At 38.6% G+C, this 144,179-nt stretch overlaps 1 protein-coding gene and 1 long non-coding RNA gene across 2 annotated transcripts; one reads left to right on the top strand and one right to left on the bottom strand.

The window, feature by feature from the left end:
• Positions 1-60,258: 60,258 nt before the first annotated feature.
• On the bottom strand, positions 60,259-110,495 carry CA8 (carbonic anhydrase 8). Its single transcript, XM_066180777.1, has 9 exons — positions 110,374-110,495; positions 109,901-110,092; positions 106,101-106,225; positions 87,619-87,714; positions 85,120-85,182; positions 83,737-83,785; positions 81,038-81,150; positions 74,624-74,793; positions 60,259-62,723 (listed from the first exon to the last, which is right to left on the bottom strand). Exons 1-8 carry the CDS (start codon positions 110,450-110,452, stop codon positions 74,659-74,661), a joined length of 852 nt encoding a protein of 283 aa, XP_066036874.1. The 5' UTR covers positions 110,453-110,495; the 3' UTR covers positions 60,259-62,723; positions 74,624-74,658.
• Positions 110,496-117,677: 7,182 nt separating this feature from the next.
• LOC136288049 (uncharacterized) lies at positions 117,678-143,911 on the top strand. Its single transcript, XR_010720474.1, has 6 exons — positions 117,678-117,739; positions 119,202-119,365; positions 124,616-125,005; positions 125,616-125,996; positions 127,189-127,318; positions 136,987-143,911. It is a non-coding gene; the product is annotated as an uncharacterized lncRNA (long non-coding RNA).
• The last annotated feature ends 268 nt before the right edge of the window (positions 143,912-144,179 follow it).

The raw sequence follows: 144,179 nt of genomic DNA, 5'->3' as shown, positions 1-144,179 counted from the left end.
TGAGGTTTTCATCTATCAAAATTTGTTTACCTAGAATGGAAACCGACCACATCTTTTTTTTTTTTCCCTGTAAAATACTGGTAGTAGGATTACATTTACAGCCCATCCCGTTTCCCACACTCTCCTTTGAGGAGAGCAAGACAAGCTATTGAGTCCTGCCATCTCTAACATGCTGGGGAATGGTACCCACTGGTTTAATACATTAGGTTTATTTCATGATATGCTTTCTGTCAGAAGCACACCTATGCCATAACTGCTTAAAGAGCAATGATATTTAAAGGTCTACCTCATAAAACTTCTCCATATATTTTGCATTAACCTTTAAAAATTTCCCCCTACCCACCTCAGTTATTCATCTTTGTTGTAGCCTAGTTGTTTGCCAGATCTAGTCAGACAAAAGTTTTTCACAATTCTCCTGACAGAGTTGAAGAAAAATACAGCAATTCAAAAAGGAAAAAAAAAAAAAGATCATTTTTGAATATTTTGTAACAAGACTACCCACATTAGGATGATGCTGGCATGTGCGACAAAATTTAAAGCAATTGTTTTATAATAAATAGTGTAGGAAATTTGCTATATTGTGATATTTTAAGGCACAGAACCTCTAGTCCCTATTTGCCACCATTCCAGAAATTAGGCATGGGGAAAGATTTCTTTAATTTATTTATTTATTTATTGTTAGACAGATAAATGCTACACTGTTCTATTAATTCTTCAGAAAGTGATTAAAGCATTTCCACAGATTTTTCTTTTTTGTTGTCGGTTTTTTTTGTTTGCTTGTCTGTTGTTTTGGTGGTTTTTTTACTATTTCACTAGACTATGCTTATTAACTTATGACTTTCCTTCTTGTACATTCAACTACCTTAATTTGATAAGGTTTTAAAGATTCTTCAAAGCTTTTTGTTCTTGGCCTTTTTTCCTCTGTAGCACCCTTTTCTAACCTAACTGCTAACAGAACTCAACTACCAATTCTGTAGTCCTCTGATGTCAAATTACTATTTTATTTCTCTTTGCCAAATCCTGTCTCTAGTCATTCACTGGAGGCTCCTTGGCTGCCTCCCCAGGCTTTCAAACTGAATATCCCAAGACTATCTAAAACAGACTATATTAAAATGAAATTACTTCCCTCACTTCACCAAAACTTAGCCTGCCCTTTCCCTTTTCTCCCATTTCAAATACATTTATGATCTTGCTGCTCATTCAGCTTCACAAATAATTTTGTGCTTGATACTTCTTTCATGCTTAGTTTCAAGCCTCAGTTTTCCTCTCTCCAGTATCTCAAAAATTCCTCTTTTATCTTGTTGCCTGAATATAGACTTGGAGTCTTTTTCCAGAATTTGCATTAACAAAGATAAGAAACCACTGATCTTTCTTTCTTTAGCTTGTAGCCTATATTCTGTCTAAGAAAGCATTTTCTTAGCTTTATTAAGGTAAGGAAAGGCTTCTTAAGGCATCCTTACCAACAGGACAGATTCTACCACTTCTCTCTGCTGGATTTTTGGGCCTTTAAATGTCCCCTCTACCTCATCAACAGTTGTCCTTATCATTTTCCCATTAAAACCCACTACATCACTCCTTCATATTACCCTATCATCATTTCATTTTCCCCATGTTCTAATAACACCCCTTTCTGGAAAGACTGAGTGGCCACACTTTTACACAGCTCTTTAAAAATTGTTCCAAAGTAGGGATACATGAATTATCATCTATCTTGGCTTTCATGGTGGGCCTGATCTGCAATTTTTATCTGTATTGAAAATTTTTGGAAGGAATCAAGATAATCAACATATTCCATGAGTTTAAAAGCATTTAAGATGCTGGCATAGCTCGACAAGCAATTAATCATTATTTATATTTCATTTCAAAAGCACCTGAATAGCTTAGTATAGTTTAAACTGATGGCTGCAGTATTGAATATGTAGCAGCAAAATTTTAAAATTAGAAGATAAATAGGATTCTCCATTATCATCTAGATAAGCCACAAAAAACTAGTCACACAATGACATAGCTATTCTATAGGAATGAAAAAGTTAATTTTCAGTTGTTACCAACATTGTCTCAAATTTAAACAATGCGCTTTAAAATCTGTAGAACTATTTTGATTTTTAAGGGGAATTTTCCTTTCATTCCCCAATATAGTTACATTTCGAGGATGATTTTTCTTGCATCTGCTATCCATCTTTCTTTTGATCATTAAAAAAGTGTGACCTTGATCAAAATGTAGAGATTGGGCAATTGTTCAAGGAATGTGTAGTTTGAACAGTTAATATTATATTCATCTCTGCAAAAAATCCCAAATCTTTCATGCAAGTGAGGCTGCATAAGCCAAGAAATACATATCCTCACTACTTTCACTTTTATGATCTTGGAAACCATTAAATAGGGGGGGAAAAAAGAGAACATTTGAAACGCAGCCAAGTAGTCAAGAAAAGAGGACTCTGTGTCTTTAAGCTGGGGAGAAAAATAAAACCCAATCATTCCAAATGTATTGCTTTAGTCATCTGGTTTCATTCTATTAATGACCTTTAACATCTGCAAAAATATTGTGAGAAGCTAATTTTGTTTGTACTGAGGTGGTGCAGAACAGTTTCTGGCTGTCAGTCTAGGATGTGCTATAAAATAAAATTGTCTTTCTGGGAGTCTGACAAAAACCTACTGTACAGATTCGGTTTATTTACAACAGCATGAAATGAAAAGAAAACAGACTTTTACAATACGCCAACATTCAGAAAATGAATACTACTTACACATTTATATATATTTTAGTAATAAGTTTTCAAGATATCCACTGAGATTAAGGGATCTATTTTTTATTTTGTGGTATTCCACAAAAATTTTAACTGGAGCGAAATATTTCTCTGCAAATGCTCTTCTCTAGAATTGCAATAACCTATTACCCTGATTTTAAACAGAGCCCTCCTCAAAACCCAGAGTTAGCTCAGGCACAATAGGCCTTTAATTAAACAGAAAGCCTTGCAGAGAAAAAACGTCTGTCTCATGTCTTTGTATCACAGTCATAAAAAAAGAGGTGCAGCGTGGTAAAAGGGAAGTAGTGTGAGGCTGTTCTGGCAGACAGGGGGCATTCACCTCCTCTCCCTCCTTCTAAGGCCAGATAAGACTCAGGGAGGAGACAGAGGAGAGGTTGAAGAATAATCAAAAAATATCTTTGTGTCATTCTCTACCTTAAAAGGCAAATTGCAACAGGTATTGTTGCAGATGGAGTGCTGGAGATGTGTTGGTGCCTACTCGCTCCCTCACAAACACACACCCCCACTACCTTGTTCTACCAGTGAGGTTAGGGTCTCCCAAGCAGGCTCAGATCCTGTCCCCATTCAGTCCGCTGAAAGAAAAACATAAATATTTGTCTGAGTGCAGAAAACTACATTTTTGCTGGCCTGGAAGAGAAACGCAAACTCACCCACAGGAAAACTCCTTTTATCCACGGGGGGATGGGGGGGGGGGGGGGGGGGGGGGAATAAAGAAAAAGAAAAAAAAGTTAAATCTAGCGACTTTAAGGTGAAAAGAGTGCTATCCCAGTAACAGTCTCTAGGTCTACCCCACATCAAGCATATATTCACTAGTATGGTAAACACACCATTTTTATTTGTTAAGGGAAGGATGTTCATTAAGAAAGCCACTCAAATGACTATAACACGCTTTTTTCTTACTGTTTAAAAATGACCATGAAGTGGCAGTTTGGAGGCAATTGTATGCATGAGTGAAGTCACTGAGAGCCACCCTGCAGGGAAAGTTTAGTGGATTCTTGTGGATGAAATGCTGTACAAGATCCAACAGAGTGTGATCACAGCCCAGAAAGCTGATTGTATCTTGGGCTGCATCAAAAGAAGTGTGGTCAGCATGTGGGGATTCTGCCCCTCTACACTGTCCTTGTGAGATCCCACTTGGAGCATCTGCATCCAGCTCTGGGGTTCTTATCACGTGAAAGACACATGTATTTGTTAGAGCAGGTCCAGAAGAAGGCCGCAAATATGATCAGAGGGCTGGAGCACATCTACAGAAACTGGCTGAGAGAGCTGGGATTGCTCAGCATGGAGAAAAGGTGGCCCTGGGGAGAGACACCTCATTGGACCTTCCAGTAGCTTAAAAGGGCTTATAAAAAGGAAGGAGAGATACTTTTTAAACAGTAATAGTGCAAAGACAAGAGGCAATAGTTTTAAACTGAATGAAGGGAGATTTAGAGTAGATGTTAGGAAGAAATGCTTTAGTGAGAGACACTTCCTTGGAGGTGTTCAAGGCCAGGTTGGATGGGGCCCTGGGCAACCTTATCTAGTGAATTGACCTTATCAAGTGCCCTTGTCGGGGGGGTTGCTGTCAGAGGATCTTTAGGTCTTCTTCCAACACAAACTATTCATTGACATCTTGGTGCATTATTTTCTCTAGGGCTGACTACATCTGATGACCTCTGTGAACAATATATATCCCCTTTGCCTGTAGACCAACCCAGTTCTACTCAGATTTCCTTAAATTATCCAGGAGTAAACAATACATTTTCTTCTCAATTCATAGATTCACCAGAACACTAAATACCAATAAAAGCAAAGTACAGTAAATTGCATGATTTGGTAAATAGCAATGGCGTAGCATAATATAAAAAACAAAGCCAGCCCTATGCAAGGTCTCTGCCTTTCAGCTGAATGTTATTCATCATCTGAATTTCACATGAAATATTAAGTCAAGAACAAATTATGTGTTTCTCAGTGCATAATCTGGGGATTCATTCCTAAAACTATGTTGATGCTTTCCTGAAACATGACTTTGGTGAAATTTATATGGGACTCCTGTGCTGTCCACAAGTTTTGGAAGACATTGAAAAGCTTGGTGAGGAAGCAGAAAATAACTCCAAAAATTATTTGATGCCTAGATAAATTGTCTAAACAAATAGTTAAACGTTTTTAAAAGTCTGATTTTGAAAAAATAATAATAATATGGCCAAAATTTCCTGACAAAGAAATTATTATTGGTATTTTTTTCCAAAATGTATATAGATGTTTAGAACAAGAGAAATGATAAATTCACCAATCATTATGTCGTCTACTCATCATCACAGAATTCTAAATAGGCTATTTTTGAAATATTTCTTCTAAATAGCTTTACCAAAAACATTCATATATGGCTTATTTGTTTTTGACTGTATTCTGAAGCCTTATATTGCCTCTACATTATACTTTGAGGAGGAATTAAGTATGGTGTCCTGTTTACTTTGGAAAAGACAGCTTTCTATGCATTACTAGTTGAGGCATCTTGTATCTTTTTTCACCTTTCTAGACCAAAATGTCACTAATCTTTGGTGTAACAAAACCCTTTGACACAGTAACACTTTGAATAAATGGAAGATAAGGCCCATGTCTGCTAATTAGAGAAGCAGATGCTTTCAATATCCTTGTATTAGCCTGGCATCGTTTTTTCTAGGATACTGAATGTAGCAGCTTCTCTAATTAGTACACGGAGTTGATTATGTAGATTACATGCATCCCATCTTGTTTAAAACAAGTTGTATGGACACATATAATCAACAACTTAAAAAAAAACATGCTGATCCAAAAGGATAAGTGGTTAGCACATAGAATCTAACACAAACTTTTGCTGTCTAAAGCAGCCAAAGCACAAAACACTGTAGGACATAAAAATGAGAGGCTAAAGATGGAAACCTGGAGTTAAGCAAATCAAACATAAATGTTTCTGATGTAGTTCTCAAAAGATATATGATAAACAAAACAAAACAAAACAAACAAACAAAAAAATAAGGACCAAAATTTTTATATCAGGAATCAACCATAACTAATGGGGAAATAAAGAAAAAGTTGTTTATTTTATTCCTTGCATTTGATTTTGTCAATAATACTTAGAGAAGAGGTGAAATAAGAAGGGAATTCTAGGATCCTTCCCCATAGATGTTAAGCTGTACCATGATATCTCCATTCCACCATCATACGGTTTTCCACGGTAACTCCGTCCATTCTGAGCTACAGAGAACAATCCAGAGAGCTGAAACACCTCTTTTGGTGAGTTTATTCCTGAAGAAACTCTACAACACAGAACTGGTTCTCAGCTGTGGGGCTTTTTTGTCTGCTTTTTAGCATAAGTCTGGCACAGCGATCTAATACGTCAGTAGCATGCATAAATCCATGAATAAAATGACAGAGTAACAATGATGTCTTTAAATAACCTCAAGATGGTATGAATTTTGCTAGGTATAAGAGCAGTTGGCAAAAACCTGTGCTATTCTGATTGTACTTTCAGGAGGTAAGACTGAAAAGTTAAACTGAAAACCGGAAGCTAATATTCTCTTTACAGCCCTGGTTATTCTTTTCTACACTTTTTGCATTTGTTTTTCTCACACTGCCTTCAGGAGTCTAATATCAATAAAGTAGACAAAGCCTGGATGCACTTCTCTTTCTATAAACCATCTGAAATTCTGTCAGTCAAAGGATTTTTCCTTCAAACATTCTCTGCTTTTGAAGGAAATGGGAATAAGCAATTATTAAAAGGCTTAATTACTATGTTATGCTACAAACATTTCTCTCTTGATCCTTCTTTTATATAATATTTAACTTTGCTTAAAGTACTTGTAAAGGTAATTTAATGTCACAGAACTAAAGAGGTCATATATTTAAAATTTGAATTTTATTTGATTATTTAGTGTTCATCCAGTAAATATTTTTGAAGCCTCTTTATTCCATCAAAATCAATACAACAATACATTTTAAGAGCTATAGAGAAATTTTATCTGCCTCTCATATATTTCAAGCCTTGGTCTTTGCTCCTTCCACCTTGCTTTAGCACAGAACATAAACAGAACAGAATTTGTTTATGAAACTGTTATGGCTGCCAAAATTTCTTTCTTTCCCCCAGAAATTATTTTCCAGTTGAAAAGCATGCTATTTTATAGTGTCCTAGTTCAGTATAATTTCCTGAATAACTTTGTGTTATCTGAGCAATTAGTAAGAAATAGTTCAATACCTTCTGCCAGTCTGCCAAATATGCACTCGCTTTGCACGTTCTCTCTGTGGTTATCTCTAGTAGCTTCCTTTTTGAAGATTCCTTCACAGACTTCTTGACAGAGCACCCAGGACTTAAAAAAAACATGTTAATGAGTCAGTGTGTAGGCAGAGGACAGCAGTACAACTACTCCTGCTTCATGTAACCTTGCTGGTGGTTTTGGCAGCTCAGATCCATCCAGTTTCAGATAATCATACTGAAACACTAAATGATGGGAGAGAAAAGGCTACAAAAGATAACCCAGAGACAAAGGTCGGTGGGGTTGTCTTTTCAGTCATTTCCTTTACTTTGGAAGCAAGACACCTGCAGGAGCCTGGTTAATGCGCAGATGCTGGTTGCAAGGCCTAACAAAAAGAAAAACTGGGGATTGCATGTAACTTTCTTGCTTCTCTAAGAGATCGATGAAGATCATTCTTTACATAAATTATGCTTTACTTGCTTCGGTAATACTAGTTTAAAAACAAAGATAAACATATAAAAAAATGAAAGAAGGCATTCTAAATATAATCAAAACAAAATACAAGATCAAATATCCCATCATCTAAATGCTCAAGGACGAAAACATTTTTAAATACGTAGTTAGTCTGTGATCTTTATCCATGCTCATAGCCATTAATGTAACTTTAGGGACTTAGCGAATTTCTCACTTCATCTCTGGTATTTTGTATACTTGTGCTGAATAAGATCACATTATTAATAGAGGCAGGCTGAATGATGAGGCAGAAATCGAAATTTCTGTTCCTTTGGGACCTGTTGTCTCATCATATGTCCAGAGAGGGAGCATGAAATGTATAAAAACCTATCATCAATCAAAAATGACTGCCACATGGCCCACATTGTCCTTAACCCTGTCATTTAGTACCACTCCAAGATTTGTCCCTGTTCAACCTGGCTGCTCTGTAGCCTGTAGGCAGAGATATCTCACCCTTTGTGCCAGTCATCTCTCGCCTTTGCCCCTGGGAAGACCCCACAGCAGCAGCAGTCCTGGCTGCCAGTCTGGTGCAGTGTGTGATTCCTGCACAGAACGTGCTTCCCTCTTGAGTCTTGGTTGTGGAGAACATTCCCATGTTTGAGAGTCCACTGTCACCATGAACCATCTCAAAATGTACTGATCCACTGTGTGAGAGACATGGGGAATCCTCTGGAATACCCAAATGATCTTCCACCCCAGATTTTTTGTTTCACTTCCGTTGGGGAAAAACAGCTCTCAGCAAAAACGGGGGAAATTTCAAGGAACTAACGAGGAAATGTAGCCCATTTAAAAAAAAAAAAAAAAAACAAAAAAACAAAAAAACACCAAACCATGAGGCTTACTAGCTTATTTTGTGAAAAGGGAAACATGATGAGGTTTTTCAGAGAGCTGAAACCAGAAAAAGAAAAACATGCATTAATGTTAAATAAGTTCACTTGTGATCTGTGTTGGCCCTTCCTTTTCATTAAAGTTGCAGCTTGGGTAAAGCCTTAGCACCTGGTGATAATGGAGGGGGAAATATGGAGAGTGATAGGTCTGCTCCACTGGGGGGGGGGGATTTACACCCTTCTCAGAATCACTGGGGGTGGGCCTCTGACAAACAGAACACAGAATGGAGGGTATCTGTAAATCTGTCTAGTTAGGCTTTGCAGATGTTAACTGATGCAACCCTCCCACATATTCATGACTAAACCTGTTGCCAACTTTAAGAAGAGGAGAGAAGAGAGCTTTCTCACAGATTCAGATGGAAGTGACCTTAGGGTTTCTCTACTGGGGGTGGTGCTCCTAGGATCTTTGGGGAAATTTAGCCAGAGAGAACTGTCCTGGTGGGGGCAAATATCACATATTCCCTTCTGCCTTCTTCCTGAGATGCACCAATAGTTCCAACTTTTGGTTTGCAGTTGTTTTTAAAGTTGCTATAGGGTGGTTAAAAAATGGTTTCCAAATGTTCCTGTGGATTCTTGACTTTGTATTCACCACTCATCCAGTACCTCTCAAAGTTTCTGTAAAGCTAACAAATCAATCCTGATTTCTTGAGGACTTACAAAAGGACAATCCACGCAGTATGACTTTTTGGGAGGGAAAAAGTAACACTTAGATGGGCAGATACGCAGCCTATATAGGTAGCAAAATTTTTTTGATATTAATATTTTTAGGAGGAAAGTATTTTCTTTCAGTCTGGTACAGAAACTAACATTTTCAGGAAGATCAAGTAGGAGTTGGAGAGTTCATTCTTTTTCTTTCTGGGGAGTCACTCAATTATTCAGGCCAAAATAAAAGGACTTGTTTTACTTACAGGCAAACCTCTCAGGAAACCTGATATTTAGATGTCATTTGCAGAGGGTTTTCCTCCAGCGTACCTTGTGTGGGGTAGAGATATTCAAGGTAAGTGGAAAAATGAAATGGACCAACTCCACAATGCCAATGATATTTTCTACTAAAATCTAGGAGATAAGTGTAAAAAATGCTATTAAAATCTGATACAAAACTCAAATTTTATGCTCTTTCTCAATTGCCAAAGGGGAGAGGTGGGAAAGAGATGAAAATTTTCCTCAGTAGTCTGAGAACAGCTGAGCCGGCCCACACAACCTCTGTAACCTGTGTAACCTTTCAGAGATGAGTTCTTTCTTCCAGTCCCACCTCCACCTTGTAGAGAATATCACTATAAATCCTCTTAGCTCAGTACAAGCCTCATACAGTTTCAGCTACAACTCCAAAGAAGCATATGAGGAGATTTCCCTTGGAGCTGTGTGTTCTCATGTGACTTGCTGTTATCTGTCATGGGAATAGGATGCTGCAGGTCGTAGACCATGATGCAAGAGGATAGTTCTGCCCATCTAGGCCAAGAAATCCTGGCCATTCTTAAAATGCCCAAATAACCCACTGTCATAATTTTTACTATTGGAAATAGAACAGAAACTTACAAGGGAAAATTTATAACAAATGTTATGATTTATTAAGGATCCCCTTCACTGACAAATCATCAAAAAAAATTTTAAAATAATTATCTGGGGCCTGTAGTTAGTCAGAGCATCTGTCACGGCAGCCGTAGTGGCACACAAAATGGGTAAGTGAAAGCATTCTCCTCCTGAATAGTATTGGGAATGGAAAAACTAATGGATTTTAGCTACAGGGATGTGTGAAGAGGAGGACGGGATAGGCAGGAAGACTGTTCATGTTCTATTGATAATATATGCCATAAGAAGGATTTTTCTGTAGGCTCATTTAAAACTATATCTTCTTTGCCTATCAGGATGTTTCCTAGAAAGCCAATCAAAAATATTTATAAATCAATAGGAGAACTGTCACTGGCTTCATAAATAAGAGGTCCAACTCTGAGGGCCATAATACTACCTATAGCAACACTTACATGATAAAAGTGAGAAGACACTTGGGTACACTGATGGTACTTAGTTCAAACAGAGAGGTAGAGTGTGAGCTGAGCAAAGCTTTGATCACTGATCTCAAGGATCAAACTCTTGTAAGGGTAGTCAGTGCTGTTTCCCAGGAACTGAGTTCTCTTCTGTTTGAATGGAGCTTGACATTGCGATAATCTTTTAAAAAGCCTATTCCTGTCTCCTACCAATTTATTTTTTTTTAAGAAAGCTTCTTCTTCTACTTTTCCCACACCAAATGAAAAGTAAAAAAATCTTTTATTGTAATTTTCACTTTTTCATATGTGCTTGATTTCCAACAGACAACTGAGCATTCAACATTATAACACTGATAATTTCTGACATTTTAATTATCCATGTTATTAATTCTAATTGTAATGCTTTGATGATTAGTATTTATTATATATGAAGCCATGCTGCTTCATAAGGGACAGGAAAGGAAGAGATGTATTGGAAAAATCTAGTTGAGAGTTCAGTTTCTGAGAAACTTTATTCAATTAAGAGTAGCAAAACAGTGAAAGGTGAGATTAGAGGAACGTATATTGGACATTTCCTCCTTCTGTGTGTTCTTCAAATGTAAAGACACTTTTCCTGTCATCAGCATGATAAGCATAGCTGTGAGTGACACAAATGTAGTGGATTTTATAGCCAGAAATACCAATACCTATGGACTTCCAACAATCTAAGTTTAGACTGGGTAGTAGTGAGGTGTCTAAGCACCTTGAAGAATTTAGTCCTTGAGCAAGAACTGGCAGTGTCACACAAGCATATCCAAATGAACTCTGGGGCAGATAAGGAAAGAAAAGCAGAATGGCACCCTTAATATGGCGCTCCTCTATCTCCTCCAGGTATGAGTCAACACAGAGTAGTGTTAGTCTAAAAACTCTAATAAACTGCTCAACAATATCCTAAATCTACAGCAGATTCACCCTTGAAGATGTGATATTTGGGGCATATGGAAAAAGTACAAATGGTTCGCAACCGATTCTCTGTGAACAAGAACCAATTCTGTGCCAATGTAGGCAGATGCACCCCTGGGGAAGGATGAGGGAAATACTCTTCTGTACGTAGAAACCCTTCTGTATGAAGGAACACTTTTGTTTCCAAATGTCTGTTGTTTATTTTGTGGGTACAAAGTCAGAAAAAGTTGGGTGCATAAGTCACTGGATAAAGTGCAAGCAAGGTAATGAAATAATGATAGGGGTGTTTAGTGTCTTCAAAATTCAACTCCACCCTATGAATACAGTACATGCAAATACATGGTCCTAATTTATTAAAATCTTGTGTCCATAAAGTGGGAACCATAAAACTTCTGGATCCAGTAGAGTCCTTGGGATTGTACCCAAGGTGGCCTCTGGCAGGACATGGGCTCAGACTGAGAGAGATATTTCTTCTTCACAGTAATGCCTTTCTTGAGCCATCTTACTTTTCTTAAAGGTTATTATGCCTTTGTTTGGTTTATGTGTTTCTATAGTATGTGTCAGAGTCAGGTCAACAGTATTTTTTCAAATGCTGAAAGTAGTATATTTCTCCCTTTATTTCAGGATTACATTTCATTAGCTCTAGTTCCACTGTTCAGTTTGGTACTAATATGATTTTTCAAACCACAGGATTTTTCCAGGTAAGAACCAGATGAAGGGGAACATCCTGTAAATTTTAGTCATTATACAGGTTTTTTCTATGTTCTCTGTTCTCTTTCATATTCTGAAAATAGTCTGCTAATGTAGTGCTAAAGATATTAATAACTTGCACTTTTATTATGCTGCCTCTGAGGCTATCTAAATATCAATATCAAATCAACACACACAACTTAATATTAGAAACAAAATACTGCTTTTCTGTGAGTTTGGAAACTCAACAGCAAGAAAAAAGGTAGGTGAGTTTGCTCCTAATTTAGATGTTGCAAATATGCAAAACATATTGATTAACTAGTTAATCTAATTTGAGCACTTCAAAAACAAGTGAAAAATACACAGAGAAGAAGCAAGTAATTTGCTGTTGAAGATCTATGTCAGGACACAAAAGTCCTGGAATAAATCCCAGTCAACCCAACTGCTATTCGAGTAGTTTAAATCAGAAGACATTTTCCTTGGATGTGCAGTGAGCACAAACACACTTGGGTATTTTGATGTACAAGGCTATAGTTTAACCTGGCTTTGAGTTTCCAGTAAATGTAGTCTCCAGGCCAAGAGGTTTCACGTCCAGCTCTCCATTTGACCTATCTTTGATGGCAGCCGAAAGTGATGGCTGTAAAAGGACTTGTGTGATAGAAATTCACAGTTCTATTCAAATCTCCCGTGAATGAATATCTTCTTCACAGCTATGACAGGTGGTGCTGGCAGTCTTTACAGATGCATCAAAGATTTAATGATATGGAAGTTACACCATTGTGGTGTTCTGATGCGCTGGCTAATGAGAAATCTCTGTTGGAGGTTGAAACTAAGTGAGTCTTTAACAGGAAAAGCAACAAACAGAGAGCTTGAAAGGCAGAGTGAAAGAAACATGTCTGCTCTCCTTTTTCTGGCAATGAAAGCTCTGACTCACTAGCAAGACTGCACCACTAAAGCAATGCATAGTGTCGCCTCTACTCAGACAGCCCTGAAAACTGTATCTCTTTACAGTTAATCTTTTCTCTAAGGTAGAAACATGATAAATTTTGAGTAGTCCTTGGATGGTTTGTACTCTGAAGCTAACTCCAGACATTTTCAAATGCCAGTTTGAATCATCACAATGGAACAGTTTTGTTAGAAATTACCTAATGAAAATGCCATGAAAAAGGCTTCTTACATATACAAAAGTGAAAAGCCAAAAATAAAGATTTCCAAAATTTTTTTCATTTATAAAATAGTTTATATTAATCTACATAAGAATTTTAGGAGCAAATATTTAACTTAATATTTTTCTAAAATGCTTGGTGTTTCACTTTTTTCCTTAAAAAGTAATGGCAGCATAGTATTAAGCTAGTAACAGCTTAAGTGCACAATTTTGAATTCCTTCTTTGAATTTCTGTATGTTTGGTTTATAAATGTTTTATAAATTCTGTTTTGGAATAAAAACAGAAAAAGTTGTTACTGGAAATGCTACAGCAGTCTATTTCATAAACACAGAAAGCTGAACAAAGACTTAAAATCTTTGGTCTCTGTTCATTTAATGAAGAAACTCTTAAATTTAGGAGGCGCAGAGTTATGTCTGACCTCAAGGAGCGATATTTCATACTTTTTCCTAATTTTTAACATCTTCTTTGTATCGATTAAATACAGCTTCTTATAGTTCTCTAAGTTGTCAAGTGAAGCTTAATGGGGTGTAGAATCATAGAATCATGGAAATGATAAGGTTTCAAAAGACCTCTAAGATCATCCAGTTCAACCAGCATGTTCACGACTAAAACATGTCCCAACATACACGTTTTCTGAACACATAACCTTTGTATAGAAATTTCTTATAAATATGTATGTATATATGTCTTTCAGAAATCTTATGTGCTGTTAGTACTAAAGGATTGTAAAGAATTGTCTGCAGAACCTTTTACATTTATGTAGAATACTACTGATATAAGTCTGTATCCAGTGAAGAATGCCTCAGCTCAAAGTTATGATCTGACAAAAAATCTCAGTAAGCTACCGCCTGATATCAGGGCTGCCTAATCTTTCTCTTGCATTTAAATTCCCCTTGAAACCAGGCCATAAGTTCTGCCTTACACTGAATCGGTCTATATCTAGAATACTCCTGTTTTAGAAACCATAGATTTCTCTAAGTCTCCTGAAAATTTTCACTCAGGAAGTATTTTCAGATTAGGACTGATAAGCCCAAAACATGATTTCCTGATCATTTTAGCTTTTGGTGCTTCCCATAGCACACAACCCGCCTGAATTCCAGCCTTTCAGCCTTGTTTAGCAGGGCTTACACCTGCATAGATGTAACAAGTAGATGGCTAGAAAATGGGCTGTGCTTGGTTACATTATAAAAATGTTCATTTTCTAACAGGAACTTAGTCATAAAGTCAAATGGCATTATAACTCTGATGGTTGTCCTTCTTGCCCTATACTGCCTTTTGGATCAACAAGACCAATTGATATATCAAGGCCACACTCTGCAACCTGTCTTTTAAAAAATCAAAGATTAAGAAAACAAAGGTTGATCCTGGACTAGAAAGCCACAAGTAAAAGTAAAAAAGATAAAAAAAAAAAAAAAAAAAAAAAACAAAAAACAAAAAACCAAAAAAAAAAAAAAAAACCAAAAAAACAAACAACCCCCCAAAACAAAACAAACAAAAAAACCAAACCAAACAGAAAAAACACTAGAGCAAAAAACCTAATGGACATGTAGAGGACTTTTAGTTAATATTTTTAACATACTTCATAAATAGTATTTTAAAGTTTTTAATTTTGGGAAAAGAAAATGCCGTATCTAGCCATTGACAGGAACTAGAATTGTAAAGAATACTTTGTCCCTACTAGACAAGTCTGAGCACAATTTTAGGTGAGGATTAGTGTAAGAAAAAATCAGGTTGAAGTTTTGATACTGGTAGGGAGGTTGATTGTCAAATCAAGTTCCCATGGCAGCTGTGTTTCTATTAAAGCTGATTCATACTAAGGTAATGGAAGAGGGGTTCTGCACTGAAGATATATTTACTGACCATATTTTCTGGTGTATTATGACTTCTTTACAACTTTCTGTCTGCGGCTTGTGAGAGAGTTAACCCTAGTAGGTTAATGTAAAATTTACTTTGTTCCTGTATTATCATAAATTTCTGATAATTTTGCTTGAATTTGACTCTGCTGTTAGCTTCAATAATAATAAAAATGCAGATTTCCTCTCTACCATAGAATTTATCTTATAGTCTTTTTCCCTCATGTCCACCTGTGTTCTGATCCCAGGTTTCAACTTTGTCCAGGAAACAAATCTTTATGCTGGCTGGAGTTAGCACAATGTTTTCAACACAGAGACTCAACAGACTCAAACTGCCTTATTCATACATATTTTGCATTCTGGGTATAAGGATAACACAACAAAGCAGCTCAGCTTCTATAAAAAGAGTTTGAGGACCTAATTTTCCTGTTTGATAGTCCAGTTTTATGCCAGTAGAATTTCAGTACCGTACGACATGAGTGACACCACAGTGAATCAGTCTCCGAGATGATTCACTCTGTGCAGATGCACTGCCTAGGAACTCTTCTGTTTTCAAATCTTTTTATAATCAGGTTACCTAAGACTGTAAGATGCAACATTTGTAATATTTCCAGTACACATGCACAAATAGAGAGAAAAAAGCTATAAAGCACCAATAGCACTAATGCACTGCCTCAACCTTTTAAAAACGTGATGTTTTGCTAAGTGGCTCTCTTTTCTACAGGGTCTTAAACGATATAAAAGAAGTAAGCATCCAGTAAAATCAGAGAAATAGATCTTAAATTAATGAGATTTATCTGTAAGAAGCAAAGCTGATATTTTTTCCTCTCTTTGTAGCTAAAGGATAGTTTAAGCATTTAGGAAAAAAAAAATTAGCATACTATCTTTCATTCCAATCCTGATGGTAATGGAAAAGAAGAGGGTAGATGACATGCTTAGCTTTGTAAGAAGAAGAAACAGGCTCCTTTTTAAAAAGATATTAATTTCACTCTTCCATTTACAAATACTTCATAGTAGAAACACTTACCATTATGCAAGGATTAGGGGTATTATATGTATATTATCATAAAAAATTAATTAGTAAGGAAGGCCTCTCTGCCTGCAGGCAAGAACTGAGCGGAATCTGTGGCTGGCTCCTACCTATACTTTTCAGCTGATACTGATGTGGTAAGAGCTAACCTAAATGTTAAATATTTGTCTCTTGGCTCTGTTTTACCCCATTCAACTTATTTTCTTTATTACATGGAAGTCAATGCTTACAGAACTGGGATTTATTTTTTGCTTGTTTTAATTTGCGGTATTTTCACTTTTAAAATATCTGTCAGATGGAAGTGATTTACAGAGCAAAGACTGGGGAACAGTGCACTAGAGAAGACTTGGAAGCTAAAGGAAATGAGGTGTTATTCTCTTTTAAAATGCGTAACAAGTACTGAAATTCTGATATCTCATTCTTGTGAAAAATTTCGATAGTCACCAGAAATGGTACGTATATGGTAGAGCAATCAAGTGAAGCCAAAAAGTGACAACTTTCTTCCCTGGAGTGAATCAAGGATAACAACTAGAAATTATAACAAGTTTTTGATGCCAGTTGTAGAATTCCAGATATCACCTGGAAAGAAAACCTGACACAGAAAAGGATGCAGGAGGACAGAAGGAAGGCAAGCATAGCCAAAGCTCTATAAAACCAAATTTGCTTATAGGGGCTTGCAGTCTATCCATCAGCCAAACACTCAGTTGTGTATCTGAATGAGGCAAAAATCTGTAGCCAAACATTTCACTGAAATGCCAAAAACAGCACTTACCTGAAACATATATGCAGAGGTTTTTGTTTTTCTAGTTGCATTCCAGAGCTGCAGTTCAGCCGTTCTTAAGTTTAGCGGCTGTATTGCCTCAGAGAAGTGGTTATAGGGTATTATTTTTGAGGCAATCAGAAGAATGGTACCTCTATGAAGTTTAAAATGTGGAATTTAAGATACAGTAATTTTACCTGGCTTGAAAATGACAAGAAATTTAAAATACTTTCATCAATTGGGATTAAATACATATTGCATAATTATGAATGCTTGCCAAAAGAGAAATTATCCAGTGGTGAAACACAGAATTTGTTGAAGAGGTAAAACCTTGCTATAGAATCAGAATGAAAAAATGTTTCAGACAGCATCTGGTCTTTGAATTGATTCAATCATGGAAAAAAAACCAACTGGTTTTGTCAAAGCAATGACTTATCTGTGATAGAAAAAACACTACTGCAATATTTAAAATTATCTTGCATAAGAAGCTTTTAATTGTAACATGGTGAAATAATTGCCATTAAACAGATGAGTTTATGTCACTGTCTAAGCAATTCTGACTTAACTTGAAAAAAACACGAGCATTTGAGAAACACAGGGTCAAAAAACCCTCTCTGCCTCAATTCTCATTGCAGCCCATTGCTCCCCCTTACTGCTATTAGCCTTTCATAATGTAAAACATTTCATTTCCAACAGATAATACTTTCAGTCGAAAGGTAATTTTTGAAGTCTATTACTTGCATTCTTAGTGAAGAGCACAATGTAGCATTTTGTTCTAATATGCCATTGAAATTGTTTGAGTAGACACACCATGGAATCAAATACAAAATGTCAAAATGGTTTCCATTAACTATGCACATTTGCACTGCTTCAGTTAATGGGCATGTTTTTGTTCTTCTCCTTCATCTTTGCATCTATAAGATGAAATGATTCAGTTAATGTAACTGAAAAGTACATTGAAAAGGTAGAGCAAATTACAAAAGCATCAAACCTCAATTCCACCCACGTACTTTATTTTATAATGAAGTTTAATAATGACTAAAATTGCCTTCAGATTTAAACATCAGTCATTTCTGCAATTGTGGTTAATGTGAAAAATCTCACCCACAGTAATGTTTTAGGAAAACATTGTCGAAATGTACATTATATTTTATACTGAAATGTCATAATGAAATCTTAACTAGATATCACTGAAATATATAGTACATTAAAAGTAATTTGCCACTATGGGCAGGACTGAAACAGGGACTGTGTCCCCATCAGCATGAAAACAGATAGGGAAAGTTCTTTTATATTATAAAATCTCTATTGTGCTTCAGCACCATTATGGTGAGAGAGTCTTTGATACTATCTTTGATAGTAGGTATCATCTAAAATACTGCTATAATACCTAAATTACTTGTTTTGTACTGGTGGTTTCATAAAATAGTGTTTTATGAGAGTGAGCATCAATGAGAATATTATTTCCTCAGAAGGACACAAAATGGATTAATCTTCATTTTGAGACAGAAATAAGATATTTTTGAATGGTTGCCTTTCCTAGCCCTGCTTTGTGAGGCTGCAGTATCCCACCAGATCCTTATGTCTTGAGTGGACCATGTGTAGGAACCGGATCCCTGGGAAGGTCACTGAGCTGCTTCCTGCACCCAGAAAAGAGTTTCAGCAACACCAACTGACTTCAGAATTACAGAGGTTCCTGCTGCAAAGAGCAAAGCAGGGGAGGAGAAATGGGAGAAATGTTCTCACACAGCTCTGTGCCTCGTTCAGATAGGGCTAAGCATTGTCCCTCTCTGGCTGAATGAATTTTTAAAGGTTGAAATTTAATTTGGGTCAAAGTTGGATTAACTGCCATGGAAACTGTATTTAAGCCTCTCTTAAAAGAAAAAAAAAAAAAGAAAAAAAGAAAAAAAAAAAAGAGAGAGAGAGAGAGAGAGAAACCCTATGCTCTGAATATTCAGGTTCTCTTAGTGAGTGCATGAATGAGCTCTCCTGATAACTAAATTTAAAGCCAACCCTGCACAACACCATTGTAAGGAGCTGTGGGCCAGGAGAGGCAGTCCGGGCTTAGGGCTGGGAGGGAGAGACGACTGTCCATGTGCTCCTGCCCTGGCAGCTGCCTGCCCCTGTTCTCTCACCCCTTTCTCACCCACTCACAAGGTAAATCCTACACTACTTGGGATTTGGGGTTTCGTCCTCGAGGTTAAATTTTCTGACAGTGGTCACCAGATGGCGGTATGATATCATCAACCCCCCTCCTCCTTGGCCCCCTCAAATCACAAGGAGAAAAAAGGGGTTCAAATGGTACATGGCATCCTATATATGTAGTTAGTCCCACAGCTAAGCTAGAGAAGAGTAAGGTTTTTTTCCAAGATTGAGCAAGTGCTGCTTCCACTAAATTTGATGGTCAATGTGCTGCTAAATATCAGAAAGAAATTAAATAATTCATTTTACCTTGGTTTATTTACGGTATATATTACTTCTGCAGATCATAACTTTCCATAGAGCTCTAAGCGCCTGAATTTTGGATGACCTAAGGAACCAAAAACTCAATTATCTTGTCAGCTGTCTGCTCAGACTGTCCCAATGCCCTTCAACTCCAAGACGCTTATAAAGGACTTTCTTCCAGTAGGATGTATGGCTAACTCCCTCAATAAATTAAAATTTACATTTTCAGATGCGCATAAACACTATGTGAGTCATACACAAAGTCTGAGATGATGATGCAGTATCCTCTGGGGCCATGTTGCAACACAAAATATGTGTTCTACCCTTTTAGACACATGGACACAGCCTACAGTTAGTTTGTAAACCCTCCATTTCTGCCTCTGCCTCAGTGCAGTCGCAAAAGTCTGTAAGGAAAAACAACAACAACAACAACAATAACAACAACAATAAAAAACCAGGGTTCTTTCTTTGTGTGACAAACATCAGATTTAAAACCCTCTGTTTATTCAATTGAATGTCAGTTTTAATGGAAATGTCTGGGACTGCAAAAGCAAAGTAAAAAGACAAGCAGTCAGATGGCCTGCAATCCTCCTTATGTGATTCCTCCAACACCATCACTATGGAGATATAAGTAGATCATCTGCTGCCAGCGATATTGGACCATCAATACTGACGCGTATGCTTCTGTTCTGCAGGTCAATGTTTTTTTCGGGTCAGACAATGATCAAAAAATTACAAGACCATCATTTCCAACACATCATGCTTCCTTATTGTATGCTTCCTAAAACCCTGTGGACATAAGTTGTGAAGATGGGTAGGCATTGCCTAAATTATCTGCATCACTTTGGTGTGTGAATCCTGTCCTTTAAAGTATTGTTTTTCTCTCTGCACAGAAGAATGTGACACCATGCTCTCTAATTATCTGGATTAATTCTCCAAGCTATGGCCTGGTTCTATTAAGTCACACCCACAAGGTTTTGTCTGTAAACGGGCACAGAAAATAAGACACTGCTAGTTACTCACTGTATCCTGGAAAAATTCCTTGACACCGCAATCTATGGGTCACAGCTATTGTACTCAGGTCACTGGTTTTGTATGCTGCTATAATAACTAAAAATACTCTATTCAGGCCTCAGCACCACATGATGAAAGCTGGTCTCGGCTGCTATCAGCTTGTCCTGCCTCCCCCCAGGGAGTTTGTGTCAGTCAGAAAGGTGTTATTCCATAAAAGAAAAGGAAGTAATTTGTTTTTCTAAGAAGTTTAAAGGTCAAGAGGGAAAATTCAAATGCAAAACCTCTTATCACCCTCCCCTTACTAGATGCAAACAAGTGTTAGGTATAGGTGAGAGAAGAAATAATAATGAGCGAAAGTAACACCCTTTGCAGGGGGTGGTACCTCAGGTGCCAGTGACTGAACTATGCAACAGACCAAGATTCAGCTATGCCATACACTCTAAACAAAAAAATCCCAAAACTAGATCTCCTTTTCCATAGATATGTTTTGAGCAATGTCTAATCTATCCGATATTACTCATAAGAGACTGATATTTGCCCTTATCTAACTCAGTATCACAACGCAGTTGATATCACATTGAAAATAGGGTAAAATTGATTTCCGCTAATGCCCCTGAGTCAAACCATTTATTATTTACTTATTGAGCAGATCTATATGGAGCAAGAAACTTGTCTTTGCCCCAAGGAGCTTGATATATGTTCAGCTGGAAAAGCAAGTAGTAGATCTAGGCATTATTAAAACCTGTTCCCTGCTACAACATGAAAAAATTAAGCAAAGCTGGATTCAAGTTAAAGGTACTGCTGACTTACTTTTTTTAATGCAGTGATGCTTAGGAATCTTTGTGGTTTTGTTTGGGTTCTTTTTCTCTGGTGTACTTATTGGAGCTTTACCTTCTTGTCTTCAAAGCAGAGCAAAAAAAGACAAAAAAAGAGAGACAAGTGTAGTAGGATTTCTCTCTCTGATCCTGACCAACAGCTGAAATGTGACTGCATATTTTCATCAGAATTGTCTGATTTGTTTTTTCAGTGGATGAAAAACAGCTCTGGTAGATAAAGATGGAGATGGGTGTTTGAAGAGAGACATGAGCAAAGAGAAGGTAATATTTTCCTTCATAAATCAGGGGAACCAGTTTATTAGTGATCAGAATAAATAAAAAAATCACAAAAAGGAGAATAAAAATGTGCATATACACCTAAACGTGAAGATGGAGATGGAGAGAAGCAGTGAACCAGTGACAGAAGGACACAGCACTGCAGCAGAGAAAGAGAGACCTACACCTTCTGCAATGAACAGGAGCAGTGGGAAGATGTGAGAGGAGCATGACTTCATGATGGAGAGTGGATGAATCATAAAAAATTCCCCTCTTGCCTTTCATTAATTCTATTTGGCTGCTTTAGGTTTATGTGCTAATAGTTGTGCTATCAGAGTCTGTGGAACCTCTGTCCCCCCATATGTTTTGAGAAGATCCACAGAGTTTTTTTTATGGGTTTGAAATATATTTGCCAACACATATTTTTGCAGTGGTTTGTAAACATAGCTCGGCATAAGGAGCAAGAATTCTTCTGTATCTGAGGGTAGTCCCTTGCAAAGGTGAGTAGAAGGTTCTCATCTAACACACCACACATGCAGGCACAAACTTCATTTTGGAGCCCAGGCAGACTTTACACTCCTGGGTGCTTCTTAGACTCCAAAGATTGGGCATGGAAATCAGTTAAAGTGCAGAAAGGGATCTATTTTAAACATGCGTCAATCAATCCCATTTGCTGTTTGGAGTCTGTACATGGATTTTTCATGTTATTTCTTGGCTGTTAAAGTTGGTGCCAGAGCGAAGGCATTTGTTTTTCTAACACAATGTTCTATATGCGTGAAAGAGGACTTCAAAAGTGGAACAAAGCTCCTGCTGTCAGAACAAAATCATAACTCTGCTGAGGACATAGAAGAGAATAACAAAGATACCACTGTTATCCCTCTATATTAAATGAAAATCAAATTTAAAGAGTTCAAAGCCTTCAAACCATCCCATTATTCTATTTTTAAAAGGAAATTAGATGACATCTGCAAAGGTAAGGGGTTTTAGATTTTTTCTGGGTTTTCCCTGACTCATTCACAGCAAATGAAGCACATGCACACACACGAACAATCAAAAAAAATCCTAAAACAACCAAAAAATAAAAAAACACAAAGCCAGCAAACCATAAAAAAACCTACAGTGTGGAAAGTGACTCTTCATTTTAACTTACATGGTCAGGTGACATACTCAAAATCTAGTGACATTGAAAACACTAAGTAAACATTTTTATTCTGGGTTTGGGTGCTGGTGATTGTAAAAATAACATTTGAAATATTAGAATAATGAAAAATCTGACAGGATGTGTCATGTGCCAAATGAACATTAAAGAAAGATTAATAAGCCAGAAAATATGTTCCAGTCTTTTTTAATGTGACCTAATTACATTGCCGTAATATGACAAATGAAATACAAAAGAACTGCAAATTTAGAGGATGCTGATACTTTAGGTTTTTCTTTCTCTTTTTTTGCTCTTCCAGAACCCTTCAATATATATATTTTTCTCTACAATTTGCCTTTGATGCTCATGTCTCTGGAACAATTCTCCTATCAGGCAAGTTTTCCCTATGATTGGCAAAAGGAGTTTTTCTCTCAAGTTAGTTTAAAATGCCACTAATAATGTATTAAAGATTCTTCACAATAAGAAATTTGGCAGGAGATTTTAAGAGCTGTCATTGTCATGTGGCTACAGCAACATTCATATCCACTCCTGGGCAACTGTGGTAGGTGTTTTAAGAAGAGCATGTGCTAAGTGTACCTCCACATCAACTTCTGAACACCATTAAAAATATATATATAGAACAGGAGAGCTGACTCAGGGTCTGCAAGCCTGCCTGGTTAAAGAGAAAATTTTATAAGTGCTTTTTATGTAAAGATGACAATTGAAATAGTTATGTTCCTTGCTCTACTACTGTTGTCCATCCAGTGCAGGAATCTGGTTGAGTATAATCATGAAGTAGAGAAAAAACCTTGGAGTAATGGGGGAGGGATAAAAAACAAATTACACCTGTGTAGTGCAGTCAAAAAAAATCACTAATGGGCATCCTCCTTACAATACAGATTTTGTGAAAGGTGGCAATACTCCTATCCTTTATGATTTCCTGAAGAATGGACACCTATTTATAAATGAATGGCTCTGTAATAACTCCGTGACACCTTCATAAATCTCACCAATGTAGAGCAGTGTGTGACACATCTGATGAGAAATGTGTTTACTCCTTTTGGATTAAAAATAGAAAAACACAATAGAACAAGTTCATTGGCAGGTTCAGGTGGCCACTTAGTGTATAATAGAATCAGGAAATGAAAGTGCCCTGTGGCACAGAGAAAAACAGCACTAGCACCCCTTTTCAGAGGACATGAACAAGCATGTTACTGTGGCTTGAGTTGTTTTTTATTATTATTTTCATCATTTAAATTCCAGTAAATGTAACTCTTTACCATCAGCTAAATATTTATTCACTTCTTCTGCTTGTTATTTCTTCATTAACAAGGTTTTCCCTGCTGTGCAGTGGAATATGGGAGTAACTTTGCAAATGTCAGAAGCACTCAATTTGGATCTACTGGAGGAAGTGATAACAAGACTCATAATCAAGTGGAAGTACAATAGTGGCACATTTCAAGCTGCGAAATAATAGATCGATTCAGAAGGCTCTTTCTCATGGGATAATACCTCCATTTGTTCTTATTTTGAGATTTGTTTTTATTCACTATCTCAATGGAACAATATATTTTTCTTTTGGCATCTTATTTGGAGGCAGCAATTTAAATTACACTAGACCACTAATTGTTGTTTTATAAAACAAACGCTGTATTTCAATAAAGATAAACTGAAGCTAATGTAGGGTTTAAAAGCTTTGGATTCAGTCCTAACTTACACTTCTTACATGTCTGTGTTGTAGTGGCAGGGAGTTTTAGCAGCACAGTGAAATATATTGGCACCCCATTTGTCGAGAGCACTGGTGAAATTCATTCTTGCAGCAAGGCAGGATCACCGAGATAAACAGAGCTCTTATGAAAATTGAGCTTTTAAATTTGTAAATGAACATATTTTTGCCCCGTAATATAATCTATGAAATTGTTGCAACTGCATAATTTAGTAAGAAATTCTAGAATATTTTCCTTTTGTCAGCTGAATTTCTGCATTTCTAGACTGGCACCAATAAAATGTCATTAGATTAATTTCATTGATACTGCTTACTGTTCTGTCTACATCCTTTTACAGTGCAATGACAGGTTAATATTAAAGTCTGTTTCCATTATTTTTCAAAGATATTACAGTGGAATGTTGTCTCAAAGTTAAAACTCAGAGGTCTTTCTCCATTTCCTGTTTGCTAATCAGTCTGTGGCTTCTGAGCCATTCTTTTATTTAAAACTGAAATGAATTAGATGTATTCTATTGTTCTTTCTCAATGGGAAAAAATACCCTGTATAATTTTTATTAAACATAATAGTCATTATCCAGTAGGTCATTTTACAGAACTCTGAAGGTTTCAGTATGGTTATTCATGTGAATAGAGGCTATGAGATTGGGTCTCTCTTTGGCTCATGTATATTTTTATGTTCTTTGACCAAAGAGATGCTTTAACATAATTTCCACTTTAAAAATTCATTATGGGATAAATAAATGCCCTTGGCTTTAGGTGCCTGCTATCCCACAGAGTTGAGTGGGTCCACTGAAATCTGACAAAGAGACAGGAATAGGATCCATTGGGCAAAAGTTTGGTGCAGCAAGGTGAGGTTTAGATTCAGTCACCCTTCAAGAGGAAGACTTTCCTTTTTTCCTAGTTTGATAGCTGACTTAGACACCGGTGTTGTGGGGGGAAATATTCATTTCAATATAGCACTAGATATTGAACCCTTAGCTACCGTAAATTTTCATTGTTTCCTTGAATGCAATGATGCCATGCTAACTTAAAAAGAGGAAGAGTTGGCCTTAAAAATTTCCCCTGCACACATACACCTGTATATGGCTGAGCCTTCTAATCTTTATTTCCCTTTAGAGTAAAGGATAATCATGGGTGTCCTGACATACGGGGTCATCAAGTTGAAGAAATAAGCTTTATTTGTCTGGAATCAGACCATGTAGAGCAAAATACCTGTCTACAGACAACTCAATAGATAAGTTTTAGACATCTAATCAAATCTCAGTCTCTTCCCCTGTGCCATCCTGGAATGGGAACATTCCCAAACCAGACAGAGAGAGCACCTTTTGATGCACTCCCATCTCTATTGCCTGGTCCATGAGACCATTATTTCACAGGCAGGATCCACATCCTAATCTGCACGGTGCTTCCATTGCCTTTTTCCTTGCCAGAGATATCACTGAGACCAGTGACTTAGTAGGATTTGAAAAGGATCATGCATTTATACTGGCAGTAAGTGTGCTTTAAATTCAGTTAAACAAGATTTGTTTAAAGTTAAGAAGGGATATAAACCTTACTGCTTCTGAGATCAGCAAATCTGTAGCTGCTGGAGCTAGAAAAAGCTGCTTTCTTCTGAACAGTGATGCTGCACCCCTGCCATGTAGGCAGCTCTGTGCTTTCCTGCTGCTGCTGTTACCTACTGGGAACAATACCAAGAGCTCAGTGCAGTAACTTGGTTCAGATGTTGCCTCAGAGGACAGCTAATAGGCAAGCAGCACAGCACATCAGGCTTGGGCAGTACTCAGTGCGATTCAGAAGAGACAAGAATACAGGGACCAAACCTCTGTGCACAGCCTGCATGGCAGAAGCCCTTCACCATACACAAATTTCAAGGGAAATTCCACATATCTGTTCCTGACCTGTAAGCAGTTCCTTCTGATTGTTTCCCTGACTATACATACATAGTATTATATTAACATTAACCTGGATGTATGATCTTCAGCATGAATAGAGGATGAATGTAATGTTTCCTGCTCCAAACATTTATCTTCCAGATGTTTGTGATACAAAGTAGCTAGCTACCACATAAAAGATGACTAGAGAAAGAAAGAATAAGTGGCAGCCATTAATTTAAGAGGAAAAAATACATACAATACATAAAAAAATCATGTTCAGTGCTCCATCAAGCTCATTAAGTGTCCTACAGGGATTAACCATTTTCCTCTAGGACTGCCATCTGAAGGACAGAAGAATGCAGATTTTATTTCTTTATATTTTCTGAGAGACTGGAGAAGTGTTGAGAATACAATTTCCTTCAGAGCAACGTCACATGAAAAAAGTAAAAGCAGCTGATGACTCCTCATCACATCCTGGAACTGAAGAGCTTTTTTTAATTTTTCTGTCCTAATATCTTCATGAAACATGGAATCTTCTATGATGTCATAGAAGAAAGCAAATTTCTTGAGGAGAATGGTGAATTAAAAGCAGATTTTGTGGTTCTTCTCTGGGCTATTGTGACTGTGTTAGTACCTGTCTTTTTTTTTTCTTTTTTTTTTTTTTTTTTTAAATTACAAATAACATTATTCAGAAACAGAGTATGTGCTTCTGCTGCCCATGGCACTGGCAATGGAAGTATGGTCTAGAAATGTTAAAAATTCCTAGACAACAATATTCTCACCACTTTGGTATAATAGAAAGTGAATTATATTCAAGATAAGTAGTCTGGTTGTACAGCCTTGCTTTTATCATTTTTCTGTATGGAGTCATGTGCATGGTCACACTCTGCTAAAGATAGACTTTATATGAAGGAGAAAACCAATCTTTCTGTTTTCACCAATCTGCAATAACTCATCCACCATTGAACTCTCTATTTCCTTTGAATGTGATGACATTATTATGCATAAATCCAGCACTACTCTGGACAGGCTAAACCATAAAATGTGAATGTTCCTAAAACTGCTTTAGAATACATTTATTTTCAATTCATATTAAAATGTTACACCAAAAGTGTCAGATGGAGATATACATAGATACATAGATATATAGATATATAAAACAATTTTTAAAAATCAATGCTGATATGAAGCTCACGGTTTAAATTACACACAAATCGCACATCTAAAAAGCAGACTTTCAATGCAAGCTCTCAATATCTAGGAAATGTCAAAATTAAGATTGCCATTATGGCTGTGTGCTTATATTTTTGTCTTCTACTATTGTCTTCAATTACAAAATAATTCCTCACATACAATCTACCTCATTGAACATGTAAAACGGTCTTAAGAACAATTTAATCAATATCCTGAGTTTGTTTTTTCCCTTTCATTCTGCAACATCTGGCCATATCTGTTGCTAAAACACAGATTTAAAGACAGAATAATACATTTTTCTTTTCAGTGACATTCATTATATCCACAACTGTGTGACACATAAATATTAATTATTTTCACCAGTCTTTTATGAGCTGAAGAGTGGCATGAACATTATGCAACAGCCAGAATGGTTAACACATATGGGAAAACAAATCTTTCCTGTGATTAGCAAGCAGAATTTGAGACAGAGGTAAATCAGACTTCTCACAGCATTTAACACCATAGAGCACCTTACATAATCCTATTGACTTTAGCTGAAATTGCAAGTTCATAGTACTTTCCTTAGTCAAATTCCCTGGTACTATATTAAAAATTAGGGATGAGCTGTAAAAACTCCAATTTGACATGACTTCCTAGTGTTTTATGGCAGTATGTCCTCTTGGTTGAGAGCCTGAATTCCACCAAACTGACTGGAGTCAAGTCTCTCTTTAAGAAGAGATCCCAAAGGGGGAGCAGAGTTCATGGAAAACAGAGAGCAGGACACATGGAGAACATGTCTCCAGCTAACACTCATATCACCCATGGCTGGCTACAATTATGATGTTGATGCTATGCAGTTCAAAGGCAGGAAGTTTGCGGATATCTGCCTGCAAGACATCCTGGGCACATGAGCTAAGATATAGTAAGAGAGGGTTCTTCAGGCGGTGTTCAACAGCTTTTGACTCCATTTAACTTCATCTGCCATTTACTTGAAGTTCCCTGTGACAGCCACCAGACAACTGCAACTGGTGAAAATATATTCTGCCAGGGCCACCAGGAACGGGAGATCATTGCAGGAGATGAAAAGGGCAAAAAGATAATGAATAGTAACAAACACTTATGTCACAATATGCGTTCAAAAAGGAATTTTCTAATAAGAGTTACACAGAGAACTTTAATTTTCCAGTTTTCTCATTTCTCACTGTTGAATGTAAATGTAGGCAGAAGAGTTGGCATTGAACGCGAGCCCAGACTCACTCTCCTTTGAGCAGTGAGTAGAGTGAGCCAGCCTCCAGCAAGAGCTGACTGACTTATTCTGTTATAGCTCATCATATGTGGTTGCCAGCAGTAGATATAGCCTGCCTGAATTTCTGAGTCCCCTTCTAACCTTGTTTTAGAAACCATACCTTTTGTGTATGAGAAATGCACCTTTTGTGTCTTTTAAAGTCCGCTCTGACAATTCCATCTGGTGGTATTACTTGCACTGTTAGTTGTTTGCTATTAATCATCTCCATTCTACAAATATCACTTGTGCTGTAACCTATTTTTCCAAATAATTTTTAGTTCTTTTTTAATTTTTATTTGCTTTCTAGCTATGTGAAAGACAATCCACATCTCTGCTTATTTTTGTTGCCTTTGTCTGCATCTTTGGAAATTCTATTATACCTTTTTCTTTTGCTCGGGAATTCCTAGAACCCCAGTGTCCTTAAATTTAGAATAATGAAATCTTGAAATATTAATAGCTGATTAATATACACTGGGACATGATTATGTATTCTGTTATGCTCCTAATTATTTTCCTAATTATTCTTCAGATTCTAGTTATATTTATAGACACTGTTGAATTCTAAGCTGGTGTTTTGCAGAACAGTTTGCGCTATGAAATCTCTTTCTGGAATGGTAGCAGTTACACTGATGGCCATCCTTTTACTAATACTTGTAGGTTATTTCTTTTCCTAGGCTTTAAATTCCACTTCTAAACATATAATTTCATCTAACTGTTTATCATCTACTGGTTACTTTGAGCTCCTTAACAACTTTTCACAATCAGCTTTAGATTATCCCAAATAATTCTGGATCATTTTCAGATTTTTCTCTCCTTATCATTCAATACATGATACCATTTTATGAATATGTCGAACGGCACATTTTTCACATGTAGAATATGTCTGAGCTCCTTTCTTTCTGAAAACCAGCTACCCACTCCTACCATCTGTTTCTTATACTTTCACCTGAACCATATGCTCAGTGGCTCCTCTGAAGATGACTGATACATGAGTCATGACTTCTCCTTGCAAAGGCTAGGTTGGCTTTTTCCTAGTATATCATGTTTTTCTCTTTTATTACTCAGGCTGTGAAATGGAATATTCCTACAGATTTGCCCTTACATAAATTTAATTTATTGGTTTGTAGTTGTCTGAGTTAATCTAGAAAATCTTCAAAAATTTTGGTGAGATATTTGCCACTTTCCATTCTTCAGGTAACACAAGTCATTTAAATGACAGATTATTATTCACAGATAATAGTTTAGTGGTTGTTTATTTCCGTTGCTTAAGAATTCCTGATGGAAGCAGTCCTGTGGGCTTATTTTCTGGTAAAGTGTAGCTCTGAAGAAGGAATCTCTCTGGCCTCTTCTGCAATAAATGTTGACACGAGGAATTAATTTTGAGGGTATTTTTCTCCAAAAGCCTCACCTTAGTGAATTCCCCTTTTATGATTTGATTAACTGTTGGGCCGACATATTTTACTGAAGATATTTCCTTCACAATTTAGAAGGAGAAACTGTTTTGATATTTTTACCCTATTTGCTTTTCTCATGTGTGTTTTTACATGTGACCTCTTGAGTGTTTTTTAAAGAAAACAGAAGAAACTCTTTCCTGTGACAAAAAATAACAGAGGTGGTGAAGAACTTTGGATATTTTAGTAGAGAGCTGGTAGCAGCTAAGTAATTCTTACAGGTCAGCTGTGGAACCCTTAGACAATGATTTGCCACTATTTTGTCATTTTTACCAGCAGCAGAACAATAGTGAGACTCAGGACACTTGTGTTCACCCAGCCACATGCAAATTGAGCAAAGCCTTTTTTATTTCTCATTCCTCCCTTCTGTGACTTCTTCTTTGCCTTGACCTTGATCTTTATATCAGCTCATTTGAAAGGTTTTGGTTGGCTTTTTCCAAGAGTTACAATCTGAAGTTAACATCGAATCTATAAAATATCAGCCCAAACAAGTTGGCAAATTTACAAGTCAGTGAAAACAGATCTTTAAAATTGAAAGCATGAAAGTAGCATAATAAGAGACAACATGACCTGTTCTGCCTAAAATAGATACTGCTAAAGAAAATCACTTTCAGCTATGTGCTCTCAGGAACATGAATAAGGGAGAACTACTGGGTGTCAATGGTACTATGTCTTCCAAACTGTAAATGTAACAAAATATAGATTATTTCATACAAACAACAACACTTGATAAAATTCAACATCCTCATACCGTTACTGCACAAGCATTTTCTGGAAAAGTTGTTCTGTTAGAAGAGGCTTATATAACTTCCTTTCTGCCACTCTGTCTCTCTCTTGCAGAGCTTTACAGAAGCTTCACACTGGAAATCACTCCCCAACAGCATATTCATACAAACGCTATGCTGTGTGCTACAAACCCTTGCCATGGAAATTTGGGGATGGACTGGTGCTTTCAGAGACCTAACTTTCAGGGAGGTCTTCTGCAAAACCGTGAAACTAATCTGAACCTTACACTTAGTTCAGGTTACATTCTCTGACCTTGCATCACAGATCCTATGAATTAAACATTGTCCTTTCAGTGCAGTCTCAATAACTGGACATTTTCTGGGTCCGTGGATTTGTACAATGAGATATCTACTCCAATCTGTGTACATAATGCTCCAATGCCTGCCAGGAATGGCTGCAATATTGACGCCTTTCAATGTAGATCACATCATTCACAGAGCAGAGTTCAATAAAATGATACTGTAGTTAACAAGTTTTATAACACAAAGTTACTTTAAAACATGGAACTAATCAGGGGGAAGCCTGTTTCTGCATGTCACAGTTACATTGAATTGTCAATAAATAAACAAAGATTTGCTTCACCTATTGTCATGTAGATCAAGTAAGTCATTAATCTAAACTAATGAAGCTTAAGATATTTGACAGGCAGTTTTTATGGAGCTCTTTCTTAATGATATGTTTGCTTTTCTTTATAACACCGAGAGACCATTATCTAGGAAGCAGCACATTAAAGCCTTGAATCTACTGCTTCTCTCTTTATCCCTGGCTCATATTGTGTAGCATTTACACTTACATTTTCACAGAGCTCTTCTGATGAATAGCATTACTCAAAAATGAATAAAAAATCCAGATAAGAAATGCAACAAGAAAATAATGTGTCCATTGCTTGATCATTAGTCAGTTATGTCATTAGATAGCTAGTGAGTTAAGGATTTTTGAACTGTCCTGAAACACAAAAATGAAGGCTAAATTCAAACACTTTCACAATGCGCGTTCTTTTGTTATTTACTTTTGTTAAGAGGAAACACAGACTAAACCCATTAAGAATGTTTCAGAGAAAGCAAGCTCATATACCTTCTTGCAAATTTCCAGAAATAGGGTTACTGGATTACCTTCGTGGATTCACAAGTTTCATGTTACAGAACAGAAAAAATTAAAGGCAATCTGGTTTCCATTTTCATCTGAAAATGGTAAGAAATAATGCAGGAAGGCCAACTACTAGCAGATCAGCTCAATTTCCTATTGTACAAACTGCTCACACATAAACACCTAGAGCCAATTAAGATACCATAGGGTATGAGACACACATCCAGGACAAGCAGCTGTGGCACTGCTCTAAAGACAGACCTGTACTTGCACAGTGTCTGGATACAGGATCACATCCCCTAGAGCATCTCAGAAGGCACTAGATACTCCTGTTTTGGCTCCTGAATCAAGCACAGGATGCTTTCTGCATTCCTGTGCTTGAATGAGGGTTCTTCCAAAGGCTGATACTGAATTTTGACTGGAAAGGAACAAAATCTTGCTTAAAAATTTTCGTATTTCTCTTGGTAACCTGTACCATAAATTACTTCATTGCTTAAAAAGTGCTGCTGTTTTTCTGCTTTCGCTTAAGTTGTTTTAACTCCTAGTCATTATATTTTGCAGAGTTTTGCCAGAGTAAATACCCTGATTGTCTTTCTCTTCCCCTGGAAGTACTGAAATGCTTGAATGGTTAGTACTGTGGGATCATTTAATGTCATTTCATTCAAAAGAAGTCTTGTCTGGTTTTGGAGAAAAATTTTTTTTCACATAAAATTTGTTTGGATTGATGGTATGAGTTCCATTGATTCATATTGAACGAAAGCGATGTGACCATTTGGGGAATATATATGTGTTATTAGATATATATACCCTTTTTTTTTTTTCTGGTAAGTTCTTGTCTAGTTTTAACCTTTAATTCAGTTTTGAGTGTTCATTTTAGAGCAAGATCTTGACACTTTCTGAGTCACTGTTCCTGGCGAGCTCTGATGTAACTGTGCTCTGCTGAGGGTTGCTAACTTTGAAAAGTTCTGTACCCAGATGAAAACAGAGAATTGAAGTATGAAATTTCTTGGTGAAATTTCATTAGAACATTATTTAAAAAAATAAAAAAATAAAAAATCCACCAAAACAAAAACAAACAAACAAAAAAGTACAGTGTAAAACTCCCAAATGTAAACTTTTCAAGTCAGTGGAAACCAATAAACTCCTACATAGTTTAGTCTGATAAGACTAAAAAGACCAAGACCTGAAATGGCCATTGTAACTCAGATCAAAACTGAAACTACTGTGGGTGACTGTGTCACTGTGGGTGACAAAATTCTGCATTAACAGCAGTGTTCAGGAGTTTGATGGTTTTCTCTATGTGCAACTTTCCTGCTCTTCTTCTGCTGCAAACTCTGTGTGTGTGCACATCTGTATAAGTAATTACCCACCAGAGATTAACTCTTTACTTTGTTGACATGGCTACCAGAAAAAGTTGATCTCTACAGTCAAGTGAAGGAAGGACATAAAGGCAGGAGAGAGGCTCAGCATCTGGTTTAATAGCTAGGGTAATTCTTTTCTATACTACTCAGGTGGACTATGGTCTTCTAAAATGACTTCAAATAGAATCAGACGTGTCATTAAAAGACACAGATTTTTAAAAGAGTCATTCCACTGGGCAAGGAGACTTAGATGATCATGGACTCAATGTTTGGAGATGATTACAGGAGATTCTTGTTCCCACAGAGGCCAAAAGGAAACAGGCTAAGTGAAAAAAAAATAGAGAAAGTTTAAGTGAAAAAAAATTTAAAATAAGGTGTTTCACTCCTAGCTTTCAAATTAAGAATATTTAATGAACCCATGTGGTTTAGGAACTCCTGGAGAGTACAACTAAAAAGAAATCAGTTCAGAACGTGCCTCTTTAATGTCTGTATAGTCACATCTCTGAAGAGTTGCTGATCGTACCAGACTATTGCCTTGATATCAGTTGCATTCTGATTTAAGACATCAATATGTGGCTTCTTAAGAGGCCAAAAGCTGGATGGAAATACTTTGTATATTACCTGAAGTAAAGTTTCAAAGAGACCAGTACAGATTTTTTTCCATCAGAACAATTTTCTAATGGATCATGCAGTTTTTGTAAATTAATATGTTTCATGGGGCTGTTTCAATCAGATTTTATGTCTTCCAACCCCATTGAGAATCATTGCAGATTGCTTTGCCCAGATTAAAATATTCCACTGAACCAAGGAACCTAAAACATTTTATTTGAAAAACTTCTTGAAATTGGACTGATTTCTTTGTTACATCAAGAGTGTCTTGTGCCTGAGACCTGGCCTCTACAAAACTACATTTTTCCAAAAGCCGGCACAGCAAAGATGACAATGACGGGCAAAAGCCCAGTCACATACTGCTGAGTGCATCATGCAAAAGTCTACTACCTCTGCAAACTTGAGACTCTATGGTCTGCTTGAAATTTTGACCATCGATGATTTTCAAGGACTTAGGCCACTGTCTGGCAAAGTGTGAAGTACACAGTTAACATCAAGTGTGAGGGAATCCCATCACGCTCAGTTGCACATACATCACACAGATGTGTCAGAATGAATACGTGTGTTGGGGTGTTAAGGCTTTAGTAAAATGAGTAACAGCACTCTTTTAGCAACCTCTTCCAGCCTGATGTAAAGATGATGGCAGTCAAACACAGAACATCACAGATTTTCAGGCCTGAAGCAAGAACTCGAAAGAGGTTGCTCTATACACTGAAAATATGTTGTAACAGGATTTAGATGATATCCAAGGATCATCTATTAGTTCAGTGTTAATTATTCACGAAATATCACTTCCCAGATACTAAGCCTGTACATTTACCATTGTTAGGAAAGCAACCATTACGAAAACTCTGTACCCTTCAAATTATCCACGAAAATATTTTAAAATTTCTCTTCCTGTTTTGGACCATAGAGAATTCTTTACACTGGATCATCAGCTCCTATGAAAAGAAACAAGTTTTATTTATCAAGTCTCTTTTGCTAAGTAGACCATCTACTTCTGAACTGCTATAGGACTAATTCAAAGTAACTGAGATTTTCATTTAGTATAAGCCATCTGAACACACCATCCTAACTTAAAATGGTTCTGTGAATCTCTATAGCCAATCTGGCTGAGATTTGTTCTCATTTGTAAATACTTGCCACTGATGTCATGCAAAGTGTTGTCAAATTCCCTTACATATAAAGTACAAATATTAGTAGATATCCAGTATAAATGTTATCTAATAGGTACTAGAGAAAACAAACTCTAGATAGAAAATGTTGGGTTGTTTCAAAACTTCTATAACTTCACAATAGAAAGGTTTCTTTATTTTCTGTGATTAAAAAGAAATCTGTTCTGTTTACTATACAGCCATTTACATTCTGGCTTAGGATTTTCAAGAAGAATAAAAGTCTGTTTCCATTAGCACTAAAAGCATAGAGAGACTTTCACCCTAGAAATGTCAGGGACCATTACTTTCTGTAGAGGCTGAAAGCACTGCATCTGTTGTTGTCAGAAATGGGCAACATGTCTATCCAGAGAAGAGCAATGAAGCCTGTGAAAAGAATTTGTAGAAAGCCAGGCAACATTTTTATAGATGGCAAGTATCAGCAGTGGTAAGAAAAATACCAAATTTTCCTTCCTTAATGAAGGAACACAAGATTGAAGTAACTACTTTAGTTATTTGTTTTGGAGGAAGGAAGAGTAAATGCTTTGTATGGTTGAGGCAATGTGATTTCCAAAGTTTGTAGCACACTTCAGATACAATAGGTGGACACAATATTGGCATGTGGTACTGCACTTCCTGACGCACTTCAAATAACCAGTGTTGACTTGAGATAATCCTTTTTGTTAGTGCTGTATACTCCAAAAAGCAATTTTTTCAGAAAGACATTATACTTGAGAAGCAGATGCTAAACTTAAATGTTCATGAGAAAGTACCAAATTAAAATTACAGAATTATTAGAATGCAAAATTAACCATATATGCTTTTTTATTATTTACACAATTCTCATTCATGCGACAGACTCACCTTAACTCGGACAGAGATATCAATGTATCTAAGGCTTTGTAAGAGCAGTCTACATGCATTTTCTCAATACACAGATGCTGCACATGAATGAAGTTTTATAGACTCCATGTTTTATAGTAGGTCAACGTGGACTTAATATGTAAAAAATTATGTGGTCCAGTAATATACACCCTTAGATCTGCCCTGATATTTAAACAGGTTTTAAAACACAGTATGTATCAAAAAATAGCATTTTCATTCCCATTTTTTGGGGTTAAAAAACCCCAGATATATAAGGGAGGGCTTTTATTTTTTCACTGCTATTATTATTATTATCACTAGTATTAAATTCTTTTATTCAGTAGATAAAAATGGCAGTGATTTTAGATGTAAAACCATATCTGTTCCAAATATATCTGATGACAGTAATTGCCTTCATGGTCATGAGTCATATCAAAAATGAATATTTTTCAAAACTGTGAAATTAATTCTATTTAACTGAATTACGGATACTTTATTTTAAATATAGACTTTACTTGGAAAATTCTTGTAACACAGCTCTGACTGCCCACTCAATAGTTTTTATTAGTTTTGGGTTTAAAATAAACACAGTCGAATGAAATTCAGAAATTAGTAAAATGAAAGGGTAATGCTGAAAGACAAGATTCCCCTGAGAGTTTAAATAAAGATTTAACCTACTCTTTTTTCTTAGTCATTAAAGAGAGTATGATAGAGCACACAAGACCACAGCACTGGTAATCCAGTGTGAAGGACTCTCTGGATTGTGCCAGGAACATTCCTTGACAATTGCATGAACTTTTAGCACCTCACTTTATAGCCCGTTGGAGGAAGAGAATCTGAATATAGAATCATTGAATTATATTGGTTGGAAAAGTCTTTCAAGATCATCAAGTGGACATGCTCAGCACCACCTCTTTCCTGAGGAGACCAAACCTGAACATGGCTTCAGCACCTGAATCACTGTCCTGGTCCTGCTGACAACACTGTTTCTGATACAGGCCAGGAAGCCAGTGACCTTTTTGGTCCCCTGGGCCCACCTATCCAGCCTGTTCAGATCTCTCTGCAGAGCCTTCCTGTACTTCAGAAGATCAACACTCCCATCCCAGATGTTGTTGCCTACAAACTAACTGAGAGTACATTCAATCCCCTTGTCCAGACCATTAGCAAAGACATTAACCAGGGCTGGCCCCAGTACTGAGCCCTGGGGAGCACCACTTGTGACCAGCTCCCAGCTGGATTCAACTCCATTCACCACCACTCTCTGGGCCTGAGTTTTAACACTCAGCCAGATTTTTACCCAGAGGAGGTAATACCCATCCATGCCACGGACAGCTATTTTCTCCAGGAAAATTCTGTGGGAGTCAGTGCAAAAGGCTTTGCAAAAAACCAGGTAGACAAAGGTCCAGTCCAACATCCAGTCTTTCCCTCATCTACTAGGTGGGTTACACTGTCATAGAAGGTTGGTCGAACAGGACCTGACTTTCCTAAACCAATGTTTTCTTGGCATGATCCCCTGATTGTTATCCACATGTTGTGGGATGGCCCTCAAGACGACGATCTGTTCCATCCTCCCTGACCTTATCAAGCACGGGGGTCAGGCTGACAGGCCTGTAGTTCCCCAGACACTCCTTCTGCACTTCTTGTAGATGGGTGTCACATTTAATAACCTTCTGTCACCTGGGACCTCCCTGATTAACCAGGACTGTTGGTCAATGATGGAAAATGGTTCAGTGAGCCACCAGCTCCCTCAGTACCCTAGGGTGAATCCCATCCTTTACAATGCAGCCTTGTGGGTGTCTTAAATGTTGCAGCAGATCTCTGATCATTTCCCCTTGCGTTATGAGGGCTTCATTCTGCTCCCCATCCCTGTCTTCCAGCTCAGAGAGTTGGGCAACCAGGGAAAAACTGGTCTTACTAACTGGTCTTACTGCTGGTATTTTTAAAGACTGAGGTAAAGAAGTATCTCAGCCTTTTTCTTATCCTTTGCCATTATGTTCCCTCCCCACATCCAAAAAAGAATGGAGATTCTCCTCAGCCCTCTATTTGTTATGGATGTATCTATAGAAACATTTTTTAGTGTCTTCTGCCGCACTATACAGATTAAGTTCTAGTTGGGCTTTGGACCTTCTAATATATTCTCTGCATAACTTCATAACCTGAGTTGTCTGCCCCTGCTTCCATTTATCATAAACTCTCCTTTATACCCTGAATTTTAGAAAAATCTGTTCAGCCAGAATTTCTTCTTCCCTGCCATCTTGGTTTTTGGCACATGGGGACAGCAGGCTCATTCACCTGTAGGATTCCCTTCTTGGAAAATGTCCAGCCTTCCTAGACTTCCCTTCATGACTGCCTCCCAAGAAACTCTCTTAATCAGTCTCCTAAACAGTCCAAACTCTGGAAGTCCAAGGTGACAGTTCTTCTGGCCCCTCTTCTTTTCCAAGAAGCAAAAACTCTACAATTTCATGATCACTGTGCACCCAATGGCCTCCAACAACCACATCACCCAACAATCCTTCTCTGGCCACAAAAAGCAGGTCCAGGGAGCACCTTTCCTAGCTGGCTGCCTCAACAGCTGTGTCAGGAAGTTTTCTTCCATGCACTATAGGAACCTCCTGGACAATTTCCTCTCTTCTATATTGTATTTTCAGTAGACACCCAGTAAACTGAATATGCAGAGATTGGACCCACTAGCTACACAGAAAGTTTCATTTACTTCACAAGGCCTGGATTTTACTCACTGTGTCTAAATCCACTAGTAAAAGCTATTCAGGGCCTTGGTTAAGCATTGCTAAAAATTATGGAACCTCTCAGTAGGGTCATTTAAGAAAAAACATGTCACAAATTCACAAGTGCATTCTGTTTTGAATGTATTATGGTAATTGAACTGTCATCATAGTGTTGTCAGTATGCATCTGTGTCTAATTGAATTTCATTTCATTGCGGTTTTAGCCATAAACAGTATGTGAAAAGTCTTTCTTGAAGGACTAGTGGGACTGGGGGGTGGTTTCTGTATCTTTTGGGGTTTTTTGGGGCGGTTCTTGGGGGAGGGTTGGGGTATGGTTTCTTTGGAGGGGGGAGTGGGGGTTTTGGTTTTTGTTTGTTTGTTTTGGTGTGAGCTGTAACCAAGAACATCAGAAATGAGAAAACAGAATATTCAATAAAATTAGCCATATAGTTATAAATTTCAAGGAACTTTGGGGTTTAGTTGATTCTTAAATTGATTTTTCCATCACTAATACTAGCATTGATCCAAGTAGGAAAAATTTACTTAAAATTTTCTGTTGTAGATAATTTTTAAAGAGTTATATAGTTTAGGCCTGAATACCACATGCAATAATTCATAGCAGAGCAATCCATATGCTACACATCTCTGTTAATCTGTCAAGTGAAAATGCTAAAGCAGGAACAGATGAGAACACTAGATTTACTGTGACAATGTATTTTGGATTACTTCTTTGCTTTTCTCACCTAAAAACTTTTACATTCTAGATATTATTCTTAGGTAAATACTTACTCATTACTTCCTGTTCTTTCCTGGTGAAAATTGGTCTGCTCTCACCAAGGCTTTCAAATTACTCAAATTAAAAGACAGCCCAAATTACCAGTGTAGTATTCATTTTAAGACATCCTTTGAGTAATGCAATACCTAGTACAATCTCTAAAGAAACATAAATAATTGAGTAGATGGTAAATATAAAGGTAAGTCTGCAGGGGAATAGATCAGAAAGTATTGTGGGTACTGCTTTAAACTCTTGTAACAAATTTAAGATACAGAGAGGTGACATACCACCAGAAGAATTTCTTGGCTCACTCATGCAGCCAAAGTTACTTAACTTTTAAATCTGAGTAAAAGCATGAGTATTGGTGGATTCACATCAGTGGTTGTATCTGGCAGAAGTCAGAAGGCACACATGCATGTGGGTCTCTAGCTTGGGGACCTAATCAGAGCATTGGTTCTTTGCAGTCTATGTGTTCCTGTCGTAATCTTTGTTGAGTTAGTTGAATTCAGGACACAGTCTAGACTCACACACTTGCCCATGAGCCTGAAAACAGTCCTGGTGTTCCCAGTTTTGGTACAGAATATATGAATTTCAAACCTCTAGTTATGATCACAACACAGAGTGGTCAAAATTTCTATTTTGTTAAGCTTATTTATGGTCGTAATATGAAGGGAAAAAAAACAGTAATATTTTATTATCAAGCAGCTTCCTGTTCTTATATAAAGTTAATCTTGCCATAGGTGATGTGAAGCAAAAAGGGTACATGTCTATCCTTGCTCCAGTTTTTCAAGAAGTCTTCTCTTGCCTTTCAGAAACCTGTAGGATCCTGGACTTCTTCCTCTTATGTGGCCAATGTTCGGCTTATTAATTTTTGTTAAAAATGTAGTTCTTATTATTATTTTCAGCTTAGCCTCTGTTTAAGGAGACAATAACATCCTAACTGAAGAGATAAATAGGGTCTTCATTGCTGGTCTTTTTGAACTGCTTGTCACCATGCAGTGAAATAAACAAGGCACATGTTGACAATTTAGATTCCTCACTCAGCATTTCACTAAGCCATTCACTTATCAGGTACTGATATGCCTGATTAAGACCCATTGCAGTCCCTGTGATGACTTTCAGACATACCTTTGCTTTTCCATCCATCAAGAGAGTGAAGCTGTACTTCCACGATCACCACTTAGTTCCTTATCAGTCAGTCATGGCTGTGGGCTTTATTAATGCAAAATAAGTCTCTCATCCTCTTGTCTCCTGACATCACTTTCCCCTCCAGTTTAATGGTGGGAAGCAATGAAGTAGCAGTACAGATACAGCATGTGTCAGATAATCATGGTAGCTACCAGGCAGTCAGATCATCAGACCTTTCACAGAAGGAAATAGAATTACTGATATGAGAAGGCTGATATCAAGATAAAGATGCTTTGTCTAGGAGAATCAAAATGAGCTTTTACAGGTTAGGAAGAAAGCTGATGAAAGTACACACTAGAGAACATCTATAAGCTCGCTGAGGAATATAAATAAAAAGCAAACAAATAATGAAACCAAATGCCAAGATTTATACACAAATTGTTAGCAGCTTTATGAAGCCTGCCTATGCAGTGATACTGGAATATTACTGTATATCCATTCCAGAGCCATTTTTCTTGACATTGTTTTCAACTACATTAAGCTCTTTTTTGTAACTCTTAACATTAAAGGCATATTTAAATATTGGCTATTACTAGAAATAGATATTTCTGGATAAAAAAATATGACAACAGAATACTAAATTTCATTTGAAATACTCAGAAATTAGAAAATTCTGAAATTAAGTCAACTAAGTAGTGGTTCTGAGTCCATTCATTACAATTAAATACATAAGCACATAATATTCAATTTTAAAGCGGTGATTTTAATATGCATGATGTACGCAAACACAACTTCTTTAAAAGTCTTTTTTGCTATTTATGTTTTAAGATATAAAATGAGTTTAGTATAGAGAATGTCCATATTTTCATGAATACTACAACTTTGATATTTTCATGGATCTTTTAGATTCCAGTTCTTCTAGTAATCATGTTATATCTTGAACAAGGTTTATTCATACCCCATTTTTATGACATGACACACTAGAGCAGTCCGTGACTGAAAGGTTTTACCCAGTGGAAAGGATTCTTTCTGGAGCAGGTCTTGAAGGACAGCAGCACACAGAATGGACCCATATTAGAGAAGCTGGTGGAAGACTGTATCCCATTGGCAATTAGACTCTATCCCATGGAAGGGCCTCCATATTGGAGGGGAAGAGTATAAGAAGGAACACAGAAGAAGAAGTTGATTTTTGAACTAATTGCAACCCCCATTCTCAATCATCCAGTGCCACTTTGGGGGCAGAAAGAGGCAGAAGAATTGCGTGTGAGGTTGGGACTGGGAAGATGGTAGGGGAAGAAAGGGGGCACAGGTGAAAAATCGTGTTAGTTTTGGTTTTATCCTCTTTTGCAGAGTATGTTTTATTCAAGACAGTAAATGGGGAGTGATCTCCCTCTACTTATCTCATTCTATGGACTTTTCTGCCCCTGCTGAGGCGGGAAAAGTGATCAAGCAGCCTGGCTGGCACCTGGTGGCAACAAACTAAGGGATCAGTAGATTGCTGCTCAAAATGAAACGGCAACAGGTTGTCATCAAAAGCAAAATAGGTCAACAGATCTAACTAAGCCTGATAATCCTCTGTCTAATTTGGTGAGTTTCACTAATTGATTTCCTTTAACTTTTTTTTTTTTTTTTTTTTTTTGGTCATGATAGAGCATATAGTTAAAAACATTTATGTTTGTACACTTGAAATACTAGATCACCTAACAGGATGAGCCCTAGTGCCAGCTTGGAGGAATCAGCAGAAGAGATCTGCGTCAGCTCACAGGGTCTTCAGCTACAATATTAGAAAAATAACAGGCTGCATAAACTTCCCTTAGGAACGGTTTAGGACAGCTGATCCCTCTGAAGAGGTGAAAAGATCATCTCTGAAGCTTATTTCTAGCTGCATTTCCTAAGATTTTGGGAAATCTAGTGATAACATCCATTTCTATGAAACAATGGCTTCTGAAAGTCAATGAAAGCCTAAAAGTGAAGATATCATAACTGGTGAATCATATGACTACTGAAAATCTAATCTGCAGCCAGTCTGCAACTCTCCAGCTCTTCTAAGTGAACATTTTTATTTAATTTTAGCTACATTTTACTTTCAAAACTCAATTCACTCACAGTTAAGTAGCTCACATTCTAGGTTTGTAAATAGCTTGTCTGGTAAATGCGGGAGAGATGCTGGCAGCAAGCATCCACCTTCAATGTTTTGATTAGTTCCGTTTGGCTTGTATCATCAGTTGACTGAATGTGAGATTGTGCACATTAGATGGAATAATGCCTTTATGGTGACTTGGCAATTATTTAGTCACTACATTGTACCCCAAACTCCATCTTTCTCAGATAAATAAAACAAATCTGTCATTATCCATCCAGAGTAGGAAGGAATGATTACCACATACCTATAATTCATAGAAAGACATAATAACACACTTTTAATATGCTTCAGGTTGAACTTGCAAATGAGCATCCTGCTGTGGAAAAAAACTTATGCAGACATTTTGGTTTTCAGACAGCATTGCTGTTCAAAAGTGCTCAGAGTCTGTTGGATCTTGTAGATATTCTGAGTCTCTAAATCAGGCCCCACGTACTGATACCAGTAGAGGGAAGGAGAAGAGGAATTCTGTGTGTTTCCCTGCAAAGCATGCAGAGCTATTCAGTTACTTGTAAAACACTGGGATTTTTTTCAAGGGATGGACAAAGTAGTTTCCCAAAATTGCTGGAGAGAGGGAGACAGACCATGACTTCTGATACATCTCAGCAATCAGAACATGACTCTAGTATTACTCTGTGCTGAAATAATGTACAGAAAAGAAATTGCGTGTAAAAATGATATTTTTATGATATTTATGTATTGACCTAGTTGAATTTTAGAGGCCCCTTTCAACTAGCCCACTCCATGCTTCTATGACTTCAGAAGTGTATTCACACTTCTTCTGAATTCTTTTGCAGATAGACCCTCAGCTTGAGCCTGGAAGGAATGCTGGTTTCTAGGAAATCAGGCAAGCAGGGATAGAGACTGTGTCGCTGAGCTACCTGTTTTGTAGCTGAGCTGCAGTGCTCACCTCTGAGATATCTGATCACCAAATGAAGAGGGGAAGCAAGCCTCTCCAAAACCAGGTGATTAATTTGGTGTATGGGGAGACTGACATCTCAAATTTGATGTTTAAGTAAGGTAGTGAGTTTGGTCCTGTCTCTTTCTTGCTTTCCTTCATGTTTACTGGCATTCTCAGGTCATATTTAAAGCATTGGTTGCAATACATTTGGCTTCATAGAGTACTGGTCCAAACGTAGAAACTATTTTCTGGGAGATATATCAAGTGTTTTTTCTAAAGACTGAGTGCTGAAAGGACTATTCATTCTCTACATCAGGTTAAACATATCTGGTCCACTTTTCATTTGCCTTCTTAGTTTACTAGGATTTCATAATAACTGAAAAGGAACTTTTTAAATCAATTTGGTTAGAATTGGCCAAACAGTGTTTAAACTTTCCTTACCCTTCCTTTTGAGCCATTGTGACAAAACAAGAAGGATGAGTACTAGAAAAACACAATAATATTTTATTAATCTTTTAAAAGACAACAGCCTTCAAAAAACTTTTGGAGTCTCTAGAGCAATTATAGATATTCAGTCACTGTTTGCAGGTGGGCTCCCAGACTGTGCACAGGCTTGTTGAAGACACACAGAAGTTACCTGTGCTTCACCATTCTCCTTATGTGTAGCTGCCGGGAGAATTGGCACTGTGCCTCATGTCTTTGAGAAATGCAAACGCTTGGGGGGGAGGGGGAATGAAAAAAAAAAAAAAAAAAAAAAAAAAAGCAAGGGTATATTGTTGCTTTAAAACTTAAGAATCTGGCAGCAATATAACAAAATATTTCCATCTTCTTCAGTGTTCATTTTAATGCATTTTTGGAGATATGGCAGCAAATTAAAGTCAGAGAGATCAGTGCAGTTGGAAATATTTAATTTTCACAAAGTGGAAGTACTGGGCTCCCGTAGAGCCCTAAAGCCTGAAGCTAATATATAGTCCCCAACTTTGCTTTCATTTAAGTCATTGGCAAAATTCCCATTGACTTCAAGTGAAGTAACATTGGCCCAGTTTCAAAAAAGGAGTATTATTAGGTTTAACATTTTAAGCCCACAAACATAAAGAGCAGTCTTAACATTATCGTGATTGAGAATTTTATTTTCAAATGCATTTGACAGTATAGTCAAACAAAGAAATGTAGCCTATCTTTTAAACTTTCAAATTGCTAGGTTGAGCAAAATGGGAACTGCTTTCAATTAAATAATGCATTGAAAAGTATCGGGACAAAATTGCCTTTGACAGACAAGAAATACTGTATTTATCTCATTGTAGTCCATTCATTGGTTTATGGCTCCAGAATCCTCAAGCAAATACCATAAATCCACATGACGTCCTTGTGTGTTCTAGCAGATGTTGCATTTGAGTCTCAGAGCTAGCTGAAAGATGTGTTAAAACTCGTGTAACCAGGCAGCTTCTTGTCAGCCACCCATCTGAGAAATCTCAGAAGCTCTAGTAACTACAGTGAGGTTTTGGATGAAGTTACACACCAGAAATTGGCTCCAGATTTGTCCACTACAGAGTAGAAGACCATGTGAAGTACAGCTGAAATCTGCCACAAAAAGCTAATCAAAAATGCTCTTGAGATTTCTGACATTACAGCTGTGAAAAAAATTCGGTGTTAGGGGCATGTGTGCCAACACCAGAGCTGAGAGTGTTGCCAGGATTAAAGGCTGCTCTAACCAGCTCTATCTGGCACTGTTCACTGAGTGATGGAGTTTCTCAGGCATTGTCCTACCTGTGGCATCTTGGGGGGGTTTCCTACTCTTCAGTTGCACAAGTGACAACACCTCATGGCAGACCCCATGCTAAAAACAAAGGGGCAAAAAATGCATGTGCCACGCACTCCTGAGGACAGGGAATTGGATCCTGGTTTGTGTGTTGGGACAGAACAGCAGGAGAGAGGAGGAGGTTGCAAGAATTCTAACCCCTGCTTGGAGGCTCCTCTGGAGGTTGTGCTCCTTTGAGGCTCAGGTGCAGACCCCAGAGGTGTAGGACTGCACAGCTGGGTCCATGGTAGCAGCAAGCAGCAATGACTTCATCACAAGAAATGGCTTGACTAGACCAGGCATGCCTGGCTCTCCAGTCCTTCATAAAAAGGGCTCTCAGAAGCAAATTCTTCTCCAGTCTACCCTGGTGTCTGTTTATCTAGTGTTTCTATCTATAATGACTTGCTCGGGGTACAGCTGGGTTCAGAGGATGCCTTCCTGGATCCCGTATCCAGAGGATGCCTTCCTCCCTACCCCAGCATGCTGGAGATGGTGAGTGAATGCTCTCTGAGGAGTCGGTCAGTCAGGCTCTAACAAAAAATGCACTAATATTTGAACTGTTCTCTTCCTCTATGCTATATATGTTGATTGGGTTTTGTTTGTTCAGTTGTGTGTAAGATTTCTACGGTGTGTTTGATTTCCTTTTGGGCTACTGAAATAAAGGAAACAGAAAATTCAAAGGCAGTCAAGGGTAGGAATGGTATATCCTAACTTCTTAGAGCTAAGGGATTTCAAAGAAAGTGCTGTGAGAAGCTTTAGATGGTGGCTTGTGTATTGCATGGGCCAAAGTGTGAGCAGGGACTTGGGCTGCCAAGGGCTACAAATTTCCTGTTTGCTTTTACAGAGATGGAGGAGGAACGACTTCCCATTTTCAGAAGAAGCAAACAGGCACCTGATATGTTCGAGGTCTGCCAGGGCCTCTAGCAGTCATGGAATGGCCATGAGAATACAAGAGCATGAAGTCCTCAGAATTTGCTTTTTTGCCAGTAGGAAGAAACAAAAAGTAATTGTCTTATAATTAGATGATCAATAAACAAACTTACTGCAGCATTCAAGCTTCCCAGCACTTGCAAATGGAGTTCAAATGGACAGGATTAAGTGACTAGTGATAGTAACAATAACTGAAAAAGTGTGTAATTGGTTAAAAAATGAACCCTAGTACACTGAAAGTTGAAAGAACAGAATCCTATTTACAATATGGACGATGAATATTTTCATCCACTGCTCTCTACTAAAGCAATTGCAGATGTTGCAAACACTGTAACTGAAGGGAAATTATTCTGCTAAGTTTTATACTGAAAAATCCATTCAAATAAACAATAACTGCAATTTACCATGTATCCAGAATAATTCTTCTCAGAAGACTTCAACAGGTAGCAGTGAATCTTTCCTTAATCCATCTGTTTTCATATTTGTTAATCATAATACAGAGGGGTCGTGCTGAGTAAACAATTTGTTTTAGAAGGTTAATAACTCCTGAGTTATTTGTTGAGACTTGATGCCTAAACAAACACAGAGACATAAATGAGTTGGTTCTAGGATGGGACCATGACTACATAACTCAGTTTATCCACGAAAGATAAAAATCCTGTAAAGCATCATCATACTCTGTTTCAGAGTATGACAGCAAAATAATTTTATTGTCTACTTTCAGGGCTTGATTCTCTTCCACAAAATGGAGTGCTTTTTCACTGAACCAGACACTGAATGGTCAGAGTCAGACTATTAATGAAGTCTAAAAACAGTTAATTAAGCAGGGTGAGTATTCCTGAATGTTTCACAACATTATACACTTCTAGAATGTACATTTTGAAGCACACCTGTGGCTTCTTAGAAGTATTCTGTGCCTGTAATAAGAGGGGAAATGCCAGGATTAGATCAGCTTGGTTTTTTCAGCTAAAAGTGTATACTTTCTTGTTCACGCAGAGTGTAACTACTAAGAAATCTTTGACAATTGTCTTTGAGAAGATTACAGATCTTTCCCTAAAGCACCAGTTTTAAATGCTGTCTCATTATCTACAGTTGATGCTCTCATCATTCCTTTTTATAGCAACCATTTTTCAAATGGCTTTTGAGACAGTGCCTCACTCCAGTAGCCATTGTCTCTTTGAATACTCTATTCTGCCTGCTGTCTAAATTGCTGACTACTCCAGATCTAGAAGATTAATTACTGAATGAAAAATATTCAAACATCAAAATGGCTGCTGTCTTTGATAGAAACTCTGTTAAATACTGGAAGTGGCCTAGGGTAGACATTCCCAGTATTAGCAATGCATTAGAGAAATCAGAAATGCATTTGCCATTTAATATGTTAAATTCTACAGAGCTGGGATGAATGCATCAGAAAATACAGTGTGTAACTTCCTTACCTCTCTCCCTGTTCTCTTTTTCAAGAACTGTTGTTTACACTCATACTTCCTGTGTTGATACAGAAGTTATGCTACCTCTGCTGGTAAATCTGGCTATTATAATCTGTTTGTGTGTTTATGTGTTGATACAGCAAAAAATGTGCTTGGTACATCCTCTGGTGGCAACACTTGGAAACATCAGTCGGGTGTGCAAAGAAACTGACTCCAGTTTCTGCCTTTGTGTATTAGAGCTGCTTTTTCCCTGTTTAGGCAGAGGAAACGTAGTGGGCAAGAGTGTTCAAGAGGAGCTGCTGGAGAGCAGAACACCTTCATCGCAGGCTGGACTGCTCCAGGACAGGGTCACAGAGATGTTCACCACAAGAGTTCAGAGGGCTCATGGCTTGAACATCTTCTTTTTCACCCCTCCATGCCATTCTGCCACCTCAAACTGTTGTTTTTATGGAGCAGAAGCAAAATTGTGGAAGAGGTTGGTCGTGGGGTTTTTTCCTCATGCCCAAGGAAACGGAAGCAGCCCTTTTGAAGCATTGGCAGTCAGACTGGGTGGTAAAACCTGTGCCAAGGAGGAAGGTACAGGTGACTCTATGTATTTAATAGAGAGAGTATTGAAGCAGTTTCCACTAGAATGGATGAGCCTGACTGAGTAGAAGAGGAGCTCCTGGCCTTTGGGAAACAGCACCATGAGATCCCCTCACCTCTCTCTCTCTGCTTCTTCCCAGACTGCTCAGGCAAAACCCCTCCTCACCACTAGAAGCCAGTGAGCTGCTCGATGTCACTTATGGATTAATAATGTACACAAGGAATGAAGAAAGAGCTATGAAATAGGTGTGAAATTATATTAATTTAAAATTGGCTAGCACATGATCATTTGAGGAGCATGTGTAAATAGCTCTTTTTCTGATCAGGAAGTTTTCTGTTTTATAGTTATTCGCTTTTCTTCCTTTTTATCCTTTTAACTTCAGGAGATGGGCAACATGCTAGAGGTTTTACTGTTCTACTTTTCCCTCCAACAACAAGGGGGGATTAGTTACTGTTTAATCAGCTGCTTTTGTACCAAGACTTGTTGATGAGGCCCATGAAATTAAGTTGTGCAGATTTTGCAATTCAGCAGAATTCACAGTACCAATGTCAAATTTCCATCTGCTGAGGGAAGCCCTATGAGGGAGGCACAGAAGTCAGGAAAGAGGGACATCAGGAACCACCAGGAGGGGATACCACCTGGGATCAGTAGCATCTGGTGGTCACCTATATCACAATCCTCAGGTGGGATGGTGGCTTCTCTGCACTTCAGAGATGACCGACAAAACAAAATTAAGAAAAATTTCTGGTGCAGAAAACAGTGGGGAGGGGCACCAGTCTTTTTTCAGAGGACAGGACTGTCAACAGATGCAACACACAGCTTTAAGGCAGGCAAAAGGGTGTTATGCACAGAACAAATTTCTGTGACACTGCTCAAGGGCACTGCCAGGGCTGTCCCTCCCCAGAGGGGTGCCTGATATGGGACAGTGTGCCCCAGTGCCCCTGGCTGCTCTTGGATGAGGTGGTGGGACAGGAACCCCTGCCAGGCCCAGCCCTGCCACCCCAGGGAGCCCCCAGCCCTGAAGGTTTCCTGCTGCACTGCCATACCCTGAAGAATCCATGAGGGATGGGGACACAGCAGGGGAACAAAGTCAGTGCAGCTGAGCGCAGTTAGCCCAGAGGAAAGGCTTCCTAAGGAGATAGGGAAAGCTCACATGGGATGGTCTCTATAAAGCAAGTTATACATATACCCATCAGCCACACTTGCCTCAGTGCTGGGATAGGACAAAACATGGCAGCACAACATCCCCGTGTTTTACAGCAGCAACAGGCTCATGTCCAGCAAGGGGAGACCTTCCCTGAGATTGTATGCACCTGCAGAGCCTGCTTCAAGGTGCCTTGAACTTCACCCAAGTAGGGCACAGAGCAGGGTGGATAAAGCTTTATTTTGGCTACCCCTTTATGCCTCTCCTTCAGTGAATCAGGAAGGACCAAGCAGTTTCATTAGGTCCTTCCAGCTCAAGACCTGAGCACCTGGATCCAGCAGTGAAACTTCAGACCTCTGTCAGGGCCAATGGAGTGGCCCTGCCTTTGTGTCCCAAAGCAAATGTGACCTCACTGCAGGCACCCTTGAGTCCCATCCATTTCTAGCCATACCATCAGTCCTTTTTTTAAGAGACTGACAACATAGTTAGGCAGAAGCAATTCCATTTTGTAGCAACTTTCTGTGAACAATCAATATTTAGTGCCTGCAACTCTAATACTGAATTATTTATTTGAGAATTTAGGTATTGGAAAAAATATCAAAGCCAGTTGTATGCTGGGCTGAATCAAAATCAGCATGGCCTGCAGGTCAAGTAAGGTGGTTCTGTCTCTGTACTCCATCTTTGTGAGACCCCCACCTTGAGTAGTGCTTCTAGGTCTAGGGTCCCCAGCACAGGAAGGACAATGACCTTTTGGAATGAGTCCAGAAGAGGCCCTCATAATGATCAGAGGGATGGAACACCTCTCCTGTGTGGAAAGACTGAGAGAGTCGGAATTACTTAGCCTGAAGAGAAGACTTCAAGATGACTTAATTGCACCTTCCATGACCTGAAGGAAGCATATAAGAAAGATGGAGGGAGACTATTTAAAAGAGCATGTAATGATAGAACAAGGCTCAATGGCTTTAAACTGAGAGTAAGTTGAGATTAGATATTAGGCAGAAATTCTTTACTGTAAGGGTGGTGAGGCACTGGAACAGGTTGTCCAGGGAAGCTATGGATGTCCCATCCTTGTAAATGTTCAAAGCCAGGCTGCATGGGCCCCTGAGCCACCTGGCCTAGTGAAAGGTGTTGCTGTTCACGGCAGGGGAGTTGGAACAAGATGACCTTTAAGGTCCCTTCCAACTCAAGCCACTCTATGATTCTATACTTATTGAAACAACATTATTAGAAGGGTAAACTATTAGGTACTCTGAGTACTAGAAGATCTTACTACAGCCCTGGCTAGAGGGAAACTTGTGCAAGTGTACAACAAATATGGTAAGCGGGCAATAAATAACTTCCAGGCCATCTCCTACTGCTCAGAGATTACTTGGCTAAAGTGGCATGTAGGGGATAGGTCCCTAATAGAGCTTTGAAGACATGAAGTATTTGGACCATCCCTACTGATCGTCCAGTATCTAAAAACATCAAAGAAAGTGTTTTTTTAAGAAAAACACACATTCTGGACATCTGTGAGTCAGGAAAGAGAACTGGCACATTTGTCCTACAGCTGGACCTGAAGGACTAAGAGGAGTGAAAAAAACCCAGTATACTTATTTCTGGAAGATGACGTTTGAACGTGCATAAAGGTGGGGTGTTTGCTAGATCAAAAACGTGACTTTGTCATTTTTGGAGAAAAGCATAAACATTTTGTGTTGCTACAGGACACGAAATGAAGGACACACACACAATTAGTCATCAAGGCAAAAAAGAGGGAGTTCATTTTTCAACCTCGATTTATATAGATTCTGGACAATGACCAGGGATTGGAGAGTAAGTTTGCCACCTCTTCCACCACACTGGTTAAACTAGAAGTCTATCAATTGTCCCTTATCGAAAGAGGAATGTAAACTTCACTTTGTTTACTTAAAAATCTGTGAGAAACTCCACTACAAAAATGCAAACGTAGGCTGAAAAAGATCAGAGCAACAACTTCAGCCAAATCAAATCATTCCAAATCCAATCATCAGATGCAATGAATCTTGTGCAATGAAGTGAATAGAAAATGATATTTTTTCCCTAGAAGTCCATATGCTCTATGTCTTTAGTCATCCATATTTTCTATTTATGAAAAACTTTTTAAAGTAAAAATATCTTTGTCACTCTCAGTTCGTCCACAAAGAGTTTCCTGTGTCCCTGTTGGAAGTAGTCTTGTTAGGCTCTTCACTTAAGACCTGTCATCTGGTTTCAGTGGAAATCAGGAAAGATTCTGGATTTATTTCCATCAGTTTGTACAACTGTCTTCTTATCTTCTCACTCAACTGCCCCCCCCCTAATTGTGTACCTGATCTGCAGGTATGCAAATGAACAGGAAAAGCTTTCATCTCACAAAGTTCAGAGTTCAGTACTGGATTTCCCCTGGTAGGAATGGAGGAGCTTTTCCTTAGGTTGCTCTCTTTTGCAGCTGTAGGGACCAGTGGTACTCTCTTAGACTGCACCTCCATCCTGTGTCTGTCCATGGCACAAGCCCTGGATGTGCCCAGCCCATAAAGCTTTCTCAAGCATGCTCTGACTCCAATGGCCAAATGCTGATTTCAGCTGGCAAGCAGCAGGCAATGGAGTTAGCCAGTGTGGCAACCACCAGCCACAGCTGTCTCTTATCCATGGCTGGTGCCTTACTGTTCAAGGAGCCAAGCCAAAACCCAGGCTGAGGACAACTGTTTCCAAGGTAAGAGGTTTGCCAAGGTTCTGTGTGAAAGTGTGACTCTATGTACAAATCCCAGACAGGTGCTTCCCAGATGATGTGTTGACTGTATTGTCCAAACAACACTGTATTACTGGATACTTCACATATCATCTGCCATGGCGCCTTGATATTACAGGATGACAGAAGGATATTGAACACATTGTGGATTAATGAAGGAAATTTTATTGCCTGGGTCACTCAAGGATCAGGTGAAATTACCCAAAGGACTCTTTCTAGTCTTAATAGCAGGAAGTTCATTACTTTGCTGACATTAGTGTTACTGAGGCTGTAAATAGACAAGATGGTAAACCTGTTTTAAGATGCCTATTACAAGATCAAAAACCCTGTGGTCATATGACACAAAGCACTAAAACAACTTCAGTCTGTCAGTTCAAATTTGTTCCAAATATTTTGAATTCTTAGTACAACTTCAATCTGTCTTGACAGATCAGTTTTTAGCTCATCCTGCCCACTCTAATTTTATGCCGAATACACATCATCTGTTTACCCATAGTTGGGATAAAGCCTGGCATATATCCATATACTGTACTCTGGCTAATTCATCAGAAATATGCCCGTGCCTCATTCAGATTGGATTTGTACCACAGGCTGATCCAGGAGCGCACAGATCTTATACAGCGGAAGCACGGCCCACGTGAGGCCTGTTGACAGAAATGGTATGTGACAGAAAGAATCTAGGAGGAAAGTAAAAAGTACAAAAGCTGGAGGAAAGCTGATGAGCAAAAAAAAAAAGAAATGAGAAGTGACTTAAAAGGGAAATAAATAAATAAATAAATAAATAAATAAATAAACAAATCATAGCACGTGAAACAAAATATTTGAAAACTATGCAAACACTGCAGGTAATGCAAATACGGTTACACATAGTGCCAGCTGTAAAGCATTGAGAATACAGATGAAAGACAACTCAAGATTAGGCAGAAGGTCAATGTCAGCTTCCCAACTTGATTAAGGTATTACTGGGTGAATTTCTGTGGTCTCTTGTATAAAGACCAAGCCTAATAGAGTGAACCTTTCCACTTTAATGTTGGTTGATCATAAGTAATTGCCAGTCACTTTGGTGGTGCAGTCTGGATTGCGCACACAGACCTGAGTGTATTTTTGCCACTGCTCTGATGGCAAGGCTGTGTTTCTGGGTACAAACAAGAACAATGTGACAAGAAAATGGAGGACTCTGTCTGGAGAAGAAGAAAAAATTCTAATTAAAATCTAATGAAAGACAAGGAGATATAAAATTCCACATGATCTCATTAAGTTAGCAATTGAAAAACCCTTTAGAGCAGATTTAGACTTGACTCTAATTCTTTCCTTGCTCTAGCCAATTCTTTTCCTTTTACAGGTGCAACTGCCTTGATTTGGGTGACAACAGTCCTATCCCTACATGTAGATGTCCACTACAGCTAAAATGTCAGCTGGAATTTTTTGCTAGAAAGGACAGCATATTTGGATTATTTTCTCTCATTTTTCTGACTGTCAGGGAAAGGGATAGGCAGAAAGCGAGGGAAAGTGAGGGAAAGTGAGGGAAAGTGAGGAAAAGTGAGGGAAAAGGGGTGTCTCTTCATCGGGTCTCTTGTTGCCCAAAACTTAATATATTTTGGTTTTTCCTTCTTAGAAATTGGCAGGAAAGAAGTATTACTTTAAAAATGTAAAATCAATCTTATCTATGCCCAGCTAAATTTCTTTCTGTATGAAAATATTCCCAAATTAATATCAGATTGCTCTTTTTCAACTGACTAATCAGCAAGAGGAAGTGTGTATTCAAGATCACAAAGCCTCTCCTATTAAGAGCTGGTTATGTAACCACATATTATCACTCTCTTCATTTACAGGACAACTGACAGATACTTTCTCAAAAAGCATTAATTTTTATTTTATCTCTCTTTGAGAAATAAAAACAATTATACAACAAAACAAATGTAGAATGCAGGTTGCTCTATACAGGAGCTGAAGGCTCAATGAAAAGAGAAATTTAGCTTATATAACAGAAGCCCTAAAACTTTACTAAAACTGACTGAAATTTGAAATCTCAGCCACATAGCGTATTCTAACTTAATTAAAACTTTGTTGTAATTCAGAAAAGTTCTAAAAATGTCAAGAAGGGCACTTGATTTTCCTGCAAGTGGAACAAAGACCCATCTTCCAAGGGCTTCATTGACTTCATTGAATTCTTACTTTTGAGACCCTAAGATTGAGCACACACCAATCTCAAGTCAAATATTTTAAAAAAATAATTTCAGGGGCTTTGTGAAATATATATATATATATATATATATATATATATAGTGAAGACCTGTACAGTTTAGCATTCCCATAAACAGCAACAAGATTCTGCTCTAATTCAAAAAGAAAAATAGCAATGACATTTTATCAATTCCTCCACTTCTTAAAAAGAGAAAAATTTCCTCATCAATCCGTCCCTAAGCTTCACAAATTTGACACTCAGTTTGACACAACAGTGAAAGAAAGTTTCTGCAGTTTGTAAATACAGGACACCTATTGGATCTTCCTTTTTTGCTTTTATGAACCCGAATGAAAGCAGTGTGAAATAAGCTTGTTAGCTTTTAGTGATTAAACAAAGTTAATTGTGATGCAAGACTAACCACAATTATGGTAATCCACTCTAAAATGAGAATGAATTCTTAATATTAGATTCAATTTTGTTAATGAGAAACTGAATTTAGGAACTGTTAATTTATTAACTAGCCAAGAGGTGTATCAAAGCATGGAAAGTCTTGAACACTTAAAACTTCTTGGGAAAGGGTGAATGCTGAACTATCACGTAGCATGCAAAAAATGTCTGTGCTCTGCAGCCACCAACTACTAAATGCATTTGGGAAAGAATTCGTAACAGCAAGGAAAGGTGGCGGACCAGGAGAAGCAAGAGGAAGTTGTATTTTGGAGAAACAAATAAAAGCAACATGCTAAAAGTGTGAAGAGGCCTTCGGAGAGAGGAGGAAGGGTTCCAATTCAAGGATTATAGGACACAGTTAACCAGCCCCTGTAGTGGTGCTCACTTGAGACACTGCAGGTACTGCCTCGTGTAAACCAGTAATTTTTACAAAACTTCACAGCTTTCACTTATTCCCATGAATTCAGATAAGAGGGATCTCTGAACCTGGGTATCTAAACTCAAGCAGTATATGCTTTTCTGGCAGTAGCAAAGGCCCTGAAAGCACAGGTTTTTGGGTTTTTTTCCCATCCCATTTTTGCATTTCAGTTTTGTGAGCACCTAGGAAGGGCTGCTGATCACTGTGCCTTGGGGAAACCCTGTGAGAAAAGTGTTCATGCCAAACAAGTCTGTAAACAACTGCCTATGCAGAGCACGCTTAGTCTGGGCTGTCCTACAGTTCAGGAAAGATATGTCCTTCTTTTAACACTGTTATTACAAAGCAAGCACTTAGGGAAATATCTGTGGGCTCACAGTGCTCACAGCTCACCTTACACTTCCTAACAGCTCTGATTCCACTGAAATCAAACAGATGATGCTCCACTTTGCAAATAATAAGCAACAAAAAACCCAATGGGACTTCCTGAGGAATTAGAGTCAAAGCAGCACTGGGACTTATGGTGCTCCTAAAATCACTGGTGGCTCTGCTGTATTTAATTTCTGGTACTTGTGAATTTTATCTGAATAGATGTGATCTTGACATGCAGCCTAATCTATTGTTTACTTTCCAGTTTTAAGAGAAACCAGTCATTTTCAAACATACAACTTTTCTCACAGAGTATCTCTTTGCCCACAGACCCCTCCTTGGACAAGGGGCATAGGTCAGAAAAAAACAGATGCCAAATTATGATACAGAGAGACATCTGCAGATACACATTTTCTTTGTTTGCCTTTCTTGCTGGGGAACAAACCCTGCCTGAAGCTCTATTGCATGCAGACATCTAGTGGTTGGATAATATAATGCAATTAACATATCTTTACAGGACACCTGTAAAAATTTTGTGCCATCATATCATCATCTGAAGGCCTGTTACCTTGGGTCCTGTCAAAAACAGATTCTTTGGTTCTGCAAAAACTTTTTCTTATTCATTACAGCCTTAGCCACAGGTATTTTCAGATGCTCTGGCCTCATGTGCTTCTAGGATTCCATTTTAAATTGTGTGGAACTGGGGTGGTCAAAATGTAAAATCAGGAAGATTCAAAATGTTGCAGCACATCGACTTAATCACAGCCTATTATTTCACACTGAGACTCATGCACTTGGTAATCATTAGAGGCTTCCCTGTCAAGAGCACACAGCTCTCAGACTCTTCTGGTGTTTTTTTATGTTGTTTGTTTTTCATTTTTCTCTTGAGTAAACAACTCCTTATCTATATGAACTGCTACATATTTCTAAGCCATGAATAAATCTTTTGGCTAACTTTGGTTTGCAATTTTTTTTTCTTTTTGCTTGGCCACACACATGATTACCCAGTTATAAAGACCAAGTCATTGTCAACTTATGATCCAAGATAATGAAATTTATGGACCTATAGTGCACCAAAAAGCAAAACCTCGGTATCTTCACAACACGAGATGAAATACACATTTTCTAGAACTGCTTTATACCTGCTATTTTAAATATTGCTGACATGGTGTATCATATTCAGCTGTATGTGTTCACTGACTTATCATAGCTTTCATCTGTTTCACGCTCACCACTGTCAGATGTTTACATGGGAGGCACTTCCGAAAGCACTGTTTGTAGTGTATCTTTATACTAAAGCCTAAGGGAGGAAAAGAGATTATGTCTTTGTAAGATCATGTTGTTTTTGTCTCCATCTCAGACACAAACATCACCTTTAATAATAAGCACTGGAGTTGCTTATGTGCTTAAAGCACCGGCTTTCTCAAGCGCTTTACTTTATAAAAAGAGAGTTTGTGTTTTGACTTTATTTCTTTACCATCTTCGATCTCAGGACATGTAGTGGGGATGGGAAGGTAAACCCAACACAGGGAATATGATGAACAGCCAGGGTTTTGGATAAGGTTTGCTGTCCAAGGACAAGAAGCCAATTCCCTGTCACTGGTGGGAAAGGTGCAGGAGAGGAGCAGTCCCAGGGAATAAGGCTGGCTGGATGTGGTTTCTGATCACTGATTTGGGAGTAGACTGTCAGTTAGTCAGCTGGTATTACACAACCCACAATGGATCACTTCCAACACAAGCAAGTTGAGATGGAAATAGAAAAGGAGTATTTCCAACCAAATCCCTGCTAGTGAAAAGGACACTTAAGGAAGTTTCTTTATATATTTTTTGCCTTGTTATCCTTATGTTTTCTTTTTCTTTGTTATTCAAGGCTTAAACAGCTCATTGTGTACTTTATAGGGCAAGTTCTTTCCAAGTTTATCTAGTATTTCCCTTCTTTTACCCCATCTTCAGTTGCTTCTCTGATATGTGGGGGAGGGGAGGGCCTCTGGATCAAGATGAGGTCAGACCCTGGGGAAGACCAAGCAGAAGTAAAAAGCTGCCACTGTCTCTGTAAACAGCATGGGAAGAGCACTGGTGAGAAGCATTTGAAGATACTGGATGGAAGAGTCACAAAAAATTACCCAGCACTGAAAAGCAAACCTTGCATTAGAAGTACTTATCCCAGCAAATCAGGGAGAAGACTTAAGAGGTGATCTGACTACTGAGTCAATGCTGGGTTTTTAATTTGCAAATAAGGCTAAGTTAAGGTATAACAAGTTCTCCTGGACAAGGAGAAGAATGAAGAGTCCATATGGAGTCCATATGAAGAATCTCTCTCTGATATGGCTTATTGCTGTGTCTTTTTCTTATACCTGGCATCATACAGATAATCTGTGATCAGAGAGGAATCCTTACGTGATAGAGGGGAGAAGGCATATGCAAAGTGATTGTAAAGATAAGTTCTTCAGTACATCTGAAGCATTAAAATGAGTACTGCAAGAGAAAGGCTCATGAGAAAGTGATTAATGTCTTCAAAGCAAGTCTCGAACAGCATTCAACATAGAAGACCTGGGACTGTAAAATGAATAATGGGGGGAAAGGAAAAGCAACAGGACTCCAACACAAATTCATTAAGCAAAGGGACAAACCAAATCATACAAATAGCAACAGGGCTGGTGAGCTGATGCTAGGCATATAGTCTTCATACTGAGATATATTGTTTAATTAGAAGTTCTACAATTCATTTTAAATTGTTTTTGTTTTTAAAATAGCTTTTTTTTTTAAATGGGAAGCATTCTAAAGAGATAACTACACACACATAGGTGTACTTACAATGGTAGCTACAGTTTCATAAATAAATGTGCACATGAACACTTCCAAACGCATCCTGCATGGCCCAGCCTCAGGAGGTGTAGTGGGTGGTTGTCCAGCTACCTGACATTTCAGCAGGCAGCACTGATGTATAAAGCAAGAACACATCTCAAAGCAAACTCCATGGCTGATGATGCCACTGTCAAAGAAAAAGCAGGAGAAAATCTGTGCTCCTTCCACAGTTCTCAGCCCCTAGAGGGTCTTCCCCTTTTTCTCTACAGCCATCATTCCCCCTTAGACTCCCCCCATTTCTACAGGAAAGGAGGTTTCCCTTCATTCTCACTGGAGTGGATGTGACATGCAAGGAATAGTTTGCCCAAGGCCATTACTTCACCAGTGCTGTGCCCACCAGTCAAACTCAATGAAGGTGAGTCTGTGCTTGTGGCAGCTGCATCCTTGCAGGGTCTGGAAAATGGTGACTGGTGTGACTTCTTGTGAAGCTGCATGTGCACGGATGTCCTCTCCTTCTTCATTCTGCAGTCTCAGCAAAATTCAGCGGAAATTTCTCAGTATTTTTTTTTTCTTTATGTTGCTCTGCTGTTAAGCACTTTTATCTCCTCAGCAACAGGAGTCTTCCTCTGAGAGTCAGGAACACAAATGAGTCAACCATTAGGATGCAGACCAGGATGCTGGGCAGAGACCACTCTTATTTCCTCTCAGACTCATGTCCTACCTCACATCTGTTCCCATACACAGCAACTACCCCACCCTTGCAAGTATAATGTCTGGGATCAAGCCTTTCCTTTAACCCACACAGATTTATTCCTGTTTACCTCCCAGGTATATTTTGGGATCAGGCCTAGAATTTATAATTGGTCCACCTACCTAGGACTTAATTTTTACACAAAGGAGAGGTGGGAGCGAGGGTAAAAGGGAGCTTTAGAGAGGCACAGTGCTTTCTAAGAAGCTCCTCTGATTTGGATAAGTGGGAGTCCAGGATCACAGCCCAACGTCCAAAGCATCATACCATGGTTTGAAGTCAAACTAAGAGTTTAAAGGCTCTAAATTTTTCTGAGAGCTCCAGAAAACTACAGAAACTGAAGAACACATCACCTGCAGAGGGATGATCACTCTCAGCAGGAATCTGTCCCAATTCACCTTTTTTTCTCTCAAGAGCCAGATTTCTTCCTATTCCCAGTACCTTCCCACAGTTTATCAGAAGCCTGTGGAGCCAGCTTTTGCCTGATGAAGCAAAAAGTTGCTTTTAAGTATTATGTCATTGATTTCATGACCAACATGTATGCAAGTGAATGATCTTGAAGGTCTCTTCCAACCTAGTGATTCTATGATTCCGGGATTCTGTTAACTGCTTAACATCTCTCGGAAACTTATAATTCACATTTCTAGTAAATCTCTAAAATTATGTGAAGCATTATGCCCATTAACATTTACCTTTAAAAATACTTCTAGAGAGCAAACTTATTCAAAATTTTAGTAGCTGTAGGCTTGAAGAGGAAATTATTAATTTATGGCCTTATACTACCCTCAAAAGCCCCTTATCAGTTTTTATGATTACTTAAAAATATTAATACCAAGGCAGGCATGTGGAACTCCAACTGGAGAGCAGCAGAGCCTTGCCACACTCAATAAAACCTCTCATGGGTGCAGTGTAACTGAAGTAATACACCGAGACCCCTTCCTGAAAATTCCTCCCTGTGGATTCCTACCAAAACCAGAAAGAGTGATTGAACTTTTCCCAACACACAACGAACAAGGGTTGACCAATCTGTAATTAGAATGGGTGTGTTTTGTGAATGATTTTGTTGTTATAATCAGATCCAATTCTTAAGACACAAAACTGCTATAAGTAATTTTACCAATGGGTTTTATTTTTCTTTCAAAGCCAAGCCTAGGGAAAACAAAGTCTGACAAGTGTTGAGGCAAATTTACTAACTTCAATTCCTCAGTAGTAGTATTTATATGACTAGAATTTTACTGCACAAGGCAATGCTTGAAAGAACAGCAAACACAGGAAGGGAGCACAGGAAAGGGAAATAATGGACTTTTTGGTGGAGACATTACATCATTTGCTTTGCAATGTATTTGTATTTTACAGCCACAAGAATATCAGCCAGCTCCAAGATAAGGAACATATTTATTCAGAGAATAAATCTAGTTCAGATTTCATCATAATGTCAATATTTGCCGTATTACTACTACAGTTCCTGTCAGTTAATACTCAGTAGTTAATAATATGTTGTATGCAAAGGAAGAAGATCTGAATGAGCTGTGCATGCAACCTGACAATTGTCTAGTTTGGAACCAGACACTCCACTTTTGGAGGGTTCATTCATTGCTGGGTGCAAGGAGACAAGAACAGACCTACACCTGGCAGAAAACAGTTGACTTACACCTCACAGAGTTGGGTTTTTTTTATTATTTTCCCAAGATTTTAGTACGAAACTTGACAACTAAGACAAATTATCAGGCTCCTGTCAAAAACTACAGACAGTCCAGCCAGGCCATTGCAGCAGAGACTTCTCCTGCCCTGTGGTATGATGCCAGTGGGAAGCCAGGGTCTGGTAATCAGGTGTTGGGGTTGGGCTCTGGCTGCAGCTGCCTGGGGAGTAACTGCTGAAGGAAGAGGGGCAGCAGCCAGTGAAGCTGCTACACACACATTACAGACACTGCAGGTGGAAATTGCGGCTTTGGCCAGCACTGAAATCTTGAACCCATTGTATAGATAATGAGATTGTACTTAATTAAATGTGGGCAGGAGATGGAGATAACCCTAAGAAATATAAGTTTCTCTAAGCCCAAGGAACAACATGCTGATTGTTACTCTGCTAAACCCAAATGAACAGATGACCTCATGGTGGGCTGCTTGCTTTGCATTTTCTGTGCATTTATTGCAATGTACGCTCTACCAAGGCTTATCTCCAAAAGAACCACGTGTTTCTGCAGTACACCCAGCTGCAGACACATCAAATGATCAGCAATATCTGGTCCCTCCAGTTCACATGCACTGTGTGGGTTTCTCCTGGTGTTTCTGCTGCCCCTAATATACACACAAATTACTCAGAGAGCTCGTAACTCGTTATTCAGCGGTAGCTCCCCCCATAACCCTTGACAAGGTGGATTAAGGATGCCTTCTGACTCTGCATTTACTATTGCCTGGGAATGACTTTGTGATTGATGATAGATCTGCTCCGAGGGAGTGGCCTCTCCTTTGTGAGCTCTCAGTTTACATCTTCATTGTGCCTCAGGCTGGAAGCTGCCATCTGCGCCTCTGGGGTTCTTCCACTGACACAAATCTCTTACATGTCCCTCCTGCTAGGACAGGGGACCTCACTAATAGCTACAGTGATCAAAGCTATTGCTTCCCACATTAAAGACTGTCCTTCAGGTCTTGGTGTTTCTCAGGAAGTAGAAGCTATGAGGTTGACTAGCTGGTTCAGACTACCCTTGCCTTATCTTCTCTGTCAGGTAAGTCATGTGTGGCCCAGTATGGCAATCCCCATGCTGTGCAGCGAGCTCAGGACATGTAGAATAAGTCCCCAGGCCACCATCCTCAGCAATGTACAGAACAAATAGAACTGTCATAATTCACAGGAGAACAAAGACTGAACATTTTCTGCCTCAACTGAACACTTTATCGCAAAGTTCCATGGGTCACCAAGTAGAAAATAATACAGACAATTCTGTTTATTGTTATATTGGTTCATTTTACTTAGTTCCAGACTGTCCTTTTTTTCAGTAAGGTTCCTAGTAATGCAAATGTCATTCAGCTTTATTCAGATAAACCATGTCAAGTGCATATGTTTAGCAGAGAAGTGCTCCTTTCTGCCAAAAAAATTAATTCTGAATTTATACAATACTCTTTGCGAACAAACAATGTTTTTATTACCTTCGCAGAATGCATCTCCCCTCTACAGAAAATATGGCTACTGGCAGCACAAGAGATGATATGGAACAAAAGTAAATCTAACATTCAAAACAATAATGAGTGTTTCTACATATTAGCATTCATACCAAGCTTAAAATCAGTACTATTTGGATCACAGACGACTACTGAATGCTATGGCAAAATAGCTACAAAAGCAATGATATCAACAATTTAAAAATAGTTAACAGTGTGAATTGGAAGATTTAATACGCTTTCTTCTTTTAATGTACAGCCCATTCCCAGAATTTCACTGGACCATGTGGACAGACCAACTGTCACAGCTGTCTATCAAGGCTGAATTAGATGAAAACAAACAATACAGGCTTTGTGGTTCAACTGAAGCAGCAGTCTCAAAAGTTTCCATTTCTCATCTGCGGGCACTGTGGGAGCATTGTCTTCCCCCTCTCTGAAAAGAGAATGGAACAATTATGTTACTGAAATTCCTCCGCAGTGGGTCTGAAAGACTGTTTATGTCGAGCCAGGGAGACAGGGGAAACTAAAAGCTAGGATTTCATGACAGCAGGTGGGAGCAGTTTCAGGGTATATACTTCAGCGACATAATGGTACTGATTCTTCTCTTTTAGGGTAAAGCCAGTGCTGCAAGATTTACTAGCAACGGAGGAAATGGCAGTAAAAATGCAAAGTTTAAATGCAGTGGTAAAATTATTAATTTGAAACAAAGTTTTACAATTGGCTTTCTGAATCAGCCTGGTAATTGATTCTAACCTGGTGCTCATGGTAGTAAACTAGAAAAAAAGTATACTGGTCACAGAGAACTTCTTTTACCATTTACTATTTTAGGGGCCTTACTAGTGAAGTGCTGAGTACCAGCTCTCATGGGAGTCAGGTAGGCTCAAGGGATAGAAAGCAATCACCCAATTTATCCTAATAGTAATATTCTTATTCATTAGCAGCATTAATCATTACTTGATTTCATACAAGCACATACTCATGTGCTTTCGCATAACTTTAAGAATCCAGGTGCTCAGGTTGCCCCAGCGCTCTCAGTACAGAAGCAGTGAGTATGACAGTGTCTGACGGCTTCATTCTGTCATGCTAATAATTTCTTTTTTTCCCCCTGAGGTTATTATAGTGCTAACAATAGCTCAGTGTGCACACACAAACAATCTGAAAGTGCTTGTGTGCAAATGGTCACCTGGGGCTACAAGTGCTTGCCAGAAGAGTCAACACATTCCAGAGAATTCCTGCTCTGGTCCTGACAGGGGAAGGGAGTGCAGAGTTTGTCAGTTATCAGAAGTGCTGCTAAGAAGTCAGTGCCTACCCACAAGACAATCCCACAAGCTGTGATTTCCACATACACTCTGGTTTTAACTCAATAACCCCCAAAAGCCACCTTGTCTGGCAGCAGCACCATTTGTTGGTCCACTTGAAGAACTTTCTACCAGCTGCCTCCAAAGGCAGGCTAGAAACAGCAGGTCTTACACTCCATGTAACAGCACAGACGATTCCCAGCTCTTCCTGGGGCTTGGTATAAAGGTGTAACAAAAAAACCCCAAAACAACAACCAAGTAATAATAACAAGTTATTCTCCATCTCTGGAAAAACTCTTGGCATGTTTTTCAATGGGCTACTGACACAAGGATGGAGGGACCTATCGCCCCACTCCCTGAAGTGAACAGAAAATTTCCATTTTCATGGCCAGAAGGTACTGGATCAGTGAATAAGACTGAGCAATCCGAGTGAGAAAGTGCAAAAGAAGCCAAAACCTTTGTGTTTTTAAGGTTCTATTTAGGTAAACTAATGCTGTGACACAGTGACACTTCCTCAATCTCAATTAGAGCTAAACTAATTAAGAAAATTGTTTTACACACTGCAGTGAGTAGTACCTCTCTTCTTTCTTGGATAATCCCTAGTGTGATGTAAGGGTGATTGAGTATCTAATTACTCTTTAATTGAATGCACATTTTGTACATTTTTAGCTAGTTCAAGCTTAATGCTTTTAGTCCAAAAGTCAAAGTCAGTGAAATTAAGTTGAACTGGGATTTGGTACCTACTGTATTAATGGATTACTTTTTGAAAGGAGCCTAATTATGAGCCAGTCTGAAGAGTTCAGCTGTGTTTGTTACAGAAATACTTAATGCATTGTCTGACAAAAGACTGATTGTATATATTGGTAGTGTTGTTATCCACGTTTACTCTTGTTTATTCTTGTTTAACAATAACTTTCCTAATTTCAGGTGAAATCCTTTACAGATAAAATAACTATTTCCAAAGAAAACTTTCCAGGATCGGTGCCATAAAGTGTAAATACCTGCAAAATCTGAGAGTTCTTCACAATACCCACAGTTCGAAAAAAAAATTATTAACAAGGTTAATCAACCTCAGAATGTAAAAACATCATTATTTTTCCAAGAATATTTATATCTAATTCTTTCATATAAAAATTTTATTCACCTATATTCTCCACAGACCAAATTTTCTTGTACAAAACTGGGACAAATGGAACAATATAAATTTTATCTCAGAAACCAGGAGCAGAAGCAGAAGCAAAGACAAGGAGCAAAGCCGCTATATTTTTTAGAACCTAAGGTCCCAATGTCCCTATAGCAATAGAGAGAACATATTTAAAAGAGAAGATAAGAGAAAACTTCAGTGAAGAGGATTGTTTTTCAAAGTCTTCCAAAAGTGTTGAGAAAGTGCAAATAAAGAGACTATGGAGAAAATAAATAGGATGGCCACGATAATATGTCTTTCCATCTGATAGGGAGGAAGTAAGATGTCCCACTGCAGCAGCTTTAGGTCAAGTTCAATACACAAGATCAAAACCTTTATTCTGCTGCTTTAAAGTAGTCAATCTCCTTTCTGGAGAGCTTTTCCACCTCTTTTTTCTTACCATAATCCTTACCCCCAATGTCTCACATAATGTCCTATCTTTCTCTTTATAGAAGGATCTTGCCTTCTCCTCCTTAACACTTGTGAAAAATCAAAAAGTTTAAAAGAGTTTTTTAAAAAAGCAAAAGACATGGGTGGTAAAACCAGTATAATACTAACAAAACATTATCTTTCTCCTACACCTTCCTAAAAACAGCACCTGAAAGTACAGCCAGGTGTGGATTCAGAGTGTCTCAGAAAAGAGAACAGAGTACCTTATCAAACCTTACCTTTCTTGAAACACTTTGCATTCCTTCCATGAAAAGGTTACAATTTACTGAATCAACATCAAGTTCTGTGGGCATTTAGCTACATCTAGCTAACTAAAATATACCTTTGTTTGTCTTGAGCTGTGGGGACACATAAATGTTTTTAAAAAAGGTTTTGTTGGGTAGCACTGCTCTGTCATAAACTCTGGTGTTATCCATAGAACATTGCTAACAATAGTTAGTGCTGACATTCTGTTTCTTGAGTGGCAAGTATCAGTTGCAAAAATATTTTCAGTAATCCAAATAACTTGGTAGTTTTCATTTGCTATTTCTTTACAAAACATGTCTGCTTAGCAAGAGTTTGTGTATTTTTCATTACATTCTCTTTATCCATATGAAATAATCAGGATTAAAAATTCCAATAATAGTAAGGATCTGGGCCTACCTGGATCTTCAGTTTCAATGGAGTAATAATGTTCTGCTTAAATCTGTGTGATTTCATCCAGGTAAAACAGAGTGCACCTCCAGTGCCTAACTTGAATAACATTAGTGAAGGAGGAAAGCATATTGCAGGCTCTCTTCTCTATATTGTACAGACATATGTACCTATATGTCATTCTAGTATCTTTGAGAGCCTATTATATTATATGTTATATGCACTACTCGCTTTTTCTAGAAATGGGTGTAGCTTTGCCAGTGATTTAAGCTTCCCACTATTCTGACTCACCACTAATTTGCAGCATTTTCCCCATATGTGAAAATACCATGGCAGAGTTTCAGTGAGTGTTCAGACTATAACTCGGGTGTTGTGATTACTAATAAACACACTAATAATGTTTTGTATGACAGGCACTCTGGGCTCCTGGCTACATTATCAGCTCCCAAGCAGCAGTCTACAAACCATACATGATTTATGGTCAGCTGCTGAGAATTATACTCTCAAAACTCTTTTTATGAAAAGCTGATGATAACAGTGAATTATGAATAGGAAAGACTGTGTGATGTCGGTAGAAACTCACAGGTCACAAAATTTAGGAGCACTTGTCAGCATGAAGTATCTTATTTGAAGCATAAGCAGTGATCCGATTTCTAGACTACCTTATGACTTTTTTAGCTTTGAAAAGGAAACACAGTAATCTTTCCTTGTCCTTTACATGCTAAGGGATTTTGACCATTTGCCATTTCTCCACAACTCGCGTATTTCTAACAAGAGCTCAGTAAGGAATTGAACATGGACAATTCCAATATGATACTAACTCTGAAAACTCAAAAGAGTTTTCTTTTTCGTTTAGGCTTGATCACCTGCTACACTGATAGACTGGCCTGGACACATAAATACGTACCATATCAAGGACCAGTCTGTGACTCTTGGCTGCCTCTGACTACCAGGTCCCTACATTCTGGCCCCCCACATCAGAGATATGTCACATAAGCAGCAAAAGTGTTTTCCTAGTCAGTAATTTGAATCATCAGCAGTGGGAAAAAAATTTATGCTGATACTACAGGATTCACTTGCAATCTCAGTGCACACCCTATTCCCAGCTATTACAATGAAGTAGTGGAAAACAACTTTAAAAGGCACCTTTTTTCAGCCATTCCTGGAGCTTTTGGTTGCCTGAAGGCTCCAAAAGTTTTGTTTTGTTTCCAGTAGGCCTCTGATTATGGTGTGTGGCCCTCTGTCCTACGGTCATGCACCCAAATGTAAGCACATACTCAAGAGCTATGAAGTGGCACCAGAGGGTTGGGCACTGGACGTAAGACCCTAAATACAGAAGAACAATAGTCATTTTTGATGATAACATGAAGTTCAGTTTCTTTAAAAGACTGAAACTTAACAATTAAACCAATCACATTTTAAGCACAAACACCAAATTCACGGAGACAAACAATGACCAATAAAAATATCACTCACTTAGAAGCAGCATGAATACTTATATTTCAACAAATCTAGGAAACCAGTGTTTGCATTTCTAAAGAACTAGTGTTGATAATCTTTGTGTCGGGTTGATTTGGGGTTTTTCAAACAGGAAAATGATAAGAACAGTTTTGGTAGCCTAATGATGCATGCCTGCTGACAGCTCATTCCAGCTCTGAACTTACACAACAGGAAAGGATAAAATCCTCAAGTGTTAGAACTTCTGCAGAGCAACTTGTTCGTGAACTTCACAAACTGAAAATGCTACAAGTAAACTAAGAGTGAAGACAAATGGATTGCTAATGTAAATGTCCATTAAAATATAAATTTCACTGAGATCTGTTTAAACATAGAAATACAGTCCACAGCATTGCATCACCCTTCCCATTTCTCGAAGGCAAGGTGCACCTCCACGGCTCACTCTGGATTTGAATGTTCTTTCATATTCTACAATCTGCTATCATACAATTCACAATTCCATAAAGAGGAGAGTGCATCACCACCTGTTTAGTACTAGTTCATTCCCACTGGCAACCCCAGATCCTCTGTTCAATATCCTGGAGAAAGGGTAACATAGTTTTGCTGCCACAAAAGCTGCTTAGCAGCTTCAAAAGCAAGGAATTTGCACTATCCATTCACAAAATGCACCAGATACATTGCTGTGAAACTAATGTTGTGTCAGTTTCTTCTTGCCCGCTCAGACTTCTCAGTATCATGCAGAGAGTCTCTGCAGCATCAGAAATGCAGTCTCTGCTCCTCCCACCCTGAATTACACCTTCCTGTTCCCCAGGCCTCACAAAACCTTGCTATTTTAATGATGTCATTTAAATTTTTTGTCTAATCTTTAATTTATAACTAGAAAAGTAGTGTCCTGGGTTGAAGTATATTCTATCACCATCTTCATGAACTGTTGAAACCAGGTGAGGCAGTGCTCCCTGCCTCCTCCACTCTGGCTTATCTTCTGTTAATGGGCCCATCAGCACCTTTGCTACACAGCTCACAGATAACCCCCTCCTGGACTACCTCCCATTAATGGGCCCATCGGGCCTTATCACATGACTCACCATCCCATTGTGAGATACTCTGCCCAGAGGGAGGAACCAAGCATTCCAGCCTGGATATAAGCTGAGACTCTGAACACCAGAGGGGCGCTTACCCACTAGATTCCCAGAGGACCCGAGCTACCAGACCTTTCTACAGGATCACTGCTTCAGGAAGACCACCTCATCTGGACTGCTTCCATCACTACGCTCAGGTTGTATTCTGACTCTGTCAGTGGTCTTTTGTATTATTGCATCTATTCTAGTTTACTTTCTTTCTTTTTTTTTTTTTTTCTATTAAATTATATCTCTGACTTGGAGCCTCTCATTTGTTTTGCCTTCAAACTACTACAAGTAGTAATTATATTAAGCATGTTTTTAATCTGAATTATTTCTGCTATCATAATTTACTGGACATTGGACAAACTTGCAGCTACTTGCAGTTGAAGGTCGACCACAGATGTATGTGTATGTACGAGTGTGTATATGCACTTGTGTATATACAAGTTGATGCTTTCTCAGGAATTTCTAAATCAGTCACAAATGAAAAAATATTCAGGAGAACTTGAGTAATGTATCTATTTAGATGGAGTAGATGGTATAAGACATCATCACATTTGGAGGATAATTATTAATGAATACAAAATAAATTGTGCCTGAGATGGTGAGTTTTGAGACAACATACTGGAGATCAAATTCTTTCGTTTATTAATTATACTCAGAGGAAAGCAAATTAAAGTTTTTCACTTTAAAAAGAAAACATTCTTTTAGCAAATTGTTTTTTAGAACAAGCTCTTCCTGTCTTCTATTAAAAGGGTCTCATGGATTTAAATTACTTCTATAACAGGCACCTAATTGACCTCATCCTCATAAATAGGAGGAATTCCATTTACCTACTCTATGCATCGAATCACGTGTACACACCCTGGTGTATAAAGAGATGAAGACACATTGGCATGCCATACTGAGTTCACTATCATTACAAATTCAAGTTGATATTCAAGTGTTTGAAATCAGAATTCTTACTCATTCACAGATAAAGCTGTTCCACTGACATAAAAGAGGGAAAAGGCATGTCTATCAAATCAGCTACACATGAAGCAACAAGAATTCAAGAGGAGCCCCTCTTCTTCCATTGGAAACCACAAATAATGGTGTCTCCAGTGAAGAATGCAGTACTGGAAAAGTACTCATCCCTTAGAAAAGGTGGCAAGCCCCAAAATTCCAGCAAGTCTTCTGGAATAGTCACAATTTACATATTTAGAAATGGTGTGTCAGGTCTACAACTGTTTAATAAATAGCCTTTAATGAAATGGAAGATTTGAGATTTTTGTTGTTTGGTTTGTAAGAGTGGTAGCATTTGTTTTACTCACTACTAGGCTTTGCTGTAAAACAATAGTAACTATGAATCTTATTCCAAGATCATCTGAAATTATCAAGAAATAGCTCAATGCCCATAGCAAGGGTTCTGAGTCAAGCAGGAAGTAAAAAAGAAACCAGCATTAACACGGAGGAAGTAACAATGTTATCTACCCTTTCTCTTTTCTTTCAGAAAAGGACTTGGGAATCCTGACAAACATCAGGTTCAAGCTGAGTCAGTAATGCACCCAAAGCAAAAATGAAGTTCTTCAGCTCTCAGGGCTGCACCAGGAAAAGCACTGCCAGCAAGTGGAGGCAAATGCTTCCACTCAGCACTGATAGAACACCTGGAGCACTGGGTCCAGTCCTGGGTTACCCATCTCAGAAGAAACACAGACATACTGGAGACCAGCAAGAGGCTACTAGCATGGTAAAGGACTGGAGCACCTCTCATAAAAGGATGGCTGAGAGAGCTGAAACTGCACAGCCTCCAGAAAAGATGTTTCAACAGAGATTTTATCAATGTGTATAAATACTTTATGAGAACAAGTAGAGAAGACACCAGACTGGCACCAGATTGCACCTTCAGCTGCATCCAGTGAAAGGAGAAGAGGCAATGAGAACGAACTGAAAAACAGGAAATTTCATTTAAAATTAAGAAAAACCTTTTTCCCTGGAGGAGTACACAGGTACAATTAACTCAGAGAGGTTAAGGAGTCTTCATCCTTATGATATTCAAAACCCAGCTGGACATGGCTCTGAGCAACCCACTGTAGTTAACTCTTCTTTGAGCAGAGGATCAAACTAATAGATCTCCAGAGGCACCTTTCAATTACAACTTCTCAATGTTATTCCATTGTTCTTCACTCTCTAAATCTGAACTCAATTTTTTAACCTTCCATGTCCGAAAGCAAATCTGTACTGAGCTTCACCTCCAAACTCCTTAAGAGCTGACTGGTTCTTTCACTTTTGGATATGATTTAAAGAGGTTAGAAAAAATTTTAATGGCTTTTTCAAAAGCAATGTATTTGAAAACTTCAGCAGGAAAAGAAGGATGAAAAGGTCATTCAATGGGATGTAATTTTGATGCATGTGAAAAACCCTACTAAAACAGAATCCAAAAATTCATTAACCCCAAGCTATATGAGAGAGATGTTTTCAGCAGAAAAGAAGCAGAGCCAGCAGAGGCCAAATAGATAGCAGCAAACTTATTCTAAAACTCACTGGGTTAAAGAGAACAAAGCTACAAAGTTTTGTCTGTTTTGTAAACCTGAAGCTCTCCTTTAGAGCCTGGCCAAACTTTGTCTTAGAACTGGAGAGGAGTATTTTGAGATCTGGGCTTTCCCATGATGGAGGAACATTTTTTAAAAATTAGCTCTTTCCCTGGTATTACACAACATGATATTCCATGTTTGTGTCATCCCTGCTTCTTACTCGACAAATTAGAACAAATTACACCAAAGATCAACATATGCCATTTGATCATAAGCCACAAAGGGTTCAGTTTTGTCAAGGTTTAAATCAAGGCTGAGGAGCAGATGTTCTGAAGCTTTGGGAGCATGGTGAGCGTAAAGCCTGCATTCTGATTCAGTCGAAATCAATTAGACCTTTCAAACAACCTCTTTCTACTCCTGTGGATACACTTACAGAAACATTTGTCTCCTTTCCCTGACAGAGTAACAAGGTCATGGCAAACTAACATTCCTCAAGGTTCTTCCAGTAGCTGTGCCACACTGGCTTGGAATAAAAAAAAAAAATAATGAAAACTTTACTGACAGGAGTTCCAGCACCCTTGGCAGGGGGGCATTGTGTAAGAAAATAAGTCAACCAATGTGTTTGTAGCTGTAATGTTAAAGACATACCAGAGCTTTAAAATAAAAGGTAATCTGCTCTTTGGAAAGAAGAAATGCTCCCCTTGAATCACTAGGATGATGCTGCCCTGAAAACTCTTACTTCCCCATCTACTGCTAAGTCTTCATAGCAATATTCAGCTGATTCCAGCAGTCCCAGCTTTAGGGACTTCCCTCATTCCTGTGAAGGAAGGAATCATTTTGAGGACTTCTGAGTCTGTGTGAGGAGCTACTGTTCCTCAACACCTTCCTCCTGGAGAGGTGTGAGGAAATCACTACAAAGTAGAGTAAGATTATTTCCTTTTTACCCCTTTGCATAGAAGAAATGTGAACAAAGCCATGTGATTTTTTTTTTACACTTCATTTTTTTTTCAGCTCCCTGAACTCAACAGCAAACATTTATAATGAAACTTTGATTATCTCAGTGTTACTTGGACTGATGCACACAAAACTGTAAAGGCCTGACCAAATGAATTTCTGATAAATAATTCAATCAGGTGTAGAGAAACAAGTGTTATTTCTCCTGTGAGCTACACTGAGCTAGGAGTCACAGCTCTTCCTCAGTGCTTGAGTGTCCATAATTAGTATGGCCCTACAATGAGGACTACCACTTTGCATTAAAAATTCCATCATTTGAGAATTAAAACTACAGATTATTTTGTGAAGCAAAGCTGAGATAAATCTTATTATATAGAACGAATCTTTGTAACTACTGACAAATGTAATAAAATTTCAAACATGAAAGCAAAAGGGAAATTTTTACATTTCAATTCCATCATTGCAAAAGAAACTCTTTCATGCTTAAAATTCAAACTCAGTGTGTCAAGTAATTTCACTGTTACAGACTTGAATTACCTGCACTGGCCTCAGGGCATTATTCACTCTCTGAGAAAAATTGTACTTTAATATTGCTACGATTTTCCCAAGTAATTTTTATGCAGAAGCTAGGATGGATTTGAAACATCCATTTCAAGATTAAAGTGACAACATTCGGTTACTGCAGAGAACCATGTAATTGAGAACTGGTCTTAGGGATATGCCCAAAATTAAATACGCGAATAAGAAAATAATATGAAAAAAAGGGATCAATGTTTTGGGTTTTTTGTTTAACTTTTGGGATGCAGATATTAAATCAAGTTATAAAATACAAACCCTTACTTAGAAGATGTTTAGATGCATACACTATATCGAATGCTTATGCTATATGGAAAGACTATGAAATTGTTTGTCACTGTCCTAGCCAATTTAATACTTTCTATTACATGCAGGAGGGAGGATAATCTTCTCACTTAGTTTTAATGGATCTATTTTTTGGAAGCACTGAATTATCAATCTTTTTAATGGGTTATCTGCTGCCTGGTCATTTGTTACTTCACATGAAATTGGGGACTGCACCCAGAGCATGCTCTGAATGGGCTTAACTCCACAACAGAGCCTGACATGAACTAGAGAGGGCAAGAATTTAAAGTACAAATAAATATCCTTACCCAAAACAGTTTATCAAAAGCCTTTTAGCAGCATGAAGATGAATTTTTCCAGATGAAACTCTAGATGAATCTGTTATTTTGTAGCTTTGAAGAAATGTGAAGATAGAAAATCTGAGGCTTTTATATGATGTATTTCAACAGTAAATAGGCTAATGGGGAATACTCTATGTTTCTATTATTTAAATAAAGTTTTTTTGTGGGAAACTAGAGGAAAAATTTTACTATGTTAAAAAGCAGTAGTAAATATTGAAGAAAGTAATCAAACAAACTGTTTTCTTGAAGATTTCCCAGATTTCTTCTCCTATTTGCATTAAAGCAGGATCACTTCATTTTAAAATCCACCATAAAGTTGGTGCCTCGACTCATTACTTTCAAGGCAACAATTTTTCTTAGAATAATAGAATTTTTTAAGTTAGAAAAGTCCTCCAAGATCATCATGTCCAACTATTAATCCAGCATTGCCAGGTCCACCACTAAACCATGTCCCTAAAATCACATCTATTCATCTTAAATGCCTTCAGGGATGGTGACTCAGCCACTTCCCTGGACTTCAACTCTCTTTGGATCTTGTTGCCAGGTTTTTCATTATAGCAAAATATCCATTAGCTAAGCATAACAAGGATTAGGAGTAACTGTTGAGCACTGAGTGGATTTATTTTGTGACTGATAGAGGCTGGGGGAACATGACATGAGAAATTTTAATAACTGAGGCAGGATTAATGCAGGTTCATATGTGTATTTCCCGAATGTCATCCTCAAATTCTTGCTCTCTGAGACAATGAAGGTGGAAAAGAAGCAGCAACTACTTTGATGAATGAAATATGAAAAAATAGCCTTGACAGAATTTGTTTCTTCTTATACTTTCACTGGATTCAGTGAAAATGAAATTCAGCCCAAAATTCAGTCTTGTTGGGAAAGAACAGCATAGTAAAAAAAAAAAAAAAAAAAAAAAAAAAAAAAAAAAAAAAAAAAAGCCTCATTTTGTAATTAAAGGCCTCCATCCAGAACTACTACCCTGCTTTTTTAACAGGGTGAAAATATCCACCAATGGCTGGTCTTCTAGAAACATGGTAAGAAATTAACCAGTAAAACTCAGTTACTGGGGAAATATACCACAAAACCAAGGCATACTGTGCTATTCCTCACTGTAGTAGGAGAAATTTAATGCTACAAGAAGTAATTGTAATGTAAGTGGGTGTCATGATTCACTGTCTGGATGGTGGTGAATGACTTTCCTGGTTTTTATTGCTTTGCTTGCATGCATGGCTTTTGCTTTACCTGTCAAACTGTCTTTGCCTCAAGTCACAAATTCTCTCACTTCTACACTTCTGATTCTCACCCCATCACACCACGTGAGCAGCCTGTGGGGCTTGGTTGCCAACTGGAGTTAAACCATGACATAACTAAACTATTATATACAGGATGAATTAGAAATTACAGTGTCAAAATTTACAACTGTGACAATGGATCATAACATTAGCTAAAATAAGGTGCATTTTCTACTTTAGCTAAATTATTTCAAAGTTTTCATTTTTCCGCTAAGCTTTTACTTACCTGACTGAAGATTCAGCATTGCTCTTCCTCCTCTGTTACTGAAATGCAGCCCTGATGACTCTGTCACTAAGTGGCTGAGTTGGTCTGAAGTTATCTCCTAGGATTCCATCAGAGCCCTCTAAAAGTTCAGCACCTTTAACATGAGTCCTCAGTCTTCGAAATTCCTCTATCTGAAAGACAGAAAAATATAAATGAAGAAGCTGAGACTTATTCTTAACCATGGGACTAATGATCAAAACCAGCCTTGTTCAGACAATTCTGCAGCTTTGAAAATTGGAGTGTTCTGGTACCATATAGTAAGGTCAATATACATTAATAACATTTTTAAATCGTTATCAGCACTGTCAAAACATTTGAGATATAGAGAAAAATGAGAACTCTTACGCACATAGTTTGGCAAACTTATCCTTTGCCTTTTCACAACTTCTTTTAGGATCTATAATCATCTTGGCAATTGCAGGTTACATCCTATGAATCAGCCTTACTGTTGTGTGTTTAGAGTAGTAATTCTGGTCTTCTTCAATGAAGTGCATTTCAGGAATAACTTGCTTGACTATAAATTGTTTTGAAATTCTCCTAGTGATTTATTTACTGCCTGAAACTGTTGTTATCTTCTAAACCAGAAGAATACTGAACAGATTCTTAGCTTTAGAGGATGTGTGTTGACATTTTATATACAAAAATACAATTTCTGTGATCAAAACAAAATACCGCTTCAAAAGATCTGTAGGTGTAGATAGTCAGAAAGTCAAATACAGTAAAAAATAAATATAAAAATATTTCAATTGAGCCAAAACAAATATGTTTATTGCTCATAGACCCTTTTTAGATTTTTCTAAACCTAATCTGGTATAGGGAAGAATATGAGCAGTTTCCATCTCCATCCCTGGTATTAGCATCAAGTGCTGCATTTAAAACACTTTACCTTACTGTTCACCAGTGCTGTTTTTAGGAGTCTGGTATTTTAAATAGTTACAACTACTAGAAAAAAATGCTTTTTCTTTGACATATTCACAAGCTGTCTTAGTTGGATACAGCTAAGCACAAGTACATCAAATGTACTTGATGGTTGACTCCCCTAGCCTCAGACTTTGTCAGTCTTTGTACTGACCCTGTGATGCTTCACTATGTAGATCCTCCCTAACTTGAAACTGAAAATACACAGAAAGTAAAATGGAGCCTGGAGAATACAATCACTTTAACATCTAAGACATTACAGAGTTAATTTCTCCATGAAAAACACCCTAGGAAATATTACAGGGAGAATGTAAGCATGAATCCAGAATTAAATTAAATGAGGTACTAAACAGCAGGTAATGGCATTTTTATTCTTATCCTGCCTACAGAGAATACTTTCTTACTACAACCTGGAACACAACTGCCCTCGTTGTTTTCCACTCTACAGCAGTACTGATACAGACTTATTTATTTGATTAACAGGCCCTTCTCTGCTTCATTTTCCTCAAAAAAAAAAAAAAAAAACCAACAACTGAGCTTGGAAATCAACACTCAGCTTCTGGCAGGTGAGATGTAAGGCAACAGCTTAGACTGCCAAAATGATAAAAGCTCCTTGAACGTGCTTTTAGAGGCAGAATCCTGTTATGGAAGATTTTTGTTGTTGTTGTTGTTGTTGTTGCTTACTTAAAGCAAACTGAAAACAAACCCACTACCAGCTTGGAATTGAAAAAGTTGTTAGAACTCAAGGGCTGGTAAATCACAGAAGGAGTTTTGTAAAAGCATCCTCTTTCACCATCTGAATCAACTCTGGAAAGTCTGAGATAATTGCAGTTTAGGAAGGAGCACTTTACAAAAATGTGACTTTTGTTTGATCTTGTGAGAATGAGGTACTTCAAACAAACACAGATGAAGGAAAGGGAAGTGCAGACTCTCTGCGAAGCTGGCATTTGTGAGCTGTCTCCTACTGTAACTACAAATGCTCTGTCCCAGTTCCCACAGTGAAATCTTTCTCCAGGAGGTAGTCCTCACAAAGCATCTTCCAGTTTCTTCAGTCAGGAAAATAGAACTGACCTGATCTCTGTGCCTGTTCTTTAGTCTTCAGGAAAGTCAAGCTCTGCTCCAAGGGGGAATTTCTTCTGAGATCAACAGCCGCCTTGTTTAGTTGTTCCTTCCATGGTTCAGACTGCTGTGACAATGACCCTCTACGCATGGTGCTTTGCTCAACTCATGAAGTACTTCCGTCAGAAAAGGACACTAGCTGTGCCAACACTGCTTTCCCAATTAAATTTACATCTGGCAAGGTAATATGCAAGGTAATGTGCCCTGCTCATCCTGTTTCACTACTTACCATCTCCTCCTAACCCCTCATAAGTCAATGCTGTGAAATACACCCTGCAGGACTGCCAATGAAACAGATGTTTTAGAGATATATGGCTAAGCACCCTTGGATATTCACATACTTTTACCAGGAATAGCCACTTTAAAAAGTTCTTCTCATGCCCAGAAGACATTAATGATTACCTAAACCTGTTCACACTGAAATTTGGGATTAAGCTCTAAACAGTATAGAGGGAAATCCACGATGTGAACAGTTGCATTTTTACTGAGTAAATTCATGTTTACATTGTGTAGAATTTTTTTACAACTCATTGTTTTCAGATCCTGAACACTGTCTTCTTCTGTTTCACTTACATATTTGCTGAAGAATAGAGCACACAAAACTAAGAATTTTCATGCTTTCTATAAATATTTCTTTGATATGGAAGCATTATCCTTCTGTTTGAAAATTTCACGTCTCCATGACACCTTCTAAGAACATGGACATACTTCCAAGCACCCAGAATACCATGAAGTTCTGAGTGCTTTATTTTACAGTTTACATAAATTTTGCACAATTTCCACTACAGCTCCATATGCTAAGTTACTATTTCTATCCTTTGGTAGTTTTTGATTCTGAATGAGGTAGACAAAAGCACTAGAGACCATGCCATTCAATAAAAGACCAGTTAACTCTGACAATGAATACAGCAGAACAACAGCTCCTTCGGCATCATTATTTAAAATCCCTACTCTGAGTGACATAGACAATGCACTTGTTGTGGGCTTCAGTGAACCACAAAGCACATTATTCACAAATATCCCATTTTTAAAAAATATAGCGAATCGAAGCATGACCAAGTCTTTTTCAATTATTTCCTGTTTTTTACTGGCCTAATAGGAATTTTCTCCCACTGCATTTCAGCAGTGTACTTGCATGTGTGAGGTACTCATGAAAAGAATCAACACAGTTCTTCCTGGGCTGTGTATTTCAACATAAGTCAAGTGACGATGACAAATATCACAACAGAAAGGCAGGAATCTTCACAGAATGAGCCATGAAGGACTTTTTGATCGAAGTGGAGTCTCATGACAAAGAAAATTACTTCCAGTGAGGAAACAGCATTCCTCAGGATTCCAGGAAAGCACATCCTGATGCTGCAGTCCTGAATTTCTCTTTTGCTATTCATATGACCAGCACACTAAAATCTCTTTCACTCAACATTGACTTAGATCAGTAGCATATCAACTCATCAGCTGAACTTTGCTATCTGAAAATGTCTCCAGGATAAAAAAGGCTCTCTATTTTGTAATGGTCAGCCTGTTCTGCCTATGTCAAAATAGTTACTTCATTGTTTCAAAAGAACAAAATGTGAAAATATTTTATGAGTGTGACCCTGAAATAGGATGGCAATTTTATTCATCTTTTTTGCCCTTATGATCCGCAGTTTGTTAAGCTGATCAATATTGCTGTGTTAATTGCAGAAAATTAGCATCTTGTCTCCAATATATGAACTAGTTAGATCAGAGAAAAGAAATAAAACCTGTTCCATATTAAATTATGTAATTCTTTATTTACTTGTTATTGCCACTTACAACTTGATTATTTCATGACCTGAAAAATTAAAATAGCCTTGAATTTGTCTCTCACTGGCTATAACCACAGACGCTACTAGTATTTATATAAAGCATTTGGCATTTCATTAGCATCCCAAAGAAGAAAGTTCTACAAGGTAATGACACATGTAAAAATAATATATTAAAACCCATTAGAAATGCATTTGCACTGAAATCTATGATTTAATACTACAAGCTGGCTTAATAAAATTAAATTCCTCTACCAGCGTTCCATGGAAGATTCTAAATGGCATATCCTATACTACATCCTCTTATTTCCCACACACAAAAGCCATTGCATTTCTAATCTAACCTTAATCTCTCCTGGGCAACCTGCTCTAGACCAGCCCGCTTTCGCAGGGCATTTGGAATAGATGATCTCCAGAGGTCCCTTCCAACCCCAATCATTCTGCAGTCCTGTGATTACATGAAATCTCTCATAGGCACTCATGCCCACATGCACAAAAGAGGCCAGAGCCAAAATGCTAATTACAATTTAAAATCTTGGAATTTTAGGCTATAGAAAAATATTCTACAACTGACAAAACCTTAATGTGGGCATAATGGAGACCTCACAATACCTTTCAATTTAGAAATCCCAGAATCATCTCCTGTCACCCCATATTTATTTTTCACTGATATATTTATTTTATTGACATATTTATTTTTCATTGACATCTGAAAGCAATATCTGATGAAATATATTTTTTTTATCCTACCTTGGCAAAAGCCTTTCAAGTTCTCAATAATTATCTTTCCTGCACAACCTTAACTTTAATGCTGCAATCATAAATATCACTGAGGAATTTTTTCTAATTGATGCGTATCTATGACAAGTATAGATCATCCTGGCATAAGTCTGCTCCAATCCATCACTCAACTCCAGTGCCACCACTCATTCACATACAGTGCCAGTGGGAGGGAAAAGCTCCTCCATGACTTGCATACCCTTCATCACTGCAATGTTTTTGGATTGGGTTTACACCTACAAAAGTAATGCTGCAACACAAACCAGCCCCGCCACACCTAACAAAGCCATGGTTGTGAATCTCAGTCTTTGCCACAGGCACTGTGGGTCACTCTTTTCCCCAGGCACAATATTCTTTTCAGGAGTATTATCCCCTTCACACAACATTCCAACATCCTGCTTTCTAGCGGTAAATTAGTACATAGTAATACTAACTAAAGTTGCATTTCTCTTCTTAATTCCTCTTTTGTTCACCCTCTCCCACTACATATGGATGGTTTAAACTCGGCTATCCTCTGTGCACTGACTGGATTAAAAAGGAAGAGAGACTACAAAATCTGCAACTAGTAATATCATACTACGTCTCACTGTAACAGCTGTGGACTTTGTACATCTGATTAGGTCCCCTTATTTATCAATATCATATCTGGACAATTAGCTGACAGGTTACAAAATGCACTCTGTCTTTAAAAGTTACTCTGAATCTAATTATGCTAAGAGAATGCTGTTTACTCAGTAGTAAGTAATGCATTTACTCAGTTGTAAGCAGCCACAAGTCTTACCTTTTCATAAAAAAATAACAGATTCATGATGGGGTGCATTTAAGTTGGAGTTACCAGACAAATAACTTATTGGAGCTATTGTTTTTATCCTATGATTATAGCTAGAATTCAGTTCCATTAGACAAAAAATGCTGCCAATTTTAAATTGTTAAAGATGTTAAAATATTGTGCTGGCATCACTAGCAAAATTTTAAATTATTACAGCTGAACTAATTTAAATCTGAATTTATCACCTTTTACACTTTTTTTTTTACATGCTTCAGAGCAGGCAATGAAAATGAATGCATTCAGCTTCAGGGATTCTAGGTAGTTTCACTTAAATTAAACACACATTCCTCCAGCTGGGATTCACAGACTCTGGGAGAATATCCATCAGGAGTTTTCTTTGTTTTTACTGGGATTATTTGTAGACAGATTTGAAAAGTTTTACATAGAAAGGCTCACAACTGTTAGATTTAATTTAAGAAAAACAAACCCAAACATTTTAAAATACATACACGTGAAATCAAATTTAAATAGGTAGTTTCCATTTGACATTTATTATAAAACCGAATTTAAAAAGACCCAGATAAATTTAATATAGTTCAATGCAATCTAGGTAGTCTGTACTACATTAACGTTTTTCATTTTCCAGGATGTAGTGCCTCCCTGTGCTTTTTTGTTCCTTTAACATTAAAAAGCAGTGATATTTGAAAGCTTACAATTACAAAGAATTGAATTTCTTTTGCCCATTGAGTTCCTTTTTTTCTTTTTCGTTCACTTAAATATAAGAATTATTTTAAATGCAGATGATAAATTATAACAAGGTTTTTCATCTCTGACCTTTGCGTTTCTTCCAGTGACTCAAAAGGTTTAACCTTTACTTGAAAAGCCATGTACTGATCTAATGGGATCTTTAGGGAGAACAGACATAACATCCTGATATATACATTTGCACGCTATAACCTTTAGCTCATAACCATATTCCAGGGTCACTTTAAGCACAGCTGTTACCTGCACTTGGGACACAGTCAAAGGATAGCGAAATAATATCCAGGTGACACCTTCACTGCAGGGTGGAATGGTGAGAGAGCCCTCATACACCCAGTAGTCACGCAGAAGAGGATCTGAAATCAAAAGAAACGGGGAATTTTAATGACATTAAGGAAGTTAATGGTGTCTTTCAGTTCTGACAGCTTATGACAGCTGTGGGCTCGCTCACATGATGAAGTTAGTAAGCAGAAGCTAAGGCGTGAATTTATAACCTGCCAAGCACTGCCTACTGCTTCCTGATATGAATGTGTATGAGCTTGTGGTCATTATATTACAGTAAGTTACCCTGCATATGAGCATTTTAGACGTGAAAATGCCACTTTGTAGATGTGAAAAATAACAGGTGCACAGCTCTTTAAATTAACACAGCAAATCAGCAATGCTATGAGAATAAAAGAATTCTCGTTAATGTCAAAAGCTAAAAAAAACATTGAATTTTGAAGGCAGAGGGTCTGCGGTGATCGAATTTTAACTGACTTCTACATTTAGGATATGTCTCAAGAATTAATTTTATTTCATTTTTTAGAAAAAAAATCAATGAAAATTGAGCTGAAGAAAAACTTTTCACTTCGCAATTCTGGTGACACATTTTTTAAGATGCATTGGTGCTTCCTACCTTTGGAAAAGTGGGTTGAATTTAAGAGGGGGAAAAACATCAAGGTTTACCTTATAATTACATAATTTTTTTAAAGTTTATATATTTATTAATAGGTTTATAAATAGCTGTTAGAATAAACAGTTGACTCAGAAGAAAATGTACAATATTTTGTCCATGCAGAGTTTTAGCTTTACATACAACATGTTTGATTTTAATTATTTTAAGTATTTTTATCATTTTTATTATTTTAATTTCTTATAGATTCCAATCACACTACACTTTGTGAGACAACACAGGGCTTTCCCTTGCTGCTGTAGGCCATACAGCTGAAAAAGTACAGAGAGGAAACTGCCTGACTGCAAAAGAGGGGACAAGAAACAAACCTAGAGGGAAACTGGAGACAAAGGGTGGTTAATTGTGGCATGGAGAGCCAGGGGGAAGGTTGTGACTAGTTTGACAAGTACAGAATGGGAGACCGGAAACAAATAAACCTGCTTGGTTGAACTAACCTGTTACTGTCATTTCACTACTAGCTCAGAGGAATATCAAATCTTGCTAATGAACCCTGTAAATGGTTTTGTTTTGTTGGTGTAATTTTCTTTCTCAGCTAAGAAATTATGTAGCAAATCCATTGACAGCAAGTTGCATTATCAAACACTCAAAAGTTAAGAACTGTAAGAATTAATTCAGCCCATCCTGTGCATGCATCATGATACAGTGTTGTTACATGGTCACGTGTGTCTTTTCTGGAGAACCTTTCATCGTTTACTTGCAAAGACAGATGACTTTGTTTTGAAAAGTACATAATATTACTTAGAATTCTCAGTACAATATGAGGCACTTGGTTCCCTTTTTCCCATGCTACTGAAATCCTGCTTGTCAGAATATTTTCTCATTTTTCACGTTTCTAATACACTCATTTCTCCAGTGCCTCAGAGCTTAAGTGAATTAATTTATCCTCCCATACCCCTGAGTGGTGAGGAAGGATAGATTATCCCCTCACTTTAAAGCTGGGGAACTGAGGCAGAGAAGATGAGGTCAAATGCATCTATTCATTTGAGGCATTCAATATGACATGCTTAGAAGCTGATTTCTCAGAGTATTTAACTTTCTATAGCACATAACACAGTCAGAGCACTGCTCCCATTGACTTCTCTTGGAGGTGTAAGCACTCAGCAGTTCTGCAAATCAGACCCCATGATCTCAAGTCGGGCACCTAGAAAATGAGGAACACGTAGTTAGAGATGACTTGTGAAAATTTTTGTTTACGTGACTTGATCAGCATCAAACAGGAACTGTGAGGCAGGGGCCCTGTAAAAAATAACTCATGGTCATGCAATCAGGTGATGTTTCATAATGGACATGCATGAGAGGCATAGGCTGCCTTAATTCCTGCAATTCCACATTGCTGAGCACTTGACTTTGCAACCTAGACTATATTCTTTTGATATAATTAATATAGCTAATGTACACCTGGGCTACTTTGAAAAATTAAAGATCTTGCCACTATGACAGAGTCTAGCTCAATTGGATTCCTTGCAGAAACATTTCTTCTTGGAATTTTTTTTTAAAAGTCACATTTCTTACTCTTACTCTTTAACTTTTATCGATGTAAGTTTGAATTTACCTCCCTTTGTCACTTCTCTTTTTCGGCTATACAGCTGTCATTGCCTAATGGCATTGTCTTTTGATTCTGCCAAAAAAACTACCTTGTTGAATGGGTAACCTTACACTTCCTATTCTATGCCCAAGTAGAGAAAGGAATACACACAGCTGTCTCTCTAGATGGGCTGGTAAATCCTAAACAAAGGTAGCCACGGTGTTTTCAGTAGTGCACAGACCACGGTAACACATCCCACTCACATGACAAAGGTTCAGATTTACAGTAAATTCCAGCGGGACTTCACCACTATCCCTGTTAGGATGTGCTTTACCAAAATGCATCATCACCTTATAGGACACTCCCAGGCTTGCAGTTTAGGCTAGGCTTTAGATTAAGACTGTCTCAGCCTCTGCAATCAGCTACTAATCCACACACACAAAAGTAAGCAAAGGCACCTACCTGGCAATAAAGAGTTGGGATTAAAACAGGGTATTGTTTTGGACTTTCCCTGAAAAAATGAATACAAATCAATCTCATCTCTAGCTTCTAATTAAAATGCTGATGAATGCTGAGGTAAAACACATTCTGTGTCCATATAACATTAAGCCTTGAATTCCTGTGGAAAGCAACCTCATTAAGAGCCCCCATTTAAGCATCATTGCATTTGTCCTTGCAAATGCACAAACATATATTTTTATTCTCTTTTTTATTTCATTTTTAAGCTTATCTCAGCAATTTGTTAACTTTCTGCCTTTAGCACCTGGACTACTTTCAGGTCCCAGCCCTGAAATTCTGTACATGAAATTCAGGGGTTTCACACAAAAAGAGTTAAAAAAACAAGGGCCAAAGTGAGCTTTATTTAACTGACATGGATAAAACTTAATAAAATAACACTGGATCCACATATTTAACACAAGAAAATGTTATGTATGGCAAAGTGTGTTTGATGCTGACCCTTTGAAAGTCACCATTATAACACAGTAACACAATGGTGAGGCCTTTCATGACCTTCCTCTGCTTGGCTGTTGTCTCAGTAATGAAATTAGAGCTCCATACACTATCATTTTCTCTGACACTTTCCTAAATAGTTTATAATATTAAACATCATAACTGAAGTTTACCATATATTATTTGACTAAAAGATTTCGATTCCTTTCTAATTGTTCTCACTGCAGCATCTGCTGCAGTGGATGGTAGTCTCTACAGACTAATAAAAACTGTGCCACCAATACATCTCAAAATCTTTTTAAAATCAAAGGTATGTATGATTATTTCTATGTTACAGATCTTGAAGCAAAGAGATGGACGTAATTTGCCCAAGGTCATTTAAGATAGTGTCAACATTTTTGAGAGCACTCAAATCTCCTCAGTCCTGCTAGGATCACTATCTGTCCTTCAGAATCCCCACACATAATCCACTTGACAAGTCAGCACTGTGTTTTCGATGATTTCCCTGCAAGTTAATATGGGTGCTCAGTTCATCTGTTCTTTTCCTCTACAAATTAAAACCAGATAAATTTGGAGATAAGGCTGCTGGTGTTCACTAAGCATGTTGCAGTGTTTGCACTCACGCTGACTCCATGAAAATCACTGAAAAGGTAGGACTTGCCAGCAGTTATTGGTATAGCCCAAACTTTCTGATCACCAGAAAAAGAAAGAAGTACAAAAAATATATATTAGCTGAAGAATATGCTGAGGTTTTCATGCTGGCCATCAAATGATGGCTTTTACATGTGGTTTTACAATAAACACATCTGAAACCTTTCTCTTGGCTCCATCCAGACCCTTTGCTTACTCTCTCTCCGGTCATTAAAGGAAGCATTGCTTCAGACAAAGCCTTACCTTGTACTGGATGTCCTGAAGAATTTCAGTTACAGCCTTTAGGCCTACATGCTCTTTTCCTATCTGAAATACAGCAAGCAAAGGTGAGCTTCAGTACCTTGGTATTTCAAAAACTGTGAGGCAAAACACAGGTCAACCAGAACAGTAAGTACTATAGCTGTTTGTAGTTTAGCTACACAATCTGGTGTTAATCAAATACACTGATACATGACAACTCCAAAAAATTAAATCATTATAAAGCCACCAGCCAAAAGTAAACAGGGCTTAAATAACTTTAAAGCAGACACATAAACTTACAGAACAAGAGAAAGAGCCATAATTAAGTCTGGTAAGTTTTGATTAAACCTGTTTTGCAGCACCTACTCTATGTGGAGTCAAAAATGGTGCAGTATTGTGGCCAAGGATACAGCTTGTCCCTACCAGTTTTCATCAGAAAAGTACACAGAAAGGAACAGAGTGAACAAGCAGAACAGACACTTTTTGAATTTGTTCCCATAGCGTTGCAAATCTGGCCCAAGGTATCTCTGAAACTCGGGGGAGTTTTTTCCTGCCTGCAGAGCTCAGAACAGCAGATTCCCTTTCTAACAGCATCTCTGGGATCATGCCAGTGAACGCCGGGCTCCCAGCAGGCTGCAGCACTGCCTCTACTAAACGCCTGTAAGGCACGGAAGATGGGGATCTAAAGAAACACACTGAGAGAAGAGATTCTAATTTTATATGGACATTGCTCACTCTGCACACTAAACTCAGCTGCTTCTCACTCAAATCACCCATTCCAGGATCTCAGTTTTACCTCCAGAACAAAATCAGAAGAGGCAGAATGGCCTTCCACTTGATTCCTTTGCCAACATGTACAAATACAAGGTGAGGGAATAAGCCAGCATGAGTGAGAATGGAAAAGCTAGACCCTGAAAAATTCGTTTGCTTTTTGTTTCTCTTGGAATAGAATGACACAGTAGCCACTGGGAGGAAACAACTGAATGTCAACAAAAGGTACTTTGTTATTTCTAGGAATTTAAGAGCATTTTCTTTTCCTTCAGAATGGAATTTCAGTTTCAAACCTTCAAAGTGCATAAAAGATATTGAAGTCACTTCAAAGATGCTGCTTCTAAATTAATAATCCCCAAGGGCTTTCACTTAAATCAGTGAAAATATTTTCACTGACCTTAAAATAATGTACTTTGAGAACTGTGGTACAAAACTATTTTTCCATGGCTTTACCAAGAAAAAAGAGTCACCAAATTTCCTCTCCCCATTCCTTTAATAAACAGCTTAAATATTACTTTTCCTTGGTCAATTGTAATTATATGATGCCTTTCTTGGCTAATGAAAAAGACTTTTTGGAATGCTTAAGAACACTGATGTGGGTGAGAGACCAGAAATGGAAAATGCATCATTGAAGTTTCAAATTTATTTAAGAACTTATATATAACTTTCTAACTGACTCGAAGGTTACCTCTGCTGGAATAAGAAGGTGACTTACATAAGCAATTATCACACAGCCCTCTAGGACACAAAGCTGAAGACTTTCTAACTTCCATTTTTAGCAGCTCTATCTGAGTGTTGAGGCGGCAACCAATGTACCTTTAAATTCAGAGGTAAAGCTCAAAGGCACTCATAAACTCGTTATGAAATACAAAAAATTAATAATATCACTGTGAAAGAAAATCCAATTGATCTAAGCATGAACTCTAAACCTCTTCTCCAAACCCATTTAAATAAAACAGCTTGCCAGTTCTCATGAGGAAGATGAGAATCTGGTGTTTGAGGACAAAAACTGAAAATCTTTACAGGGTGCAGACCTTGAAAAACCTACCACAGCAACTAGATTATACTGCTATCCTCCCAGATTTCATTACACCTTGTCCCCAGGAAGCTTTAAGCCTCCTCATTGCAGGCTTTTCTGAGGGTCTCTGGCAGGTCTTGTTAACAGTCTTGGTCTCTGAAAAAGTAATATGACTCCACCACGCATTTGTCCTCTGTGAAGAAACATTCTTGCCCCTGTGTTCAGGAAAGCACAATTCTACTACCAGTTTTCAGCAGAGCCAGTGGGTTTGTAGGCTTTTTTTTAATCTTTCCTCCTCTCCTCTATTTCCTCCTTTCCTCTATTTCCTCAACCCATGAACATCAGACCCTGCCAGGAATTAAGAGAAATTCATCACAGAGATAGTGAAGCACTTGCCCCTCCTGACAACCTTCATTCTGTCCTCAGAGGAATGAAGATTGGATGTCTACTTACAGCCAGAGTCACAGAAAGATGCCTAACTATGTATTATCCCTTCTTTAACTAACATACCTCCAATATCCTGTTTAAACAAGAATTGATTGCTTAGCACACATTTAGAAGACAGGACTGAAAAATATCTTTCAGAAAGAATACCAGCAGTCATACATTGTTTTCTTTTATGAAATCATTAAAAATTAAATAACATGGAAAGGACCTCATTATCCCCAGACAAACGACAGTGCACTGTAACAAGTGTAACACAGGAAACTTACCTGCACAAACAAAGCAATAATAGCTATGCCGTGCTTCTTCCCTACGGCCTCATCAATACTGCTGTACAGGGTGGAGTTCCAGTGCATTAGATGGAGCTAAAACAAAGCAGTGCAAATAGAGTGATAGAGAAATATGTCTTGTAATTAAAAACACCAGTAATTAACAAAGCCTCAGCATGTTGTGTGCGCATGCATGACTACAGATATGTGCATGCAGGGATAAGAGGATTTACTATTGTAAATATCAGGAACATCAAGGGGAAAAAAAAAAACCAACAGATAGAGTTGCAGGATAAAGTAATGTACAGCCAGTTACCAAAAATCTACATCAAAGGTGTGAATGACTATAGTAATGATGATTTAACAACTCCCTCAATCTGAATACTGAAAAAATATCAGCTAATGAAATCCACCAACACTGCCTCTCAGCCAGCCAGCTCTCTCCCAGGGTAGGTGAATTATTATGGACATAGGCTGTCCAAACACACGTTAGACTGACTGACTGTACTATCATAATGCCACTTGTCTCACTCACAACCTCCCAAGATGAATCATTCAAATGTCAGTGGTAAGAGTGGAAGTGATTTCAGAAAAGGTTAAACACAGAGAAAGTCAAGCAGAGAAAAGTGGCTTGAGAAGCACCTTAGGGATAATGCTGAAAGAAAGGGATGGTAAAGAGCAAAGAAGCTAATGCATGGATACGTGGGAGGCTGTAGACACTGGATTGTAAACACAAAGTCTGTTGTGGTGAAGAGCCACCATATAATCTGGGAAGTGGTGCTTGAGAAAAGTGCTGGAAGACAAGACTAGCAGGAAGCTGGAAAGGGAGGAAAGGAGGAAGAGGAAGGGAGTTGATGGGGAAGAGGAAAGTGCTGGAAAACAGTGACATTTGGGGAGGGAGGGAGGGAGGGAGGGAGGGAGGGAGGGAGGAAGGAAGGAAGGAAGGAAGGAAGGAAGGAAGGAAGGAAGGAAGGAAGGAAGGAAGGAAGGAAGGAAGGAAGGAAGGAAGGAAGGAAGGAAGGAAGGAAGGAAGGAAGGAAGGAAGGAAGGAAGGAAGGAAGGAAGGAAGGAAGGAAGGAAGGAAGGAAGGAAGGAAGGAAGGAAGGAAGGAAGGAAGGAAGGAAGGTTATCTACTGAAAGGTAATATGTGTTTCAAACATGAGTTTTGCCAGAAATAAATGTAAATGTAATCTCTGTGCCTAGGTCTGACAGCACTGTAGAGCTTCAACATCCTAAGCACAGCTGCTTTGAAGTTTATCTGCCAACTCTTAGACTTAATTTCCGTTGTAAAATCATGATCGATGTTTTGTTCAGTCACATGTCTAAGAAGTTAAAATGTCATTTTTATAGCTAACACTGTTTCCACCTTCAGCAAAATTAGTTTTTAAAACAGTGTATCTTCCTATTTTGATTTTTATTTCTGTGCAGAATCAGCCTCTGTGAAATGCTTATTGCCCCTTACACAACAGGAGTTCATTCAGGCATCTCAGCACTGCAGAATACCAGCTCTTCAAGCAATCACTCTCCACTTATTTATTTCCAATACGAATTTTAGGCACTCCTCTTGATGATTGTTATTCCAAAAGTAAATATAAACTTTTAAATGAACATATTGTAAATTGAATTAAATTCCAGATTATCACACAAATAATTACATTCATTTTGATCAAAGGCACTGCTATGGCAAAAAAATGAAACCTTTTTCTTAGAAAATACAATAAATCATTTTTACATGAGAACACTAATATAAATAATCTACTTGCCCGCAGCTACAAAACTTCTGGAATACAAATGCTCCCTGTTAGAACTAAGCCCATGGATTTACTTGGTTGTGTGCATTTTATCACGTGTAAAAAGCTTTGTCACACATTTGATTTGCCTTTGGATTTTAAAGCCAGAGGATCAAATAATGAGATTTCAGTTTCCGGGGCTCCCGCTGGCAGACACAGAACCACAACCACGTGCGAAGACAAAGCCGAAGCACCGCGCTCTCCCAGAGGCGAGCCTGGCGCCCGCACCAGCTCCCCGCTAGAGGGGGATCACGGAGTCCCACGGAGCACCGAAATCCCGCCGGGAGGAGGGAAATGTGGAAGAAAAAGGTGGTGGTGAACGCAGTGGGGATGGCACCGTCCTCAGTGCTAAGAGGACAGTGCTGTGTGGCGCCACGATTCTCTCGGCTGGACACGTCAAAGCAAGCTTTTGTCCTTTGGTGGCTGGAGCTACAGCGCCGAGGACGACCCCCAAATGTACCGGGACCGTGACTTTGCCCCTGTCAGCAGGTGCGTCTCAGCTAAAGCCGCTGTGGCATTCGGCCTATCACGCTGCCTTGGAGGTGAAGCCTAATCTGACATCTGTCTGAGTTCCGACAACAGCACGTTTTCTCTAAAAAGATCCAAAAGGAAAATGCTGAAGCCCAGAAAGAGGAAAATGAACAAGCGCTTCAAATTGTTCAAGCAATGACCCCAGTTTATCCAGAAACAGACTGTCCTGTCTTAGGCAGCAGGTTCATCAGGGCACAGATTTCCCCATGATAAGGCTGCATCACCGAGAAAAATGACACCAAAACCTCTGTGTAGTGCCATAAAATGTTAAGAGCTCCAGAACTGGACTGTGTGTAGTACATATATATCTAAAGGTAATGTTAACACCCCCAGACTAGGTTCAGGTTTAGTAAACAACATCACTAAAGATACTGAAAAATAGGAAATCAGCACTTTCAGCACAGTCTAAAGGTTTCTGTAACTTCGAGGGTCTGCTCAAGGATGTTTAAATTTCATAGTAGGGTCCTTGGAACAAGATCCATCATTTTGTACTGGGTTGCTAACGCCCAAAGTAGAATCAACTTCTGATCTGTGTTTAAGATGCTACTGTTAAAGATGGCCATAATTACACTGGATTAGTGATATATTTTTTACACAGCAGGTTGCAAACTTGGTGTCAAAAACATTAAAGAAAACAGGTAAAGAAAACACTCCTAGCCCCTGACAGTAGATGATCGGGGAGTACAACAAAAAGTGGTCAGGCTCATATGCTCTTTCTACACAGCATCCGTTATTGGTACATATACAATAACATACATATACAACATCACACTGGATGATGCACTGCAGTGCATTTATTCTGTTCCCATGTCCTGACTCAAAGTGACATTCAGAATTAGCTGTTCACAGAAAATGTTCTATCATTAGCAATTTACAAACTGAAATTAGAAAGGCAACCTAATGGAAAATAATAATTAATACCATGATACTTCCTAACAGCAGGCCAACATATTGTTTGTTTTAACTCTATAAGACCATGCATGCACACTCAAATAATTAAATACATTTGGTTATGCACTTAAAAAATGGAAGTCAAATTATTTATTCTACAAAACAGGAAGAATGTAGCTCAAGGCAGGGCTGGGTAAGTACATGAAAAGTCTGTCAGAAAGTGAGGTAGCAAGGAAGTAGTAAGTGTTTGTATTAAAGTGTGTGGGTTTTTAAATCCTGTTTTATCCTGCATATTTGTTGCTCTCTGGAGCTGTTCTGACTTTTGTGTGTTCTTGTTTCTTTGTAATGTAACATCAGATACAAACATCAGAGGACAGTTTTCAAAAAAATATGGCAACAAGTCTACAAACATTACAAAATCTGAACTCTTGAGAGTACAGACCACAAAAAACACGGCCTATAACTCTTGTTAATATTTATGGGAATCAGATGTGCACAGAGGAAAGACCGCAGTGCTTTCACAAATCTTGAAACTGTCATTATGATATAATGCCCAAGCACATGGATAACACCACATCCACGCCTCTGTATCTCACAACTAGGAATAATCACAGAGGCTATTAATGTTCAGTATTTTAGTAATCTTCATTTTTACATTTATTTGAGACAGCTGTTTGAAAAGTGCTCACTCACAAGGGGTGCCAGCCCTTGATATGAACATAACTATGCAGGGCTTTTTAAACAATCAGCTGCAGTGCATTGGCAGCTTCCCGTTGTGTGGATTTCATTCAGAGTACAAAGCAGCTGCACATGTCAGTGTGGCAGGAAAGGCCCTGCTCACCTTGTTAGGTAATCTTTTGATACTTGGTAGTTATGATGGTTCTACACAGCTAAAATGAGTCAGCTATGCTGTTACTGATTATCGGTGGCTGGCTTGACGTGCCAGACAGTGTATTTTTACAAAATCATCAGAAGGCTATCAGAAAATCCTTAGCACTCAAAAAAATCCACTTTTCTCTTGAAAGAAACATACTTTTGGGCCTTTTAACACCACAGCTGTAAATCAAAGAATTGTAGCAGCGACTTCTTTAAAATCAGATAAACTCATGAAGGCAAGTGACAATAAAGTGCTGATAAAGTTGATTTGCTCTGTGAACAGCTGGAGAGACTCTCTACACAGTGAAGATTAAAAAATCATTCCAGGTAGCAGAGCGAACCCCCTGGAAGGATTATTCTGTGGGGAACAAATTCTGAGAAACTTCTCAAAGTTCATCCAGTCCCCACTCAACCAAAAGGCTACTGAACCCAACCCTTATTTAGGAAAAGCTGACAGACAGGGGGTCTATCTCAAAACAAGACTTTCTCTTATAGTGAGTAAGGACCCGAGATTCTGGCTCTAAAATCAATAAACATTTATTGAATGAAAACCCTACCCCTTAAATCCATTCCTTTCTCTACCACAGAAATACCTTCTATGTCAATATGAAAAGGCCTGATGGTAGATTTTTACACAAAATTGGAGTCCTGGGATGACAGATTCTGGCAGGAAACAGAGTCACTGTAGATGACCTATCACATTCATCACTTCTGGAATCCAATGTCTCTCAATGAAAAACACAGTTAAAAAAATGTACATTTTTTTCCCTGTCTGGGGCACTGACTGCTCTCTGGAAATCTGCAGGGTCTAAAGCGCACTGAGAGCAAAAAATGATCTTTTAAGCTCTGTTGATGACCTTACTTTATTCCCAGCTCACACATAAGATATATAATGACAGGATAATTTATGTTGGAAGTCACCTCTGAAGTTCAACTCTTTCACAGCAGCACCAACTTCAAAGTTAGCTATTAATTCAAAGTCAGATCAGGTTGTTCACGTCCTAGACCAACTAAGTTTTGCATATCTCCAACGATGGAGGTCTCACAACCTCTCTAGATAACCTGTTCTGTGCTTGACCTCCCCCATAATTTATTTCTCCTTTTACCTAACCAGAATCTCTCCTGCTGCAGCCTGTGCCCCTTGCCTCTTGTTCTTCTGCACTCCTCAGGATTCTCTGTTTGGGAGCCCAGGCATGAACTGCCTGTGACCGCCAAATCAGTGTCTCATGATTGACTCCTGAATGATGCCTCTTTCTCAAACCTCCTCAGTCATCCACTTGTTTGAATGGCCATGTTTCACCTAAGTTTACTTTCAACTAAGCTTGCCCAACACTTAAAATGTCAGGAAAGTTTGCTGCTAGCTCTGTTCCTTACTGTGACCTGCTGGTGTGCATGTGTCACCCAAATGTCAGACCAAACACGACACAGGCTAATTCCTTACAGGAAAACACATCCTGAATTAAATCATGGTTCGTCATCTGTTATGACGTGTCTGATTAATGGTAAGAGGAGAAGAAGGACTCTGCTCCAACATTTCTGCACCCGTGTATGATCCTAATGTTGTAAATTTGCGATGAACCTGCAAAGTCTGGAATGTCCTGCTACCATAAAAAGCAGCTCATAGGCTATAACTCCTTTCTTTACGAATACTTACTGCTAAATGACTGAAACCCTAATTTGCTCTACAGCGTGTTTTGTTTCCACTGGCTAAGTTAGGCAGTTTGGAACAGAGCACCAAGCTCACGCTCCATAGGAGTCAAAGGAAAATGTCCCAACAGCAATAATCCTCCTGACCCCCCTGGCACTAGAACCAGGCTCTACAGGGGCCTGCTAAAACCACTGGCAGCTCAGGCAGCAAGAGGCAACAAGAAACACCTGCCCAGCCTGGGTGTAGGTCCTACCTCAACTTAATTGACAACCATAACCCATATTGCAAGAGCTTGTGACATGGGGGATTCTTCTGTTTAAAAGGCTCCTGTTTGTGCTCTATGCACAGTAGAAAACTATAATTTTAAAATAATTCCTCTTTAGATCGATTGGAATATCTGGTTGTCAGTGGGCCTGCTTGAAACTGTGCAGCTGGCACAACCAACCACTGCATTTTTTCCACTCTCTACACTCTTGATTGAGAAGCTAATTATTACAAAAGCTTCTTTCTTCAGTGCATGCTGCATCATGTGTAAATTAATCTTCCAGTAACCTTTGTTCCTTGCTCAGAACTAGAATACACAGCTATTTCTTGTTAGCTGTACAACCAGCTGTTACAAGCTCCAGAAAAGTCCTCTTAGTCTAATAATATTGCAGGATAGAAGGCACCTCTCAACAAATCTCTCAAGGATGAGAGATTTGTTATTGCTCTTGCATCTTCCCATCTCTTATTTCAATGCATACAGGCTGTACATCAAAATACTAATAGGAGAATACTGCATCATGATGTCTTAATCAGAGGGGCACCTAAAACATGTCAGTCTGGAAATTTTGAGCAAACTGGGTTTTGTGATATTTCTGTCACTGCTGAGAGAGAGTGCAGCTGAAACACTCTTCTGATTCCATAAACATCGTCTCAAGGATAAATCTATGTCTCTAAGGTAAATTAAAGCAGCTTTAGAATTCCCCTGCTAAAGATTGTAGAGGTAACAAATGTTCTCCTGGACTCGCCCAAGTTTGCCAGGGACCAGAAAACTCTAGTTTCATTCACAACAAGCCATAAAAGTGGAGCAGGGAACAGTAAAAATGGCAAACTCTGGATACCTAACTAGGACCAGCAGTAAGACTTTTTCCTGGATTGAGAAGGGTGAAATGAAGCTGAGGATTTAGCTAGCAATAATGGAAGGCAACACGGTCTAGTTGTACAATAACGATGTGTCATTTCAACAGCACAAGTATTGCGTAAGCAACATCTCAAGAGGACAAAATGTGGAAAAATTGTGTCTTGCTATTTTACATGTGCAGAAGAATTTATGAGTTGATACTTGACTTGGCACTGAATTGTTTCAGGAAGCAATTGACTCAGCTGTTGGCAGTGACCATAGTATACAGTAATTAAGTTCCAAATCCTCACAAGGGGACTGAACCAAGGATATGACCAGGGCACACAGCTTCCAGAAAAGTGATTAAAAAACCAGAAAGTTAGTTATTAACAGCCTGAAGGAGAGGTTTAGGAAAATAAAGTTAATGGAATTGATACAGAGACTGTTTGAAAATATCTTAGGAGAAACGAGAGTATGTACGCATACTTCATGCCACAAAACAAAGAAACAAGTACCCATAAAGTAACAATATCTTCATGGTTAAACATTACAGTTCAGTCAACGTAAACATACTTCCTTTAAAAATGAAAATGCAAATAGAAGCAAATTACTAGATCATGTACTCCGGGCAAAATGAAGAGGATGAGAATGTCATTACATTACAAATTAGTGCACTTGGTTTATGCTTCCAGAGTTGAATTTTTCAAGGCTTCTGTAGTGGATAGATGCCAACAGGCTACTGAATTTCAGCATAATTTAAATCCTCTTTAAAATTCCATACATAGATCATTGTAATGAAAAAAATCACATAAAGGGAACTCTTTGCCTATCTTTGAAAACAACACTAAGTTCATCACTAAGACACAACTGAAAGCAGTGACAATGAACACAGATGACAACACAGTTAGCATTAAAAAGATCTCCTGATTAATATAATGTAGGAGAAGAGAAAGCATAGCTCCTGCTGAACTTCTGCTTGTTATACTTTATTGAAAGTGTTAAAGATTGAGCAGATCTAGTCTGTGCATTAATCGTCAGGCTCCAAGTATGTTCAGAACAAGATGACATTCCCTGAACAAAGAAGTCTGTAATCTAAGATCATCGAAATTAGGTGCACTTAAATCAAGATAGACCAGAGCACAAAGTATCCTGAAGATACTGTTCAAACAACTTCACAATCACAGTGTGAGATACTGCATGTTTCAGGTCAAAAGTCAAATTCACCACTAAAATATGCTGAACATATGCTTGACTGGGCACCAGGGTAGTCCAGAGCCTTTGCTGACTGGTGCTCTCCTCTCCATGAACATCTTTGAAAGAAAGAAGAACAGCTATAAAAAAGTTATTTTTGTTGAATCATAAAAGGAAGGACTGCAAAGATACCTTTCAAAATCTATTCTCTTTCCAAACAAGCTGGCCTAGTGAAAGCAAAAGTAGTCTAAGCAATTGTGGCATACCTTCAGATGTGCCACTCAAAAGGTAAAAAAATCATGGAACTACTGAATTATTTGCAGAATCTCAGGAAACACTACTGCAGTTTCTTTTGGCAAACTCACTAAAGAAGTATCTACAGAACAGAATAATAAAAACATTGCAACATCTAATATTAAACAGGAATCTCTGTTCCCTTTGAAAAGTCTAATCACATGCAGCATCCTTATTTCATTTTACACAAAGAACTATTGGTCCATTTGAAAAATGAAATTAAAGCAGGAAGTACTGATGTACATGGAAAAATTGAAAACACGACAGCTACAAACAGTAAGCTAAAAAGAAAATTAATGGGAATCATAAAAATCCAACCAGCACTCTTCTTTCTGTTCTGGGAAAGGAAGCCAAAAGGTCTAAAAAAGTAAAAAAAAAAAAAAAAAAAGCAATCTTCATGGTTAATGCAACTGAACATAGATGTTTTTACCTATCTCCTTGTCTGCCCACAGAAGCTGCTGACATGTAACATTAGCTTGCCTGTTTCTTAGGAAAATCACTGGCAAAACCATCATAGGGTGATAGGGTGTAGGGGAAACTGAGGACACATAATTTGTCATCTGTGTGTATTTATTTTTTCTGAACATTTGAAATCACAAGCACAGCTTATGTCTACTGGCACACACAGGAGGTTAAAATAAAACAGGAATTAATCAAAATTAACATTTTTTTAACTGTAATATGAGTATAAAGGCTAAGAAAAGGACTGAAAAAGGCAAAATGTCCCTGTCTCTATGCTGCCAACTTTCAACATCAACCTAATGGTAAGAAACTAAACAGCTACACAGTTATTACTGTCAGATTCATAGGTCAGGCTCTTCACTGTGCCAAGTTTCTGCTCAGTGTGCAAAGCAAGGCACACCACAGAGCAGCTTATTGTTCCCTACCATGTTTGGCCCCAGCAAACATGTAGGCTAAAGTGCCCTGGGTCTGCCTTTACCTATGCTAACAGAAACAAATACACTTTTAAGCCTTTCTTTTTCCTTCCTTTGAAATACAAAAGCCAGGAAGGAAAAAGCAAAGGTTTCACTGCAAGAGTCTCCAGCCTACCTTCACTCTGGGTTCTTGCCAGCCCAGGAGGGTACATGTGTATGTCTACATGTGCTTTTATACCTCCACAGTTAGATAGGGTGAAGCTGGTAAAAAAGACTGGACCTTGATGGATAGTTGATGATATTACAGACTAGCAATATCATCAAGAAGATTGAAAACATAAAGAGCTATAGGTTAAGCATTTAATTCTGGAAGTGTTATTTATACGACAAAGCATTTAATAAAACACGTCCAGTTCCAAAGTGTTGCCTGCAATCTGTTGTCTTGGATTTAAAACTAGACTGTTCATATGTGGAAGGTTTTAAATCACCAATTTAATTTTCAGTGCTAGATTCTCTCATGAAGGCAGAATAAAAAACACTCCTTCCCTGTTAATTAGTCAAGTTTTGTTAATAACTGATTTGTATCCCGCAGTTCTCTGTGTTTTAAACATAATGGTCTGTCTTAAGATATGAGAATCTGCAGCTGCATATTATCTTCTTAAGTCATAATCTTGACCATAATCCAGCAAGCAGTTTTTATTCCATAATACCCCCCTAGGAAACCCAGTCAGGTTCTTGTTTTCCTGTAATGTTGGCTAAGCTTCCTTTGAAATAATGAACTTTGTTATGCTTCTCCAACAGTTTTCTCTTGAATTTCAAGTTTGCAGATTGCGTAATAGTGTGCTATACTTTTCTCAGAGTTTCATGAGCTCCATAAATTTTGCTAAGTTTCAGCTGTCTCCCAGTTCAGTTCATTCCGTGGCTTATGTATGGGACAGTAAAAAGTCAGGAATGACCAGTATCTCATTGACAACGGTGTGGCCGGTGGGCTAGGGCATCAGATAGCCCTGTGGTTAAATTACTGAAACAGGATTTACAACCTAAGTCAGGTATTCCAACACTACAGCGTCTGAAACTCTTACTAGAATTCAAGCATCTAGGAATCATGAGTCCGTTCTCCCCCACTTCTACAAAAGGCATCATGTGTGACCATGGCCAAACAATTTAATCCCTTTGAACTTGTTTTCTACCAGTTCCTTGGCATTAGCAGAACTCATCCTCTTGTACTGATGTTTTAAGGATTATACTGTTTGTGCTTCTAATGCACTCAGGCATAACAGCAAATACTTGTGGAAGCCTCCTAAGGCTTTCAGATCTTAGATGATCCACAAGTTTTATCCTTTACCTCTTGAGGGCCATGAGTGCACCATTAGCACAAATAACACAAAATTTGGAGCTAGCATCAGAAAGCTGTTACTTCTAGTTTTTAGAGTATTTACTTATGCATTGGGGCCAGTCTTGAAACTAGTCCTGATTCAAGCATGCAGCATGGAAAACAACAAATTAAGGGATCTCCTTTCCCCTTCTTCAACAATTGATAAGTTTTAGATAGCAAAACAGTTAGGCTTAATGGTTAGGGCAAAGTGCCAAGGAAAACCAAATAAGAAAACCAAGGCAGCAGGAAATTGAAGCAAAATACATGCAGAGTGCCAGCAAGGATCATGGCAGAAATTAGAAAATTATGTACAACTGAAGCAAATCACAGCAAGGGCACACAGCCAAGTAAAAAGGCAAAGACTTGAGCAGCAATCTTGTTAAGCTCCAAACTAGGCTTAAATCCTCTTCAGAAGTCCCATCTGCTAAGAGACTACAGAAGGTCTTCTCCCACAGCAGCTACATAAGTAGCCATCCTGTTAGAGTTGGGAACAGAATTTTCTGTAAAGGTTGTCTGATAGCAACCTCTATATCCATGAATACATGCACTGTCAGCAAGACATTTGTGTAAGAAAGTAGAGTAAGGAGAAGACAAAGCTGTAAATCTGCTCAAGGAATGGAAAAGAATCCCATATTTTTAAAAAGTGTCAGAGGCTATACTGTTGCTGCCACAGACAGGGTATGCTAAGAGCTCTTCTGTCCAGGGTTACACGCCTGCCTCCACAAGGATGCAGTGCCACCAAAAAAGCTGCAACTGAACATCTTACCTTAGCCCACCAGGGATGCAAGAAAATTCGATGTAAAACCTCTATTACAGGCAAATCACAAAGCCTGCCTGCAGCTTCTGGCAGAACTAAACCAATAGACTGAGGTTCGGTGAAACAGGGAGCCCAGAGAAGAGCTCCTCTCTTCAGATGCTCCTCATTTTCATCTCATTCTCGTTTCCTTCACCCAAATTTTCCCTCTTGCAAATTTTTTTTCTGTTAGTTAGTCCTATTCTACTCAGTCACTTTTAGTTTGAACTATTTATTTTTTCAATGAATACTGAAATTCTCCATCCTCCTAGAAGTTACTAATCACAGAAGATTCCAACCACTACCTCAAAAGTGGTTTAGGTGCATATGGACCACAAAGCTTCTCCACACGAATCTCAAATGACTCTTAAAAAACAGACAGATAAAAAAGGCTTCAGTACACACTATTAACACCACTCCTCTTTGACCTGGTGTCTGGCAGCTCATACATCTTCCACAATCCAATAAATACATTGTAGATTTTGCACAGAAGGGAAATCACATTTGTAACCTCTAAAGATGTGTACCTTTTTCCGATGGGCTTATTTTTTTTAGATGTTAGATGAACTAAAAGGAGGTTTGTACAAGCACATTACAAGCACACAAGTACATACATTTTTGCACCTGCTTTCAGGAATTCATAATAGAAAGCACAGAGGTGCATTCCTGAAAAATTAAAACTATATGTGAGTGAGCAAAACAAGGGCCAGTTGAAGTTCATATTGGCAAATTACCCAAAAACAAAGTATATTCCAGAGACTGCATGTGCCTACTTAGGTCAAATTAACCCTCAACAACAATAAGAATGTAACACTGAAAGAACTTAAAGCACTAGCAATCTCAGGAGTCATAAGCTGATCATGTGTGCTTTTACAGTTATGGTAATTTTTTTCTTTACCTTGTTGCTGGTTTCATGTTTCCCTGTATATTGGGAGGGGATAAAGACTTCACAGCTTTGTCCCACCACAAAAAAATCCAAACAGATGCCACATCAATTAGGGGATTGCAGAGTATATGATACATAGAAAAATGCAGAAAAATACTTAAACACCTGCATATTTGGGACTAGGATCCCACACAACATGATTCACTGACAGCCCTGGAATTGGTGCTAAGACAAATTTTGCCCACAGAGTGCTGTGTAAAACTAAGTATTATTGTTACGTTCCTAAATGGCATCTACACAACATGTAAAAAATTGCTTTTGTAAAAATCACTGAGTTTTAAAGAACAAAACTGAAAACATCTGTTTAAATATTGGCACAATTCTCCTGTATTTTTCCACAATTCTGTCCTCAAAAATTAGACACTGTCCAATGAAAATATCTACTTTAAACAATTACTAGTCTTATTCATAACCTGACAAGAATATGGCTATTACACAAACGTCATCATTTCCTTATAAGGCACACTGTGTTTAATCACAGCTGTGTTAACCTGCAATGATTCCAAAATTGAGAAGATAGTCCAAGACTATTAGTAACAAGTTAGCATTCCACCAGAAAACTTTGACAGTGTCTGAGCAGAGTTCCAGACCTCAGCATGATGCTACATAAACTCTTCTGGAATCTGTTCTTTTTGCCTCCTGTTAAATTCATAGATATCCTTCATTCAAAGGGCTTGTGCTGCCAATATGAGTGGAATTAATTACTTTCTCACAAGCAGGCAATCAATGCAACCAACTAAGGCAACAGAATTTACTCCTTGGATTATCTTTTAGAGTTTATTACTTGGATCATAGTCCTAATAAACTACTGTCATCGTGGTTTGAATTCTGCTTGCCATTCACACCTAACCAGTCCTTCTGCAACTTGTCTCTAAATAAAGAGGGAGAGACACATTGGCAAGCACACTGTTTCCCAGGCCTTCTACTACAATTAAAAATACTCTGGTTTATTTTTTAGTCCAGATAAGGTAATAGGAAAATGATTAAAAGAGACAGCAAGGTTAAATTGCCTTGGCAAAGAAAAATTAAAAATTGGCAAAAAATAAGTTTCTGTGTTGAAGGCATGATACTTTCTCTCCAGAAATGCCAGAAAGGGGATGCACTGTGTGCAGATACCTGATTTCAGAGTCAGGCCCAGAGAATACTCCACACTGAAGATTGTCAAGGCTTTAGAAGGTAAGTGTAATGTTAACAGCCTGACCCGAAGCCCTAAAGCTTTAACTCTGTTAGATGAGTACTTTAAGCGCCATTTCTTGTTAACAAAGGAAAATGTCATGATTTAAATCAAGGGTAGGATATGTGTTTTCCATTATGTTACTTTCATTGCAGCAGGTATTTCAGTTACTCTGAAAGAGTCTACAGAATTAATTCATCTGCTCTTTGTTATGCAACAGAAAGGAACAGTTTTTATTCCCATCCAGAACTGATTTTTGTCCTTCCAGCAACTGCATTTTCTTCTGTTCTACTCCAAAAATGTAGGACAGACAATAATAGTTTCTAATCTTCCTGCACATCTTGGAAACATTTTTTTAATTATTTTCTGCAAACCCACTTCTACTGAGAGCTTTCACATGGTTTGCAGCAAATGTAATACTACATTTTAAAGAGGATGGATTACAGAGAATTATCCTCCTGGTTATATTGCAAGTGGTGAAAGGAACCTTTTTATTTTCCTGATACAGTTTTATTTCAGAGCAGCAGCCTGGAAACAACCGTGACTTTATGGTCAGTTAGTGCCTTTGGTCACACCACCATTAGACCAACTAAGAAGAGACAACTTTAAGGCCCCCTTACATTTTTCCCTGTTTCCCTTCATTTCACAAGTAGTGAAAATATTTTTTTTTCCATAAACCTGTATTGATGTTATCATGTGATTTACTTTCTCCTGTTGGATTTCATTTCCTTTTTGACTGTAAGTTCATTCAGCCTGGCACTATAATGTGCTGTGTTTATACAGAGATCAGATACAATGGGAACTCATTTTTAGCTCCCATTTCACTTTCTTAACAAAGATAAATAGCAGCAATTTACAATTCCTGTCCTCTTCTATCTCCCTGTTATATATCAGAGGTAAGGGAAAGAGTCAGTTTCATTAGTTCTTCATTTCTTCCTCCTTCTCCAACCCATACTCTTGGCATCAAGGAGAGGTATAAAGATGCCAAATAGTTCTTCTCTTTCCTACACCTAAATCAGCCTCAGGTAAATCACACGTGTAAATGTGGATTTCACTGCTTTGTGGAAATTTTTAATGTAAGGCACAGATATTTGGTATCCTGTTCCATTTGCTGGCAAGAAACAGTCACAATGTTAAGACCATTACTTAACATTTAGCATATGTCATTGCCAATGTAACTTTGGCCAAAAGGCAAAGCAGCACTCTTTTACATATAGCACAAGTAGTTGGTGAGAAGGATTTCTAGAGAAAGTTGCACAAATGGTTCTTTCCAATTCCTGGCCAAAGGGCAAGAGTTGTCTTCATGCTCTTGTTTTCATGAAAAAAAAGAGGTACGTACAGCCCTCTGCTTTTCCTTGGTTTGAGGTGTTACCGTATTGACTTTTGACAAATATTATTGTTTTGCTCTGCTTTCCTGGCTTACTGCAAACACTGATTCTTCAGTGAAAATGAAAACACAGGCATATCACTGTCTACATTCTGGTTTCTTCAGTCAAGGAAGGTGGAAAACACATCTTTGCTAAACCTCATATAAGAATAAAAAACAAAGAACTCAGCCTCCAAGCCACATGAATATTTTTGGGTAATATATATTAGCTCAAGAAGCTGTTCCAGAGGTTACACAAGCTTTGTAATCTAACCAACTTCACCATGAACCTACATATCCTAACCACATGCAATAGCCCCGGCTGTGCAGTAAAAAGTAATGGATTTTTGCACTAAGAAACATGGGATATTACCCAACTAATACAGGATATTGCCTAACTTCTTTCATAGAAATTATGGTACCAAAGATGAAGAGACTAAGGATGTATTAGAAGATTGGTCTTCCAAACTTTGAAAAATTACACTCTTTTTCAAAATCTTTTACAAAAGTCATTATATGATAATCTGAAGCTGTTTCACAACTGTTTTGTCCAGTGTAATAAAATAAAGCTGCATAGTCTTCTGCCCTAAAAAAACCAGACTGCTGCTCCAGTCAGTAATTAGTCTCAGATAGTCATCTCAGCACTCACCAAACTAAAAGCTGATTTTTGTAGAACTGCTCAGATTTTAAAATAGAGTAGTAGAGTGTGTAATCTAGGCCAGCCTGTCGTGTTGGTAATGTACCCACTTAAACCATGCACTTCCATTTTCATATTACTGCTTATCTCCTTGTTTTCCTCTCACAAAGAGAAGATATTCCCTGTCGTTTGCCATGGAAATTATTTCTAGTTCTTTAGAAAGATGACCAACTAGATTTGTTACACTTGAAAAAGACCCAAACTTATGCACTTGTTGCTCAACATATTTCTAGGCATGCATTGATGCACAAAAAACTGCCAGCTTATTTTGTATGAAAGCATAAACTACACCAGATTGCTTGGCTGTAGCCAAAATAGGCATAAATTGCTGTTTGTCTTCAGTAACCAACAAACTTTGTTCAGCTGATTAGAGCATGGTACTTGTAACACCAAGATTGTGGGATCAATTCCCATATGGACCATTTACTTAAAAGTTGGACTGGATGATCCATGTGGGTCCCTCCCAAGTCAGGATACTCTGTCAATCTGTGAAACCCAGTAGAAATCAAGGCAAAATATACATTCAGAATATGATGATTTCCAACAACTGCATAAACCAATGCCAATGTCAAAAGCTAAGAAAATAAGATTTCCTGGTCTGTTGATCAAAGCTACTGTTAAAAGAAAAAAAAAAAAAAAGAAAAAAAAAAAAAAAGAAAAAAAAGGAAAAAAAAAAAGACAAGGCTATGTATGGAATGGAAACAGCATTTCTTCCATTCTGGAGTCTCAGGTGTGCTACATAAACATTTACAGTGGCCACAATCACCCATTTTATTATTGCTCAAGTATAATATTTGATTTGGACAATTTGAGAGGGAATTAATGTAACAGCTATTTGTGCACATAGCAGAAGGAAATTCAGTTCATCTGTCAAAAAAAAATTGCTCTGCATTTTCTTGCAACTTGGGGCAGAAGATGATGAACTGGTCATTTTCTGCCATAAGAATTTATCTGTTTACAAAATGAAATATTCACACGGTACTTGAAGTGTATTATGGGTCAGGTTTTTCTGCTAGAGAATTTTAGCATCAGTAATTATTTCTTGGAAGTCAGAGTTTAGTTGAAAGCTGCTTAGATGCAGGAAACAGAAAAACACTGGCTTGCTCACCTCCAGGTGATGTTCTTCAACTGTGCCAGAATTCTGTTTGTGCAGCTGCTGTACTGCTTTTAAAGTAGGTGAAGAATGAAATCCCTTCATGACTTATTAAGTTTGTTGTTTTGTATCTCTGGGTCAAGCATATTTTCCTCTGGACTGATCTGCAGTAGATAATTCTAGGTTTCCTGCAAATTATCAATAGACTGTTCCCACATACCACCAAGACTCTTTGCAAGTGATCTTTAATAAACAAAGAGTCAGGAAACACTGATAGACTCTCAAGTACAGTTCTCAGCATAGTTCATATGAATATTTCTCAATCACCACATACTGGATCAGCCTTGAAGAAAAGCACTAAGCAGAGCTATTTTATAATGAATTGGTTATTTCCTGCCTCAGGGGAACATGGCAGTATCCTGAAGGTCTTACTGCCCATATAAATCATATTGTGCCAGGTAACCAGGATGCAGAATCCACTCCCTTGTTTCCCCTTTGGTTGATGAGTACTATCAATTCAAGTTATTCTGCATTTCCAGGACCTGCCTGGAATCAACCTGAAGAGGGGATCTGCACATAAATGTGGCATTTATGGACATGGTTTAGAGGAGGACTTTGGCAGTATTAGGTTTATGATTGGACTTGTTGATCATAAAGGTCTTCTCCAACTTAAATGATTCAATGATCTGACTCAATTCAACCTGAAAACTCCATATGAGTAAGTTTATATAGGAGGGGTTGTGATAGACCAGTGCCAAAAAGCAAAGAGCAGAGACCAAAAGATGACCCACAACTCTTAAATAAACTATTTGAACAACCCTAGGAATCAGATAAATGATGTAAGTCCACAAGATTTTTACACTTATTTCTGCAGTAGTTGCTTTAATATTCTTTAATATTTTTATATTCTTCTCCGTAAGACAGTTCTATTCTAGTAGTCAGACACTCCCGAACACTACAATAATAAATTTCCTAGCACTGAGCACAGTGAAAAAAAGAAAGTTTCAGACTCATGAGGGATTATGATAGATAAATAAGGTCAAAATAACTTACTCTGAAAAATCTTGAGTTTCTTTAAAACAAATACTGCACAACAAATGAAATAAAAAATGCAAAGCTGGTTGGTATCTGTTAAAAGTAGTTTTGCAGCCCAGGGGCTAAGGAATACTCCTTTAAAAAAGCCACTCCTTTACAGCTGTAAGCAATGGGACAGTGGGAAGTGAAGTAGTATGACAAACTGCTGCTGGAGGGCAGGAGAAATAGGACCATGCATTTTGTGTTGCCTATGAAACAAACCCCAGGAGGAGCGGAATTTTAAAAGACTACATTATCACTCTGCTTTTATTTCAAAATTGTGTACTTCTTCACATCCTGCAGAACACACAGAGGACTATCACGTAATCTTCAATTTTCAAGTATGTAAAGCAGTTTCATGAACAAATTGCTCTACACTTACTCCAAATTGACCTTAATTGTTATTACTCACCATGGAAATATTTCCAATGGCTAGTTCTCCCCATCTGTAACTATTAGTCAAGGTGACATAGGAAGTGTTGAAATGGCAGATCTTGTTAGAACACTAATAAGAAAGAAGTTAATAATTCTGCAAGTTAACTTTACGACCAATTAATCATACGGTGTGATGAGTGCTGGAGGCATTCTATTCCAGATGCATATCCTAATTTACCTGCACTAAAGCACACCTCAGGAAGACAGCTTTGTGGTTGAAATATAAAGCATGCAGAGCTAAAACGAAGTCACCTTTGGGCTACCAAGAATTCAGGCTAGGAAATAAAATCTTTTGATTTCACAGGTGTTATACAATGCAGTCCACTCTTACCTCCATGGGAAAGGCCTTAAAATTAACAGTGTGCTCAGAACCACGCTGGTTTTCTCTCCCCCAGTGAAATCGAACATCGTGTAGTTCAAACTCATGTCCCCGAGGTAATGGCCCCCCTATTAACACTGGGAAAGAAGATAAGTGGTAAAGAATTTGCCTTTCGAAGCAGACAAGCCACTGAATATATTCTCCAAAAACAGCAAGGAGTTCATGACAATCTTGGATATTATTAGTGATACCAGAGAGGAGAAGAGTTAAGTTGATAGACTTGTCACCTTTACTTCTGAAGGACCTTGTAGGTACAGAACATGAACTGAGGCAGTTATAAAAAACAGTAAAACTGCTGTCATATTGAACTCTTTGTTTTATGATGCAGAACACCAAACAAAAGCATTGTACCTTTACCAGTAAGAAGAGGGAATGTTCATTTGTCTTATCAAGACATTAACTGTGTGCTCTAAACAGATGGCAGGGGCTCTGAATTGAACTGAGAAGTTACCTCCAAGTTGTCCAAATGTTTAATCTCCATCACCTATATTTACTATGGGTCACAGAAATTGATAAAAAACTTCTGATTGCAAATATTTCACTAGGTAAAGGTGTTCAGTCATACACCACCTGTCAGGCTTCTGAGATACTGTACGCCTGCATACAGAAATATAATCAAACCTACACACCGGAGCACAAACAGCACACCTCATTTATTTAAAAACAGCTTCTAGGCACCCATGGGTTTTCCCTACTTCAGTTTTTTAAACATCTGGAATTTCTTAAAAGCATCTGTCCACAACTGCAGCACATGCACAAAAAATGTATACAGTTGCTCAGTACTTTTGCATTAATAGAGACTTCCAACAGAAGTAGTAGAAGCAAGCAATTGTGTGGCCCAATATGCTATGGAATTAATCAACAGAAACATTTCGCCCAGGGATTTCTGAATCTGCTTTAGATCAAATATTACACCACAAGCTGGAGGTAACTTCCCACTAAAATCATTGAATATTGGCTTCTAAGCAGAGCTGAGTTTCATTTAAAGGCATTCAGAGTCTTCCTCAGAATCCATTAAATTCTATGTTACGTTTCATAGACTTGGAATTAATCTTTTACAATCACTGATAATTGATAAGGATTATTTAACTGCATGAAATATAGCCTTAGGGAATTAGTTCCATAATATATGGCTATTTTGACACACAAACTGAGTTTGGAGCACAAGAGGTAGTGTAATGCTAAAACATAAGTCAGCAATTGAACCATATTACAACTGTACAAACACAAAACCAAAAGTATGCAAAAAACTGAAAGAAAACAGATAAATTATGGTTTTCATAAGCAATGACATTGGAGGAAAAAAAAGTCAAATATTCTAATTAATCCTCCTTTAATAATTTTTAACAACTAATCTAACAGCCATTAGAGTTTCTAAAATGAAATGTCCTAAATGTAGCTTTGGATTCCAATTTGCTTCTTAACCTTGTTTTATCTATATTCTGTCTATACCTATATCTCCTAGAGGGAAAATCTACTAATCTGGTGAACACTCAGGGAAACAACCAATTGAAGTATTTAAGAAATCTGGACAAATAAGAAGAATCATGATACTCAATTAGTGCTCAATTAGGATAAAATAATAATAATATTAATTAGGACAAAATAATAATAATATTAATCATCATCATCATCTCAATTAGGAAAATTGAGCTTTTTCTCTGTTTTAAAACATTGCTCTGAGAAAAACTGTAACTAGAACAAATGTTCTCTATATGATGTAGTTCTGAATCTCCAGCAGCTTCAAAGAGTTTCATTCCAAGCCTTCAGTTAGGACACTGATCCCATGATAAAACTATTTCATAGTTGGTCATGGTTCCTCTACCTAATGCACAACACACATTCCACCACCAAAACTAAAGCAGCTGTGAAAATGTTTGCAATTAAATAATGAGAAGGATTTGGGAATTCAATATAGACTGCATGTCTTGAATTAAAGGATAAAAACAGTCACCAGTAATGACAAATTTATTTTTAATATGTGTATTAATCAGTTCAATTTTTTCCATAAAGAACTTTTTCTTTGACTGTTAACATTACAGTAGGCAAGGATCTCTGTCACATTAATTAGACAGAGTTTCAAAAGCATTCAGTGCTCAACAGCTCCCAACAAAATAATCTGGCTAAATGTATTTGTCATCAGAGATCTCCTGTGAGGAAAAGAAACTGCAGGAGTTTCTGCAATCCCTGAAAAATGGCCAGAATACTAGGCCAGGTTCAAACACAGCCTATTAACTCTTTTCTCCTCTTGGTAGGTCCCTCCCAAATTATTCCCAGTTTATAAATGGAAAAAGGGATAATTATGTAACATTAAATCTAAGGAAAAGCTGAAACTAAACCAAGACTTTGTAAATCATAATTCCATACTTCAGTCAAAAGCTCTTTCTCTATTTCACATTTTCTTATAATTCAAGACTCATCCATCTGGGATCACGTGGCATTCAAGTATAAAAGAAGTCTTTCCTTTTTTCTAATTCTCTTCATGGTTTTGCAAAGGCATTTAGGTGTGTTGGTCCCATCTTAATAACAATCACTGCCCTTGGGAAAGTTAGGATGGAAGGAGTTGCATTTTGGCATGCAAATGATGAGGTCACTTGTGGTTACTCTCACTTCCTCCACAGGAGAATTCAAGAATTCCTGATCCTGCAGGGAGAACCTCTTCCCTTGGGAAAAGAGCTCTGCTTCTGATGAAGGCAGTAAAACTGGCGGGAAGTACAACATTTCTCTTTTATTGCAAATCTGCAAAATCCCGTGGAAAGAAACGCTCCGTACTCCAAAAATACATGGAAATTATCATAGAAAGGAAATTATAAAGGAAAGCATCATTATTAAAATAACAAGCCCTTCCTTTTCAAAAAAACTGTCTAAAACTGAACTGACTCCCTCACTTAGCACAGCTGCAGATCCCAGTACTACAGAGTTCTCAGAAGGAAACAAAAGTTGGAATGTCTCATGGTTTGACGATGTTCAGCTGTTTAAATGCCCCCAAAGGGCATTTAAAACTGGTTGGAATAACATGGTGGCTCTTCCAAACACATAGCAAGAACTACTCTAGTGCTGGAAAGCAAAATGGACTTTTGTCCTCCCTACTTTCTTGCCTCCTTCATACAGAATAGTTGACCCAGATGAAAAGTCTGGATAAGATGCTGCAACTTCACTTATGTTGGAATTGTTTATTATTTGCTTCTAAATCATATTTGATGAGTGACATCAAAAATGTCATCCTTTAAGAAATAAGGACTGCCTTCTACTTGGTCCTCATCAATGTTGTGAGCATGCATAACTGGTGTATCTACCTTAAGGTGCCCAATTCTGTACTTAGTATTCAATCAATGGAAAAAAGCATTTTTAACTTACATGGTCTTTGAACCATGAACAAATCTTGCCAGCTGTACAGAACAGTTTGGCACTACACTGTCTTAGCAATAGTCTGTACTGTCTCTGAGTGCAGACAGCTGTTAATGCCTGTGAATTGGATACCACCACCACAAGAGGAAGTTCTGGACATGCTTCGAAGCACTTTCACTGACCATCCAGTCTGGCTTCAAAATCCGCAACTCCCATTGCAACACTTGCTCCTCTTACTACCAAAGTCAACAGCAAAACTCTCACCGGGCATAGTCCATGCTGAATGGACACAACTGCTCGCTGCTGGAAAAGGCTGCTTTTCCTACACCCCAGGACATAACCAGAGTAGGTCTTCAGGCAACACAAGCTTTAGCCGGGAGAATCAAGGCCATGTTTCAGCATACCTGATTTTGACTTCAGGGCAATCTGAATCGAATGCCCGTCGTTGATCACTTCACAGTCACGACACACCACGTAGTTCGGTGACAAACGCACTTCCAGGAGCGAGGGGTCATATTTAGCTTCTCTTGAGTTCAAGTTAATGGGCGACTGGTACTCCCCGTTAGCATCGGGGAAGATCAGCCCCCACTCCACTCCTGAGGCACAAGGGAAAAGCGGTTACGGGATTACCCTGCGGGTCAGGCAGACGCTGCCCGGCGCTGCCCCCGGCCAGGGAAGGGACCGCCCGGCCGGACCCGGCGGCTCCGTGGCCGCCGCCCGCGCTGCCCTCCGGCCGGCGAGGATGGCCCTGCTCCCGGCGCCTCGGGACGGCCGGGGAGCGAACCCCGCTGCTCTCCGCCACTGAAATTCCCACACCTCCTCCTCCCGCGGCCGCGGACAAAGTTTCTCCCCGGCGGAATCGCCGCCCGCTCCTCACCTTCCTCGTAGCCCCACTCCGGAGCCTCCTCCCGGCGCGGCAGGCGCTCGGCGCCCTCGATCAGGCTCCTGTCAGCCATGGGCGGGCGCCCCGGGAGCGGCCGGGCGGGGTGTGCGGAGTGCGAGCGAGTGCGGGGCGAGGAGGGCAGGCGGCGCTCGGCTCCGCGCCCGGACCTCCCCCCGCCCTCCGCCCCCGCCCGCGGGTGTCGGCGGTGCCGGGGCAGGGGCAGGGCCGGGGGCGGCTGCCGGCAGCACCGGGAGCCGGTCGCTGTCCCAGCGGCGCGACACGGCACGGCGAGCGAGAGGTGAGGTGGCAGCGGGCGTTCCCGGCGGGACGCTGCTCCCCTGATCCTCCCCGCGTCTTCCTCGAAGTCCTCCGCAGGCTGCTTCCCCAGCCCGGGTGGGTGGGTGTCTCCACAGCTCTCGCTGCCCCTCCAGCTGGGCACAGGCGCTCTGTGCACCCGGGGATACCCAGGAAGAGAAGCTTCAACGAGGCGAAGGGCAAAGCCCGGGCACTGGGGAGGAACAACCCAGGCGCCGGGACAGGTTGAGGGACTACCCGACTGGAATGCAGTTTGGCATTGGGTGGATGGGTCTCACCCACTTGTGGGTCCTGGTGGGCATCAGGTCAGACGTGAGCCAGCAGTGTGCTCTTGCCCCAAGGAAGGTGAACGATACCTTGGGCTGCATTAGGCAAAGCAATTCCAACAAGTCCGGGGAGGTGATCCTGCCCAGCACTGGTGAGGGCACACCTGGGGTGCTGGGTTCAGATCTGGGCTGCTCCAGTACAGAGAGACATGAACACACTGGGGAGAGTCCAACAAATGGTTATGACCATAGTTAAGGTGCTGGACCATCTCTCCTATGAGGAAAGGCTGAAACAGCTGGGACTGTTCAACTTAGAGCAGAGCAGGCTCAGTGGGATCTCACAGATGTGTACAAATACCCGAAGGGAAGATGTAAAAAAAGGTGGAGCCAGGCTCTTTTCAGTGGGGCCCAGTAACAAGACCAGTGGTGATGGGCAAAAATTGAAACATGGAAGGGTTTTTTTTTCAACATCAGGAAACAATTTTACAGTGAGAATGGCTAAACCCTGCCACAAGTTGCCCCAGGAGGTTGGGGAGTCTCCATCTACTATTAATCTGAAACTATTAATCTGACGACGGTCCTTGTTGTGGGCAGCCCTGCTTGAGCAGGTGATTTGGACAAGATGATGTCCAGAAGTTCCTTCCAACATCAGCCATTCTGTGACTCTGTGTTTACTCCTCGCTACTGAGCACTCTGTCCCTTCTGTGGAGGAACGGAGACCATCAGTGAGGATAAGGAAGCCACTGAATAAGTAAGGGAGCCCACTTCTGCCCTTTCTGTCCTAAAGGAAGAAGTGTGGCATCAATTCCTACTGCAAATTATACAAAAGTGGAGGGTCTGAGGAAATTCTCTCCCCAAGATGAAGATGCCTCAGTTCAAGGTTATGAAAGGACTCTTCAGTCTCCTTTGAAAATAGCTGTGTACGGAACTAGAGAATATTCATTCTGTCAGGGGAAAAAGGGACAGAAGGGACCTCTGTTGTAGAGATCTCTTCTAGGCAGTGGCCCAAAAACTTGCATCAGTAACAGGAAGGGAAACAGGAATGTAGCACTGACAGTCTGCAGTCCCTGACAGCAATAGGAAAAGGTAACGGAGGCAGTCAAATAGCATTGCTATAATGGTAAGAAGTGCCCTATGCTTAGCATCCTGGTCCACTGAAAGGCAGTGACGGGACCTCCCTGCATTCTGGCATCCCAAGATGAAAACATCTTGATCCTGTGCTTGTTGATCCACAGGTTTGACTTCAGTGTGTGGAGCTCGTTGTGCTTCAGTGATCCCCAACTCAGCAGCAGTACCTGTGATTCCTGTGCAGCACTGGCAGGGGAGCAAAAATTATCATCTGTGTGAGTGTGAGATGAAAAAAGAAGGACTGAGATGAAACTTCATTAATGAAGCAAGAGAGTACTGGTTCATGAGCTGCATGCAAGGTGAAAAGAAAATAGGGCAAAAGAAGTAGAGTTTACTGGGTTGGGTTTTTTCAAGAGCATAGAAGAAACACAGATTTCCTTCTGCGGTATCATACTACCCAAATTAAAATGTGATGCAGTTTATTGAGGAAAAAAAGCCAAACAGACATTTTTCATATATTGAGCACCTGACATCGGCACAAACAGAAAACTCAGATATTTTTAACATGCATTTTAGTCACATGAGGTATCATGTTGTATATGCATACCCCTCTCCCATAGTCAACTCGCTTTATTAAGTTGTTAAATTTTATCATCTACTCACTTCTAAAACACACACCAGCTGCTTCTATTGGTGTGGATTCCTTTGAATCATTGTCCAGCGGCATGGGGAAAAAACAAACATTACCCTAACATCATCAGTTCTGGTCCATCTGACTGGAAATTCATTTTCTTCTTCAAAAGGAGTCTCATCTTTTGGAAATGAGCCAAACATTCCTAGGAGGCTGGGTTCATTCCCTTAGTCTTGAAATACAGTATTTCATTCATTCATGCTCTCTATTAAGTCCTTTCCTGCAGTAACCTTCCTGTGGGATGTCTGTTCTAGAATTTCATGCTTATGAGGGGCAACTGTATCTGACCTGTGAGTTCCTGTCTTGCAAAAAGTACTTTTCATGGCTTTGCCATTTATTTGTTGCCCTTCCTTTTAACCTTTCATTTTTTTCCACATCCCTCTGCAAAATTAGGCATAGCAGGTAAATCCTCACTGAATAATTGACATTTCTTTATTTCGATATGTCTGCTGAGTAGTTTTTGTGCAAATATCCTGTATCTTCCTTAGTGTCTGTCAGGCATAGCATGATCTAATCAACAGATGAGATTCCACTGAAGATTCCTGGGACTTCTTTAATGGTAAAGTATGTAAGTAACAAAGGAGTTCACTTATCCACAAGGAAATGGGGTATGGGACTGAGCCCTCACATTGAACTCCAATGACAAATGCAGATATTGACCTTACCTATCTCTGCACAAACCAACCCATTCGTTTATGGACCCAGCTTCAAGTAAAAGGGCTGAGACAAACAGATGGAGATAGTGGCATGATCTAAGATTTGTTCAAGGTCAGCGGGATTTGATCTCCTTTAATGATGTAGGCAAACATAAAATTGTTTGTGTAGAAGCTCCCAAGTGTCGACTTTACAATGAAAAGATGTTAAATACATAACTATAATACATACAAATGCACTCTTTATTCTCTAAAAATGCATTGCCCATGATGTTCGCTAGAGTGGCTCAACACACTGAAAAATCTATAGATAGGTAAAGTTATGGTCCCCAAGCTAATACTAACTCATTGAGCAAAAAGTAGGAGAAGCTCGGCCAACATGACCTTCATAAGTGGCATAACACCTCATCAACAGAAGCAGGAGCAGGACATCTCTCTCCTGAATCCCCTTTGATTCTGTGGAACATGCTGACTTCTTGTTTAACTGGGATTAATGATCACAGCCTTTGATAGTACCAGGAATAAAAAGCTCAGGCACAGATCCAGGGCTTAATGGTTCCTCTTTGAACTCACACAACAGTAGTTCAGAAGCAGTGTAGTCTCTGACATTCCTTTTTTCAAACAAGAAATGGTATTTTGAAACATGGTTAGTATAATACTTAATCCTGGTGAGATTCCAAGCAACTATTCTTCTGTTTTCTATATCTAGATATATTTTTTTGTTCTACGTGACCTTTTTTTTTTTTTTCCAGAAGATAATACATCTTCCCCAAACCCCTTAAAAAAGTATATACTAGGAAAACTGGGCCTGAACCAATATTCTCCATCTGAACGCTGAAAAATCTGTATGTGACAATTGTCATTAATGACCAGCAATATTTTTTTAAGAGGTTAAATGTCCACAGCTTCACTTACTGCTTTCACCACTCTGAAAGGGGAAAGTCCAGTGCAGAGAACTGTACAGTTTACTAAGAAATCTATAGAAAAAAAAGAAAAGCAGAATTACATATAAGTTGGACTATATGTTCCTGCATGTATGATTCTTTTCAGCCACAGAATTGACAGTTTTTTCCTTGGTGCAAGGGATGAAATATCCAGACTCCAAGAGATGATCATATTTCCTGTGTTATCCACCTTTTTTTCTTTATTATTTTGCTGCCAACATAGAGTAGTTGAAGGCATGGAGTATTTAATATTTCGATAAGGAGGGAATTGTTTGATGGAGCATTAGAGCATTCCATTTGGGGTAATTTAGAGTCTGTTTATGCTTCTACAAGCCAGATCTCCGTTCTTGCCAAGGTGTCCTGAAGGAAAAGGCAATGTCCATACAGCAAGCCAGGCAGCTGAAGGCACCTGGAGCATCTAGTTTTTCCAGTGAATAGGGCTTCCTATTTTTATTCCTGTGTTGACTATGAAGTTGACCAGCAAACATCTCCCACGTGGTCTTGTTTCTATCTTTATTTCTTGCCAGAATACACTCTCAAATAAGTTTGATTCTTTTCCAAGTTTAGAAGTGTGAGCACAGAGTTTCTGCATTTGAACTTGAAAGCACAAGCTTATATGTACCAATATTGAAAATCTCTCCACGTGTTTGAAAAGGAACTAGTTCATTAGAAGGAATAGTATTCGAGTATTCCTGGAATAATAATATTTGCCTATTTTTATTTTATTCGTCTGTAGTAATGTGTTACAGAACGGAAAATTTGGTTGGGTAGTTCAAACAGTCCAAGATGAAAAGGTAAAGGAAGACCATTTCCAATAAAGGGGCCATTTATAGCAAAAATAAACCATTCACAGTGAGACACTCTATCTTTGTAAGTCAGGTTTACATTGGCAAATGCCATCCTGCAAACATTGCAAAAATTGTCAGTTGTATCCCAGTTTCTCCTTACATCTACACCAAAGGGTGGTTTCCATGGCCTTGTGTGTTTTTATGGTCTGTAAGTGTAAATTTGTGCTTCCTGGTATTGCCATCTAATAGGACAGCAGACTAGCCCTAAATACACTTCACGTTTCACTTTACAATACACATGGTCTGGGTGGGGAATTTAAAGATCAATATATCGATCTGCAAGTGTGGACAAACATTTTACTACATTATAGTTATAAACCTTTTATATGCACAAGAGATGAGGGGGAAATGGGAACAAGCTACAAACCTATGGGCATAATTGGTGTGTATTCTCCCAGTGTTCAAATGTGTAAAACAGGACAATTATGGCTGCCTTTGGGAATTTAGACACACAGTTTGAGGACACTGAAACTATGGGGGGATAGTGTCAAGCTTTTTAAAGAAAACACAGGTAATAGGAAGTCATTTCTAAGCACTGAAAAAACTACCATCAAAAGGGAACAGAAGAAATAATATTAAAGAACAGGGTTTTAATGGCACACTAAAACATTTAGCGAGTAATCTATGTAGTCTCCTGGAACTTTTCCTTTCCCTAAAAGGATCTAGCCCTAAAAAAAAAATATGTAAAGCATTACAAAAAAATGGTAGAGACAACAGGAATTGCTGATGAAGTAAAGTAAGCACAAAAGTAAAGTGAATTCCTGAAGACAACAGAAGACTAGAAGGGAAATGAGTTTGTTTTTTTTTTTTTTATTCTGCTACCAGGCTAAAAGGAAAAGGCAGTTACAGGATGAAATATCTCTGAAACACAGAATGCAAATGATAATCAAGAACACTGACATGGCAAAACTGTTTCTTTATTCTTTAGGAAGGAAGCAAAACTAAAGATACACCCAGATGCAAATTAAAGGAAGAAGATGGGAAGCTCAGGGGGGAAATCTGCAATAAGGAGATGATAAATATGTAGTTACCTAGCTGTAATAATTTCAGATCTTTAACATTAGATGAGATTCTTAAAGGATTATGAATTTCATCTAATAGCTATTGAAAAGGAGTGGCTTTTTGTCAGTGGAACTGATAGATGTTAAATCCACCACTTGCATATTAAATGTTTCAAAGGGAAACACTGAATCAGGGAAAGATATAATACCTTCTACAGTTTAAAATAAAAGGAGAGGATGAGCTAATGGGCCCGATCATTTTTTCACTAGAAGAGCACAAGCAGGTGTTGGCTTACAGGTGTTGGCTTTTCAGCTGGGGAGCTTGAGAGAAAGAGGAAGCACTGATCAGCATGAAGTGGCAAGGGGATAACAACATATTTGAGTCTGTAAAATGATGGCGAAAGGAGTGCCAGTTCATCATTCATTCTACTAAGTTTCACTTACCAATGTGCCAACATCCATAGCTGGCAGAGTGCTCATCTGCCCTGTTCTGGAAAAGCTATGAAATTGTATATTCAGAGCACAATCTGTCTTCCTATATCACAAGTTGTTACGTTTCATGCAATTGCTCATGTATTAAGTTAATTATTTGGCTATCAATAAATAATAACTTGTGTTTAGCCACATCACATTTTTCAGAAATGCCAGACCTGAAGACATCAAGACATGAAGAATTCATTACTTTGAGAGCTCGTTCCAGTGGTTAATCTCTTTCAGTGTTAACTAATGGGTATTCAATTCTAATTTGAATTTTTCTAGTTTTAACTTTCAGTTCATGTTATGCTTGTCTGCCTTGACAGGAGAGCCTTTATTGCTTTGTGTTTTCTCTCTAATGTACTCACCTGTGTTAGTCTGGCCACCTCTGAGGTCTAAACAAAAGGAGCTCATTAACACTTACTAGAGGATTAAGACCAAGATATCTTGGGTTTAGCTTTTTTCTGCACATTTTCCCATTTATCATATTAAAAATATGGACACTGGAATTCTCCTGTATCGCTCTTGTTTCACCTCTAGGTACACATTTATTTCTTTTTTATCTCCACATTAGGCTTTTTCTGCTGTTGAATCAAATACTAGCTCTCTTGTTTGCTGTGATTTAGTACAAATGTTAAATCATCTTTGTCAGTGAGGGTATCCAGGAGCCTGTCTACACAATGTGGGCAGACTGCATTATAATTTTGCATTATGTTTCCTAAAATGCCGTTCATTTGAATGACCCCTTGCGTTCCTTTTTAATCAGGTTTGTTTTTTTTTTTTTTTACACTAGTAAATCATTATAGGTTTCTTTGACAAGACACACTTCTGGTAAAACTATTGTCACTAGCATTAGTCCTCTACATCAAGTTTTTATAACTGTAGTCCCATATTTTTTGTAGTTTTTCTGCTACTGTTGTCAAACCAAAGAGTAATTACCTAAATTATTTAATTTCTCTCTTTTTTTCCTTTAATATTTACATAATGCTAACATTATTTATGTCTTATAACATTTTCCTGTATTTGTTAAAAATTTACAGAACAGACTGAGGATCTGTTGAGCCAGTTCTTGTAAAACTCCAGGGTTCTGCAAGAACCTGGTAAGTTCCTATCTAGGTACGTAAATTTAAATCAGATTTTACCTTTATGTTATTGCACAATACCACTTAGTTATTAATAAACTGAAAAATTATTTAACCACTCATGATGTAAGCAGATCAGACTCCTCCCCAAAAATAAATCCCCTAAAATATTTATGAATATTTTATCTCTTTATCACCGTCAAAAAAATGCAGTCTCAGCCAGTAATAACTTTGAGTTTCTTCTCTAATTAATGTAGTTTAAAAATTGTTACAAATTTGTGTGAAACCTGGTACTTGATTTTTCCTGAAGTGTACATCAATATTTTTATAGCCTGAAATTTCCACTACATATCAATATTTGTTTTCTTTTTCTACTTATTTCTACTAATTATTTTTTTCTATTCACCAGTGAATCAGCAGCAGATTCCTATTGCTATTGCTATTCCTAGTACTATTGCTCTACTTTTGGTTACAGAGATGTGTCACATTTTATAGTCACTAAAGAGCTCCCTATTTTCATTGACATTTTTCTACCTTTTTCCTTTTAAGTCATGCTGCGTGTAATCTTAGAAACAGATAACAAACCGTGTGATTTCAATGTATATACAGCAGGAACAAAAGATATGGAAAGCAGTTTGCAGTTTCAAAGTCCAGTGGCCAACTGCAGATAATAATTACAAAGGAACAAGTACTTAAAAGGGAGACAGGCAGTAAATGACAGGCAGTGTGTCACTGTAATGCTGCTAGAGAGGCTCGTAGCTCACATCCTCAGTCTGGCACTTCAAAACTGATCTACTGGAACCTTGGAAGAGGAGGTATTTCCATTCAGACTTATATTTTACCAATCATTAATCATATCATGTAGTTAACTAGGAAAAAGCAACTGATTTTGCTCTAATTTAAATATTTTGTATAGAAACATTGAGCACTGATTTCCTGAGTTATTATTCTTCCAGGGTGATAATATTATCAAAAACAATGTCGTGCTTGGCTCAGATTATGTGTGTGGTAAAAAGAACCACAGCCTCAAAAAATTGAGAACTTGCACAGACACAGAAATGTTCATATTCAGAAATTAAAAGGAACTAGTAGCTTTCCAAGCCACTGAACAACTTCAATCAGCTACTATTAAAAATAAAAACACTTTCCCACACTGAATAAGAAATATTTTCCAAAAATCCTCCAGATTTCTGTGCAGCAATTTAGAGCCATGCAGTGGCTCTAGTACTTTGTCAATGTCTTACAGTGCATCTGTGTACTTCAGTTTTGTATCAAAAGGGCAGGGGGGAAAGCATCAGAGAAGATTTCTTCACTAAAAAGAAGAGTTTGATATCAGACATTTTATTACTGCAATTAGATTTTGTATTGCACAGTCTGCACCCTCCTGTTTAAGACTCTGAAAACAGGCATTTTCTGTTTTCCATTGAAACATGGGAGTCTTGAATGTCTCTTCAGCTGCTTCCTAATGTTTGTTCCACAGGAAGGGAGTTAGTTCGTAGCATACTGTGCTTTGTTGTATCTGCATCAGCAAAACAGATAAGCTCAGCCTCTCTTCATCTGAAAAAGGAACCGAGGAGTAGCACCAGGAGACAGTGCAATACTTCAGGATATTGTGAAGATTTCAGGCAACAAGACGACTTTCAGGTAAGCAGAAAAGGTCCTCTGCTACTTACATTCCTGTGCTGCTTCCCAAACTGCTAATTTTGGCACTGAAAAACTCTGTGTTGGGTATGTTAACATACATTTTAGTGCTGGGTATTATTCCCTTCATGCAGAAAATGGCTCTTCACCAGCTGTTCCCTGTGACACATGTGGACTGGCGTCACATGGAAGGGGCCAGCAGGGCTTTTTCCTGAAAATCTGATGCTGAGAATTGGCTACTTATGTACTTTGATTGCACTACAGTTCTTTTCATAGAGACCTTATCACATGAAAGAGCAGGCTCCTCGTGAGTCCAGGCACGTTTTTTGCTTTGGCAGATCGCTCCTTAGAATTCAGGGAGGCAGAAGGTACTTTTCAGGTCGCAGGCATCATTTATAGCTTCTTGGGAGTTTTTCTGGACTGTCTACACTAGCACTCAGTAGAAGGCCTGCTGCAGTAGGACTAATGGCATTAAATCAAAGCACTGACAAAGCTTCTAAAGTACAATTCTTCTGTCTGCTTCCTATGAGCACTTTCTCTCCTACCCTCTTTAAGCATCTCTGTTCAGGGCTGAACTTTTGGCACAGTCATTGACACACAGCTTTGTCAAGTTGCAATTTGCTTTGTAAAAGTGTGGAAATACAGGACTAAAAGCTTGTTTATCACAGAACTTCTTTGCTAGCGTGGGGCATCAGAGCAAGTTGTTCTGTGGCAGTGCTTTTTCAGTGTCACGGGGAAAGTGAAATCCATGCCAGACAATGCAATGCATCAAGCCCAGGAAGCTGCAGGCGTTTTTCTTGTAAACTTCTCCTTTCATAGTTAAAATCCCAGACAGCATGGTGTTTCAAATGAGGTACAGCAAGAGTGGCAAAAAAAGTGGGCATGCTTTGCTAATGAGGGCAAATTGTGCCAGGTCTTTACAAAGAATAGCGTGTTTCCACCCACATCAAACTCGATAGATGTGGAAAGAGAGGAGAGAGAGGCTACAGTGCTGTTTATTCTTTTCTGCTCACCTCAGCCTGGCATCTTGTAGAGACCATGGATCATATTATGTCTGATGTCGCCCTCATTAAAAAAGGACACTATTGTGTGTGGAAATTGGATTGCCTAGGGGGGGGAAATGGCAGCAGTTAGATTCTCACCACACACCCAAACATAGTATGCTCTCAGATAACATTGCTGCTCGCTTAACAGCAATAATTCGATTGGCAACAATCAGTCTGTGGCTTTCATTAGGTTCAGGAGTCAGGCTGTTGTAAACTGTAATATTTTACAGCTACTATTCAGGGTATTTATATGCAGTTTGAGACAGTGCTGCAGCGTATGGAGAGCATCCACTGGGGGATTTTCAGTTTATAACAGATTTTGTAGTTTATATAGCATTCAACTGTGCCAGGCATTTTTTCTAGTATTAGACATTTTCTTCTTAAGTACTTTCTGTGGTAACTTAATAAATCATTCCTCATATCCTCATGTTTAAATTATATTCCCATACACACTGCATCCATCAGAATTGATGAGAGTGCAACAGTGCATGCTCTAACTTCCAAAGAGCTGGCATCTCACACCCTCATTAGCAGGAATGTATCTAGAAGCCATAAATGCTTTCTAAAGATCCAAACAGAACAGCTCCCTGTGACTTATTCACTTCCTACTTTCCTTCAAAAGCAGCTGAAAGAGGCACTCTGCACCTGCCTTCTCCTTGTGCTGACATCTGTTTTTAAATGAAAAAGGAGGCAATGAATGTTAAGCTGAAGCAACTTACTTTATTTATGACTGCAAAGATTCTCAGCTTGAAGAATCAGTTCAATTCCAGTGCCTTTCACCTTCCTTGCTACACCGGGAGACAAAGAGAACATTCATAGACAACACATGTGACATGGGGCAGTCTAATGGCATTAGAACAGTTCAGTGAAACATTAATGAATTTACAGTGATGACAGCACAACAGTGCCAGGATCTAATCTGCTCTGTGCTAAGTGGTTTTCCTAAGTAACCTCAAACACAAAAAAACGGTCAGGACTAAAATCTTTCCTTTTCTGACAAAATATAATCAGCTGTTTTTCTTTTGAAACCAGTAGCCATTCTCTTCTTTGCCGTGTCACTGGTGTTTCTGCAGTCCATGTAATTTCTCAGGTTCTTCTCACCAAGCTCAAATAAGACTGCAGTTTTCCCAAGCATCTGATGGTTCAAATATATTTTTACCCCTAATGTCCTGTGCTTCACTCTGCTTTCCTCAACAGCTGCTTGGACTGAGATATAGAAAAGACTTGCACAGAAAAATAGGTGGTCTGACCTTGTCTATAGCACTACACCTTTAATCCAACCTTATATACATATCTTTGTCTTCACCATTATACCTCCTTGCTGTCACATATCTGTGCTTACCTAAACATTCGAGTGAGGTGGATATGTAAGGTGTTAAGACAGATGTCAGCAAGGTTCTTGAGATGAGGAAAGATGTGAGTGCTGGCTGTTCACACAAGATTTTATCCTGCCTCATAGACATCAAGAAAATTATTGCCATTAACTTAAATAAGCATGGTGACAGAGACAGAAACCTCTGCTAGAATGTCCATTTCCAGAATCCTGAAGGGGAAGGTGTTGGGCATGAGGAGATAAATGCATGTGGGAGCTTCTCTTCACTGTCTACCCAGAGCAGAGGTCATACTTTAACATCCACAAAATCATTCACAAGACAAGCAATTTCATTGTAGATATCCCCTCCTAAGGAGAACTGTGAGTCTATACTTCCAGCGAAGCAAAGTAGTTCCAGATTTCTAAAATTTCTGGTTTTAAATATATCCCATGACATTTCTCTGAAGAAACAGGTGTTCTTTCAAAGGCCATAAAGATAAATATTACAATTCACATTGTCCTTTCCAAGGAAAATGTGTAATGAAACAGACAAGGAAGGGGACAAAGAGGGAAATAAGTGTCTGTCTTAATGTTTTCAGGGATCTTCTAAATCTAACTGAAGCTGATTTTCAGTTACTTAGAGAAAGGGAGGCTGGGGTGGGAAAATATGCACTGCAGTCTGCAGTGTTCCTACAGAATGGGTAAATACAAGGAAGCTTGCCTTCCTTTAGTTTAATATCAGCGAAACCAAGCAGCACGGGGTGCAGTGTAGACCATCTAATTGCATTAATACCCAAAGGTTTGGAGAGACAGGTCTAGCACAGCAAAGGACTTTGTGATCTGTACCCAAGTCAGCAAGAGCAAAAGCAACTTTCATAGCACACGGAGTTCATTAATAGAGCAGTAAGGTCTGAGACTGCTCTCCAGATGCACTGGAGCAGTTTTCTTACAGAAAATGTGACTCTAAGGACATTGTCATGAGAGAGGAACTACCGAAACAAGGCAGAGCAGGAGTGCATCCACAGAGGTTTTGCTGCCCTGTCTGCTTGTCAATTGAGTTCAGTGGGAGTTCTCATATCCGCAGGAATTGCTGGGAGAAGACAAATCTATCCTCTTTCTATCAGAAATGCTTTGAGAATCAGATTTACAAAAATGTATTATATAGGATTGATTGCCTTCATTAGCCTCATTTAACTAATATTATTAGATATAAATCACAAGACAATTTCTTATGGAATTACATTCTTATTAATATCACAACATCTTCATACCCCCACCAGTTATCATATTTATCGTTCATATGCTGGAAATCCCAATAAAATTAGCTAACTGGACATTAATATAATGGCTGTATCTTTCACTCTCCCATATGTTCTGTTTTCTTGTTTTTATTTTTCTTTTTATAGGGTTTTTGGTTGGGGTTTTTTGCTGTTGTTTTTTTTTTTTTTTTTTTTTTTTAGTTGTCAAATTGTATTGCAGGGCACAGAATGCTTTTCTGGTCCTTACAATGTCTCATACATTAAAAATGCATTAGAGAAGATATCACCTACCTCAATTTTCTTTAAAATGTCTTTTCTTCATACTGAAAATAAGATTCATGAATGCATTAATCCTAAACAGAGTGAGTGGTCTAGGCCAAATTTACTAGTAAAATGATGATATGGAAAAAAAAGCATAGCTTTCTTCTTAGGCTTGGTGTTCAAAACAATTCATTGCTGATAATAGTCATAACAATAATAGGAACTTGGAGAGAAAATAAAATTACTTTATCTAATTCAAACCTGGGGAGAAAAATTGCTTTCCTATACAATGAGAAAGCTGCTTTCCAAAGTGGTTTTATCTCTAAAAAAACATGACTGGTACAAAAGTCATGCTGTTACAAACTCCTTCTCTTCAGTATGTAAAAGGCTGGGGGAGATATTTTTTCACACATATTCCCAGGCCTGCTCTATTCCCTTTGTGCTTTGTGAGATCAGCACAAAAGGTCTAGAAAGTAGGCTGGAAAAATCAGCTGCAGCTTCTCCTTGAGAGAAGGGCTCCCCAGGTGCCTCAATGCCAGCAGAGTCAGCTGTTCCCCACCAGTAGCTCCCTTCTGCTCTCCAGCAGGCTGACAGACCAAGGTCATCATGCTGACTGTGATCCCTGCCTGGGGATGGGAAAGCCCAGCCTCTAGGGAATGCATCTGGTGAGGAGCAGCAAATCATCCCCCATCTACCCCAGAATCAGGTGCTAAAAGCTCCCCGCTGTTCCCCTGGATGTCAGGATCCTATCTGTGCACTTACACCCTGCAGGTTTATACATGAATTCTTTCTAACAGGACTTATTAGCAGCAGAAGAGCATGATTGCATCCAGACTGTGACATGGGGTTTCCTACAGAGCCTACACTTTTTGGTTTATTATATACCAATAATCTCACCAAATGGCTGAGGTTGGAACATATCTCTAGAAACCAACTAGTCCAAAGCCCCTGCTCAAAGCAGCCCAGCTTAAAGCAGATTTTCAAGGCCACATCTCATTGGGCTTTGAATATCTCCAAGGACGGAGAATCCACCATCTCTCTGGGAAACCTGTGCCAGTGTTTAACCACTCTCACAGAAATTATTGTTTTTCTTATGTTTAAGTGGAATTTCCTGTGTTTCATTTGCTCCATTGACTCTTGTCCTGTCATTAGGCATCCCTGAAAAGATCTGAATCCATCCTTTTCAATCACCTCCTCCAGGTATTTATTCACACTGATGAGATCCCCCTGAGCTTTCTTATCTCATGGCTGAATCACCCCAATTATCTCACTATGTCAGCCTTTCCTGTTAGGGGAGACACCCCAGTTCCTAAACCATTTTATTGGCCCTGCACTGGAGTCTCCAGTAGCTCAACACCTCTCTTCTCTTGGACAGCCCAGAACACGACCCAGAACTCCAGGTGTGGACTCCACAGCACTGAGCAGAGGGGCAGGATCACCTCCCTTGACCTGCTGGCAACTCTCTTCGTAATGAAGCCCAGAAGGTCCTTTGTAGTAAAGCTGCTTTTCAGCTGATTGACCCCACAGCTTTTATGGGTACCTGCAGTTCTATGGGTTCCTTTGACTTGGCATTTCTGTTTTTGACCTTCAAGAGGTTTTTGTCAGCATGTTTCTCCAGTCACAAACACTTGGTATAGCAGCCACCCATTCCAGCTGCCTATAATCTGGAAACTTGCTGAGGAAGCACTCTGTCCCACTGTCCAGCTATCCTGTGAAGATGTTAAACACTTTTGGCCCCAACATCAATCTTCAGTGTATACCTCTGGTGAGTGGCCTCCAAGTGAACCTGTGTGGCTGATCACAGTCCTTTCAGCCCAGCAGTTCAGGCAATTTTCAGTCCAACTCAGTACTGTTATCTAGTCTGTACGTCACTGATTTACCAGGAAGGATGTTACAGCCGCCAGTGTCAAAAACCCTGCTGAACTCAAGGTAACAACATACACTGCTCCAACCAATCTGTAATTCCTTCTTGAAGAAAGGAGTGACACTGGCTTTATTCCAGTCCTCAGGAGCCCTCACTTCTTTCATTTAAGAAAGAATGGCCTTTCTTGAAATGTCATTCAAGGAAGGCAAGGAAAAAATGCCTTTCTTGAATGGCATTTCAAGAAAGGTCTTGCAGTGATATTAGCTTCTGCAGCACTTGTGGTTGCATCCCACCAGATTGACTTGTGTTCATTCCAACTGTGTAAGTGTCCCCTAATCTGGTCCTTCTAAAACAATGGCAATTCTTGCTTATTCCAGATGTTTCCTTGTCTCTTAGGGACACATGGAGATCCCTGAGGTCCCTGAAGGTTGGTTTTACCATGTGTCCCTAAGAGACTAATGAGAAAAAAAGCACTGAATACACTGATCTTTTCTGTGTCCTCTGTCACCAGCTCGCCTGCCCTGATCAGCAGTTGGCCAACATTTTTCCCAGTCTGCCTTTTGCCGCTGATGTACCTGTAGAAACCTCCCTTTTTGCCCTTCACATCTCTAGCTAAATTCAACTCCAGGTGGGCTTTGACTTTACTAACCTGACCCCTGCATTCTTGGTCTCTATATTCCTCCCATATCACCTAACTCTACTTACACCTCTTGAATGTTTCTTTTTTACCTTTCAGCTTACTGTTCATCTGTGCAGGTCTCCTCCCACCTTTGTTTTACTTTCTGCAGGTGGGGATTGACAACTCTTGGGTCTGGAAGAGGTGATCCTTGAAAATCCTCCTGAACTCCTCCTCTCTTCTGCAAGAGGGTGTCACATGGGATTTTTCCAGCAGGTCCCATTATTTGCTTTCCTGATGTCCAGGGTTGTTAAATTGCTGTCTTCTCTCAGGATCCTGAATTCCATCTGTTCCTGGCATTCACATTCAGGGGTCTGTGCTGGGGCCAGTTCTGTTCAATATTTTTATTGACGACATGGATGAGGGTATTGAATCTTTCATCAGTAAATTTGTAGACAATGCTAAGCTGGGAACATGTTTTGATCTGTTGGAAGGTAGGAGGGCTCTGCAGAGAGACCTAGAACAATTGGATGGATGGGCAGAGTCCAATAGGATGAAATTTAGTAAGTCCAAGTGCCGACCCCTGGATTTTGGCCACAATTACTCCCTACAATGTTGTAGACTGGGGACAGTGTGACTAGACAGTGCCCAGGCAGAAATGGACCTGGGGGTACTGGTGGCAGCAGCTGAACATGAGCCAGCAGTGTGCCCAGGTGGCCAAGAACGTCAATGGCATCCTGACTTGTATCAGGAATAGTGTGGCCAGCAGGAGCAGGGAGGTCATTCTTCCCCTGTACTGGGCACTGGTGAGGCCACACCTTGAGTGCTGTGTCCAGTTCTGGCCCCTCAGTTTAGGAAGGAGGAGGGCAACAAGGCTGGTGAGGGGCTTGGAACACAAGCCCTGTGAGGAACAACTGAGGGAGCTGGGGTTGTTTAGTCTGGAGAAAAGGAGACTCAGAGGTGACCTTATCACTCGCTACAACCCCCTGAAAGGTGGTTGTAGTCAGGTGGGGGCTGGTCTCTTTCTCCAGGCAGCAACTGACAGAATGAGAGGACACAGACTTAAGCTGTGCCAAGGGAAATATAGGTTGGATATTAGGAAAAAGCTTTTTACCGAAAGGATGATAAAGTACTGGAATGGTCTGCCCAGGGAGGTGGTGGAGTCACCATCCCTGGATGTGTTTAAAAAAAAGGACTGGATGTGGCACTCGGTGCCATGGTTTAGTTGAGGTGTTAGGGCATGGTTTTGACTCGATGGTCTTGAAGGTCTCTTCCAACCAAGTGATTCTGTGATTCCAAACCAGTTCATCTTCATTTGTGAAAATCAGATCTTGCAGAGCATCTTCTCTCTTCACCTCCTCAGTCACCTGTCTCAGAATTATTATTATTAGTAGTAGTAGTAGTAGTAGTATAGTAGTAATAATAATCAGGAATTTTGTAATATTATTTTTGCATTATTGTTCTTCAGTGCACTCTGGAGACCTCTTGGATTGCTTTTGTCTAGCTGTATCCAGCCATTGCAGCACTCCAGCTGTGTGTGATTTGCCTCTTAATCAGAGATTTTAAAAATCAGACTCCCTCTGCTGAAGAATTCAAAGGTGAGAATTTTCCCTTTTTAAATTTCTTTTTCAAAATTGGCAACAAACAGAAAGTCTATCTCTCAGTACCATTGCAAAGCACATGTGTTATGGTCAAATATATCCTATGCTACTGTTAGTTTTGTAACAAAGAAATGTTTCTTTCAAAGGTGCTTATCACCAAAATTAAATAAAAATGATAAACGGCCAGCTAATATTTTTCTGTGAGCCAGTTTTTAAATGGGTCACATTGTTCTTTCCTTTGCTAGCAACCTAAAATAGAAGTTATTCTATCAACAGTGGTTTGCACATAATAAAACGCTATCTGAAATTTAGTTCGGTAATGTTTTCACTTGAAAATTAAGGCTAAAGTAATATCGTTATTGTAAATTATCATCGTTTACTCTTTATTTTTCCATTTAAAAGCTATATTCTTGATAACAAAAATTGCAGTCAGGGTTCTGAACAGAGAAAATGATCTTTTGGTACTCGGAAAAAGAAAAATAAATATTCATGTTGACAGTATAATATTATTGAGACTTCTTTTCCCTTCATGGGCCAAATTCGCTGCTGGCATATTTGATGCAATTGTACAGACTCCGCTGGGACTTCACCAATTTTTGTTACAGAGAACACAGGACATTTTTTATTATAGTTGTAATTTTGTAAAAATAAGGATAAAATTGAAATAGAAGCATTGACAGCGTTTTCTTTCCCAGATCCTGGATTTGAGAGGCAATTTATGAACATAAAACTGTGGTCCATTTCTCCCTGGAGTATCATGCAGATGTGCAGCTGCACAGCTGCAGCTCTCCAACACGGGGGAAGTATGAGCTATCCACAGACACCAGTAAAAGCCAGGCACATGCAGGCCACACAAGGTACACAGCGCCATCCAAGAGTCACCAGCACCTCCAGGGGAGGGGTTTTTTATGCTCACTGTGGAACACTCTCAGAAAATGGAAATTCAGATGGCACAGAGAGTGCAAGTTGTTTGGCCCAGCTCAGATTTGTGCATCACATCAGTGCTGGTGAAGATTGTGCTCAGGCAATGCCACATTAGGCTGTAGAGAATTCCTTCTCAGAGAATGGATTTCCTCACTACTGTGTAAGCAGCTTCTGCTCCCACTCAGCCCTAATTTCAGGATTAAAGGGCAACTCAGGGCTCTGCTTCGGGGGCTGAAGTTAAAGTAAGGCTAAAATGGTCAAAGCCATTTGCAACAATGAAAAGCGTAATGAGGGAAAATAAAGAGGTCTTTCCACCACCTGCTGAGGAGAGGAGAAGTGCAGGAGAAAACAGACTCAAGTACAAGGTCCTATTTCTAGCACCATGTGTTAGACTCTTTGGGGATTCTTCAGAGAGGTGAACTTCACTTGCACTGAGATCAATGAAAACCTGTACATTCAATATGTTTCTCATAAAAAAATAACTCTTGAGTCTCTCCAGTGTGCAAGTCAGAACTGTCTGAAAGTCACAGGGAAATGAAGGGCTGAAAGGCTAAGAATTCTGTGCTTCTTTTTTTCTTTTTATACACTTTTTATTCCCACAGATGCTGTAGGAAGCATAGGACTTCAGCACAGGGACAGCCAAAAAGATTCAGGGCTGTTAAAATAGTAGCTTGTTTAAATCCCAAGGTAAACTAGTTGTGCTAAATTAATCTATGAATCCTCACATCAGATCTAGAGCCTCTGAGCAGTACAGATATTTTGAGATGATCTAATTGTAGTTGGAGAGAAGGGAGAGTGTGGGCACGAGTAACACTGTTCTGTGTGCCACAGTGGGGTTAGCAATCAGTGCAGTGCAAAAAGCTGACATGGGCAACACAGCCAGAACACCAGGGAGCAAAGATATCTAGGCATTTCTGAAAATTAGTTGCTGGAATAATCATAGAATAGCAGAAATGCTATTCAAAATGCTTGCTAGGAAACTGAGGAAGATGTGTAACGAAAATCTGGTTTTGGAAGCGGTGGCAGGATTGGAAAGAGCAGGGAAGGGTGCTGTTGCCAGCTAATAGATTAATAGACAGGAATTGCCTCTTGTGGGAGTTTTTCCAGCTCTTCAACAGGAATCAGAGACACCCTGGGTAGCTTTGTTTTCTTAACTCGGGCAGGTCCAGTTAAAGCAGTGCCTGTCACCAGAGTGAATTAGAGGACACAAGTATGCCATCTTTAACGTGTTGGGAAGCAGGGGACAGGATTCGACAGGTGAAGGCTGAGCAGTGGAGCTGAAGGAGATGAGCATCTGGGGAGCACCAGGGTCCTTCTGGACAATGCTCTTTTGTGAGTCTGGTGCTGTCAGATGCTGTGGGGTGGGAGCAGTACATCCATCCCCACTCACACCCAGCCTAACACGGCACCATGAAACACCAGAAACTATCCGGGTATTGCCAATATAATCACTAACACCAAACAAGAAGGCAGCAGAGAATACTTCTAATGTACTGCTGGGAAATGTGGAATTTGTGGTATATTGCTATATCCACCCTCACTGGGTGGATGACATTTAAACACTGAAATGGATGTTTGTCAAAAATTCTGGACAACACTTCTGTTTTTACCCCTCTGCACAAATGGTGGAAAACATTTTTCTTTTTTTAAAGCTACACAGCAGACAGAAAACAAAATGAATAACAATTTCGCAGTTTCTGACTCCTTCAAGATGTGATTGATCATTACATTGTCACAGGTCAACCTCTGCCATAGAAAACTCCAGATAATCTTCAGCTGCATTTCCTAAACCATTAATAGGATAGACAAGGCTAAGATAACAATGCACAATTTATTTTCCAAAAGCAGCTGACAGGAGGAAATGGATACCAAATGAATTAACTCATTAGAACAGTACGGCACATTTGGAAATTCAAAACAGACTGCCTGGAATGATTTAAATCTATCACGAGGTTAATGTCAGTCCCTTGCTTAGGCGTGTCAGTGTTGTAAACTCATGATCCACTTTTAGAAAGGTTGATGTGTACACGCCCTGGGGCTTGTGCCTTTGGGTGGCCTGGACTTAATTAATTACATGACTTGAATACCACCTTTTGTGGCCCCCACAGGTTGCACAGTATGTGCAAGGGTTACATTCATATGCATGGACACACAAAAAACCCCACAGGTATACCAACACTTGCTAATGTAAACAAAAAATATTTGTTAGCTTGTTGAGAATCGTTATTAAAAATAGCAGGTATCTTACAGGCTGTAAATAAATTCTGTTTTTAAGGAACTGCATCTATATCTAGAGCAAAAACTTGGCAGTTGTCTCAAGGGAGAAAAGTTTCTCTCATGCTTGATTTATGACCAACTGAGAATTTCTCAGAATTGGGTTTTAAAATTTGTCAGCCACCAGTTGTCAGCCGAGCCTATTTTCTCCTGGTAAGCTCCCACCTGTGTCTCTTTCATAGTTGCAGCAGTATATTTTTAGAAAATTGTGGACTTTTATTCAGCATACCAGACTCCATTACAGCATTGCTAAGGTAATATCTACATTTATAGCTGTCATTAATATGGTATTTAAGAGCCTTTGTTGCTCTTTTTTCCTTCACAGAGTAATAAGCTGTAATTAAAGGAGTCAGGAGCTGTATTATGGAAACATTTTCCATCCCATGTGTAGCACAAAGGTTACTTTGCAAAGAGACAACTGGGAGCCAAAGCAGTTCAGAGTATTTCTTCATTTATTCAGGGCAATAGCACAATGACACTTGTCTTTAAAAGAACAACATTCTAACACAATAACTTGTTCAATCACTGTGTCTGAAAATGGCTTAAATTTGATTAGTGTGTGCAATGGGGACTAGACAACAGCATAGAAATGGTCCTGTTGATTTATATCTGAAGAGTCCACACACATGAGCTACAAGCAGCAGCTGTAAAAAGCTCTTTGCTTTCCTTTTGGTGCAAAGACCACTTAGAACAAGGGTCATCCCAAAACAAAAGCAATTCAAGGAGCCTATCTGAGAGGAAGATGAGGAAGGAAGGAGAGTTATTTCATCTTCTGCACTGTGGATCGTTTTTACATCATCTCAGATTATGCAGTATACCATAGCAGGAACTGTGAAGCATGAGTTCATCCAGACAGGGCACTTTCATTAGCTCTGCTGCAGTGTGTGCTCTCAGATGTCTGAGGTGGAAAGGTCACAGCCACAGACTTCACAGCACCTGACCTGTCTACACCCACTCCTGGTTATCCAAAGTTATGAGGAAGGGAGGTTAAATGCTTTTATATGAGGTGCGTGTTTATCCTGGTGGCATACAAAGAAGAATCCTGTTAAATTAGGTAGCTCCCTTCTTTAAAATGGCAATTACTGTGAAGCACAGATTAAAGTAAGATTCCATGAATTAGTGATCTGATTTCATTTGGCAGTGATGTTTTACAATGTGTAGTGTCAAACACTATATAATGTCAATGATAAAGAGAGCACATGAGGATTTACGATCTGTAGTGACGTGAAATGTCTTCGGTGCTCAAACTCTCACTCCTTTGTTTGCATGTAAACCGCAAACTGGTTTGGCATAAGGCACAAGATTTTTCTCATCTCAGAAAAAAAAAGGGTCAGCTGTACTGGAATGAGGTAAAAGTACAAAGGTAAGGGCAGGATTACTTCAGATCAGGGGATTACTTCATATGGTCACAACCCTTCTTTTCCTTGAGTATCTGGATTTAGTACGATTTTCCAATAATCTTCAGAGAAATGTTGAAAGTCCATTTTTTAAACTGTATAGTTCTTTGTCCTTTAATTGAATCACCCACATACATGTGCACACACTCTTAACCCTTTTCATTATTCACCAAAAGGCTTTAGTGGCCCCAAGTCACGGCACTCCTGAAATCAAATATGTTGGTATTTCATGGAAGCTATCTTGCAAATTCTTGCAGAACAGATGTGTGATTCCAATTCATGCAACCTGCCAGCTCTGTGAATTGAGGGTCCGAATCAGATATAGTCCTCTTCTTTTGTTTTGTTCTGGCTTAAAACAGCTCTCTGAGATCAACTTCATCCATGCAATTGTCCCAAAGAGAATTGCTAGATTTAGCTGACAGATGCAAAAAATCTCATGTTGTCACAGAATTCCCCACTGTCTACTCAGCACCAGATGTCAAAGAATGCAAATCTACAGCTGGGTCTGGTGTTCATTTATACTCCTAATTCCCTCCCTCCCAGCTGTTGTTTTCCATTTCCACGTACATAGAGTTGAATTTTCAGAAACAAGAGATAGACACTTATGACTCCCAATATTGTTATGAGTATACATGTTTGTTTACTGGGAAAACATCTTTTTGAGTTGAATAGTAGTGTATTTGTGCAGGTATATTTCAGTATGCTTACCCATCACTATTGAAAACAACCTCACTCATCTTATAAACACAATCTCTTCTCAGTAAATTCTCTGGAACTAGAGTTGTCATTCCAAGTAGGTGTTTAGAGGTATAGAATAGGATTTTCACCCTTGCTTAGGCCTCCTGGGCACCATGGAAATAATGGGCATGACCACAGTAATACAAGAAAAGACCTACAATCGTGAGGAACTGCAGAGTAGTCATTATTCAGTCATCTGGGGGGCCCTTTGCTGGGTAACCTTTGTGTCCCTCAGGGAAGGAAGTTCTAGCCTGGGGCTACAATGACTGGTTTTAAATTTTGCTCTCCCTCATGTAGATATTAGCATCTTTTGAAATATAGTCAGACAATAATATGTCTACAAGAGGTGAACTGATTTTTCCTTTTGTTCCCCTACCTAAACTGGGCAAAATTTGAAATAACAGGTAAGGGTGACTACATCAGTCTACATTTGTTTTCCTGAGTGTCCTGTAAATGAATTCAGAAGTTCAGAATTTCTAATGTTCACCTGCAGTGACCTCTAGTGTAGTTTAGATTTCCTTTTCTTAAATGAAGATAGCATGCATATGGAGACCTTCTCTTTCTACTTATTTGTGTGATGATCTTCAACTCGCTGAGTTCTCTGTTGTACAGATATTAATCATAATCTAAGAAATTATTTGGTTTATTATACTTCTGATTTTCAGCCAGTCAAGAAAGTTGGTTTCATCTAGGGCTAAGGATACATTACTGTGTTTAAAAGGGATGAGTCGTAAATGAGAGGAAAAGTATGAAAAGCACAGCTTCAAATTTAAATTAAAAGTCCAAATTACACCATCACATGTAAATTCCCACTTTTTAAGGAAAGCATAACATGCACTTTACCATTGCAACATGCCTTTTAACAGACTGCAGTAGTTTTCCAGAATATTCGCCTTTCTACACTGTTTTTATTGGCCTCAGCTGAATGGGGATATTGTTGTCTTGGTTTAACCCCCCTGCATGTTTTAATGCCTGCACCAAATGCAATTCACCAAACAGCACTGTCTCTCCAACTTCACTGAGACCTGAGGTGGTAAATCCATGCCATGACCCACAGTGCTGAACAGATTTCTCATCCAGTACCTGCAAATAGCATAGACTCATCTCACTGCAGCTACCACACACTTCTTCAAGTCACTATTTGGCTTGCATGCAGCTACCCCAGTTCTTTCTGCATACCTGCTACCCGATGCTGCAACATCTGACCTCTTGTATTTTGCATCCAAGATCCCCCTAATTAGGGTTTTTTTTTCTTTTCAAAGTCCCATGCCACAGTTTGAAAGAAGAGCGGATCTCGCAGCTCGGTCTTGAAAAGTGTTTTTTAAATTTTTTATCTGAAGGTCAGCGCACTGCCCCACACCAGGCTTAGTGCACTGAAAGACACGGCTGCCAAGAGCACGAGACCTGGCCTCCAAGGTCTCTTAAAAGATTCTAAGCCAATTAACTCCTAAAACGTACTATATTTACAATTTTGTACCAATAATTACTACCAGTTCTAGACACACAATTTTCTACATCACCTACATTCTACCAATGTCTTTGTGCCACCATCACAGCAGAAGATGGAGAAGAAGAAGAAGAACTTAAGACACTGCCCAAAATTCTCCATCTTGCCTCGACCTACTTGCATTCTAAAAACACAAAACTACAAATTTTCACCCTGTGACAAGCTAAACTACTAACTAATCTAAGTTTTCGTTGTTCTCTTTTTATCCATAAGTGTTGGCATTTTTTGCCATGGGCTAAGGTTAAAGGCAATTCTTTCCTGGGGTCCCGGCAGGGGTCCCGGACCCCCCAGGGCAGTTTGAAGGGTTTTCCCCGTGACCTGGACTTCAACACTGACCCTGGGGCAGGCAGAGCCAGGTCAGGTACCTGCATCTGCCATGTCAATACTCACAGAATCACAGAATCACATAATAAACATCTCACTACAAAATACTGAAAAGTTGACTCCTAAAGTTGCCTAAGCTGATGCCTGAGTCCCATTGTTGTCACGAAAAGTTTTAACATAACCTGAGTGATAGTTATCAAACACAGAAGTGGAACATGGACGTAGGGAGAGTCCCCAGGTATTTCAGTATTTATTAACCATGCCCATAAAATAGAGCAATGGCAATGAAAATGCTAAGTGTTAACAACACTTTGGGGAAGTCTAGCACTGTTTATAACTACTATTATTATATATGTATCCACAATATCCATTTTTTAACGTGGATAATAGTATCAATTTAGGAAAACAGTGATTTAAGATAAAAGAAAAAATGGTGTTTAATGCTTTTACATTAGGCATTAGCAGAGCTATCCACCTATCAGATAAGGGGAAAGGAGGGAGAAGAGTATAAATACTTTGTTTGAAGTGATATGACCTGGTATAAATAGCCTCAGTGACATTCTAAGATCAAACAGTCCAAGCATCAGGTACATATACTTCAAATTGCAAGGGGAAGTTTTGACAAGTTGAGCCTGGTCTGCATAGCCTGAGCTGAGCTAGTGCTCAGAGTGACAAAAACTTTTGTTCAATTCTGACTTTCTGAAGTTTATCCTGCATATTTTTAAAAGTATGACCAGGTTGCATTTCCTTATTTATTTGACTCCTAATGCATTCTAGTGACAATGTCCAAATAAAATATTTATATAAAAAATCAAAAACACATATTCCAATTTACATTTTCAGGCTAGTGACTGTTTGTCTGAAGGATTAGAAAGGAATTACTACTAAGGCAAAAGCAAATATTTTTTAATGTGATGAAGAAATTCAGGTTCAGATGTTTAAAAAAATTAAAACCTAGCCAAAGATGATATTTAAATATGATAATTCATAAAAGTAATGTTAAAATGTTGAACAAATATTAAAAAAGAGGAAGTGCTAAGAAAGGTAGGGAAGGCAGGGAATTTTTCAAATGCTCTGTACCAAATATATCATATATACATTAAATTTGAGACTGCAAGGAATTGAGAATTAAACTGTGAGAAGTCAGCGGGAAAACTAAGTGCTGATTGTGCCCAGAGTAAAGCACAGGAGATGCACAAGGAAGGGAAATTAAAAGCCTGTCTGAAGGGATGTTTGGAAGGTTGAGGGGAAACACTGTTCTGAAGCAAATGGGCAGGTGGGCAGCAGTTGCACAAAAAAAAAATAACTGGGAGGAAAACAATGTCACCTACAAAAATTATTGAGAAAAAGGGTTAGAGTTTCTTCCGTTGCAAAGGTTTTCATTCACAGGAAGCAAATAAAGGAGATTTGTGCAGTAAAAAGCAGTCTGCCAGAGCCTGTCCCTCGTGCTACAAACATCACTTCTGTCAGAAAAGAAACATATGTTCTCAGCCAGCACCAGTCTCCAGGAGCCAACACGCTGCTGGAGATGGACACAGAGCACACGGAGCCCTGGCAGGACTGGTGTGGGAAACGGGGCTCGGGCACCACAGCCAGGCTGTGCAGAGCAGCCATCCCTGCTCATTCAGAGCTCTCTGGGTAAAACCAGATACCTCTGGATTCATTATAGTGAATGTCTGCCTTATGTTCATTATCATAGAAATTTATCTCAGAGGCACTGCCTTCTGCCTGGAAAATAAATGTTTCTACTTTCCTTCATTGCCTAATAGCTGGAGGAGTCCATTACCTTGGGAAAGTATTTTTTCCATTTACATTGACTCTTAAATATTTTATGATCATTTTTCTTTCTAGCTTTCACAGCAAATAAAGCAAATACATGACAGACACAAGATGTTAAATAGTCACCAATGTATGTAATTTAGAGTATATATTGATCCTTGTCTGTTTTTATCTTGAGTTTCTATAAATTGTACTATACACTATACTGCTTCCTTTAATTATTTTCATTTACTTTAGAATGTTAGTGCTTAGTTTGACTACCTTTCAGTCTCTATCCTATAAATACTTCATAGTGTGGAAGTATTCAGGAGGTGCAGCATTTCAACTAAGCAACTCTGAGTCTTGGATCTTAGTGTTTGAAAGGCATTTGATTATTACTTCTCCTCTGTGAGGATTGTTGCAGTGACATTTCCATGTAGAAAACCACCTCTGCCACTAACTCACTGTCAGTTATTTTGGAATAAAACATTATTTTTATCAGTCTGAAAAAGATGGTAAAATACTTTTTCTAATTATCAAATGTAATACATTCTGCACACACAGCCAAAATAATAATAAATATTAATAGTGTCATTAATTAATACAAAAAATAATCCAGCTACATTTGTTGAAAGCAGAGAGTAGAGTGAGACTCTAAGGCACGTCAGGGATGAACTCATAGAATATATCCCTGAAAACTCATTTCAACAGCACATTTTGCTTTGCCTCCTCTCTGTTTTCAGGAATCAGAATGAAAGGATGGCATTAAGATTACCTGGCTTCCCTTGTATGTATCAGCTGCAAAGAAATGACCCGGTGTGTGCAGGGAAACTGAGCCAAGACCTACCTAACACAAGAGGAGACTTTCTGGACTGAAGCACTCCAGGCTGGGCTGCAGGTCACAGGCAGGGACCTTGTTGTGTGTGTAAAGCACAATACCCGTGTTCGGTACCATGCAGTAAAGGGATGATGGTTGTAATCGTCACAAATGTTGTGCATTCAATTAAATCAAAGCCAAATGGCTGCAACATTGTGGGGAAATTATGTCTAGGGTTATTATGGTCTGTGACATCCTGTAAAATCTAGCTTTGTTTTTTGAGTCTTAAAGTGTGAAAACACTTCAAAGAGATGTAGATTCACAGATTTTGTGAATTCTGTGATTCACAGACATACAAAATGGGTAATGCCCCACTCCCAGAGAAGGGACCAGAGTGGGTCATATGGTCCAAGCTCCCTGCTCAAGTAGGATCATTCCTAGAGCACGTGGCACAGGATTGTGTCCAGATGATTCTTGAATATTTCCAGTCAGGGAGACTCCACAACCACTCCGGGCAATCTGTTCCAGTGCTCAGTCACCAGCACAGTAAAGTTCTTCCTCATACTCAGGAACGACTCTCTGTGCATCAGTTTATGCCCATTGCTTCTTGTCCTATTGCTTGGCACCACGGAGAAGGGGCTGGATCCATCCTCTTGACACCCTCCCTTCAGATTCTGACAGAGATTGTCCCAGTTGTCTCTTCCTGAGGCTGAAGAGGCCCAACTCTCTCAGCCTTTCCTCACAAGAGAGATGCTCCAGTCCCTTAATGCTTTTCACCTCTTGGAATGGAAAAAACTTAGGCCCCTTTAAACATTATATTTTTAATATCAAAGTGAAAAAAATAATTAGGTGTCCCTAGAAAATGTCATTCTTTTCAAATAAAATCTCCCTCCATTTTGCTTAAACACATATTAGTATTGAACAAAATGTTTCAGAAACTCTTCCAACCTTTGTGAAACTGATTTACTATGTGTAGGATATATATGACAGCAATTTTCAAAGGTCGGGGTATGAAATATTATGTTATATTATTACAACATGTTGACTGTATCCACTGACTACTACTGCCTATACAACACTGACCAGGTATCACAACATTGGTATTTTTTCTTCTAAAAAGAAAAATACAGGTCTTGAGAACACAGTCTTTTACCAAACTACCTTCTCTGAGTCTTGGAACTTTTAGAAACTTAGTCTGTTTCCAAGGAGTAGTTACAAAAGAGGTGAGATTTAAGGCTGGCTTCAGAACTGGGCAAATAAGCTTTGGTGTAGAATAAATGAACTAGGGGAGAACTGGAACTAGGGAATTTTGAATCAAATCAACTAATAAATTCAGCCAGAAATGGGGACTAGCTAGGGAGAATAAAAAGGTCATAATACTTTAGTTTCATATTTCTTTGTTTAATGAAATTCTTTATTTGAAGGCATGGAATATTTTTTTATGATACCTTTTAAACAAAACATTTGACATAATTTTTTAAAACAAAACTTTTAATTACTATATTTTTTATTTTAATAAGATAATCAAGAAGTCCTAGTCCAAGATCTTAAAACAGCATTTGATCTTTAAGGAAAAAAAAAAGATCCAAAATGTGCTTCCCAATGTCCCATTCATTTAACTTCTGCTCTCACCAGAAGTGTTTGCTCTTCAGACAACTTTCTCATAGTGAAGCATAGAGCATATAATCTCTTGAGCTGTAGCTAGCACTGCAATTGGATTTGCTTTTTAGAACATTTTCTGAAATTTGCTTTATAGATGTAAATTTTACCTAAATCCCTGGGCCTGTTGTCTCGTATTGGCCAACTCTGGACCTTCGTAGATGCCTTGTTAATACAGAGCACTACTGCTCAAAAATTTAACTGAAGTTTAAGCTGTTCGAAATTCGTCCTAGATTTATTACAATCCCTTAGACAACTTTCAAAAATACATGTAATTTCTAACACAATACCTGACATACTTTTACTCTTGTCTGTCCATATGGTTCATTTATTTTTTTATTAAATGAATGAGAATATTTACGGGATTTTTTCAGAGCCTGCTTATTAAACCATCATACTGGGGAATTGTACATCAAGAGAACACTTCCTTCTTAAGTCATTCCAAGAGGTATGACAGTGATTCTATCACAAAAAGGAATACAACATATCCCAAATATATACCCAACTAATAATACAGAATGCTTGTTTTTTGCAAGCATGGACAGACAAAAACTCTATAATATTAGAACTTAATTGTATTTCTACCAGAGAGTGGCAATTTTCTTTATGTTCTACCAGTTTTGCATGCCAACTAAGGCGTGATAGACTATAAACTGAAGCCACAACTTCAGCACTTCTCTTCCACATTACCCAGTAGTAACATGATATAAAGTCTCATATAGTCTGTCATAAAGTCTCTCTTATAGCAGCCTTCCAGTTCTAAAAGGAGACCTACAAGAGAGCTGGAGAGGGATTTTTTACAAGAGCATGTTGGGATAAGACAAAGGGTAATGATTTTAACTTAAGGAGGGTAGATTTAGAATAGAGCATGGTGAGGCACCAGAACAGGTTGCCTGAAGAGGTTGTGAATGTCCCATTCTGGAGTTGCTCAAGGCCAGGCTGAGTGGGGCTTTGAGCAACCTGGTCTAGTGGAAGGTGTCCCTCCCCATGGCGGTGGGATTGGAACATGAAGACCTTTAAGGTTTCCAAACTGTTCTATGATTCCATGATTTTATTAGCACAGGCTGCAATGACTTATGTTTTAGTTGCTGAACTGTCTTTAGCCAATGCACCTCAAAGGCTCACTCAGTATAGCGCACAAACTCTATCTTGCTAAAGCAGAGAAAACTGCATTGTTTCTGTGCAATTTTGGTAAGATCTGGGAAAAGAGATTCTGTTTGTTGTTGAGTTTCTACACTGGAAACATTTCCACACTAAAGTTCAGGGTGACTCAGCAGCATTTGCCACAACCCCACTGAAACTTTAGTCAAGGAAATATATTCAAAGTGATCTAATTTCCTTTAAAATATTTATTTCAGTATATACTTTTTGTTCTTATTTGTAGAAATTAATATGAACCCAGTCACTCACTTCAGATATTCAAAGCAACATAATTCTTAACATTTCCTTCATCCCATGCTCAGTAATCACCACACATGGACCAACGTTTCATTCCTGCTTTCCATCACTTCCTTCAACTCCACAAAAGGAGTAAAGGACAGAGATGTTTTTCAGCACACCCCAAGGGAGAAAATGAGGCTAGACTGAGGCCAGGAGTAACTTCTAAGGTGGAGGGCACGCAAAAATCCATTTTCCTCCAGCCCCAGAATTCGCAGATGTGTATCTGCAATTTCAAGTCTTCCACACTGGGCACTGAGATACAGTGTTCTAACTGCTGAGTAAAGCACAACCCATCTATTTCTTCATGCCAAATGTTCCTTTAGGAGGCATGCTTGTTTAGATTGGCCAGGCCATATGAATAATTGAGTTTCTGTGATCTCTCTATTCCTCACCAGGCTAAGAAATATGCAAACTCTAAAGGAAGAATTATCATAACCTTACTATACTTGCATTATTTGTTTGTACCCTTATGTGGGTTTTTTGTTGTTTTTATATCTTCAGCTAATGCAAAAAGTACTTTTCAAATAGTATTCATGCAAGCAAAATCCGTCAGGTTCATCCACATTTGTCTTTGTCCTCTGAAGCTGAAGTGCTCCATCTTTGCTACATACCCTGAAGACATTAGTGAAAAACTACTATTAGTGATTGTGGAGTCCTCCTGTTTTGAGGAGGCTGAAATCTGACCTTACTCTCCTTGTATTATCTCCTTCCTTGACCCAAACCCTAACACTCCTCCCCTGCAATACCCTATAAAACCCCACGACCTGGCCCCTATGACTTCTCTTCGTCTTCTCCCTTCTTGGGCCTGGGGGAAATAAAAATGGATTCCCGAGCTTAACAAAACAGAGACTTGTCTCGTCTGTTTCCCTGCCGGCGTCTGTAACCTCCCTGGACACGATGATAACTGTTGCCACTCAATGCAACAATAGATGGAAAAAATTACCTGCTGATAGCAAGGTACCAAGCTTAGATTATTGGATTTTTCATGCTGGAACTTAGTCCTGCTGTATTTCATCTACCCTCTCATCAAGATATCGCTGCAGAAACCAGCATCAACACTGTCAGTGCCTACAAAAATTCTCCAAAGTAAATCTGTCAATGTTTATTCTTATAGAATGTTTGAGATGGAAACCTGTGAATGACTCCAACCAGAAGAGCATGAAAATCAAGAATACCATAAGCCAATTTTCCTTTCACCTTATGCTGTTTTGTTCTCCTAAGTCTCGTAGCTGGAATCTGCTTAGAGAAATACAGTTGTTAGGGATTTACAGAAAATGCCTGAACATTGTATGGCATCACAGTCCATATCAATTCTCTTGAAATATTTCAAAAATAGTAGAAGAAGAGTAGTTGGTTTATCTCAGCACTAAAGATGGGCTTCAGTGTTTGCAAGCACTGTTTGAGTGTCTTATGTCATAACTCAGGACCCAGAAAACACTTTTTCTTCTTTTATCCACTGATTTCCAGTTGATATGCACTGCAATCTAGCTTCTAGAAATCCCACCTGTAAGATTAAAATGAGACTTATAACTTGTTTCTCTACATATATAGCTCAGATGAAAAACTTCAAATAAGTGAAGCAAAGATCATGTTCAACGTTTACATAGTTTATCTTCTGTAACTGTCTTTCACAGTAAATATATGATTCAAACAGTTTAAATCCAGGTGGACAGAGGCATATTTATTACTACCCAGAAAAAATAAAAATTTTCTACATCTTGATCCACTTAATATTCTTACAAAGACATTCTAAATTAAAAGATATTTATTTCTAGATTTTATCCACTTAACATAAAATGACTTATCATAAACATTTATTATAAATCTTACACAGCTTAAGATAACTTGCAAAGAAAAGAAAAACATGCTAGCCTCCCTCTCAGAAACATAAAAATAAATCAGCATATGTTGGCCTGAGTTAACACACAAACATTTCCATCATTCCTCACTGCCTAGTGCTTCATCCTCAACAGGATCTTTTCCCTACCTCTGCTGCCTTCCAGTGGCTCTACTGCCTTTCAGCTGTCACCTAACTTTTAGCATTTGTTCTTTATTCTAGGATCTTTGGTACTCCTTTACGTTTATGAGTAAGTCTTGCTTTACTCTGATTTGCCTGATTTACTTTATAATGAACGTTGAGAGTGTAGATTAAAAGATTCTTGCCCAGCTTCCCCTCTCATTCATTGATTTGAGCTGTTTACAGAGATAAAGGAAAGGAGCTCAGTTTCTGGAATATTTCCAAACTTGCAAAAGTCCAGATATCTTAAATTCTTGATCTGCTAGTTCTCACTGTTATTTCTTTGCCATTCTCTGGCTACAAAAAGCCTCTTCTTTGCCCATCTCTCCAAGTATGACATAATTTCTTACATGATTCAATGGAAACATCACAGTCATTTATCAAAATGTGTAGCATAGCTGGGAATGTCTTTCAGTCTTTTCTTCCACACTTCTGTTTCCTGCATTCACTTGGAAATATCCACCATCCTAACAAGAAAACCCATCTCTAGATTTGTATCTTCCTGAGTGAATGGCTGTGAATGGTGTGTGATAGCTGATACCTGCATGAATGATTCTTTCAGATTACAGGGAAGATAAACTTCTTGGAGAACAGGCACAAAATTTTTCATTAACAGAAGTGTATAAACATCATACCTCTCCTGATGAAACTCAGGAAGGATTCATTATGCAGACAATACAAGCTATTATAGCAGAAAAACAAAATTAGCTCTTATATCATTCAACTGAGCCTGTGCCAAAACAAGAAGTAAATCACCAAAGTTGTGTATAATGCATGAGGTATACAACATTGTTGAAAATTGATTTTTTTTTAAATGATAAAGGGGAATTGGCACAGAAGTGATATGTAATTTTAAATTCTTAGCCTAATAACATTGCTAATTTTAATTGCTATTAGAAGAACCTTGTTTTCCTCTAAGGCATTATGTAAAGAATCATTCTAGCTCAAACATGCATGGAAAATATTTAAGGGCCATTACAGAACAAACAATGAATATCAAAGCAACAGCACTAAACCAGCAAATATCTTGAGCTGTGGTGCCAGGACTTGGCTGTTTAGCTATCAAGCAGACATTAACAGATGACAGATAAGTTATTATTCAACAAAGTTGGATGCAAAAAGCTTAAATGCATCAAAACAATAATGTAAAATACAATCTAAAATGTGATGAATGGGAAAAACTGCACATAACAAAAACATAATTTCTGTGTAATAGTCTTAATTATGAAATACTAACATTTCAGCATGCAAGGTTTTAGCAGCAGTTTGAAATCTAATTTATTAAATGGAGTCCCACACATTTACATATAATTGTATCTGTGCAAAAGATGCCAGCACGTGCTGAGAAGAGGCTTTGGCACTCAGTGGCTCGAAGCGGGGCAAATAGCACAAAGGCCACCACATCCTCTGTCTTGCCTAGACACTTTTCTGCTCAGAATCAGAACTGTCCTGTGTAACAATAGCAAGAGCCAGAAGCTCTTATCACCTTCCAGGAGGTGACCTCCACAGGAAGGCAGAAAGGTCTGTAGAAGCACACCCTTTTCCTCTCCTGACCTCAGGAAAGTCCTGCTCATGGCTGAAATGACATTGGCGAAGGACAATACATGGGATTCCAAAAGTAGGGCCTGCCAGATATACCAGCACATGGATAAATTGGAGTGCTTTGCAATAGATGGGGATTTTAACACATCTAACTTAAATACATGCAATTGCAGAGAAAAAGGAAATGTTAAATATAAGCAGCATGAAAGTTAAGTGTGACTTGATGAAATATATTACATTACTCTAGCAAAACTAGAGCGGCATGAACATTGAACTAAAAGCAATGGAGGGATGCAACTAGAAAGATATTTAGTAGTGTTGTTGAAGATATAAACATATCACTGAAAACAAACAAGCAAAGAAAAAGCAAAATATTTTTAAGCAAATTTTATAAGCAAGTGTATCTATTCCATAACAATAAACCATTGCATATAACCAAATCCAGCGACAAAATTTTGGCC

Source organism: Chamaea fasciata, unplaced genomic scaffold (assembly GCF_029207755.1).
Source record: "Chamaea fasciata isolate MVZ Bird 193981 ecotype frontalis unplaced genomic scaffold, bChaFas1.0.hap1 SCAF_1, whole genome shotgun sequence".
NCBI lineage: Eukaryota > Metazoa > Chordata > Aves > Passeriformes > Sylviidae > Chamaea > Chamaea fasciata.
This window is presented reverse-complemented; position numbering and strand designations above follow the sequence as displayed.

Coding starts and splice junctions, on each gene's coding strand:
- CA8 (XM_066180777.1), bottom strand. CDS start 110,452: ATGGCTGACAGGAGCCTGATCGAGGGCGCCGAGCGCCTGCCGCGCCGG. Junction 81,151..83,736: donor TCCCAACTCTTTATTGCCAG/GTAGGTGCCTTT, acceptor TTTTGATTTCAG/ATCCTCTTCTGCGTGACTAC. Junction 74,794..81,037: donor TGACTGTGTCCCAAGTGCAG/GTAACAGCTGTG, acceptor TCTGTCTTTCAG/ATAGAGGAATTTCGAAGACT.